This window comes from Lontra canadensis, unplaced genomic scaffold (genome assembly GCF_010015895.1).
Source record: "Lontra canadensis isolate GAN:19392208 unplaced genomic scaffold, GSC_riverotter_1.0 scaffold1, whole genome shotgun sequence".
In the NCBI taxonomy this organism is placed as follows: Eukaryota; Metazoa; Chordata; class Mammalia; order Carnivora; family Mustelidae; genus Lontra; species Lontra canadensis.
Genome location: NW_022630995.1, coordinates 67132991 through 67270654, shown reverse-complemented (window position 1 = coordinate 67270654; position 137664 = coordinate 67132991). Strand labels below are relative to the sequence as shown.

General features: G+C 55.8%; 6 protein-coding genes across 12 annotated transcripts; 2 read left to right on the top strand and 4 right to left on the bottom strand.

Moving 5' to 3' along the window:
* The first annotated feature begins 2014 nt into the window (after positions 1-2014).
* Positions 2015-16699, top strand: IDUA (alpha-L-iduronidase). Of its 4 annotated transcripts, none has more exons than XR_004382567.1 (14): positions 2015-2185; positions 2951-3091; positions 13068-13153; positions 13300-13407; positions 13690-13785; positions 13877-14079; positions 14176-14355; positions 14453-14669; positions 15017-15229; positions 15311-15432; positions 15513-15638; positions 15711-15791; positions 16188-16288; positions 16441-16548. XR_004382567.1 is itself a non-coding variant. In XM_032856751.1 (14 exons), exons 1-14 carry the CDS (start codon positions 2031-2033, stop codon positions 16545-16547), a joined length of 1932 nt encoding a protein of 643 aa, XP_032712642.1. In that variant the 5' UTR covers positions 2015-2030; the 3' UTR covers positions 16548-16699. The 4 variants fall into 4 exon arrangements, 2 of the variants coding, with proteins under 2 accessions (XP_032712642.1, XP_032712661.1); XM_032856751.1 differs by having other exon boundaries at positions 15711-15787; positions 16441-16699; XR_004382569.1 differs by lacking the exon at positions 15711-15791.
* SLC26A1 (solute carrier family 26 member 1) lies at positions 3094-7685 on the bottom strand. Its single transcript, XM_032856738.1, has 3 exons — positions 7538-7685; positions 6085-6703; positions 3094-5405 (listed from the first exon to the last, which is right to left on the bottom strand). The coding sequence occupies exons 2-3, from the start codon at positions 6673-6675 to the stop codon at positions 3876-3878; spliced, it is 2121 nt and encodes a 706-aa protein (XP_032712629.1). The 5' UTR covers positions 6676-6703; positions 7538-7685; the 3' UTR covers positions 3094-3875.
* A 15270-nt stretch (positions 16700-31969) lies between the features above and the next one.
* FGFRL1 (fibroblast growth factor receptor like 1) lies at positions 31970-44770 on the top strand. 2 transcript variants are annotated; one of them, XM_032856715.1, is made up of 7 exons: positions 31970-32274; positions 32847-32941; positions 41937-42209; positions 43266-43346; positions 43438-43722; positions 43808-44161; positions 44298-44770. In XM_032856715.1, the coding sequence occupies exons 2-7, from the start codon at positions 32863-32865 to the stop codon at positions 44744-44746; spliced, it is 1521 nt and encodes a 506-aa protein (XP_032712606.1). In that variant the 5' UTR covers positions 31970-32274; positions 32847-32862; the 3' UTR covers positions 44747-44770. The 2 variants fall into 2 exon arrangements, with proteins under 2 accessions (XP_032712606.1, XP_032712616.1); XM_032856725.1 differs by lacking the exons at positions 31970-32274; positions 32847-32941 and adding an exon at positions 33679-33760.
* A 20414-nt stretch (positions 44771-65184) lies between these two features.
* On the bottom strand, positions 65185-98359 carry RNF212 (ring finger protein 212). The gene is made up of 11 exons (XM_032856701.1): positions 98220-98359; positions 94985-95046; positions 87569-87643; positions 83949-84005; positions 83347-83405; positions 81610-81662; positions 81450-81510; positions 80401-80446; positions 76371-76434; positions 66342-66414; positions 65185-65560 (listed from the first exon to the last, which is right to left on the bottom strand). The coding sequence occupies exons 1-11, from the start codon at positions 98326-98328 to the stop codon at positions 65377-65379; spliced, it is 843 nt and encodes a 280-aa protein (XP_032712592.1). The 5' UTR covers positions 98329-98359; the 3' UTR covers positions 65185-65376.
* A 1623-nt stretch (positions 98360-99982) lies between these two features.
* On the bottom strand, positions 99983-113587 carry LOC116865152 (transmembrane emp24 domain-containing protein 11-like). Its single transcript, XM_032853384.1, has 6 exons — positions 113508-113587; positions 110758-110810; positions 106939-107039; positions 101879-102004; positions 101055-101201; positions 99983-100251 (listed from the first exon to the last, which is right to left on the bottom strand). The coding sequence occupies exons 1-6, from the start codon at positions 113585-113587 to the stop codon at positions 100102-100104; spliced, it is 657 nt and encodes a 218-aa protein (XP_032709275.1). The 3' UTR covers positions 99983-100101.
* Positions 113588-130647: 17060 nt separating this feature from the next.
* On the bottom strand, positions 130648-134272 carry SPON2 (spondin 2). Of its 3 annotated transcripts, none has more exons than XM_032856689.1 (6): positions 133991-134272; positions 133330-133555; positions 132892-133115; positions 132630-132821; positions 132129-132309; positions 130648-130900 (listed from the first exon to the last, which is right to left on the bottom strand). In XM_032856689.1, the coding sequence occupies exons 2-6, from the start codon at positions 133550-133552 to the stop codon at positions 130716-130718; spliced, it is 1005 nt and encodes a 334-aa protein (XP_032712580.1). In that variant the 5' UTR covers positions 133553-133555; positions 133991-134272; the 3' UTR covers positions 130648-130715. The 3 variants fall into 3 exon arrangements, with proteins under 3 accessions (XP_032712580.1, XP_032712559.1, XP_032712569.1); XM_032856668.1 differs by having other exon boundaries at positions 133999-134271; XM_032856678.1 differs by lacking the exon at positions 133991-134272 and having other exon boundaries at positions 133330-133598.
* Positions 134273-137664: the final 3392 nt, after the last annotated feature.

The window sequence follows — 137664 nt, the reverse complement described above, 5'->3', positions numbered from 1 at the left end:
CAAGACACACGTCACTTGAAACCACCACGTTTCTGAGAGGTTCCACAGAACCCGTTTCACTGAGGGACATAATGATCCTGTTAAACAATTCCTCATCAATGAATGGACCCCAAGATGAGTGTTCATCTTGCCCCAGGCCTTAAGCTCCCCTAATTAAGGGCCCTTTGCCCAACTCTCACTTACACCAACCTGAAAAGATTTCTCTGTCCTTCCCTGAACACAGGGGAGATGTGTTCAGCCTCTGTGTAATGCAAACTTCCCATGAGGCTCTCTGCTGATCTCTCCCCACTCCTGGTGTTCCTGTGTGGCCATGGCCCAAGTGCCCAGCCTTCTGTCTCCTCGTATCCGTGAATATGAACTTCTTCCTTCATTGCAATCATCTCCCTGTGTGTGTGTCTTACTGTACCTGGTCTGAACAAAGCCTGAGTACACAGTACACCTCTCTTCCGAGGTCTTTATGCAGCCACTCCCCTGTCAAGTCTCCCTCTGCCTCCCCCTACAAGGACGCAGCGATGAGATACAGGCCCCGTTGGGATCATCCAGGATTATCTCCCCATCTCAAGATCCTTCACTTAATCTCACCTGCAAATCCCTTCACCATGAAAGGTCACACTCAGAGGTCCTGGGATGAGGCCCAGGGTCTGGTTGTGGGCCAGCCAATCACACTGCAATTATTCTGCTCACAACTTCTGTGCTATTGTCATGCCTTTCAATTCCCTGGGGGTATTTAAGTCCCAGAAGACATTCTGTTCTGGTTTTAGAAAGCACTCTTCATTAGGTTTATATACAACACACTGTTCCTGAAGCTCTGGGCTGTGGGGGTCATTCTGCTTCGGGGGCCCCAGTTACCATCTCCTCAGGTGAGGGCCAGTGGCGACCAGTGTCTCCAGAGTCCATTTCTCCACAAAGTCTTTATCTGACCTTTTCTTTTGAAGTAAACTTCTTGCTGGGTTCAGAATTCTAGCTCCCCTGTTGTGTGTTTCCAGGACTTTGAAGCATTCCTCTCACTGTGTACTGGTTTCTATTGCTTCTGTTGAAAAGTCAGTGAGCTCTGAAAATGCTTCCTTGGCCTTTGGCTTCAGCCCTTCACAGCCATGTGCCTGGGCAGCGGTCTTTGTGCCTCCCCGGCGGCTTTCAGGCCCCCCAGATCTGTGGCTGGGGATCTTCCAGTAGTGCTAGCCAGCCCCGCGCTCTTACCTCTGCAGACACTGCTCTGTCGCCAGCCTGAGGGGCTGGTCGGTCGTTGGCCTCCAGGGAGGGGTTCTAGGGCTTCCCACAGGAGGGCAGTGGGAGCCAGCTCACAGTGTGGGGACACGTCCAACTGTGGAAGCCACGGTTCTCCGCCACGCGTGCGCCTGCACGTGGAGGGTAAGGATGAGCACAGCCAGGCCGGGCCACCCAGCTGTCAGCAAGGTCCACTCGGTTTCTCCCAGCCGGCCTGGGCCCTGACCTCACCTGCTCCTTGTCCCTTCCCCGAGCCAAGTCCACCCTGCACGGGCTCTCCTTTGACTCTCCCACCCCCTGCATCCCATCCACTGGAGGTCCTAGCGCTCATCTTCCGAAGGTGCCCCCGTCTGACCTCCTGTGCACACCATCCAGCCATCGCAGGTCAGAGCCATCAAGTGGCTGCCCGACCCGCGCATTCGGCTACTTCCCTGCCGGTCTCCGGGGCGATCCTCTGAAGCGCGAACCAGAAAAGAGCTCGCTCAGGCCCCGGGACAGCGCAGCGCTCCTGCGGGACGCGTCGGCGCACAGCCGCACTTCAGCAGAGGAGGCCCCACTGCTGGGAAGGGGCCGCGACCCACGACCCGCAGGCTAGAGCCCAGCGGGGACCACCCCCAATCCCCGCCCCCTCGCCGGCCCCGCCCCTCGCCAGGCCCGCCCCGCCCGGGTTCCGAGAACCCGCCGCGGCAGTCACGTGGCGTGCGACCCGGAGGTGGAACGGGTTGGCGCCGCGCAGCCCTTGGCTCCCGGAGCACAGACGACCCGCCGGGTCTGCGGCGACCGTGCGTCCCCGCGCCCACCCGACCATGTGGGCACCGCGCTCCCGCACCCCGCTGCTCACGCTGCTGGCCGCGCTGCTGGCCACGCCCCGGGCCCTGGCAGAGGCCCCGCACCTCGTGCTCGTGGACGCGGCCCGCGCTCTGCGGCCCCTGCGGCCCTTCTGGAGGAGCACCGGCTTCTGGTGAGCGTACCGTGCGAGGAAACTGAGGCCCGAGAGGCCCATCTCGCCTCCATCCCGCCGCGCGCTCCTCCTGAACCCGGGACACGCTCTGGGAACCCCTGGTTGCATTGGAGAGACCCTTCCCCTCTCGCCCCCAGGGCCCACCTTAGGCGCTCTGATGGGAGGACGGCTGCCTGGGTTGTAACCCGTCGCTGGCTGGTTTACTCCTTACCCTCAGGGTCCCCCGTCATTCAGACCCAGAGTTTTCTCTGTCCGCGGGTTCCAGGCAGTGTTTTGGGTGCCAAGAAGGGTTTTCTGAGTGGGTGCCAGAGGCCTCTGGACAGGCCCTGAGTTTGCCTGCCGGCCACCTGGGGCAGGCCAAGCGCAGGAGAGGCAGCAGACCAGGACCCTCCTGAGGGGGCAGCCACAGTGACGGCACACATCCCTACCAGGAGACCTGTCTCCCACCCGCTGTGTCTCAGACTGCCCCTGTCTCCCACCTCCTTGTGGCTCCCACCCCCTCTGTGGCCTGCTTCTGGCTGAGAGCACCTGGCTGAAGGGGAAGGAGCAGGGTACTGGGATGTGGTCCTCTCCCCTCAGGGAGCCCCTGCTTTCCATAAACATGAGACTTCCTGACATTCCTGGTGTGAGGGGTCATTTTATTACATCAGGGACAGTAACATTCACTGGCAGACACTTTCTGTCCAGCTGCTAGAGACGGGTGTCCTGGGCAAGCCTGGGCCTGTCCATGGGACTCATGCCACATCCCCCTTTTTCTGTCCCCAGCCCCCCACTGCCTCACAGCCAGGCTGACCAGTATGACCTCAGCTGGGACCAGCAGCTTAACCTGGCCTATGTGGGTGCTGTCCCTCATGGTGGCATTGAGCAGGTCCGGACCCACTGGCTGCTGGAGCTCATCACAGCCAGGTGAGTGATGGGGGCGGCTGGCAGAGCCCCCTTTATGGAGGTGAAGACCGAGGCCAAGAGGAAGACTCTGTCCGGGTGTGCGGGCCGTGCAGTCTGGGGGCTGTGGTGGGTGCTGGGCGGCCCCTGGGTTGGGCACAGCTGGCAGCCTGCCGGACATCACTTAGAGGCTTGGGGGCAGGTGGGTGTCCCACTACACCAGCTTTGTGGCTGGCCCAGCACCCATGCACCCACAGACCTCGTGCGGTGTGCTTGCTGGTCAGGCTTTGCAGGAAGAATGCCCAGGGGCTGGGCTGAAGTTGTGTTGGTCACACCCCCTCCCCTTTGGCCCTGCAAGGCTCCACCCAGCCAAGACGTGGGACGTAAGGAACACTTGGGTGTGTGTTTGGAAGACTTCGAGAGATATAGAGACCGTCTTGCCCCTGGCCAGAGCTGCCACCTCTCACCCAGTGGGACTGGCACTGGGCGGGGCAAGGGACCAGTATCCTGTTGGCACCTTGGAGGCGTCATGATTGCCTCGGGGACCTTGTTCAAATAAGACCATGACACCCAGAGTCAAATCCACCCTGCAGGACCACGGATGCTCAGCCTGTGGCCCGGGGTGGCACTGGGGTGGTTTGTTTCAAGGGAGTCGCTCTTGGATGTTTAAGTGTCAGGGGCCTCTGTGTGTTCCCTCCAGGGCAGAGGGGCACAGCATCGGTCTTGGAGGAGTTGTGGCAACTGATGTCGGTGACCAATGGTGTGCGCATGATCTGCTGAGGGCTCCTGGGGCAGAACGGAGGCTCTGCTAGAGGGCGGAGTCCGTGGCTGCTGGCACCCTGTGGCGGGCTCGGGCCCTCTGCACGGCACTGTGCACGCTGTGGAAGAGCTGCCCATCCTCAGTCAGGTCACCCTGGTCCTCCCCAAGGAAGCCGCCTCTCCTCAGGGTGTCCCGCACCAAGGGGCTGCAGCAGGCCAGGAGCAGCGTGACTCCCAGGGCTGCATAGTCTCGGCGTAGATCCCGTAGCGTGGCCACACCGGCTGCATCCAGGAAGAGCAGGGGTGCACAGTCGATGACCACGGCGTGGAAGCCGGCTGCCGTGGGCACCAGGGCCGCCGTGCTAGTCCCTGGGCCCAGGTCCATGCCCTCGACAGGGTCTCCCTCACTGACCCTGGCCTCCAGGCCCTGCTCCTTCTTCCTGGTGGCCGCACGCCCTGCGTCCAGCCCCGTGAGGCTGGAGAGGGACCGCAGAAAGAAGTCCTTGTTAGCGTAGTAGAGCGGCCCTGCAAAGCGGAATATCCGCACCCCAGGCTCGGGGACCAGGCCCTCGAACTCCGCCGTGTCCTCGTAGAAGCCAGAGTCCCCAATCTGAGCGAGCAGGGCGGCGCGCGGGCGCTGGGTACGGCCAGCCAGGCTGAGCAGGGACAGGAGGATGCCCGCCAGCAGCCCCACCTCGACGGTGACCAGCACACAGGTGGCCGCGGTGGCCACCCAGACCAGTGCGTCGGCTGGGCTGAGCCGCCACAGCTGCGGGACGTCCCTGACCTTGCGCAAGGCACCACGCAGGCTGACAACGATGACACAGGCCAGCACGCACCGCTGCAGGTCCCGGAAGAGCGGCGCCAGCGCCAGCAGCACCAGCAGCACCACGGCGGCACTGACCACGCTGGACAGCTGCGTGCGGCAGCCAGTGGCCGTCTTCACCAGGGTCTTGGACAGCGCGGCGCTGGTGACGTAGCAGTGGAAGAAGGCTGGCAGCACGTTGCAGCAGCCCACGGCCAGCAGCTCCTGGTTGGCCCTCACAGAGTAGCCATGGCTCCGGGCAAACATCTCCGCCAGAGAGATGGAGAAGGCGGAGCCCACAAGGGCCAGTGGCACTGCGTCCAGCACCACGCGCCACATCAGCCCCAGGTCTGGCACCCGGGGGGCCACGAAGCCTGTGGGGATGTCGCCAGCCACGCTGGAGCCAAAGCGTTCATGGAGCTGCCCAAAATGGGACACCATCGTGGCCGCCACGATGACCACTAGCTCCGTGGGCAGGGGCACCTTCAGGCGGCGCTGGCAGCGCTCAGAGAGCTCCTTGCCGGCCAGCAGCACGGCCAGACATGTGGCACTGGTGACCACGTCACACAGGTTGGCCTGCCCAGCGCCGCGTACCAGGCTCAGCCACGTGCTGACCACCATGCCCGGCCCTTGGTGCCGTGGGATCCTCACACCTAGCAAGTGTTTCAGCTGGGAGGTCAGGATTGTCACCGAGGCCCCCATGGCAAAGCCATCAAGCAGCGGCTGAGACAGGTAGGCAGACACAAAGCCTAGCCGGAGCATGCCCAGGAGCACCTGCGGATAGGGTGGGGTGAGTGTGGTGGAAGCCCAGAGCCCCTCACCCCTTCACTGCAGCTGCCTGTCTCCCAAGCGGACTATGTGTGGAGTCTCCTGCACGTGCGTGTGCACATGAGCACAGCAGATGCTGGAGGAGCACACGCAGTCTTGTGTGCTCATTGCCAGTCCTCTTCTGTGTGCGGGCTCCGGGCAGCGGCAAGCAGCTCCTTTCCCCTGTCCTGCACGGGGCACTGCCCCCATCCTGGGAGACCTGGGGCCCCTGGCAGGGTGTGACATTGGGGGTGGACAGGACAGGCCTGGTCCAGGAGAGCCGAGGGTATGGGGAAGCTGCAGGAAGAGAGGCAGTCCCTCAGGGTCCTACTGGGGACAGGAAACCCAGGGGGCTATGTGAGCCAGTCAGGCCAGTCCGCAGCTCGAGCCGACCCTTCCTGTCTAGGCCATAGCTCGCTGGACAGGGGCCCTATTCCTGGGCATCCTCAGAGCCTTGGGTGCCCCCATCCTGGGGTGCCATCCTGTGCCCACCTCTGCTGGCTCTGTCCTGTCCTTGCTGGTTAAACCCACTGTCCTCCGAGGCCCGGACCCTACACTGCCCTGGGCTTGGCCCTCTGAGTGGGTGGTAAGCACCCTAGGGGCTTGCACCTCGCTCTGCAGAACCCCCACCCTGGTGGCCCCTCACCTGGTAGATGCCGGCCACCAGCGTAAGGGCAGTGGCGACGCGGATGGCGTAGCAGTCCTGGTCACAGTCCTGCGGCCTGAGCCCCGCCACAGCAGCCGAGGCGTTGATGGTGCTGCTGTTGTCCCCAGGCCCGGGCCCCTCCTGGGCAGGCCCAAAGCCAGCCAGCAGGAGCTCGCGGTCCACGACCTGGCCCACCATGAGGCAGAGCAAGCTGAAGATGCCCACGGAGACGTGGTGCGAGGTGCCCATGAGGAAGTAGATGAGGTTTGCGAAGAAGGACGTGTACAGGCTGTAGATGGGCTGTAGCCCTGCCAACAGCGAGTAGGCGATGGCCTGGGGCACAAGGATGATGCCAATGACCAGCCCAGACATAACATCACCCACCAGGGCTTCCCGCGGGCGGTACTGGCGCAGCCAGCGGGTGGCGGGGAGCAGGTCCTGCACCAGCGTCCAGGCCCTCTGCGTGCTGCACGTGCAGCTGCGCCACAGCCTGGCTTTGAGCATCTCACGCAGGCCCAGGGATCCTGGGGACCGCCGGCGCACCAGCACCGGTCCCGTGCCCTGCGGCGCGCCCTCAGCAGACACTTCCATCCTGGCCCGCCACACTCCTCAGGGGAACCTGCAACGGACGCGTGTGTCACTGCTGGGGTCAGAGGGCAGCACAGAGCCCCAGACCTATGTGTGGCCAAACCCAGCTCCCCTGTTCCCTGTCCACTTCCCCGGGCAGGCAGTGGCCCCTCTGTCACCCATCCAAACCACCATGGTCCCCTTTGGCAGCCCTTCCATCACCTCTGTACCATGGGCTCGGAGAAGGGAGACCTCCCGAGGCCCTGTTGAACCTTGGAGATCCTGGGACCCCAAATCTGTGCTGGGCCAGCAGCGCTGGCCACCCCAGTCTCTGTGCCAGAATTCCTGGGATGGCTTTGGGAGGGTGATCTCAGTGGGGGCCAGAGGGTAGGGAGGTTGGGGTGACTGGTCTCTGTCCTCTGCCTCATCCCCCAGAATTGTGGGGTCTCCTTGCCCAGGGTGTGATAATACTCTTCAGACCACATAGGTGCACCGTGAACAAAAGTGTGGGACTGTCCCTTGTGTCCCAAGGACAGTGGGCCTTCCAGGGCCCGGCCTGGTCTTGCCTTCCCACCCCTGGCCCACAACACAGGGCCCGGCATCTACCCAGGGTGTGGAGGACCGTATGGCGGGAGGTGCGGGCAGCCAGAGCCTCCTGAACTCCAGAGGGACGCTGAGTGGGTTTCCTTCCTGGGAAGACCTCAGCACACGGCCCCCAGAGTCTGGGTGTGTTGGGGGGGACTGCTTCAGTGGTATCTGCCTTGTGCCTGCGAGTCCACAAAGGAGACCCGCAACCGGTCCCACACTTCCCTTCCCCCAGGGAGCTAGCTTCTTTGGTCGCCTCAGGGATTTCACAGTCCAGCAGCAGGGCGCTGGATGGTCTTACCTGAGGAGCCCCTCACAGGCTTGGGGGACTGGAGGGTAGCGAGGCAGCTGGCCTGTGGGTCCTCTGGGGCTGGAGTGAGCCGGCCGGCTGGGCCTCCAGAGCCCTCTGGCTTCTGTTGGCCAGTGTCGGGGGGTGGGGTGTGGGCAGCAGGGTTCGAGTGCAGAGCTGGAGCCAGGAGCCCAGCCGTGGCAGATGTGGTGCCCGCCGGGGGCAGTGCTCCGTGGTGACCATCTGACTGCCTGGGCAGCTGGGTTTGCAGTTAAATTATTTACCCCCCAAATTGCTGAGTCATGGGTTTCCCCCAGACTGGTGTTACCTGTTGGCTAGTCCAGGGACTTGCACTGTAATCAGAGGTTCACAAACAATTGTGCGGGGCCTCCTGATAAGCTCCCAGCCTCCCCGCGCTGCCCCAGGTGCGGGACAGGGTGGGCGAGGGTGCCTAGTGGCTGGGGCAGGGTGCTTGGATGCTGGGGTCCTTGGGGGAGGTGGAAGTCCCCCGGGACACAGCAGGCCGCAAGGGATCCTTCAGCTCTGGGGCCTTTTACTGTCACAACTACCCAGGGGTAGGCGAGGAGGGGGAGGGGCGAGCTCTTCATCCTGTCCCTGGTCACCCTTCCTGTTGTAAGGAGGGACAGATCTAGTCCAAGCCGGAGCGCTGGTTAGGGTGGCCCTGGGCAGCTGTATCCTCAGCCTCTGTTCCATGTCCTTGTGTAGAAGGCGGGTGTGAGGTTTTTGTGCATGCACACATGTGTGGATTGCTGGAGGGCCAGCAGGCACCAAGATACGCTACCCAGGAGGGGTGCCCTCTTGCTGGGAGAGGGTGGGGTGGTCTGAGCACCTGCATGACTGACAGGTGCCCAGCATGGGCTGGGCCTGGGGGGAAGGCACGTGATGGCTTTAGATGGTTACCCTCGTGCTCCAGAAACTATAAGAGGACTGACTGTTGCGATCTCAGGTCCCCCACCTTTATACCGAATAACTGAGGTGAAATTCCATCGCCAGGATCTTGAAGGATTATGTGTGCAAAGGGGCCCATCCCACAGGGCTGCCCTGGCCCCATAGCCCCTAGTGCTCTCCTGTCCCCCCAGGACACACCTAGGGTCTCCCCCTGCCCACATCCAGCCCAGGACCCACGTGACCTCTGGTGGGGAGCTGTTTTCCCAGAGCAGGAGAGCCTCAGGCCCCTCCCTGGGGTCATCAGGCACACCTTGGGGTGCAGAGGGGAGGGTAGCTCTGGGGGGGCATCTACCTTATCTCCTGCCCCAGTACTGGCAGGGGGGCAGTGAGAGAACTCCTTGGGGTTGTGTGACCCAAAGGACTCCTTGGTGCCCAGAGCAGTGGCAGCCAGGGTTAGCGTGTGCGTGCTGGGCGAGGGGGCCTGGGTGCTGCTGGAGGAGAGGGGTTCCTCGGGGTGGGGACCTAGCATGGGAAGGGGCCCTTCCTGAGTTGGGAAGGGGCCCTTCCTGAGTTAGGAAGGGGATGGGCAGGGGTTTCTGGAGGCTCTGGGTGGGAAAGCACCAGGGGTGAGATGCAGGGCAGGCGAAGCTGCTTCCAGGAGGGGCTCAGTGGGCAGTGGGCCCACCCAGAGCCTCCACCGTGTCAGCTGCAGCAGGGAGCCAGCCTTGCCCCCACCCCTCGCTGGCAGGGATTGGGCTCACATTCTGCTGGGGCTGGGTGTCTAAATCAGGTGAAGGAGTAGCAGTTGAGGTCACATCTGACCTTTTAGAGGTTTGCAGGACCCCCTCCTCCTGCTCCTGCCCCCGACATGCCCTTCCCAGCTTCTCTGCATTGAGGCTGGTGATGGGCACCTGTAGTCTGGCCCCGCACACAAGTACCTAGTCCTGGGCGCTTGCTTGTTAGAGAGGGGCTCTTGAGGCCCACACCCCCTCACTCCACCCGCCCACGGAGCTGCAGACTTCCCCCGGACAGGGGCCTTGGGGTTCGCCCTCCTGGAACCCCCCTCTGGTGGTGTCTGCCCAGCCCTAAGCCACATGGTTATTTCCTTAGTATTTGTCTTTAAATCTCGGTTTTAAATTGTCAAGTACGCTTATTTGGAAAGGAGACATTGATCCCGACCCTGAGTGCAAAGGGGCCGGGGTGTGGCGCGTTTTGCTTCCAGGGCCCTGAGGACCAGACCTGCGTTTCCCCCGGTGCTGGCTGGGAAGATGGAGAGCACCGGCGTCTCCCGCCAGCCGGCCCTAAGACACCCTCCTAGCCCCACGCTCAGACTGAGGCTGCGGGCTCCCTCAGGGGGCGGGTCCATCAGCCCGCCGCGCGCCCCTGCATCACTCCCGCTCTGAGCGCGCGCGGCCCCGCCCTCCTGCTCCGGGAGCCCGCGCCCCACATCTTCGCCCACGTCCCCTCCGTGCGCGACCCCCACCGTATAGCACGCGCGGCCGCGGCCGGTCCGCTCTCACCCGAGCACTCACCGGGCGGGTCGCCGCGCTGTCCTCTGGCGCAGGCGCTCAGGCCCCCGCAGTGGTTGCGGGGGGCGGGGGGGGTTGCTCGGTGCAGCCCGACCTCCCCCGGAGCGCGTGAATGAGCCCTTTGTGCGGCCGCGGCAGCCGTGGCCCACGTGCCAGGAGCCCTAGGCCTCCCGTCCAGGTGCGGACCTGGGCCGCAGAATGCAGGCTGGTCGGTGGAGACCCAGGCCTGTGTGCACTTCACCTCACCACTCAGCGCCCTCCCTGATTGAGGTCTCAGCTCCTCACTCTGAAGGGGCCAGGCAGAGGGGGGGCCCAGACACCCACGGTGGAGCCCAAGGACTGCTCCGTGGGGTTCCTTGGCTGGGGGTCACTCTGAGGTGGGTTTTTTGGGCTTGGGTATCCTTAGCTGTGAGGGCTGGCTGGGCCAGGGTACGCTCCTACTCACCCAGGGTGACAGACTGCGGATGCCTCTGTGTTGGGGCTCCCCCGTGGTACCTCATTGGCCCAGGACACCACACATGGCAGCACATGTCTGAGACCTGCTGGGCGCCCAGTGTGTGCAGGCTGGGGTCATTGCCTCCAGGGGCTAGAGGGAGAGCCTGGAGCCCCTGCACAAGTCCTAACTTTCCCTTTGGTCACTCCATCACCTCTGCCCTCCCAGCCCCCACAGCAGTGGGACTTTGGAACCGTCTGCTATGCACATTTAATTTTTACCCAAGTGCTTGTTAGTTTTCTTTGCTGCCAGTCGTGACCTTTGGATGGGAGGGGAACAGGTGAGGGAGGTGAGCCCCACTGCCCACAGGCTTGTCCTCCTGGGCCTCAGGAGTGGGAGGACGCAGCCCTGCACAGAAGGGCCAGGCAGGGAAAGCAGAGTACCGGGCCTGGGAGGAGCAGGAGGCCCACATGTGTGGTGGCTTGCCCTGGTCCCGGTGTGGGATTTGAAGGCCCGGCCCAGGCTCAGCCTTGACCCTGTACAAAGCGAGGCGTTGGGGAGAGCAGGACGTAGCGGAGAGGTGTTGACTTATCCATGTCCTCACTGTGCCCAGGGAGATGACTGTGGGCCAGACTGTGGTGTGGGATGGAGAGGTCAACAGATGAAGGCTGTTCAGGGCCCGTTTTCTGAGGTGACCTCACCCTTCTCCTCCCCAATGGCCACAAGAGGGCGCACTGCAGGCCCTCCCACCCCCAGCCACCTTCTTTCCTGGGACAGACCGTGAGGGGACCAGGCATGTTCTCAGGGGGAGCCCTGAGAGGCCTGCCGGACCACCTGCCTATGCTCTTCCCGAGGCAGTGCCCCTCAGCCTGGGCCACGTACCCCTGCATGACTCCTTCCGCCCTGGCGCCTTGCCTGTGCCTGACTGCAAGGCCACCAGTTTCCTCCCTCAGCCCCCAATGCCAGGTCCACCCTCAGAGACCACCTGTACCCCTACTGGCTGAGCTGCTCAGGCGAAGTGTGAGGGGCTGTGTGAGACCCGCTCCACCCACCCGCAGGTTGTCCCTTCTACCTTGTAAGCCCATCTGCTCCAGCTCCTTTCTGCTGCCGTGTGGCCACCACCCAGTACTGGGGCTGCACTGCTCTCCAGGGACCTTTCCAAACATCATGGCAAAAGGGAAAACTATGGGGCCAGTTGGTAGATCTGCGGTTGTCGGGGGCTGGGAGGAGGAGGGCAAATGGGGAGCACGGGTCATGTGGGGGCTGGGAAGCAACTCTAGGTGATACTGTGGTGGTGGGCGCCTGTCCTGATGCCCTCGTCCAGACCCACAGAACGTGCCCCCCTGGGGAGCACCCCGATGTCATCTGTGGACTCTGGGTGATAGTGGTGTGTCCGTGGAGGCTGGTCCATCATAAGGGATATCCCACTCCCGTGCAGACATGGCTCACGGGGAAGGCTGAGCCCATGTGCAAGCAGAGGGAAAATGGGAAGTCTCTCTGCCTCCCTCTCAGTTTTGCTATAAACCTAAAACTGTTGAAAAAAAAAGTTTTCAGGGGCACCTGAGTGGCTCAGCGGGTTAAACCCTCTGCCTTCAGCTCAGGTCATGATCTCAGGGTGCTGGGATTGAGCCCCGCATCGGGCTCTCTGCTCATCAGGGATCCTGCTTCCCCCTCTCTCTCTGCCTGCTTCTCTGCCTACTTGTGATCTCTGTCAAATAAATAAATAAAATCTTAAAAAAAAAAAAGTTTTCAAAACAAAGTCATGGCACTTTTCTCCCTGGATCTTTGACAGGGCTCCCATTTCACTCTGAGTCAGGGGCCCATCCTCACCTTGGGAACAAGATCTTCTGTGACCCTGTCACAGCCTGCACCCTATTGTGCCCCAGGTCCATGCCATGTTTTCTGCTGTTCGATCACTACGAGTTTGCGCCAACCTCAGGGCCATTGCACATGCTGCCCTGGCTGTTCCCCCAGCATTCTCGTTGCTTGCTTTGTCTCTGCTTGGTAGGTCTTAGACGTGACCTCAGAGAGGCCCGCCCTGCCTGATCCTTTGCTCCCTGGCCCTTCCCCTTCGGGGTACATCTGATGTGCCCTTGAAGATTCAAATAGTTGCCTGATGATTTCTGTCTCCTCCCAGAATGTGAACCTGGAAGAATTTGGGCCGCAGTCTGGGATGAATGAAAGAGGGTGGGGAGGCTGCCCTTCTCCCTTTTCTGAGTGTGGGAGGGAAGAGGAATACTCTTGAGACAAATCTGGAGCCCTGGCTTCCAGGAGATGCCAAGAAGCAGGGTGTGGCGTCCCCCAGGTCCTGCCCTGTTTCATGGCTCCCCATTCCATAGTCAGCTGTCTGTAGGGTGACTTGTTTTCCCCTACTTCATTCTATTGTACCCTTCCCAAAAGGCCTGCCTGCCCCATGCCACACCTGAGTCCAAAGCTGTTCTGAGCTCCTGAAGGCTTGGGGGTAGGCTTCCAGTACAGGCACACTGGTTCATACTAGGCTGTGAATGACTGCCAGGCTGCCATCGGTGTTTTCCAAGGGGTGGAACTGACTGAGGAGTCTGGATCTGAGACCTGTGTGTCACCTTGAAGGCTCTCTACATGCTTGAATGTGGCGACAGTTTCAGCCCGGGGCCCACTGTCCTCTGGCCTGACATTCACTGTCCTTCCACAGGGGATCAGCTGGGCAAGGTCTGAGCTACAACTTCACCCATCTGGATAGGTACCTGGATCTTCTCAGGGAGAACCAGCTCCTCCCAGGTAAGCAGCAGCCCCGCCCTCGACACTCTAGTCCTGTCCCCTCCCCATGACCTGACCCCTCTGAGTCCTCGCTCATTATATGCGGAGGACTGGCCTCTGTGCGGGCAGCTGGGTCCCCGGCCGGACAGCCACCTTCTGTGTTGCAGGCTTTGAGCTGATGGGCAGCCCCTCCAAACGCTTCACCAACTTCGAGGACAAGGAGCAGGTGTTTGAGTGGAAGGAGCTGGTCTCTCTTGTGGCCAGGAGATACATTGGTGGGCAGGGCACAGGCCATGGAGGGACAGGGTGGGCGTTCCTGGGCAGGCTCTCCCATACCACCTGGGCCACCTCCTTGGTCTTCTCTCTCATGAGCCCTGAGCCGGGGTCTCCTGATGGGGAAGGAGGCCAGGCAGGGTGGAGTGGGCTCATATGGGTTTGGATAGCCTTGTCATAGCCAAGTGTCCAGCTGTAGGCAGACTTCCTGTGAGTTGGGATAGGCTTGGCATTCCCCACGGAGGGCAGGGGGGAGCATGTGTGACAGTGGGGACACTCTGCAGATCGGTATGGACTCTCACATGTTTCCAAGTGGAATTTCGAGACATGGAATGAGCCAGACCACCACGACTTTGATAACGTGTCCATGACCATGCAAGGTGGGTGGCGGCTCTGAGGTCCTGTAGTGGAGAAGGGGCGGGAGCAGCCCCTCAGGCACCAGGGGATGGACTCGAGTTCCCTCCGGCCCAGGCTTCCTGAACTACTACGACGCCTGCTCCGAGGGTCTGCGGGCTGCCAGCCCGGCTCTGCGCCTCGGAGGCCCGGGGGACTCCTTCCACCCCTGGCCCAGATCCCCGCTCTGCTGGGGCCTCCTGGGGCACTGTCACAACGGCACCAACTTCTTCACGGGTGAGTCGGGCGTGCGGCTGGACTACATCTCCCTCCACAAAAAGGTACAGTACCGTCCCCACCCCTCCTAGCGGGGGACCCGGGCCAGCTGCAGCCCCACCTGGTCTTCAGCCCAGTGGTCCTGAGGCTGATTTCCGCAGGGCGCGGGCAGTTCCATCTACATCCTGGAGCAGGAGAAGGCCACGGTGCAACAGATAAAACAGCTCTTCCCCAAGTTTGCCGACACCCCCATTTACAACGATGAGGCAGACCCGCTGGTGGGCTGGTCCCTGCCGCAGCTTTGGAGGGCAGACGTGACCTACGCGGCCATGGTGGTGAAGGTAGGTCAGCCCCCAGGACCTACCCCCTGGGCCGCGTTCCTTCGGGGGAACCGGGGTTTGGGCGCCTGGAAGAGCGCTGCCACCTGGACGCCCGCAGGTCATCGCGCAGCACCAGAACCTGCTGCTGGCCAACACCAGCTCGGCCATGCGCTATGCGCTCCTGAGCAACGACAACGCCTTCTTGAGTTACCACCCGCACTACTTCACGCAGCGCACGCTCACTGCGCGCTTTCAGGTCAACAACACGCGGCCACCGCACGTGCAGCTCCTGCGCAAGCCGGTGCTCACCGTCATGGCGCTGCTGGCCCTACTGGGTATCGCCCCTTCCCTTACCCGGCGCCAGCCCAGACTGGGGACAGAGGAGGCCGCCGGGGGCACCCTGGGTGGGGCCAGGACCCAGGCCTCCGTAGGGCTCTAGTGGCTTGTGCAAATGCCCTCAGGCAGGGGAAGCACGGATGTATGTGCCCTGCTGGGTATGGGGGGGGGGTGGGAGAGTTTCCTGCCCCTCACCACCCCGCTTCCCCAGCTCAGTGGGTCACTGTGACCCTCCTGGTGCTGGACCCCTACTGGCGGGCAATGAATGGTGGGAAGCCAGGCCCTGGAGGGCAGCCCTGGGAGGCCGCGACTTCTGCCTAGCGACCACCCCACCCCGGCCCTGTAGACCGCGAGCAGCTCTGGGCTGAGGTGTCGCAAGCCGGGACCGTGCTGGATAGCAACCACACGGTGGGCGTGCTAGCCAGCGCCCACAGCCCCAGTGGCCCCCTTGACGCCTGGCGCGCCACGGTGCTGGTCTACGCGAGTGACGACACGCGCACCCACGCCAACCGCAGCGTCGCCTTGACCCTGCGCCTGAGCGGGGTGCCCCCCGGCCCAGGTGAGCTGAGGTCCTGGGGGAGGGGGCGTGGCTCTGGTGGGCGGGCCCGGTGGGGCGTGGCTCCAGCATCTGGCTCCGCAGGGCTTGTCTACGTCACGCTGTACTTGGACAACGAGCTCTGCAGCCCACATGGCGAATGGCAGCGTCTGGGCCAGCCGGTCTTCCCCTCCACAGAGGAGTTCCGGCGCATGCGCGCAGCTGAGGTCCGCGGGCAGGGCGGAGGAAGGGGCAGGGCGGCTGTTGCGATCCCAAGGCCCAGAGTACCACCAGTTCCTGTCCCCAGGACCCGGTGGCTGTGGCGCCACAACTCTTCCCTGCCAGCGGCCGCCTGACCCTTCGCCCGGAGCTCCAGCTGCCCTCGCTCCTGCTGGTGCACGTGTGCGCGCGCCCCGAGAAGCCACCAGGCCAGGCAAGTAGCCGCTTCCCGCCCCGCCGCGCAGGCCCCTCCAACCCCCCAGTCACGGAGCCTCTCTCCCTGCAGGTGACCCGGCTCCGTGCTCTGCCTTTGACCAGTGGGCAGGTGCTTTTGGTCTGGTCGGATGCGCGCGTGGGCTCCAAGTGCGTGAGTGCACTCACTCCCACTCCCCTAATCCCCACCCTGTAGGAGCTGCTTGTCCCTGTCTATGCCCAGTTTCTTGAGGCTGCAGTGCCCACGTGGTCACTGCACTCTGGTTCTCCAACTCATCCCCACCTCTGCCTGTCATACCACTGCTCCCGCTGTTTTCACAGCCACAGAAATGGCCAAGACATCCCACCCTGCTTGATTGGGGTGGGGGCCCTGCAGGGAACATTGGCAGGTGGCATCTGGGCTCCAGTTCCCTCTCTTCATCAAGTGTGGCCTGTCCTCATTGCAGGAGGAGGGCCAGGGACCCGGGGAGGGGTCAGAGAAGGGGCTGTGAGTCTGCCCTATACTCCACTGCACCGGGACACCAGCCCTGGTCCTGACTGGTCCCCTCAGGTGCCTGTGGACCTATGAGATCCAGTTCTCCACGGATGGTGAGGTGTACGCCCCTGTCAGCAGGAAGCCGTCGACCTTCAACCTCTTCGTGTTCAGTCCAGGTGTGCCTGGGGCCCTGTGCCCTGGCCTCAGCTGCCCCACTTCTGGGCCTTGGCACAGTGTCCCGTGGGGTGGGCTCCAGGGAGCTCTGGGAGTTTGGGGTGGGTCCTGGGGGCTATCACTCAAGAGCACACGGATGTGTTTGCGCCCTCAGACACCGCCGTCACCTCTGGCTTCTACCGGGTTCGAGCCGTGGACTACTGGGCCCGACCAGGCCCTTTCTCAAACCCTGTGCGTTACGTGGAGGTTCCTGCCCTATGAAACCCTCCCCACCTGGTGACTGTGAACCTGTGCTGACCCGGCAGCCTGGGGGGCCGGGAACTGAGATGGGTTGGACCACCAGTGGCCCATCCATCGGCTGTATCTGTCCTCTCCTGTTCTCTTGCTCATCCCCTTAAAGTGCCTTTCCACTGGTCAGTCTTGGGGTTACCCTTTGTGGCCGGGCCCAGGGTAGACTTGGAACCTGAGAGCAGGGCCTTCCCCAAGTCCCTCCTCTTCAGAGTGTTTTCCCACTGAGGGAGCTAGGACAGGGTGCTGGCCGGGCACGCGGAGACTGAGGTCCAGCTGCCATTAGGATGGCTCTCCTGTTTCCCTGGGGCCTTTGGCCTCATTGCTGGGTGCAGTGGGCTCCATTGCTGTCCCATGCCCATTCTGCTGAGCGAGAGGGGGCCGGCTGGGGTCAGCTTGGAGCCCAGATGAGGACCCACTCCTTGAGGCCCAGGCAGGCTGACCCCTGCACTCCACCTGGTGGGAGGTGGGGTGGGGCTTCCAGGTTGTGGGGCCCCAACCACGGCCAGCAGGAAAAAAGGCCCACAATGTCAGCTGCAAGCTGTGCCTGCTCCTGGGGCCATCCTGGTTCCATATCTGAGCCCAGAAGGAGACAGATGGTATGTTGAGATGAAGAACACTGGGGGCTGTTCACAGAGATGTGACAGTGGGCAGGGATGCTGCATGGGGAAGTGCGGGACCAGGATCCCTCCGCCTCCTACCTCCCACCCCAGGGCCACAGAGCAGGTGAGGGAGCACTCACCGGTCCACACAGAGAGGTATGGAGAGGCCACCTGGTGAGGAGCAGAGACCTTCAGCCCAGGGGTGCAGCAAGTTTGGGGTGCCCTGTGAGCAAGAGTTGAGGTGTGGAGGCCCTGATCCCACTCTCCTCCTCTACTGCCCTCTGGGGCTACCTGGGCTTTGGTCAGGGGGAGGCGATGTGGGTCTGAAAGGGCAGATGGAAGACCAGGCCTGCTCACCCTCCCTGGCTTCCCCCAACCTGCCAGCTGCCCATCCACGTGAAAAACTCAAGGACTGCCAGGTCTCACCAAGTGCCTTATTGCGGGTGGGAGAAGTCACCTTGATCGCTCTTCATCTGAACCCCATAGTCAGCCCCTGTTCATTTTCCTCTTTGCTGGTGTGGGTACCATGGAGCTCAGTGCCAGGGGGCCCAGCCCTTATGTTCCCTGCTGGCAGCCATTAGTTTACAGGGGGCAGAGGGGGTGCCGGGTGGGTCCCTGGCTTCCAGGTGTGTTCCTCCTGCCCTGTCACGCAGCCCTGTCTCAGCCAGCTCAGGCTGTCATGACAAAGTAGAGCAAACCACTGACCCCAAAGCTCCAGCTACAGAAGTGTGTTCTCTCCGAGGCCCAGAGGCCAGGAGTCTGCAATCAAGGCGTGGGCTCAGTTGGATCCTTCCAAGGCCTCTCTCCCGGGCTCGGGCTCACCCACGACGGCCTTCTCCCCACCTTCTATGTCCTGTTGCCCTTAACTAGGGATGCCAGTCCTGCGGGAGTACTGCCCACTCTCAGGACCTCATTTTCCTCACCTTAAAAGCTCCTTCTCCAAATATAATCCTGTGTGGAGGCACTAGAAGTTAGAACTTCAACACAATAATTTGCGGGGCTGGGAGGGTTACAGTTCAGCTCCTAATAAGTACGGACTCCATTTCTCCATGGTGGTGGGGATCCATCATTCCAGCAGTAAAGCAGCCTCTTCCCTACCTGCTGGTTCTGTGGTCGTTGGGACTCTGATGGTGGAAGGGGCCGTTTCAGCTTCCAGGAGGGGGCCTGGGTTCCGTGGTGGACTAGGTCTTTCCGTGGATGCCAAGACCTTCCAACCCGCTGAGCAGAGGTCCCTCAGGCCGTAAGGCTGCTCCCCTCTCTGCCCAGTGTGTTCTGGCATTTGGAAAAGCTGCAGCTCCCTCCCCGTTTGCCCCTGGGCCACGAATTCCTGGCACAGGTGCACAGCTGTTGTCCCGGTGGGAGGACGGGTACCCCTCTGGAGGCGAGTGTGACTCTGGTATGGTCAGCAGGGAGTCAGGACGACGGAGACGCATCTGTGCTGTAGCCCTAGACGCCCAGGAGCTGAGGCACCGTCTCCGCCATGCTTGTGATGTCCACATCATCAGCTTGTCACCAGATTGCTGGTGCGTCCCCGTTCTCTGACCATGTGGACGGCTTAGCTTTGGTCTTTGCTGATTTGTGGCTGGGCTTTCTGGGAGCTGGGGTGTCCATGTGATTGGCCCACACACAGCCTCTGCCCCTGCTGCCAGCCTCTCTGTACCTGGTCTCTGGGAGTTGTCACCAGGATGGCAGGGAGGCATGTTTACTGGTCTCAGATGTAAGGGATGCCCCACACGTCCATGGAGGTGTTTCTGTGGGATAGCACTCTCATTCTGTGCTTCTCCGCACACCTTAGCCTCAAGCTTCCCGTCCCGGTCTTCGGGAGTTGGGCCAGCTGGTCACCTTCCTGGATACTACCTTTGGTAGAACCACGCTTGGGCTTGGTGTCCCCTCAGCTTGGGCCACTGAGAGACACTGGTCTATGTACACATTTGCCCCAAGCCGTGTCTGCACGCTTCTCGTTTCCTAGCAGCCAGCGTCCTTGTGAAGCCAGGGTTGGTTGGAGGAGAGGGGAGCGGGACCCCTTCCCCAGTATTCACTCTTGAGGGCAGAACACTGCACGTACATGCTTCTCGCTGGGCACGTGGGTCGGTCAGCTTAGAGCTTATCAAGAGCTCAGCGGCCAGCCCAGAGCCATTGTTGAGTGGATGAGGGATTTGGATGGAGGAGGAAATAGCCCTACTCTGGGAGGCTAGGAGTCTGGGTCGGAGATGTTCCTCCTGTTGGCACGTCCCAGAGGCATCTCTGCTGCAGCTGCGTCAGGCGCCATGGGCCCGACCGGCCGTCCTCCCAGGTGGCATGATGTTACTTTACAGGACATCCCAATGTTTCCATCAGATCCCAAGAACTTCCCTGGAAGCTCCTGGCCTTTGACAGCTTATCTTCCAGCCTGTGGTCAACATGGGCTGGACTAAGGCACCCCAGGCACTCATCAACTCGCACACACCCAGTCCAGTCAGCGTTATGTCCTCAAGGAAACAAGAGCCCCGGGACCCTACTAAGCCTGGGAGAAGGGGGTGCCATCAGGGCAAACGGTGGGAGTATGCTGACGTCCCCGTCGTGTGAAAGCCACTGCTCCAGATTCTGCTCTTCAGTGAGGGTAGAGAAGGAGGCGTTTGCCAGGTCAGCTGCGTGTCAGGAGACACACTGTGTGGTTTTGTGCAGGAAACATACTGTCAGCTGTGTCCGCCGTGGCCAGAGGGGGCAAGGTGACCACGTGTCCTGCTGACAGCACAGAAGGACCCTGAGTCTGCCCCCAGCAGCTTCCTGGAGCCTGATACGGGAACAGGTCTCTGAGGCTTCCCTGGAAACATGGTGGTTTGGGCCCAGGGACTTCCGCGCTGGCCCTCCCTGCACAGGGAACCAATGTGGGACACGTCACCCCACTCCCTGCTTTCGGGGGACTACAGAAACTCTGGCAGAAGGGGTCTGCAAAGCCCTTGGCTCACAGGCTCTGTCAGACCTCTCCAAGCCCCTGGGGGCGACTGATGGCTTCCAAGCATTAGCATTGGTTCAGGGCCATCCAGTAATCCCCGAGGTTGGAGGGCAATCTCCTGAAAATGGCCACAGGGCCCCCTTGCATACTTGGGGACACTAACAGTAACTGGATTCTGAGTTTTTTTCAGGGGACGCAACCTCTCTTCTCCATCAAAGGCTTTGGGCCTGGACATGAGGCCCCGAAGCCTTGCGATGATGGGCTGTGTCGAGAACAGGCCACCATGCCCTCTTGTTTGCAGAAGAGCCCCGAGGGCCCCCCACTTCGGAAACACCCGTGTGTGTGTCACCTGTGTGTTCTTGAAACTTCACTGAGTCGTGAGCCAGTCCAGGCCAGAAGGGCATTTCCGGGAGCCTCAGGCCGCTGCAGGTCCCGGGAACGTGCAGGTCCCTCGGTGTATTGAGAAGTAGCTACAGCTCAGAGTCAGGCCCCTTGGGGGCTCAGGCTGCCCAGCCCAGCAGCTTCGTGGCCCACTCCACGCAGGGACTGAGGCATGCTCCCTCTTCCTGGAAGCTATATCAGGGTCCAACCTCTGTTGGGTTCTGGAGGCAGAGGGGTGACCCAGGCACAGACGTGGTCACACGGGGGTGTGACGGCCCCAGCTAGAGGACCCGGTGGCCCTGGTCTCCTGCCCATCCTGCCTGAGGCCTTCTCAGGTGTCAGGGTGTCCCTCTTCTTAAGAGTGGCCATTTTTTTAGCACATGAACACTTCGGCTGCTCCAGCTTTTTGTGGGACTGTGTGCCCGCCCTGTGACCAGAGAGACCCCGGCCCCACGGGCCCTCAACTCACTTTCCTTTCTTCCCTTTCTCCGGAGAGGGACGGGTCTCCAGTCGGTACAGGCTCCGCTGTTGCCATAGCAACCAGCACCTGCAGCCACCTGCACTCCACCCACTGCTGCACCGCCCCCTGGGGAATTTGAGTCCTGGTGACGCCACTTCCCATCCACAGGGTCAGATCTGAGTCACCTGATGCCAGGAGCCCTTGTGGAAGGTCTGTGTCCTGGGGCCACCATGGGTGCTGTTGGCCCCACCAGTCAGGGCCCTCGCAGGGAGGACACACATGCTCCTGCTCGGCTTTGATGCAGGATAGTCACAGAGGGGGTCAAGGACCAGAGAGCCCAAGGGAGGTGCCTGCTGGGACCAGGCCAGCAGGCACGGGTGGTACCCTTCACAGGTGTGAGGGAGGAAGAGAGGGATGCCCCATAGACCTCTGGCCTTGCCTTGGACTCCTTCCAGATCGTTCATAGACCAAACCCAAGTGGAATCCAAAGTCAGAGAAGCCAGGTGCCACCAAACACCTGGGCATGACCTGGCCTCCAGAATGGGGAGGGGATGGCCGTAGGCCTGGTGAGGGAGGGAGAGTGGGGGGCTAGAGAAGGGAGGGAAGGAGTCAGGCCCTATTCAGGGCCCCAGCAGGGTTGGGGGGTGTGTGCTGCCGATGAAGGCCATCCTGGGCCTGGTGCCCTTGCCCACAGCCTGGAGTGGGCACCAGGTCCGCTGGGGCAGGGGGGGACGTGGATGGAGTTCAGCCCTTGGCGTGGTGGAACTTCATGAAGGCAGACCCTTCCCAGACTGAGAGAGGCCCCGGGTGCCACTGCCAGGGATCGTGCAAGCCCCTCTCCCTACCAACACTTTGAATCACCGTGCAGGGCAACACCACCTGCCCAGCCCCCTGGGGTGCAGCCCAAGCATCCCGATACCAGGCCAAAAATCTTCCTGCACCCTCCTGGTCAAGGGTCTCCACAGGGGTGGCAGCGGAGATGGGCTGCCCGTAGGTTGCTGTAAGCGGCCCCTCCCTGCCCAAGCCAGGGTGAGCTGCAGACACCCCAACTCAGCAGCAGGAGGGCCCGAAGCCCCCACTGCCCTCCACACGTGGCTGAGCCCCTCCTCCTAGGGCCCTGGGGCCAGCCTGTGGAGTGGCCGTTTCTCCGGGGGAGGGCTTGTGTAGCATACACCATGTGGGAGGGAGGCTGTGGATGCCAGCCCCGTGCCCAGTGCCTGCCCCCCGCTCCAGGCCGCTGCATTTGGGGAGAGCTACAGAGAACCCCAACCGGGACCACCCTGGGCCAGTGACAGTGGTGAGTGGGCTTCTCCATCAGGGACACTCGTCCACGATCAGCCCTGGTCAGGATGGCTGGGCCTCAGGCAGGGATCCCCTCAGGGATTCAGGGATCGAGGCTCAGTCTCAGAGTGCTGGTCAGCCCCTGCAGAGCTTGCCCCACTCGTGAGATCTGGCCACAGAGCCAGACCGCAGGCCAGCACCTGTGGGGACAGCTGACCCTAGGAAGGGGCCAAGGCTTACCCTGGGGGCTGCTCTTTTGAGCTCACCTCTCAGAGGGCTGCATGTGGGGCTGCCCACCCTACTGTGTCTGTGGCGGAGAGTCACAGGGGCCAAGAGTCACCCCAAGTGTCCCTCAAAGGCAGGAAGAAGTAGGTCCAAATCCCTCCAGATCGTGGTTCTAGAGCAGATCCAGGGACAAGGTCAGCCCTGTGCTCTTTTAAGGAAAAGATCCCATGAGGAGCTCAAGTTGAAATGACAGGTCACAGGAGGGAAAGTGCAACCAAAAAGGTTTGTGCATGAAAAATCCAAATCGATCTACAACCCCAACTCAGGTGTTCATGCACTCACTCAACAGACACCGAGGGAGGGTCTGTGTGCCTGGACACCTGTTGACTCAGCACCTCCCCGGACCCTCCATTAAGGCCCCTTCTGTCTTTCTGACACATCAATCCCATTTGTCTTTTTAAAAATAATACCTTTATTGAGTGCAATAACCTGCACTACTTAAAGGGTACAACTTGACGAGTTTTGACATGTTTACATCCGTGAGCACAATCTAGATCACGCACATCAATGACCCCCAGAAGTCGCCACAGCTCGCCTGTCCCGGGACCCCACCCTGCCCCCAGCATCCCCAGATCTGCTTTCTGTCACTACAGCTCCCCTGGCTTTTCTAGAATGTTACACAGATGCCATCACACAATGTGCAATCTTATGACTCTTTGTGTTTCTTTCACTTAGTCTAACTACTTGGAGATTCATCTGTGTTATTGTGAGTGTCTGTTGCTAACGCATTGTATGGATGCGGATCTGTCTGGTGACCCACTCACTTGTCAGACATTTGGGTAGTTTCCAGTTTGGGGCTCTTACAAATAAAGCTGCCGTGAACATTTGTGCACAAAGATCTGTGTGTGGACACGTGCCTTCTTTTCTGGTGGGTAAATACCTAGCGGCTGAAGACCATATCATAGGACCAGATTCGATGTGTGCTTCACTCTGAAAAAACTTGCTTAACTATTTTCCAAGGCAGTTGTACACACTGGCAGTGTACGAGAGCCCTGTTTGCTGTACACACTCATGTGACCCTCTTCTCCACGTTGACCTCGCATCTCGCTGAGCTCGCTAAGGCGATTAGTTCTAGTGGCTTTGCTTTTACAGATCACATAGATTTTCTACATAGATGATTGTGTCATTTACAAATCAAGACCATTTTACTTCTTTCTTTCCAGTCTTCACTCCAGCATAATGTTGGATCACAGTGAAAAGAGCAAACCCAATGCCCAGTCCCGGTTTTAGGGGAAGATTTAGTCTCAGTCTTTAGCCATTAAATATGATGTCACCCATAAGGCTCGTCAGCTTCAGAAGCCTTTTCTATTCCTAGTTTGCTGAGACTTTTTTAAAACCAGGAATAGGTGTTGGGTTCTGTCCAATGCTTTTTCTGTCTCTGTTGAGATAATCTCTACGATTTTTCTTTCTGTTAATACATTAAGTTACAGGGACACCTGGCTGGCTCCGTTGGTTTAAGAATCCAACCCTTGGTTTCAACTCAGGTTGTGATCTCGGGGTTATGAGATTGAGCCCCCACATCGGGCTCTGTGTTTCGGGTTCTCTCTCTCCTCCTTTTCCCCTTCCCCCGCGCGCTCTCTCTCTCTCAAATAAATAAGTAAATATAATATTAAAAATATATCGTAAGTTACATTAATTGATTTTCAAATGTTAAACCAACTCTTGCATCCCTGGGATAAACTCTAGTTGATTACGATATATATTTATATTGTTTTTATATTGTTTATATTGTTGCTGGCTTCATGGAATGAGTTGAGAGGCATTCCCTTCTCTTCCCTTTTCTGGTAGTATTTGTGAAGAATGGGATTTATTTCCTCCCTAAATGTTTTCTTAGTCATCTCTACACCCAGTGTGGGGCTCGAACTCACCACCCTGAGATTAAGAGTCAACACGCTTCACCGACTGAGCCATCCAGGTGCCCCCAACTAAATGTTTTGTAGAATTCTCAGTGAAGTCCTCTGGGGATGATGTTCTCTTTGTGGAAAGGTTTTTAATAAAAAGTTCACATCATTTAATAGGCATATTCAGGCTCTCTATCTCTCTCTGAGTGTGCTCTGGCAGTTTGTAATTTCCAGTGAATTTGTACATTTCATCTAATGTGTCAGATTTGTTGGCATAAAATTATTCATAACATTTCCTATTAATATTTTCACATGTGTAAAATTTGTAGTTGTGTGGCCTTGCTCATTCCACTAATCAATCCCTCTTTGATTCCAGATCGATCTTCTTAAAGAAACAGGTTTGGGGTCATTATTTTTCTCTGTTTTTTTTTTTTTTTTAATTTCAGTGATTTCTAATGTACCCATTATTATTTTACTTCTCTGTCTACTTTGGGTTTCATTGGTTCTTATCCTTTCTAGCTTCTTTACCTGGAAGCTAAGATCATTGGTTTGAGAACTGTCTTTTCTTAAATAGGTGTTTAGTGCTGCCAGTTTCTCTAAGGACTGCTTTAACTGTATTCCAAATAAAGATTGTTATTTGTTTTGTGTTTTTTTTTTACATGTTGTCTTTTCACTTTCATTTAGTTCAAAATAATTTTTAATTTTCTTTTTGTTTTTTTTTCTTCAATCATGGAACATTGAGAAGTGGATTATTTGGTTTGCAAGTATTTGAGAATTTTCTAGATAGTTTTCTGTTAACAATCTCTAATATAATTGTAATATGGTCAGAGAACATTGTTTTGATGACTTGAATTATTTTGCATATGTTGAGACTTGGGTCCAGAAGATGAAAGACTCTTCTATAAATATGTTATTTATTTAGGCCAAGTTAGTTGGCAGTCTTCTTTCTTTTTTTTTCTGTTCTTTTTAAAAAAAAATTTAAATTTTTAACTAATTTAGTTTTTTATTCAATTAATTAAAGTATAAATTAAATTAATTTCAATTAATTAATTTTTAATATTTATATTATATATTATATATTTATATTGTATATATGATATATTTTATATTATAATAATATTCATGTTATATATTTTTATGTTATATATATTTTATATATTTATTTTATATTTATATTTATATTTATTTTTTTGACAGCGAGATACAGAGAGGGCACAAATAAGCAGAGCAGCAGGGAGAGGGAGAGGGAGAAGTAGGCTCCCCACTGAGCAGGGAGCCCGATGAGGGGCTCGATCCCAGGATCCTGGACCCCTGACCTGAGCTGAAGGCTGATGTTTCATGGACTGAGCCTCCCAGGAGTCCCAACAACCTCTGCTTTTTAACTGGGATATTTACACTCTTTATGTTTAGTGCGATTATGGATGTGGTTGGACTTACTCTACCATTAAGCTATTTATTTATTTATTTATTTTTAAAAGATTTTATTTATTTATTTGAGAGAGAGACAGTGAGAGAGAGCATGAGCAAGGAGAAGGTCAGAGAGAGAAGCAGACTCCCTGCGGAGCCAGGAGCCCAATGCGGGACTCGATCCCAGGACTCCAGGATCATGACCTGAGCCGAAGGCAGTCGTCCAACTAACTGAGCCACCCAGGCGTCCCTAAGCTATTTATTTTTTATTTGCCTGGTCTGTTATTTCCCCTCTTTTTCTGGTTTCTTTCTTTTTTTATAATAATTATCCCATCTGTCTGCTTTGTTGCCTTACTAGGTGTAATGCTTTCTTAGGCGATTTCAAAGATTTTTTATTTTTATTTTTTTTTTTTTTTTTGACACAGAGAGAGAGATCACAAGTAGGCAGAGAGGTAGGCAGAGAGAGGGGGAAGCAGGCTCCCCACTGAGCAGAAAGCCTGATGTAGGGCTTGACCCCAGGACTCCGAGATCATGACCTGAGCCCAAGGCAGAAGCCCAACCCACTGAGCCACTCAGGTGCCCCATTCTTAGGCAATTGTAGGCATTTCTTTCAGATTTATATAGGCAATGTCTCCTGTCCAGTAATATGATGCCATCTTTATGTAGTAAAAGAGCCCTGCCACACTGCATTGTCACTTTCCCCTCCCAGTCTTTGTGCTCTTATGGTCATACATCTTACTTTTTCATATGATATGAGCCCCCCACAATACACTGTTGTTATTTTTTGTTTTAAATAGCTGATTGTTGGGGCACCTGGGTGGCTCAGTTGTTAAGCATCTCCCTTCAGCTCAGGTCTTGATCCCAGCGTCCTGGGATCAAGCCCCACATCGGGCTGCTTGCTCAGCGGGAAGCCTGCTTCTCCCTCTCTCACTCCCCCTGCTTGTGTTCCCTCTCTTGCTATGCCTCTCTCTCAGACGAATGAATAAATAAATAAAATCTTTAAAAAAATTTAAAAAATAGCTGATTGTCAGGGCTCCTGGTTGGCAGGCTCTCAGGGTTGTGAGTTCAAGCCCCACATTGGGTGTGGACCCCAAAAAATTTTTTAAAAATAAATGGCTGATTGTCTTTTAAAGAGATTTAAATAATAAGAAAAACACCTCTTATTGTTACTCATGCAGCTACTGTCTCTCTGCCCTTTATTCTCCCCGACTTTCTGATTTGTATGTATGTATGAGTGTGTGTGTGTGTATGTGTGTGTGGTTTCAGGTTTCTATCGGGTGCCCAAAGGATGCCCTTTAACATTTCTTGTAGTATAGATTTGCTCATGATTAATTCTTCAATCTCCTTATGTCTGAAAAATTCCTAATTTTATCTTTGTCTCCAAGTGACATTTTTACTCATAAAGAATGCAGGTTGGCAGGTTTTCTTTTCTCAGTATTGTAAAGAGATTGCTCCACTGTCTGGCATGCATTGTTTTCATCCAACAGGACGTCAACAGAACATCCTTTCCTTTGCTCCTGTGTACAAATTTTTCTCCGGGATACTTTTTTTTTTTTTTTAAAGATGTATGGATTTGAGAGAGAGAGAGAGTATAGGAAGAAGGGCAGAGAAAGATGGAGAGAGAATCCCAAGCAGACTCCCCACTGAGCACAGAGCCTGACATGGGGCTCAATCCCACAACACTGACGTCAGGACCCAAGCGAAACCAAGAATTGGATGGTTGAAAGACTGAGCCACCCAGACGCCCCATCTCTTGAATACTTTTAAGCTATTCTCTTTATCACTGTTCTTCAGCATTTTGAGAATAATGTACATGCTTTAGTGTAGTTTTCTTCATGCTTCTTGTGCTTAAGTTTTGTTGAACTTTTGGCAATTATGGGTTTATGGTTTTTATTACATTTATAAAAATTCTGGCCATTTTCTTAAGATACTTTTCTTTCTCACCTCCATGTCCTATCCTCTGGGGACTCCAATCCACCTATAATTTACCGTGTGGGGTTGTCCAATGGCTCACTAACACTGTTCATTTTTCTTTTCTGTCATTTTTGTCTCTGTGTTTCATTTGGATAGTCTTTATTGCTATGACTTCAAGTTCACAATTTTTTCTTGTGCAATATTCTATCAATCACATTCAATGTAATTCTTTATCTCAGATGTTTTAAATTTCATTCCTAGAAGCTCATTTGAGGCTTTAAAAAATCTTCCATGTCTCTAGTTAACATATTCAGTCTTTCCTCTAGCATCTTGAACACATGGAGTGTAGTCACAGTAGGTGTGCCTACTAACTCTCACCTTTGTCACATCTGAGTTAATTTTGATTTATCCCCCCATATGAATTATAATTTACTGCCTTTCTTCATGCCTAATGATTTTTGGTTGTAAAACATTTGTATTCTACATTTTGGGGGGGCTGGATGGCTTTCCATTTCTGTAAACATCCTTATAATTTCTTTCTGGGATGTAGTTAAGTTACTTGGAACTTGTGTGACCCTTTTGGGTCTTGTTCTTTTTTTTTTTTTTTAATTAACATATAATGTATTATTTGTTTCAGGGCTCCAGGTCTGTGATTCATCAGTCTTACACAACTCACATGGCTCACCATAGCACATACCCTCCCCAATATCCATCCCCCAGCTATCCCATCCCTCCCACCCCCTCTCCTTCAACAGCCCTCAGTTTGTTTCCTGAGATTAAGAGTCTCTTATGGTTCGTCTCCCTCTCTGGTTTCGTCTTGTTTCATTTTTCCCTCCCTTCTTGGGTCTTGTTCTTAAGCTGTGTTGGGCTGGACTGGAACTACATGTAGCCTAAGGTTGATTTTTCCCTGCTACTGAGGCAAAACTCTTCTTTCTACTCTAACTGATGCCCCTTAACTTAGGGGTTCTCAACCCTGGCTGTCCAATGCAGACACTGTTCCCACCCTCTCTGGGCTAACCTTTCTGGGTGGCTCTTCCCCTAAGTTGGGGGTAGCAGCTTATAACCAGCTGACACCCCTGTAGATCCCTGGGGTCCCCTGTCTGCATAGCTACCTCCTCTCCAGGATTCTGCCCTGTGAACTCTGGCCACCTTGCCCTCGTGGGACTCCCTGCTCTACCCCTAACCCGAGGGAGAACCCTGGGGTCTGCCTGGATCCCCACTGCCTCCACCGGCCCTGGAGACTGTCTCCAGGCAGGGAGTAGGGATGGCCATTTGTTTCCCTTCTCTCAAGGATCACTGTCCTTTGCTGTGTAATTTTCTGTGTTTTGAGTGCTGTTTTTCACATATATTTATCGTTGCCCCCCTTTTTTCTTTTTCCTGCTTCAGGCAAGAGCATGTGAACCTGGTCCCCGTTCCTTCAGCTGGAGCAGAAGCCTGCACATCAGCTGGTTTCTATTCCTGCCGCACTTTCCGCCACCTGGCGCATTTCTCAGTCAGGACACCTTCTACTAAGATGCCATCTCTTAGTGGGGATGTGGGCCTTGTCCTGCTGGCAGAACCCCACATCTCTGCCCCACTGACAGAACCTGGCACAGGGCTGGAGGCAGCTTGTCATGGTGGAAGGAGAATATGAAGAGCAACATATTTTGGGGGGCTCACCTGTGCCAGGCATGTGAGAGACAGAAACTCTTGCAACCTCCATGACAATTCTGTGGGTCAGACAGTGGATGAGGGTACTGAAACAGAGAGGTGAGCCAAGTGCGCTAAGTCTTAGTGATAAAGGGGCAAGATTAGAACCGGTTTGGTATTTCAGGTCAGTTGTCATGAAGGGACAGTGGGAGCTTGCCAGTGGGAGGGCTTCCTGGAGGAAGTGGCCTGGGCTGAGCATTCAGGCAGACCTGCCTCCCACCTGGGGAGCCCCAAAAGGTGCGCCTAGGGGCCGGGAAGTGGCGAGGCAGGGGAGGGAAGCTGGGTGCCCTTTGGTGGGGGCTTACCTCCTTCGGTGCTTCCGCCAGGGGGCAGCTTGTCCTGGAACAGGGAAGGGGGCCAGCAGCACTGGGTGCCCCAGAGCCGTTCCTTAGGACCCTACCGAGTACTCACCGGGTGGGCCACGCCTCCTCGCCCCCCTCCGCCCCTGCCTGGGGCTGCTTATAGGCCCATGAACCCTCCCCACTGCCCACCTAGCCCCACGCTGCACTGGACGGCCTCGCATGCTGCCCACATCCTTATTTCTGATCACCCCCCCGCCCCCAACTTGAGAACCGCCTTTTCACACAGCTGTCTTTGGCGGCCTACACACCTGTTGGAGGGTTTCACGCTCCAGTTGTGTCTCCTCACAAACCTGTTCCTGAAGTCTGGGGCAGCCTTCGAGCTAACCAAGACCCACTCCACCCACTTGCCCATTTTGTCCCAGAGCACCTGTCCATGACCCCCGAGTCCAGCTCCCGCCGACCCTCCCTTCCCAGGAGGGCCCTGAATCAGCAATCCTTGCTTCCTCCCCATAGGCAAGGCCTGAATCAAGTACGTGAGGGCTACTCAGGTCTGCCTTTGGGCCCTCACTCAGGGTACAGACAGGACAAGGCTGGGCTGGGCTCGCCTCTACCCATCCATGAAGTGCCTACACTGGTCTGGAGACAGGATTTGGGACCCTGCCTTCTCACTTGCTTGGGAAGGGTGGGCATTCTGGGCCTTGATAGGCCCCAAACCCTGACTGTTGACACTCCCTCACCCAGCTCTCCTCTGCCTTGGGAATGTTCCTCTGCAAGACCTCTGCAGTTTCAGTCTTCCCTGGAAGGCTTCCTGGAAGAGGGGACTCCTGAGCAGAGAGAAGCTGTTCCAGTCAGGGTTCCTGATGGAGCAGCATGGCGAGAGGGTACTAAAAGGCTCCTGCATGGGGGCAGGTGTGTATGTGTGTGTGTTGGGGGTATTATTTGGCCAGAGTTTGTGGGGGAAGGGGATGTGGTTAGGACCCAGGCATCCAGGGCCTCAAGGCTTGTGGGGTTTATGATGAAGGTATTATGGAACCACAGCAAGATCACAGTTGTATTTTAAAATGATGATTGTCCGTTCCAGTGAAGCGACAGTGGAGGGGAAGCCGAGGAGAGCCTGGCCCCCTCCTCAGATCAGAAAGGATGGGGAGGAAGCCCTGGAGGGTGAAGGCGGGGAGGCATCTGAGTAGGCAGATGTTGAGCAGGCCAGGGATGTTGGGGAGGGGGCGGGGGGCGGGTGGGGGGGCAGTGTGCAAAAAGGACACAGTAAAGCAGGCTTCCAAAGCACAGTTTGGAAGCACAGTCAGTCCCTGCTGACTGCCCATGGGGAAATCTTGGGCGAACTACCTGCCTTCTCTGTTTTTCCGCTCCCTCACCTGTGTCAGGTGACAGCGAGGCACCTGCCTGCCTCTGAGGATTAAAGAAGTCGTGATGTGTGTTGGTCTCTATTAGTCTTGTTAATGTCCTTGGGGTTACCATCATAGTGGCAGGCCTGAAGCCCCAGGTGGGCATACCTGCCTTCGGTCAGGGATGCCACCATGACCCTGGGCACAGGGCAGAACTTCTATGCCCCACTTCACCAGAGATCTGTTCCCCTCTGCCAGAACCACTTGGGACGGGAGCTGGGTCTTGGATCTCTTCACTGCTCCCAGGGGCTCCCCGGGGACCTGGGCCTCGAGGGAGCCCTGCGGCCATCCCGTCCGCCCCTCCCGGGAAACCAGGGATGGCCTAGCTGCGGTCGGGGCTGGCCCGAGGTCAGGCGACCATGGGCTCGACCAGGGCCAGCGCTGGGGGTACCAGGAATGCTCAGGCACGGTGGGTGCAGGTATGGGGTGGGCGCCGTGGCACCCAGGGGAGCGCGGGACAAGGTGGGGAGCTGCGTGGGGGGGTGGGAGCCGGGGTGGCGGTGGGCCTGGCTGGGGTGGCAGAGACGAACGGGTCAGGGGCGGGGGGGCGTGGCGTGGCGGGGGTGGGGTGGGGTGGGGGCGGGACGAGGGCGGGGAGGGGATGGCTGGGACGGGTAGGGCGGACTGGGACGGGGGGCCGGGCCCGGCCGGGGGCGGGCAGAGGGCGGGGGCGGGGGCGGGGCCGCGCCCCAGGGAGCCGCCCCGCCCGCAGGCCGCCCGCACCGCGAGGGTTAAGGCCCAGAGCCCCGCGGGCGGGGCGGGAGCGCGCGGATTGGGGGAAAGTTTGGGCGCGGGGCGGGCGCGGGGCGGGCGCGGGGCGAGCCAGGGCGAGCCGATTGGAGGGAAGTTGTGTCGGGGCGGGGCGCGCGGCGGGCTCGGCTCTCGCTCCGGGAGAGTTGACAAAGCCCCGCAGGGAAGGACGCCTCGCGGCGCGGCGCCCCGGGCCCCTCGCCCCGCCGCCCCGGGACCCCGGCCCCGGCCTCCAGCCCCTGGACTCGACCCCTCCTCCCGCGCTGCCTCCGGACACCCGCCTCGGCGCCGGTCCTGGCCCGAGCCGCCCGCGCCCAGGTAGCGCCGCCCCGTCCCGAGGCCGGGCCCGGGGGCGCGGGGCGCCGGGGTGCGGCGCCCGGGGCGGCGATGACCGCGCAGCGCGTCCCGCGGGCCCGGCCCTGAGCCCCGCTGCCTGCCTGCCCCGCCGAGGTGAGACCCTCCGCGCGCCCGCGACCCCCGGGGGGCCGACTGGGAGGGCCTGCTGGGGAGGATCGGGGTCCGGGGTCCGGGATCTGGCCGGGGGCTGGGAGGGTACGGGTTCCGGAATACAGTGTGTGAGGCCGCCGGGCACCGCACGCGCCGCCGCCGACCCTGCCCCGCCAGTGGTCCTGTCCGCGCCCCGCCCCCGCCCCTGCACCCCACGTGGGCCCCCCCAAGCGCAAATTTGTCCGCTAATGGCGCAGGCGATTATGTGCGCGGCCGCCGGTGTTGTGTGTCCCGCGGGCAGGGCCCGAGTTACAAGCGCCAGGAATCCAGACGGTGTTTAGAGACGGGGGGCGGCGGGGGAGGCCGGTAATTAGTGTAAACCCTTTGTCTGCCTTTGATACCCGCGGTGCTCCCCGCCGCCGCTTCCTCCGCCCGGAGCGCTGGCAGGGAGGGCGGGGAGGCCCGCACCCAGACCCTCGCAGCCCGGGACTGGGGTGCTGGCGGCCCCGGGGCCCTAGGCTAGAGGGTGGCGACTCCTACCCTGTACGCCAGTGACCGACCCTCAATACCTCCAGGTCCGGACGGGCCAAGATGACGCCCAGCCCCACGTTGTTGCTGCTGCTGCCGCCGCTGCTGCTGGGGGCCCTCCCGCCGGCCGCCGCCGCCCGAGGTGAGTCCTGGCGCCCAGCCCGGCGCCCCGGCCTGCGCCAGCGCCGCCCCTTTCCCTCCCGGGCCTGAACCCTGCCACAGTGCCCGGCTGGCGCGCGTGCCTGCGCCCCGCCCCTACTGGCCGGGAGCTTGGTGGGTCTTCTCACCCTCTGGGCCCCCAGGCTCAGCCAGAAGGTACATCCCCCTTTGCCCGTGGGGTGCTCCAGCTCACTCCCAGCTCACCCTTGGGACTCTATGCTCACTGAGGGGGCACACCTCACCCGCAGGGCCCCTCTCACCCAAAGATCACCCTGGCTCACCTGTGGGACCCCACACTTGCTGGTAGAGTGGACTCTGGCCCCAGTGCCTCTCAGGACACATGCATATTTGTATGTGTACCTGAGGTTGAGGGCAGTTGGTTACCCTGAGGATTTTTGTGGGGTAGGCTGTTTGGCACAATGAAACCAGTTAGGCCCCTATGAGGACCCAACTAGACCCAGAGACCCCCATGGTGGCCAGGGTGCGGTTTGGGGACAGTGGGGACATTGTTAGTGTCTGGGACTCATGACCCAGCCCTGTGCCCTGAGCTGGCTCATCCCTGGGAAGATATAGGGTGGGGGGCTGGGGGATTGAGTGTCTGGAACATGGAGTTGCTGCATGGTGTAGGGGGTGGGGGCTTGTCTCCAGGCAGACCCAGAGGACCACCTGCTTCAGGCTACATACTGTGTATGGGCGTGTTCCATTCCAGGACTCAGATGCAAGCTCACACACCTGATGTCCCAGTGGGCAGGCCTGCAACGTCTCCCGAGGGACGCTCGCCCCTGTACCCAGCCCCAGCAAGGTATAGCCTTGGCTGACGGGTGATGGGACATAAGCGTTCACGGACTCCCGCCCGCCATCTTCTGCACTGGCCTCTTCTCGGCTAGGCGGGCCCTTTGGCCGGGCCAGCCCTTTGGGTGTGTTGACCACTCAGGAACGTCCCTGCCCTGTCCACCAGTCCTCTGAGGCTTCGCACCCCTCCCCCCGCCACCCAGCGGGTACACCGAGCCCAGCCCGGCCTTATATGGGCACGTTCGGGAGTTGGGTGGCAGGCGGCAGCCCAGGTGGGCCTAATGCCACAGTACCCCCCCGCCTGCCCGGCTAGGGACTGGCCTGGTGGCCTGGTGGGGGCTGCCCAGGCGTGGCTGGGCCTGGCAGTGTCCTGGGCACGGCAGGCACTCAGGTCATATGCAGCAAGGTCCCCCCGCCCGCCAGTGGCCGGCAGCCTGGATTCTGATCCCTCTTTCATCTGCTTGGACTCCCCTCGATCCCACACCTGCCTGTCCTCTGGCTGCTCAGCCAGGGAGCTCTGGAGGCCGCTGGCCTGGCCTGGTCATAGGCTGGATCCTGACACAGAGTGGCGGATGGCAGCAATGGCGGCGGGCAGCAGGGCCTGCCTCAGTGCCAGGGGACCCTGGAGGGGCCACACCCTGCTCTGTTTCCCTCAGCCTTGGCCTTGGGACTGCGCCTCGTCTCCAGCCTTGGCCCTCATGCCGGGTGTGCACTGCCCTGGCACCCACTCTCCAAGGGCAAGGTCCTGTGTGGCTTTGGGGGTGGGGTATGAGGTCCCTGTTCCTGAACAGTGCTGGCTTCCCCTCCAGCCTGGCCTTGAGGGGCACGGTCACTCTGGGCGCGCCCCCAGAGGGCCAGGCTGTTTGCCGAGAGCCATCTTCCCTGTGCGTCACGCTCTCCACAGTTAGCCCGTCTCTATACCAGATCATGTTTTCAAAGTTCCCCTTTCTGAAAGTTTCACAATCAGGGTGGGTTTGTCTTCAACAGCATTTTCTAAATTGGAGGGAAGATAGGATTTGGGTTTCTCACATTGGGAACTTGAGCAGCTCCGCTGACCTTGCCCTTCCCAGAGAGCTCTAGAACTTGTGGAAGGGCTTCTCTGGTTTGAGCTTTTCCACAGGGGAAGCAGTGGACAGGTCTCTGGACAGCCAGCCCTCGAAGTCACCTTCCTGTCCCCTGGACTGTGCTGGTGTGCCCTGGGAGAGCCTAGTGCTGCCCCTGGGGCCAGGCGCTGGCTGCTGGATGCCCCACGCCACGAGCATAGTGACTTCTTGCTGTCTGGGCTGCGTTGGGAAGGGCCCACCAGTGTGTGTGAGGGCGTGCGGAGGACGCGCGGCCGTCAGGAGGGCTGTCGTCGTGTGCGTGTGCGCTGGCTGACCTTGCTTGGCCTCTGGCCAGGCTGCAGGGGCCTCCCCCCACCCCGCCAGGCAGCCCCAGCTGAGGTGGATGTGCGGGAGCTGGGCCCAGGCGCTGTGAGGTGGGGATGCAGGCCAGCCGCCCCATTTATGTCTCGGGCCCCACTCCTGGAAGAGAAAATAAATCACTGTCCCCTCTGGGGGGAGGAGGGAGCCATGAACAAAGTCGCCTTTGGCTGGGCCTGGAAACTCCTACCGCAGGCTCCTTCTTCATTGTGCGGGAATCAATGGGCTTTCAACCCCCGCCCAGTGCCATGGGGAAATGTTGGTTTTTCCCAGCAGTGGCCTCAGCCTCCGGCCTGGGGTTTGGACACTGCTAAGAGTGCTGACGGAGGCAGGCAGTGGTCCTGGTGGGCCGGGAGTCTCGCTGCTGGCCGCGTTGCTGCTGGTGGCGGGCCTTCTGTGCCATTCCAGTGACGGTAGCCCTGGCATGTCCAGGACACAGCCTCTGGCCCATGCTGCCACCCCACCCTGCCTGCCATCTGTCTTTCAAGTGGTGGTCACTGTGTGCTCCTGGTCAAGCCTGTGGGTGTTCAGTGTGGCTACTCTTGGGGCCCGAGGGCAGTGGGAGCCACTGTCCTGGGCTAGTTCAGGCTAGGTCTGCATCCAGACGGTCCACAGTCCAGGAAGGCTGGGGGAGGGGTTTGGGGGCATGGGGAGAGACGTGGGCAGCACAGCCTGGAAGGAGGTATGGGTACTGGTCAGGTGGTGGGAGAATGGCCTCTGGGTGGAGGAAGAGCGTGGGGCAGAGGTGGGTGGGTCGCACTGACCAGGGTGGACATCTTGGGGCTGCAGACACCCTGGTGTAGCTGGATGGGGGCCAGGAGTGGGAATAGGCCAGGACTGGGCTGAGAGGCTGGTTGGCTGGGGTGCAGGGAAAAGGGGTTGGGGACATCCTGGGGGCTAGCTTCCTGTCCCCAGGGAGTTGCTGGGCCAGGGCCTCGAGGCTGGTGGGCCTGGGTCCCTTTGTCCCACAGGAACCGGCCCCCTTGGGGAGAACCAGCATGAGTCAGGGGCTCCCAGGTCTGTCACTGGAATGCAGGGGATAGTGTGGCAGGAAGGTGCTCCAGCCTGGGGCCTGCTGATGCCCAGGGCTTCCCTTCATGGCAGGAAACAATGGCTTTCTTCCCCAGTTTGTTAGAGATTTACACAAGTCCTGCACTATGAAGAGATAACGGGGCCTGGGGCAGCAGGTGGTGGAGAGGATGCTGTGCCCAGCTCTGGCCTGGGACTGCCCTGGGCGGTGATCTCCTCTGACCCCACCATGCTGAGTCTCAGGACAGCCGGGCCACTGGCTGGCCCTGGCACTCTGTAGCAGCCTGCCTGGTCTGGTGGGGACCATGGGCTTCACTGTGGAGCCCGGCAGCGGGTGCTGTGTGCCCTGCAGCCTATGGAGATCTCAGGAGTCCCAGTGTGCCACAGCCTCGTACCTATAGTCTGTCAGCAAGAAGCTGGCTGTGGGCTGTTGGCTGGGACCCTGGGGTGGGTGAAGCTGGTGTGGGTGGGAGTACGGGGCTCTGTGGCCTGGGGCTTGGGCCGTCCGGTGCTTGAGCCCTCACAGTGAGGAGCAGCACTGGTGCCAATCTCTGACCTGGGGTTCCAGGCTAGGAAACACCGTGTCACATGGGTTCAAGCCCATGGCAGGCAGGGCCCTGGGTGTGCTGGGCCTCTTGTCCTGTTACCCTGTCCCCAGGGTCTAGCGCCAGCTTGTGAGGGAGACCCAGGGGACCAGGTCCTTCTTGGCTCCGGGGCTGGGGCTGGGGCTGGGCCCCTCTAGGGAGGTGGTGATGCTAGACCAGTTCTAGGTGCATGATGTTTTTCTGAGGTGGGGGAGGGGAGCAGGTTTCAGCTTGGAGTCTGTGGACTTGGCAGGCTCTGGACGCAGCCCCCGGGGTGTGGCACTGAGCCCTCTAGACTGGTCCTGGGGCCGTGGGTGTTGGGTGTGGGTGCCGTTAGCTGTTGGCAGTTCCTGTGGGGACCCTCTCACCAGGGCAGCAGCCTGTTAGGGAATGCTCTGTGGCCCCCGTGTGTGTCTTGGGAGTGGCAAGGAGGAAGAGCCCTGGTCAGGGCTGGGCTGGAGGTCTGCCTGGGGCTTCCAGGGCTGGGGACAGACCTGGAGGGTCCTCCCACCGGCCTGTCGCCTTCCATGGTGCTGCTCCCCGGGCGGTGTGTCGGGCCGGACACCGCGAACAGCTTGCTGACTCAGTGGGTCAGGCTGTCCCTTTGTTGCACCCAGACGGCCTGGCTTCTAGGGCAACTGCCCGCCCTGTGGGTCCTACCAGTTCCATGGATAGATCCCATGAGTCCAGCCCAGGGGCCGCCCTGGGCCTGCTGGTGATTGGGAGCCTGTGTGTGTGCGTACGTGTACCAGAGTGGCTCAGAACCAGGGCGGAGGCTAAGCCCTGCCTCTCTTGGCTGTCCTGGGGTGGTCTTCATCTGGGCCCCCTCTTTTCAGCCTCCCAGCCCTTGTCTTCTTGGGGAGGGCACTGGCCCCAGGTCCGCCTCTGCGTGGTGTTCACCACCACGGGGACCAGCACAGGGACCCCCACTCTGCTGGAGAGTGTCCCCCTGCCTCTGCTGGTTCAGAGCGTACAGCCAGGCTAGACGGGACCTACCTCGCTTCCCTGCCCCCACGTCAGGCCCTGTCACAGTGTCCTTTGAGTCCTCTTTTCCAGACCACTTGACTTCTCCAGGAGGAGAGGGCTCCAGTGGCTCCAGCTGGCCATCCAAAGTCCCTTCCCAGCCAGTCCCAACAAGGTCAGCCTGATGGCTCCCCAACCTCAGCCAGAGGGTTCCTTCCAGGCTGGCCATTTCCAGGGCTTCTCAGGGCTGATTGGGAATGGAGTGAGCTCTGATGTACTGACCAGCTGATTCCTGCAGCCCTTCGCTTCCACCTGAGTCCGTGGCCCCTGTGTGGGCAGCGTGGACTGGCACTTGGGGCCCCCGGGAGGGCTGGTGTCTGGTCCAGCTCCTCATGAAGGCTGCTTGGGGTCAGCAGGTCACGAATGCCTTGGGCGGCGGAGAGAGGGAGAGGCTGGCACAGGCAATGCCCCCACAGCCAGGCCCGAGACAAACCTGAACAGGACGGGGGCTCGGGTGTGGTTCAGATGGAGCGGCCAGAGCAGACCACCCCAAGAGGGGCACTGCAGCCCCCTAGGGGGGCTGGGGAGGGTGTTGGGGAGAGATACCAGGAAGGGATGGGCAGCATAGAGGCTGTGAGGGTTAGGGAGGTGTAGGGGGCTGCACTTCAGGTGGCCCCCAAAGGTGTGTGGAAACTGCATGGGCTAGACTGCCACTGGGGTCCTGTCCCTAGCCCTCCAGCATGTGTCACCCCTCCATCTGTCCCAGCTCCCCTGCTCCTTCAGCCCTCCTGAGCTCTGCTGGGATAGGAGGAGCATCAGCTGAGGTTATAATGTTTTAACCCTTGGGCAACCGTCTTCATGGCAGGTGGGGCAAGGGGGTCTCTGGTGTGGGGAGTTTGCCTCTACTATTGGTGTATGACTGTGTATGTGCGTGTGCCTGGGAGCCTGTCTGTGGGTAGGGTGTGTGCATCTGGGGGGCAGCCCATGTGTCTGAGAACAGTGTCTGAGGAATAGCCTGTGTCTGGGGATAGTATCTGGGGGACAGCCTGTGTGTCTGGGGACTGTCTGGGGGACAGCCTGTGTGTCTGGGGGACAGTGTCTAGGGGACAGTCCGTGTGTCTAGGGACAGTGTCTGGGGGACAGCCTGTGTGTCTGGAGGACAGTGTCTGGGGGATAGCCTGTGTGTCTGGGGACAGTGTGGGGGACAACCTGTGTGTCTGGGGACAGTGTCTGAGAGAGTGGGGGACAACCTGTGTGTCTGGGGGACAGCCCATGTGTCTGGGGACAGCGTCTGGAGATGGTGTGATCAGGTGGTTGTGTGGCACCTGAGTTCTGGGTGGTGGCTGGGAAGCCTGGAAGTGTAGGCTGGATATATGGGGTCTTCCTGGTTGCTGCCCCCTGACCCCTCCCCACACCCCCATTCTAGTATGTTGTCACAGCTTTGGGGATGGGGTAGGGCGGGAAGGAGAGAGGGAGGAGAAGGGGTGTGGTGGTCCTCTCTCTGCCTACCACATTGATGTTTAGCCCCCTTGAGGGGTGAGACCCAGCCCCAGCCTCCATTTACCCCCTCCACATGGCCATGTACATCCTGCCCATGGCCCCTGAAATTCCTCAAGGCTGTGGCTTGGGGCGCATGGAAGGTCAAGGGCTTCCTGGAGGTCGTGCTTGTGGGGAAGGTGCCTGTGCTGAAGGATCCAGAGGCTGCCCTGGAGCTGGTGGGAAACTGCCCCCGCGCCGCTCCCTGCACATCTTCCAGCTGCCCATCTGCCTCAGGTCTTGCCTCAGTTTGCCTCTGGCTAGGTGGGTAGGGCACCTGACCAGGTGGAACAATGGGGGCTTGTGTTTCCTGAGCTAAATATAGAGCCGTGGCAGTCACACTGGCGGCCAAAATCCCCAGGAATCTGGGGGGGCTCCCTCCGGTGAGCCTGCTGGGGTCTCTGCAGAGGCAGGGGTTGGAGGGGGCAGGGAAGGCCTGGCTCAGGGGGAGGGGAAAGGGGCTGTTTGCTTTAGGATAAGGCTGGCTCCGGCTGGGGCCTCTGGCTGCCTGCCTGCCTGTCCCCCTGTCATGCATGCAGGCCAGCCCTCGAGGCCACACCTCCGGTCCGTCTGGCAGTCACTGGGCTCTGTCCTCCTCTCTGCAGTGGCTGAGGGGGCCTGTGGCCTCTGCGGCCCAGTAGATGCCCCTGACCCCCACTCCTCACACCCTACTGCCTGGTACAGGGAAGGGGCAGGGCTGCAGGTGCCCCTCCTGGCCCCGGAAGTGCTGTTTGCTGGGTCCTCTTTCTGCCACTGATGCAGGCTTCTTCCAGGATGGGTCCAGGACAGGAAAGGCCGGGGAGAGAGGGACACCGTCTTAGCCCCCTACGCTTGCCAGGCAGTGTTTGGGCCTGTGTGGACAGCCAGTTGTCAGCCTGGGGGCAGGCTGAGGGGGTGCCCTTTCTGTCCTGCAGTCTGGGGTGCCCCTTTGAATAGTGGGATTGCAAGCAGTGACAGGTGTTGGACAGGGCCTGCCTGGGAGTAAGGCTGGGACCCTGGGCACGCCGGGGGGCCTCAGGAGACCCCCGCAACTGTCTCACTGTGACTTGGTGGGTGTCTGGGGGGCCCCATATGCAACTGAGAAATTTGGGAGAGGTAGATCCTAGCAGCTGCTTGCTGGGGCCCTGGGGGCCTGGTGAAGAGGGAGCTGGCTGAGAGTGCACGGATGGCCTGGGGCCCATGTTAGGAGCCCCATGGCAGGAATGGGGGGATCCCTAGCAGAGGTAGAAGCGTTCCTGGGGGTGTGCTTGGTGGGGTGGGTGGGAGGGTGGGTGGGGCTGGGTAGGGCCCTCCCCCACCTCAAGCTCCCTTTTCACCAGTGGGCATAGAGGGCACAGAGGGAAGGGCCTGCTGTTGCTGTGCCCCTGCTGTGCCCCCCAATCCTCCGTCCCCCTAGCAAAGCCGGGCCCCTCCCTGCCTAGACCCTGGGCTGTCAGCTCTCTCCATCCAAATGGGGGCCAGCACCCCCTGCCCTCACCGTGAGCAGACCAGTGGTGTGGGGCTACACTCCGCAATGGTCCTCTGGGGCTGGGAAGTGGTGCACAGGAAGCTGCCAGGAGCCTCTGGAAAGCCCAGGGACACGCTCTGGGTCCTGGAGGGGAAGGCTAGCAACACAGCCAGCTGGTACCTACACACCATAGAAACACCAGCTGGTTCTTGAGAACACGTGCTGCCCGCAGGCCCCATAGCTGTGCATCTCAGGGCGGCCGCTGGCCAGCTCCTCTGGGAGGCCAGGACGCAGGATTCAGGCCATCCAGGCCCAAGTGGCCACGGTGTGGAGTGAGCACCCCGGGCCAACAGCTAGAGGGCAGGATCCTGGGAGCTAGGCCCCGAAAGGGCAGCGGGGTGCCCGGAGACATCTGTCCTGGTCTGGTGGTACGGTCAGCGGGGCGAGTATAAGGGCTCAGCGCCCCCTGAGGTCGCCCCAAGGTGCAGGAGACTTGGGGCTTGGCCAGGATGCGACCCCACCTCTCTGGGATGCCTGCAGTGTCCTCTGCAGCCGGCTCGCCGTGCCTGCTGGCCCTGCACCCAGGAGGCACCGAGGCTGGCCGTGAGCTGGGACAGGTCTGGGAGTGGATTTCTTCCCGCTGGTGACTTGGGCTTCTCCTATTGGGGGACAGTGGTCAGGGGGCTACCAGCCAGACAGGAACCCTGCTGCTTGCCCTTGGACCCCAGGGACTCAGGGTCATGCCGCCCTATCGTGCCACTCTGCCCAGCCTCCTGCCAAGGTGCCGCTGGCATTAGGGAGTCCCTTGGCCAGGCACACATAGCTGGGCACTGACCGGACCATGAGACACATCTGTTTGTGCTACACGGACTTGGTGCTGTGTGCCTTGCCTGTGGGGAGTACATGGGGGTCCATCCTGGCTCGCCTGTGGACGCGCAGCCTGGATGAGCCGCTCTGGCCCCTCTCTATCCTGGCTCCTCCGTGACATGATGTGACGGCACATCCGGGGAGCTCAGATCCCGGCAGTGGCGGGATCTGGGAGACTGCTGACCCCTGCGGGCTGGGGCCAGGACCCAGGGCTTCAGACCCCCGCTGCCTGGGCTGGGCAGGCAGGCAGCTGACGGGGCTCCCACTCACAGGCCTGCCTGCACTCCTGACCACTGGCTACCCGCCCCTCCCTGACTGAGCCCTCTGACCCACCCACAGGCCCCCCAAGGATGGCAGACAAGGTGGTTCCAAGGCAGGTGGCCCGGCTGGGCCGCACTGTGCGGCTGCAGTGCCCCGTGGAGGGAGACCCACCGCCGCTGACCATGTGGACCAAGGATGGCCGCACCATCCATGGCGGCTGGAGCCGCTTCCGGGTGCTGCCCCAGGGCCTGAAGGTGAAGGAGGTGGAGCGGGAGGACGCCGGCGCCTATGTGTGCAAGGCCACCAACGGCTTCGGCAGCCTCAGCGTCAACTACACCCTCATCGTGATGGGTCAGTGATGCCCACGCTGGGGCCATGCCGTGTGAGCCCAGGTCCACGTGAGCCCGGGAAGCAGACCTTCCCTGTGCGGCCCCACCCCACCCCAGTGCTGCTACCAGGAGGAGACCCACCTGCCTGCCTCCTCTAAGCCCAGGACAGGGGCCTGACCTCTGGGACCACCACCCCCAGCCTGGGCCCTCCTCCTCAGGCCTGTGCCGCGGGGTCCCCAGAGCCTCTGCTGACGGGGAGACTCAGGCTGGCTAGGGGGTGGCAGGAGTGGGCATGGGAGAGCCCCAGGGTGGTGGTCTTGTGAAGGGCCGGCTGGGAGGCCAGGCCTTGGCGTCGGCTCTGACTTTGAGGCTCAGATTTCAGAGTTCAGAGGGGCCGCCAAGGGCCTTGTGTTCTCTTCTGCCTCTGGGGCTCTGGTGTGGGGGCTGGAGGGGTCCCCAGAGACACACCCGTGGCTCGCTGGTACCGGGAGGGCTCCTGGGCTGGGTGCCTGGAGGTGGGGCTCCCTGGCAGCCATGGCGCCCCATCTTGCAAAGGGGGCGAGCTTGATCTGTGCAAACCCCTCCCTGGGTCCCTGGCTGGGTGGAGGAGGCTGTGACAGGAAGGGCATTCCTTGGCCTGCCCCACCCCCACTGGGCCCCCTGCTCTGGATCGTGGAATGGGAACACGGCTGGTGTCCCCCCCCCCCACTGTCCTCTGAGAGGGGAGGGTGACGAGGCGGTATGTGAGCCATGTCAGCTCTCCAAGGCCTCGGCCCCCTTGATGTGGGCTAGGGTTACCGCAGCTGCCGGGCGGGCCCGGCCCCCTCCTCCCACTGGGCCTGCAGACCCCCCGGAGCCGGGGGGGCTCTGTTGGGGTCACCTGCACCCAGGCAGTGGGCTGGGCGGGCAGCTCTTGCCCAGCTGTCTCTGGGATTCTGAGAGGTGGGTGTGCCCTGGGGGCGCGCATGTGTGTTTGCAGAGCTCTCCCAGCTGGGCTGGAGGCCAGGGCCTGGGAACCAGCCTGGGGTCGGGGGGGGGGCACTGTTGGGGCCCCCCTCACTTGCTGTCCTCTCTGCAGATGATACTGGCGCAGGAAGGGAGCATCTGGGGCATGACGGTGCCTCCGGGGGCCAGGAGGATGCAGCCAGCAAGCAGTGGGGTGAGAGGGGGTGGGCATCGCCATCCTCCCTGGGCATGGGTGGGGGTGGCCTCCCAGTGTCCTGCTTACCCGCGTGCTGGTCATTCCGCAGCACGGCCCCGCTTCACGCAGCCCTCCAAGATGAGGCGTCGTGTGATCGCTCGGCCTGTGGGCAGCTCCGTGCGGCTCAAGTGCGTAGCCAGTGGGCACCCACGGCCCGACATCATGTGGATGAAGGACGACCAGGCCCTGACGGGCCTGGAGGCCGGGGAGCACAGGAAGAAGAAGTGGACACTGAGCCTGAAGAACCTGCGTCCTGAGGACAGTGGCAGGTACACGTGCCGTGTGTCCAACCGCGCAGGCGCCATCAATGCAACCTACAAGGTGGATGTGATCCGTGAGTGCAGGGGGCTGGGGCCAGGGTGGGGGTGGGGTGGGGGCGGCCCAAGGTGGCGCCGACGACCCGCTGTGTCTCCATGCAGAGCGGACGCGCTCCAAGCCCGTCCTCACGGGCACGCACCCCGTGAACACGACCGTGGACTTTGGGGGCACCACATCCTTCCAGTGCAAAGTGCGCAGCGATGTGAAGCCGGTGATCCAGTGGCTGAAGCGTGTGGAGTATGGTGCCGAGGGCCGCTACAACTCCACCATCGATGTGGGCGGCCAGAAGTTCGTGGTGCTGCCCACGGGGGATGTGTGGTCGAGGCCCGACGGCTCCTACCTCAACAAGCTGCTCATTGCGCGCGCACGCCAGGATGATGCCGGCATGTACATCTGCCTGGGGGCCAACACCATGGGCTACAGCTTCCGCAGTGCCTTCCTCACCGTGCTGCCAGGTGCGCCCCCTCCCTGCTCCCACCCTGGCTACACGAGGCGCCACGCGAGGCCACGGGCTGGCCGGTCGTGCGCGGGCTGTCCCAGGACCCGTGGCGACATTGCTCTCCCCACCCCCGTCCTTGGCCTCTCTTGCAGACCCCAAGCCACCAGGGCCCCCCGTGGCCCCCTCGTCCTCGACCACCAGCTTGCCATGGCCCGTGGTCATCGGCATCCCGGCTGGCGCCGTCTTCATCCTTGGCACCGTGCTCCTGTGGCTCTGCCAAGCCAAGAAGAAGCCGTGCACACCCGGGCCCACCCCGCCTCTGCCTGCACACCGCCCGCCCGTGGCCGCCCGCGACCGGGCCGGGGACAAGGACCGTCCCATGCCCCCCAGCCTCGGCCCTGCCCCTGGTGTGGGGCTGTGCGAGGAGCTCGGGCCTCCAGCGGCACCCCAGCATCTGCTGGGCCCGGGCCCATCTGCCGGGCCAAGACTTTATCCCAAACTCTACACGGATGTGCACACGCACACACACACACACACGCACTCGCACACGCACTCGCATGTGGAGGGCAAGGTCCACCAGCACATCCACTACCAGTGCTAGCCAGTGCCACAGGGTGGGGCTCCTCCCACTGGCCCTGCGGGGCCCGGTTCGGGGCGGCGGGCCCATGGGGGGCAGGTGGCTACGCAGAGAGCTGGGGCCTAGGCAGGAGGCACAGTCAGCACCCTGGGGCACCCTGGGTGACAGACACATACCTCTGGACACACACACACACACACACCCCCACACACACACACCCTCAGACTAAGATACCTGGGAAGGTCTGTGCCGGCAACTTTGCAGTGTGCATGTAGCAATGGGCTAGTTGATGAAGGAACCCCTCGCCCCATGAGGAGGGTTCCACAGGGGCCACGGTCAAGCCACCCCTCCCTGCGCCTGGCAGGGGGTCTGAGAGGACCCTGGCCAAACCCCCGAGGCCTGTCCCATGCCGACTGCCATGTCCCTACCCAGGCCTCCACCAGTGGCTGGCTGTGTTTGCCAGTACCTGTCCGGGCATTCCCCAGGCTCCCGGACTGGGAGGTCAGGCAGAGCAGTCTTGGCTCCTGCCCTGAGAGGCTGGAGCCCCCTGGGGGTGACCCTGCCCTCAGCAGAGCGAAGGGCCCTTGATATTTATATTTAAGAAAAGAAAATAATAATATTAATAATGCTGGAAGGAAGGTGTACCACAGAGCCTGCCTGACCTCAGGCCCGGGACACACCTGGCCTGCTGGCCAACTGGATGGCCGCCTCAGGGCCGGGCACCTTTGCCCCACTGCCTGTGGCAGCCCCAGACCTCTGTAATTTTATATAGAGTTTGAGCTGAAGCTTCGTATATTTAATTTATTTTGTTAAACAAGAAAATGTGCATCCTCTTCCATTAAGCTGATGTTTCTGCCTTTGGCTTGTGTGTGTGTGCATGTGTGTGCGGGCCTGGGTCTGTGTACAGGTGTGTGTGCGGTCCTGGGTCTGTGTACAGGCGTGTTTGTGGGCCTGGTCTGTGTACAGGCGTGTTTGTGGGCCTGGTCTGTGAACAGGCGTATGTGCCCATGTGTGCTTATGCCTGTGTACAGCTGTGTGTGTGGCCATGCCTGTGGGCCTGTGTGGCAGGCCCAGGCTCCAGGAGTCCTGTAGTTGGCCTAAGATTCTGGGATGACACCTTGGGGTCCCGGGGCCCCGTCAGCTGCCCTGAGCTGGACTCAGGTGGCCGTGTTTGGAGCACTGACTGACTCACACCCCTGCAAGCAGCTCCCTAGCTAGCTAGAGTCCTGCCTGGTCCAGTGGATGTCCCGTCTCTTACCCGTATGGCCCTGAGGGCCCTCAGTGTAGGGCCTGTGGTTTCCCTGCCCCACACTCTGGGGCTTCAGCTGGTGGCCTCCGAGGACTGGGGCCTCGTTGTCATCCCTGTCCTGGTGCCTGCCACCTAGAGGATTCAGTCCCGAGTCTGCCAGCCACTATTGGGCCATGAACCATGGTCTCACTCCAGCTGCGGACCCTGAGCCTGGGACTCACTGCGCCTTAAGAAAAGGCACTAAGATAATATGATTTTAGCAAAGCCACTCATTTGAGGTGCTTTGGGTCCCCAGAGCCTCGGAAGGCCTGGCTGAAGGAATGGGGCCTTGCTGGTGTTTGGGGCACTGGAGGGAACACGAATAGGTTCTGCCCAGCTCTACAGGCCAGGACACTCACCACCCTACCTGGTTCTGCTGGTTCCTTGCAGCCAGAGCTCCCCAAGGTCAGAGCCAAGCCTCCCCTGGTCCCTTCTCCTCAGCAGAGGGCAGGTCTGGGAACCCTGTCCTCTGGTGTCTGGGGCTAGGTCCCATCCTCTGGCCCTCTTCCACTGGGCCCCTTGGCCTCCCCAGGATAGACCCCACTCTTTCTGCCCCAAGGAGGTAGGGGCTAGCTGTAAGGGAAGGCGCACTGGGGCAATCCTGATTCCATAGGCAGTGACCGAGCCTGGGCAGGGCTGGTGGCGGCCAACTTCAGGGGACACCATGGGAAGCCAGCTGTGGCAGCTCTGCTGGGCAAGCAGGGGGAGCTGTGGGGGCTTCAGGCAGCCACAGCTGGTGACCAGCTGATGCTCTCCAGACAGGACAGGCTGTGGGGGCTAGAGCCCGGATGCGTTTCTCTCCCAGGTGGGGGTGGGATGGAGAGTCAGCCTTGGGTGGCGGGGAGAACTCAGGCTACGGGACATCCATAGGCCATGGGAGTGAGCCGTTTCCCTCGCCCCCCCGCACCTGGGAGGGTACAGCTCCTGCCCCCCGCCTGGACCTCCAAAGGTGCCTGTGCCCTTCCTAGCTAAGGTCCAGTGTCTCTGCCTGGGCCTCACATGGGAACTTCCCCTGTCTTCTGTCCCCAAGGAGTTCTGATGGTCCATCTCTCAGGGGCAAGACAGGTCCGGCAGGGCCCTGGGTCCTGGCTCTCACTGAGACCAGCAGCCCTGGGCTCCATACCCCCTGTGCCCTTTCAGGGCTTCTGAGGGGAGGCAGGCACTGAGGGACTGGTGACTCAGTGAATACATGGGGACCCTGCCCTGTCTCCCTGAAGCCCTATGTGTTCATTACCACACCTGGGGCTCAGGGCCCTCAGCTGCAGCCTGTCCCACAAAGACCTCAGCCTCCTGCTCTAGGGGTGACCACATGGGTCCAGACCCCTCTCATGCCCTTTTCAGGGGCCACCTGTGGCTTCCAGAGCTTTCTCCCTTGGCCCCACCCTGTAGTTCTGCTCTCCTGGGATGTCTCCCGCTCTGTGCTGCCTCCCGCTCTGTGCTGCATGACCCCTGGGAGATTTCAGGGTCTACCTGGGTAATCCTTTTACCCTGACTTCTGTCCCCTCTGTTGCAAGGTCCCATTTTGAGTCCCCCCCATATTGTAGGGACCACCCTGTGCCCCACACTCCCAGGATAGAATCTCGTTTCCTACACACCACATGTGGGGGCATCGGAGGGGACAGCAGTGTGGACAGACCGTGGGGTCCAGGGCATGGGGGAGGGGTGAGACTGGGGAGAGTAGACGCTAGGCCGGGTACAGGGGCTATGAAAGATGGGGGCCCCAGGGGTCCCAGGGCTGGGCCTCCTCGAGCAGACCTCTGGTGGCTAACTAGCAAAGGAGCTTCTCTTGGAGCCTGGCCTTTCTGCCCATCCCACCCTGCTCCTGAGCCCATGCCTCTGCCCTGTGGGTGCCGGTCCCCCCTTGGGGACTCCCAGGTCTGATGCAGGGGGATAAGACTCAGCTGGTATTAAGGGCAGGGTCCCCCACCCAGGATGGGGCCCTAGGGACAGAGAGAGGGGGTGGGGTGGTGGGCTTCCCCTGTCCCCCCATGGCCCCTACTGCTTGGGCAGAAAGGTCAGCAGGCAGCCGTCGGGGCTCTGGGGACCACCAGCAAGGACACAATAGCTGGTGTCCCCAGCTTTGTGGGGTTCTCTGTGGGGCGGGCCCGGGCCCTACCCTCGGAGCTCCCAATTTGGAGGCAGAGGAGAGGGACCCAGCTGTGTCCTCAGAGTGACCCCCGGCCATGCCAGGCTGGACAGGGACTTCTGACAGGCCACTTCAGGAGGCCACTGCTGGCGTCCTTGGTAGGGGCACGGCACACAGCGGGTAGAGCTCCAGTACTGAGCCAGGCTACAAGCTTCCCCCCGATCTGTTCCCGGGTGGTGATAAGCCGGTCCCTCCAAGCCCAGAGTACTTGAAAGGGCGGCTACCGCTCTGACACTTTGGGCACGAGCCCCCCCAACACGCACCCTTCCTGGCCATCCTGGCTTCAAAGGGGAGTCTCATCCCACAGCTGTCCAGGGTTGGGGGGGGACCCAGGCTGATGAGAATGAGGGGGACGTGGGACAACCCCACCCGCACAGGACTTGGGACAGCCTGGCAGGAGATCAGAGTCTTGTCCTGGGGTCAGGCCAGGGGACAGGGACAGGAATGCAGGATATGGGACACAGGAGAGGTGTCAGGAACATGGGACATGCAGTCAGGACACAGGATGGGGACAGCCATGGCCTGGACTCAGAACCCGGAGCTAAGAGCCCACAGGGGATGGCCAGGCTGCCCCTGCTGCTGACGCTGGGTTTTGTGGGGCTTGGAGGATCCTGGTCTTGTGGCAGGGGCTGTGGGAGGCAGGGTGTGATGTGGGGACCCCCATAGGGCCACCCCTGCTTGGGGAGCTAGGCCTCCTGGCTGGACTTGGTGTCCCAGGAGCCCACGGCGCTTAATAGAGCCCCTGCCACATCCAGGGAACCCATGGAAGGGCTTGGCTGGGTGGAGGGGGCAAGGGTGGGACCTGTTGGCCGGGGCGCCCTCTGTGTCCTGTGCTGACCCCACCGTGTACCTAGCCCCACATGGCCACCCTGGCTGGGGAAGCTGGGGCTCAGATGCTCTCCTGGAGGGCTTGGGTGATGTAGAGTCCTTGGGTTTGGGGTTTACTTTTAGGCCTCATGACAGTGTCTCTGGGGAAGTATTTGGCCAGGACCATGTCTGGGGATGCTGATGGAAGGCCTACTGGAGCTCAGAAACCCTTGGTGACCCAAAGGCAGGGCTAGCCTGTAGTGGCCCCCAGGGCTGGTGGGATCTGTGACAGGACCCCCTCCCCAAGGCCATACCTCCAGCCCCCACACTGGCCTCTGAGGGGACTTGGCCTGTGGGAGCAGAGGGCAGGGTCAGGGGGTGAAGGTGGGGTAAAGGAGGGAGCAGAGAGGGTCTACACTCCTCCTACCCGGTGAAGACGACAAGACAGAACAGGAGCCCCAGGGGAAATGTCCATCCAGCTCTGGTGGCTCTGGGTCCTAGCAGGATGGCCGCAGGCCTTGCACAGAGCCCTCACACTGTCTGCCCCCCTTACAGATAGGCCTGGTCCCTGTGGCGTGAGTATGCAGCCCAGTGGGGGCTTCTGGGCCAGTCCCTCACCATGACCTCTGGCACCGTCCCTCAGGCATCCCCACCCCATCCTGGGACGAGCCCAGGGGCAGCTCTGGCTTCCAGCACTGACAACCCAGCCCTGCCCGCTTGAACCTGTGAAGGTGTGCGCTGTCCCTTTGGAGATTCAGCTCTGTCCTGTCAGCAACCCCAGGGCCCCCCACCCTACCCTGCCCTGCGTAGCTCTCCACAGCCCCTGCTTTGGCTCGGGGGTCCCTCCAGGCTGGCACCCCACCCCAGACACTCTGGTCCCTGTACTGCAGCTGCCTGTTCAGGGACCATCAGCACCCCCATCCCCCCACAGGCCCACGGACTTTGGTGATACCAGGTGGGAGCTGGAACACCTCCCTGGGCCTGAGGGATCCTAAGGTGCGGAGCCCACCTCCCCTGCCTCCTGGGGCTTCTCCTGTGGGGATGACCCTGGGGGCAGCAACCCTTGGCGGTGCTGTCTGGCCTCCCGAACCCACTCGTCTGCTGAGGGGGCCTGGGGCCCTGTGCGGTGGGCTCAGGGGCTCCCCGCATACACTTCTATAGGCAGCAGCTGGGTGCAGACCCTGTGGCTGCTGAGGCCCAGTCAGCTGTTAGTGCCCTAGCTGTGTGGCTCCATGGGAGGGAGCCACTGACCCAGACCTCCTGTGCCCCCGCCGTGGGAATTCCACTCAGCCCGGGGTGTGGTGGAGGTGGGGGGAGGGGTGGAGACTCAGCACAGACTCAGCCTCAGCCTGGGGCAGGGCAAGGAGCAGGCGTGCGGGGTGCAGGGTGGTGGTGCTGGTGGTTGTGGCTCTGCACACGTCTGCCTCTCGGGGTCCTGGCTGTTTCTGTTCAGGGGGCCTTGGGTCTGGAGTTTGTCTGGGATGACAAGGCAGCGCGCCTGGGTCGGGTCCAATGACCAGCATGGCGGCCGGGGGCTTCCTAGGAGTGGCAGCCCAGCAGCCAGGGTCACACGCTGTCCCTTACTTCCTGACCTCGGGCCCCGTCCATCCGTCTGGGCCTGTGGTCTGGAGTTTCACTCCCTCCTCCGGCCGCGCCAAGGCCTTTGTCCCAAGCTGGAGGGGCATGTGCTCATCCCCAGAGGCTGTGGCGACCCCTGTCCACACCACCTTCACAGGCTAGGGAGGCCAAGGGCGCAAGTGGGTGAGGACGCCACCAGCTGTCCCATAGCCAAGTCTTGGGGGGAGGAGCAAGTAGCCTCCTGAGCACCTCAAGGGTGAGCCATGCCCTGTTGTGTAGTGGGGGTGATGCCTCAGGGAGGGGTCCAGATTGGGGCCAGATGTCTCTTCCCATGCACCCCCTCCAGGGGTGGGGGGAGGACACACAGAGGGTCTCCAGTAGCCTCAGGTGAGGGAGTGGTGGGGCCTGAGGCTGCCCTGCCCCCCACCACAGCTGTACACCCCACCCCCACTCCCTGTGACAGCCAGCAGCTGCTGGGCATCTGGCCTGTGGCCGGCAGGTGGTGACAGCTGCCAACAGCTGGCTGGAGGGAGGGTCAGGCAGGCCTTATCCTGAGCGGAGGGAGGGAGTGGAGCAGTGGGTGGTGGGTTTTCCCCAGGGAGTCCCGGGGAACGCCAAGCTCCTGTGTTCCTAAAGAGCCCTGCCCTGGTCCTGGAAGGGCCCTCACTAAGAGGACAGTGGGGAGCCAGCAGGGATGTCTTTGCCCTGCTGCCAGGGCTGAGGCTCCATCTGTCTCTTGAGGAGCCAGGGGTCCGGGGGCTCCCTGAAGGGAGGAGCAAGGGCCACAGAACCAGGGAGGTGAGAGGAATGGAGGAGGCTGGGCCTTGCAGTGTCCACCCTGAAGCGAGGAGGAGCAGGTGGGCTCCAGTGGCGACTAAGAGTGGGAGCCCGCTTGTGGCGCTGGGCTCCTCTGGGGTCTCCTGGTAAGGGATCGGGGAAGCGGGTTGTACCCAGACTTCCCGGAAAACCACGAGCCTCAGTGGGTGCCTGGAGATATGTGAAACTCTCCCCGGGACCATCATCCTCGCGGCTCAAGGCCCTCCCAGAATCATCCCAGCAGCCCTCCAGGAACCAGCTCCTGAGCTGAGGACAGAACCAGAGCTGCCTCCTACCTGGCTAGGAGCCCCTCTGGGTCATGCCCTGGGCACCTGGTTGGCGGGCCACCTAGCTTTAGGCAGGACCCTGTGAACAAGGGCCCATGAGCTGAGGGTGGTCATGACCCCCTGCCCTCTCTGAGCCCCCTCTGGGAGCCAGCATCTGGCCTTGTCTGGCTCTGACCTTCTGACGGGTGGGCAGGACGGTGGGGGTCCTGGGGTCCCAACCCTACCCACTCCTGGCCCCGGGCTGTAGGGAGCCATGACCCCCGCCTCCCCCCACCTGTGTGCCCTGGGCAGCGCCGCCCAGCGCATCGTGTGCCTGGCTGCTACCCTAGGGCTCTGACTCAGCCCTGGGCATGAGGGGCCCAGTTCGGATGGTGGGTGGGACGGGCCGGGCTCTGCAGAGGCAAATTCCTTCTTCCTTCATAGCTTTTTCCTCTATTTTTTCCACTTTCATCTAAAAGCTGTTCTCCACTGTTCCTTCCTGGAGCCCCTCCAAGACAATCGGCACCCGGCTCCTCGGGGCGGCCACAGAGCTCCTTTGACTGTAGTGGTGGAGCTAAACCCAGTGGCACAGGGCGGGGGATGGTGCCTGAGGCCTCTGCAGGCTGTGCACAGCCGGGGCAGCGGGGGGTCATGCTAGACCTCTGGCCCGGGCTGTGCAGGCAGAGCCTGCTGCCGCTCCTGCCCCCCTTCCCAGCCGGGAGCCCGGTGTCTCTGGCTGGAGGACGGATGCGGCCCCACTCGGGTGGGGGTGGCCTTGGGGCGCATTCCCATCTCTGTCCATGTCCTGAGTGTGGGTGTCCAGTCAGCACGGACTTGTTGAAGACTTCTGCCACCATAAGACCGCGGGCCCACCTGGGAGATGGGATGGTGGGTGCCCTTGGTTGCCTGTGCCCTCTGCCAAATGTCCCCGTTCTGGCGCCCACCGCTGCACAGTGGTACTCACTAAATGCGTGGCAGGAGAAGTAGCTTTGGGCCCAGAACGTTGGGGTGTGTGCTGGCAGACAGAGGGTGTCCACCTCCTGCCTACCCTCTGGTGACCCAGGAGGCCTGCCCTGGACAGACGACAGGGCCCCTTCCTTCTGGTCCAGCAGGGTGGACGGGTGGTGGGAGGCATCACAGGCCACGGGGGACCTAGGCGCAGAGGGGCTGGGGCTGGACAGCCATGAACCGTGGCCTGGTGACAGGAAGTGTCTGCACAGGCGAAGGCACGGAGAGGCCCACAGAGACATCGTGGCTGATGTCCCTGCATGGACAGTGGCCACTGGAGGGGATGGCGGGCCGCTTAGCCTGGGGCAGGCTCCTGGGTGCCCGTGCTCCCTGAGCCCTTGCAAGCTGGTGGCTGGAGGCTCGCCCACGGGGCCCAGCGAGGGCAGCGGCCGGCCGGGAGCAGGCCCAGAAGGAGGCACAATCCTCCCTTTGTTCCTGCGGCCGCCTGGAGCCCGGAGGCCAAGAGGAAATGAGGGTGAGCCAGCCAGCAGCGCTCACCCGCCCCACAGTCCCGGCTGCCAGGGCCCGGTGGACGCCAGGGCTGGGCTCCACAAGGAGCTGGAGGGACCGCCCACCCCACTGCCCTCGGGCCTGGCCCAATGGGGTGTCTGTGGGGGGCCTGGGAGCCTGGTCTCTCCACCCTCGCCGGCCCCAGGTCTCGGCAACCCATGCCCTGCCCGGCCAACCGGCTCTAGGTGCACTCTCCTCCTCCTCTCCCCTCCCACACCCCGCCCCACCCCAGGCATAGGTGGCTGGTGTGGCTGAGGGTGGAGAAGGCAAGGGTCCCTTCAGGGGTGAGCAGAGGGGTCTGCTGTCCATCCCAGCTCAGCCAGGCTTGTTCCCTTGCCCATGGAGTGGGGTGACCCCCGCTCCGAGGGGCCGAACCTCTGGCAGATACTGGCCCCCCTCAGGGGCAGTCTGGGGCCAATGATGGATGGGCACGTGGGCACATGTGGGTCCGTGGGCTTTGCATATGTATGCATGTGTACTGGTGTGCGTGGGGCTTCAGCCCTGGGTGTCCCCTCGCTCGGCACCCCCCTTCACACCACCCCTGCTGGCGGTTTCTCCCCAGGGGTCTCAGCAGAGCCGTGAGGACATCTGGTATCTGTCCTGAGAGGTGTTTTAGCCTTTGCCTGCATCTGTGCAGAGGCTGAAAGGTGACCCAGAGCCCCCTTGTGGCGCGGTGATCCTTCTTATCTGTCCTGGGAAGGGTGGATTCTGCCCAGCAGGGCCCAGCTTTGATCCTCACAGGCTGAAATCACCACCATGCTGGACAGCCTGGCAGGCTGGGGGCCTCAGTAGGGGCCGGCCAGGAACTGGAGCCCTGGCCAGTGGCCCCACCCTGGGGCAGGCCCCACAGCCCCAGCACCCACCCTCAGGCCTCAGGGGTGGCTGCTGGGCCCTCCAGGATGCCCTGGGGTGTCTGAAGTCTGCCCAGAAGTGGGGAGGCCCTATGGAGGTCTTGCCCCAGGGCAGGGCAGGGGGCAGTGCAGGAAGCCCTGCTCAGGGAAGGCAGGGAGCGGCAACACCCCCCACCCCGGCTGCAGTTCCCTCCATCCGACATCAGACTTGAACACACACCGTGGCTGCTTCTTGCAAAACAGCAGTACCAAGGATCGGGGTTCCCTGTGCACCAGAGGGAGAATCTTCAGGGCAAGGAGGAGGGGCTCTGAGGCCTGGGTCCCTGCGGATGTGTGTTGGAGAGCCTGGGCTGAGGTGCTGACCACTGCTGGCAAGCCTGGAGCTCAGACTACGTGGCATGCCTCCCCCATGACCAAGAAGGTGCCAGGCTCAGCCTGGCCTCGCCCTGGCTCTCCCAACTATGGGGTCACTCAACATCCCCCCGTTCTCCTACTGGCCTCGGGAGCTTGCCCAGATGGATGGGGGTCCCGGAGCTGGGGTTCTGGCCCACTGCCCCTCCCCTGGCCTCCTGTAGCAGAGGGGACACAGGCCCAAACCATGTTCATGGCAGCTGGAGCTGTGTCCTCACGGCTGGGCTGACCTCCTGTGGCCTTCAGCCCCACTGCCTTTTGCTCAGGTACCCAGGGCTTGTCCAGGAGGCTGTCAGAGCTGAGCTATGTTCCTGGCCTACCCCTCTGTCCCAGTCTGATGCCCCCCTACCCAGCAATGACCCCCACCCCAGCAATGCCCCTCCAAAGCTGGAACAGGAGGGCGGGGATACTGCACACTCAAGAAAAAGGAGCACGTCCTCCATTTCGGCAGAACTGCCCCCCACTGTGGATGGTCCCACAGCATGTCCCCGGTTACCTCTCGAGGTGGGGAGTGGCAGACGTCCCTCTGGTGGGGATGGATGGTATACAGCAATACACCATGCAACAGGATAAAAAACTCACCAATTTGGGGTGCCTGGGTGGCTCAGTGGGTTAAGCCTCTGCCTTCGGCTCAGGTCATGAACCCCGGGTCCTGGGATTGAGCCCCGCATCCGGCTCTCTGCTCAGCAGGGAGCCTGCTTCCCTCTCTCTCTGCCTGCCTCTCTGCCTACTTGTGATCTCTATCTGTCAAATAAATAAATAAAATCTTTAAGGAAAAAAAAAAAAAAAACCTCGCCAAGGGGCACCTGGCAGGCCCAGGCTGCAGAGTGTGGGACTCTGGATCTCAGGCTGCGAGTTCAAGTCCCATGTTGGCTGTAGAGATTACTGTAAAGAAAATAAAGTCTTTTAAAAAAATATATTGCCAAAAGGATGTGTACCAGGCTGGGATGGTGAGCAGTGACAGCCACAGGCTGCCCCAGTGGGAGATACTGTCACCAGGGATCACCTGTGGTCACATGTGCTGGCGTGCAGCCCTTGGCCCCTGAGTCAGGGGGGAGACAGCAACCAGCCAGCTCTGAATCTGGGCCTGGAGGTGGGGGGGGGGTCCGGCAGGGAATCCTCAGCTCAGGTGGGTGTCTCATGGTCACTGGCCTCCCCAATTCTCCTCCGGGTGGCTCGTCCTGCTTTGAGGGCCAGACTGCGGTTTGTTCATGTCCTCGTGGGAGGCAGGGAAGTGGCTGGAGATGTGGTCCCTGTGGCAGAGACCTGCCTCTGTACCCCAGCACCTCGCACCAGGGACCACAGGGACCAGTATGTGAGTCTGTGGCTGGGGTTGGGGCTCCCGTCCAGGAAGATGGGAGCCGAGTCCCCTAGCAGGGTGTCAGGGACAGCAGGCTGGGCAACCCACCCCCCCAACTCCTTCTTTGGGACCAGAGTTCCATAAGTGAGCATTGGTGTGGACGGCCCGGTGGGGGACTGGGAGTGGCCGGGGTCAAGGCAGAGCCCCCTGTGTGTCCCAGGGAAGCTTCTCCCAGAGCCCGGGCAGTGCTGGCCACTGAACTTTCCAAGGGCCACCATCATCTGCTAGATACACACACACACACACACACACACACACACACACACACACACGCGTGCTCAGAGCCCCATGGGACCCCTGCCCCCAGAGGCTCTCAGAGCTGCCAAGCTGGCAACAGCTGTGCTGAGCAAACACCATGGATCTGTAGTTCTCCCCAGGGGAAGGAGCTGCAGGGGCCCAGCCCCTCGGCCTTGGGGCTATCCTCCTAGCGGGAGGATCCCAGTGCTGGCCCTCAGCACCTGGGGGAGGGGAGCAGAAAGCAGCTCCCTGGCCCAGTCGTGAGGCTCTGACAGCCACAGCCCAGAGGTCCAGGGTCACAGCCTTGGGGGTGTCCTTGGAGGCAATGGCATCTGTCAGGAGCTGCAGGGAAGCTGGCCTGGCTGCCTGGGGTGAGGCTTCCTGTGCTTGGGGGCCGTGTCTGGCTGAGGGCCGGGGCCCCGCGCCCAGGGCCACTCGGGGTTTGAGCCCTGGCTTCAGCTGCTGGGTGAGCATGAGGGCGCTGCATGGGGCAGACCTGCAGACCTTGGTGGGTGTCTCAGAGCCCTGGCTGGCCTGGCGTGTTGGTGGGGGGCTATAGGCGGGGACTGCAGGCGGGACCACCCTGGCGGGGCGCGGGACATGGCCAATGTGGTCCCTGAGCCAGGGCGCCGGCCTCATGTGCAGGGGCGTCGGGTTGTCTCCGTGTGGCGAGCAAGCAGGAACGGTTCTGGGCTCACGTTACACTTTCCACTGGAAAAACAGCCCCATTCTCAACATTGGCTCCGAGGTTTTAAAAAACTGCACATATATCCAGTTTCCAGACAAGCGCTCCCCAAGTGAACTGGGTTGTTCCTGCCGGGCTTGCCGAGGACGGGCGCCTGGCCCAGCTGCAGCGACAGGCTGGGGCCGAGGGGGGCCGGCAGAGGGCCAGGCAGGCAGTGCTGGTCTGCTGCTATGGGGGAGCCTGGCCGAGGGGCCTGGATGGACACAGGGCTCTGGCCCAGGGTCAGGGAACAGGAGGCTGAGGCAGGATGGCCATCTCTGTCATGTTGGGCCACGGCCAGATGCACCCCGGAGCTGCTGACTCCTGCACACGACTCCACGTCCTGTGTGTGCAACACACTCGGCTGCCTCTGGACGCACAGCCCAGACAGGGCCCTGCAGCTGGAAGGCAGAGACCAGGTGCAAACCCAGGCTTCCATGCTGCAAGGTCCCAAGGTAGTGGCTGGCTCTGGGGCTGTGTCACCTGGAGTCACAGCTGCATGTGTGGAGGGGACTGGGTGTGCACGGTGTGAGTGTGCACCACACACACGTATGTGTCTGAGTGTGCACGTATAGGGGTGCCTTTCCTCCCTCACACTCAGGGATCCGGGCAGGGCTCGGGTCCCTGGCACCTCCAGAACACGGAGACCAGGTCTCCAGGGAGGATTCAGGGGTCGAGGTTCCCCTGACCTGTTGGCCCCCAGGGTGGGGGTGGCCATGCTGGGCCCTGGAGGGCAGGCTCTTAGCTGGCCTCAGCATCTCCAGGGGTGGCAGCATGGGGGGCATGAGTCTGCTACCCCGTCCCCAAGTATCCCCACGCCACGCGGCCCCAGGCTGGGAGTGAAGGCCCTGAGACTCCCTCCAGCTGGCCTGTTTTCCTTGGAAGGCATGGAACATTCTTGGTGCAGCGTGGCTGACATGCAGGAGGACATAAGTGCCCACTGGGTAAACCCAGACCCCTACCCCAGCAGTGTTCCCAGCATCACAGAAGGCTCTTTCTGAGGCCAGAAACATCTGGAAACTCTTCCAAGGACCGGATTCAAGCTTTTTGCACTTGGAAGCCAGGCAGCCTAGAGGAGGGTGGGGATGCAGGCAGCCTGCAGGCTGGGGCCACCCCTGCTGCCCGTGCCGCCTGTGTGAGGAGATGGGGCATCTTGGCTCCTGGGGGAGGCGCTTCTGAGGCAGGAGTTGGACATGGTTTGGGAAGGTGCTGGCCCATTTCACAGATGGGGCCAGAGGCCCGTCACTTAGCCCTGGGGGGAGCTGATGTTCCTTCTTTTAAACCCGGTCTTGGCCCATGTCTCCTGTGAAGGGGGTGATCCTACAGAGGATTCTAGAAGCATCGGTGACCGCAGTTTTCCTCCCCAAAGGTGGGAGGCCACTCGAGGAGCTCACAGTGACCCTGGCCCCAAGGTCATTTGCCAAGAATCATCCGTGCTTCCCCTCGCGGGGGACACGACTCTTCTCAGTTTACGCCCAGTTAGTGTGCACAGCAGGAAGAAAACAAGCCTCAGAAACCAGGAGGCCCCCCCTACAACCCCCGCCCCTGAGAGTGCTCTGTCCGGATTCCCAAACTACCCGCCCCGGGGCTTGGCTCTGAAAAGTCCTGAGGCAAATTGTTTTTCTGCCAAATTTCAGTTTAAGATGTAGAAAGGCAGACACCAGAAGCAGGAAAAGTGAAAACAGAAAGGAGGCTTTCCTCAGAGAAGGATGGTCCCCCCCCTGCCTGGGGGACACAAAGCAGGGGATCCTCGGGCACTCAGGAGGGCCCTCGCCTGGGACGTCCTGCTCATTCCACCACACCTGAGACCCAAGTCAGGACCTGTCACCCAGGGCCAGGAACAGGACCAGCTGCCCACGATGACCATGGCCCTCCCTTCCCAGACCCAGTACTATTCCCCTCCTTCTCTCCCTCCCTCCACCCCTGCACACACGTGCGCATACACGTACCTACATGGATCCCTCCATCCACCCAGGTATGGCGCTGCCCTGCTCACAGGGTCTTTGCAGCCTGTGAGGTTGGGGAGGACAGAGTCCTGGGGGTCCACGGGTGGGATGGGATTTGCTGAGAGGGTCCTGTAGGCCCATGCCATGTCTAGATGCCAAGGGCAATGGAGAGCCTTACCCCAGAGGGCCAGCCAAGGTAGGGAGCCAGGGCTCTGTCCTCATTCCGCACCCGGTGGGGTTCGGAGTGGCGCTGTGCCTCAGTTTCCCCAATTCTGCCGCCACGAGGCTGCCTTGCAATCCCCACGTCCTGCTGAGTCCAATGCCCTCCATCATGTCTGGATCCTCGGAGGACACTGGGTCAGTCGTCCCTTCTGCCGGGGCTGGAGCCACCCCAGTGAGGCAAAGCCTGGTTGCCCGCCACCCACCCATCCCCCCACTGCGGGGGACTCCCTGCCTTTGCTCCTGGATCTGGTGGCCCTGTGCCCACTTACTCCCAGCGCAGCTCTGCACTGTCTGTCCCCTGTGTTCTCACTGACTGCCCCCCACCCTGTGTTCTGTGCGGAGTGCCCCCTATTCCCCCAGGCCCCAGCCTGAGCTGCTCTCCCCAGAGTCCAGGCTGCACCTCCATGTCTCCACGTGGCAAAATAACATTTCCTGAAAATGAGTTTATGAGGTTCCCTGAAGGTTGTAACTGTCATTACCAAATTCTTTCTGCCCCTCCTGTGCTTCCACAGCTGGTGATTTCCCGTCTTCTCCGAGCTGCTTCTGCCCCTCTCTGTGCGGCCCTGCACCTGTCTTCGGAGGACACAGCCAGCCTGTAGGGGCCAGAGTGACACGTGAGGGGCCCGAGGTCAAATGCAGAGTGCTCCCCACTATGCTGGATGCAGCCCTACCCGCCCCCCCTCCACACTGACTCCGGCTGGCCTGCAGCTTCTGGGGGCCTCGCGCCATCCACATGTCAGCAAGAGCCGGAGATCCTGGAGAGGGGCCCAGGGCTGCCGTGGGGTCTGTAGACACCAACCCCTCCGCCCACTCCCTAGGCAGTGCCTGCTGCTGACTCTGTTGGGCGCCAGGGAGGAGGAGCACACGTCTGTAGGGTGTAGAGCTGAACCTGGAGAGCTTCCCCTGCAGCCCCAGGAGGCCTGAGGAGGGGAACCTGAGGCCAGCACCCTCAGGATGTGGCCACAGCTGCCTGATTTACCCTGAGCTGCATACGGTGAGCTCTGCTGTGGCCGCCCAGCATGTCTGCGAGGCAGGGGACAGCATCCCTGAGCATGCTCTGTATTCCTCAGGCCGGGCAGGCTCTTCAAAAGCAATTTTCCAAGTAGTGTTGGTGTTGACTGCATACAGTTATTTCCTCATTGGGAAAATGAGGAACACCCCTGCAGCCCTGCTCCCACCCCTGCAGGAAACCACCGAGGCACCTGGGATCTGCCAGTCCGGTCTAGACCCCCCACCCACTCTGCGCCACCCTGAGCGTGCTGGACCTGCAGTCCCACTCCTGGGCTCTGGAAGGCAGCAGGGTGCATCCAGACCCTGCCTCCGTGCCCATCCAACTCCCAGGCTGTGAGTGCGGCCAGCCACATGTCCACGAGCCCAGCGGGCAGAGCAGGGGCCCCCAGAGGTACGTGGGCCCTGCAGCCCTCTCCCCAAGGTTCTCTGTGAAAGACGGAGGCAGCTTCACCCAGATTTCTGATCACTCTGGGACACGTTGGAAAAGTCTTAGGGCACCTGGGGGGCTCAGTCAGTGAAACATCTGACCCTTGGTTTTACCTCAGGTCATGATCTTGGATCTGAGATCAAGCCCCATGTCAGGCTCTGTGCTCTGTGGGGAATCTGCTTGAGATTCTGTCTCTCCCTCTGCCACCCCCCCACCACTTGCACACGCTCGCTTGTTCTCTTAAATAAATAAATCTTAAAAGAAAAACAAAAACAGAAGCAAAAAACCTGTGCCATGGAGATCAGAGTATCCTCAACTGGGGCTCCCAGGGGCCCAGGAGGACAACGGGGTTCTGCAACCCTTGCAGGGGTGTTGTCTGCACAGGAGTTGCTCACTCTGGCTCTCCTAAAGCCAGGGTCTGCACAAGGGGCCAGGATGTCCCCCGGAGAGAACCTTCCTGCATCTCAGCTACATACCTGGAAACCCACTGAGAAAAGGGGACACTCATGTAGCCGTCCTCCCACACCCGCACACACGTTTGTAAACACATGTTGTCAGTGAGGGCTGCTGGGCTCGTGGCTCGTGTGTGTGGCCTGCAGCGCCCTGGGAGGACACGGGTGCAGGTCACCATCTAGAACACCTGCTTTGGCCACAAGGAAGCATCTGACGAGGCTGGAGGAGAATCATTCCCCTTGAGAAGCACGCCCATGGTTGTGGCTCGAGAACGTGGAGTGAGAGCATATGGTGTTTGCATGTGCGGCTCACAGAGTGATGGCAAGGAAGGGCGCCGTGTGACTCTGCTGTATGTGTGAGAGTTGAGGAGAAGGGCTCGGCTCGGCGTGGAGAGTCTAGGGACACCCCCAGGGGGAAAAGCCCGGCATCCTGGCCTCCGAGCACCTGTCTTGTGGGAGAGCCCCATCCCTCTCCCAGGGTGACCCGTGATTCCTGAGACACAGCGTCCCTGGCTGTGCAGATGTCTGCAGGGGCAGCCATCCCACTTGGGGCCTCCACATTCCAGCTGGAAGTCCTCCAGAATCTGCGGGTCTGGAGACGGGGTGTACATAGGGAGTCAGGGACACCTGCCGCCTTACCACCATGCAAGTCCCCAGTCCATGGTTCCCTTAAGTGGAACACAAAATTGGTGCAGACTTGGATTTACCACCTAAGAATTCTAGGAATTTCCTCCCCTCTGAAAAGAAAACGCCTTCCAAACCTCCCTCCATGTCACAACTGTGTGGGTGTGAAAGACTCTGCGCTCCTGAGGGTCTGGTTTGATGACCTGCATGGCTGACTCCCACTCTGCGGGGTGTCTGGGACAGGGCATGGGGCCTGGGAGGTGGCATAACCCAGACCTGCTTCCTCTGTGCTAAGCCCTTCCTGAGCTTGGGGCCTCCTCTCTCTTCCTGTTGGTCCCAGGGGCTTTCTGCTTCTTCTTCTGGTAAAAGTCTGGCTGCTGGAGAGTGGGAGGTCATAGGGGGGCCCAGTCCCCGGTTCCCAGTGGTTAGAGTTGGGAAGTAGTGCTGGTTGGACACCCTTTCTTTCACTTCAGGAAAACACATCCAGCAACTGTAAGTTAATATCCAATCCGATCCTTCATCCAGGGAAATTTTATGGCTAAAAACAAAATTTTGACAGATGGTCTCTGCTTTGTCTTCGAGACAGGAGACGCCCAGAGGAGAAAGACCTAGGTATCCTTGGAAGCCCAGAGGCTTAGGCAGGGTGCTGGCCCCTCCCGAGAAGTGTCAGGGCACTGCTGAGCTGCTGAGCCTAGCAGGGGAGGGGGCGTGGGCACTGGTGCAGAGTCATCCTGGGTGCAAGGGGCTGCAATGTCTGCGAGCTTGTGGGGACTGGTCCCTGATGCAGGACCTGAGAACCCACAGGAGTAAATGTTTTTATCTAAGGAAAAGAGGGACTGCAATCCAGCCAGGTTTATATCAAGAATGGAACCGAAAGACTTGCTCGGTCCCGGGGAGTGGGGAATTGGTGGGACCTGAGAGGCTGGTCCTCTTCAAAGGTATCTTTCTGGGCAGATTTGACTTCATAAGCACAGAAATCTGTGCTGTGATTTTAAAGAGAATTCGACTGAAAGCGGTCCCAACACACCAGGGGTTCGGGGAAACTGCCTCTTCTAGAGGTGCGCCCACAGTCGGGGGAGGGAGGGGGGCGTTTCCCGGAGGCCCCAGAGCACCAGCCTCTTCCCTTCTCTGGAGTGAGCACGGCTCTTCAGCTCAGAGCAGAGCCCACAGCTGGAGCTAGCTGCTTGCCTCTGAGAGCCCACCAGACCGCCAGGCAGTCCCACTGGCCTCACCCCGCCACCGCTGCCCCTGCTCTCTGATCTGCCTCTGCCTCCGGGTTACCTGCCAGGCTTTTCTGGGTGAGGGGCTTAGGACTCTCATGACTCCCAACTCCCAACTCCCTGGTGTTCTGGGCCAAGGCCCCTGCGCTGCTGGGCCTCCTGCCTGCCCTTTCCTAGCCTCATGGCCTCAGCACCCTATCGGAGCGCTCCCCCGAGGCTCTGCTCCCACAGGGGTGGGCGTGCTCACCCCCAAAGTGCTCGCGTGGCAGGCTTCAGAAGCTGATGGTGTGAGCCCAGCTCTACTAAAACCAAAACAAATGGTCCGACAGGCAGGGCGTCTGAAAGATGAGACACAGTCTGGAGGGTGCTATACCAGGGCAAGGACAGAGGGAGCCCGTGGGCTGGGTGGTGGGGGAGAGTAGGGTGGGGGTGGGGGTGTGGGTGGTAGGGGAGAGCAGGGTAGGGACTGGGGGCTGGATGGTTGGGGAGAGCAGGGTGGGGACTGGGGGCTGGGTGGTTGGGGAGAGTAGGGTAGGGGTGGGGACGGGGCAGGGTCATTTCCAGGCACCTGCTAGCTGGCCTGAGGAAACATGCACCCTTCCCAGTGTTGGGGCTTGAATAAGTGTCATGTAATTAAGACCAGAGAAGCAACAGAATAAAACCACGGTAGCAGATAAGCTGTCAAGTACTTACTCAGCCCGAAGGGCAGCAAGCCTGCCAGGCGGGTGAGGAGTACGAGGCCGTTTGAATGCAATCGGTTGTAAAGGTGGGGCCTGTGGCCGGGGCCACCGAAGCTGTGGCCTGCGGCCCGGGCCACCACGGAGGATATTTGGTCTGCCTGTAAAGACGAGAACTTGGTCTAGAGAAGGGCCTGAGGCCCAGCTGGCACTTTCAGATGTGCTGCTTTCTGGGCATGTTACAACCACTGGTGCCCGACGGCCTCCCTGGGGGGCTGTGTGATAGCCCCCCACCCCCGCCCTGCAGCACAATCTGGTTGACATCTCCCAAGTCCAAGCGGACCTGCGTAGCCACTGGCGACCTCGCGGGGGCAAAGCGAGCCTTGGGGTCTAAGCTGCCCAGCCTGCTCATCTTGGTGACTTTCTTTGGCCGGGCCACTAGGAGCAGCCCCGGCCCGAGCCTCAGAGCGGAGGATCCGCTGGGCCTCGCCCATCCCGGGCAGAGAGCAGACGGCTTGGTGAGGGCTCCGAGCTCACACCTGGCGCTGTGGGCCAGGGCTATCGTCTGTCTGGAGCGCTGCTGCCTGGACGTCCCACACAGATCACACTGGAGCAGCAGATGTGCTGAGAGGCTGGTAAACAGCCTGGGACATCACAGCATCGGCCCCAGCAGACACATCGGCAGCGCCTCCCCAGCCACAAGGAAACTCATCGTGGAGAGTGACAGCCCCAAAGATGTGGGCAGCTAAACCCAAAGTGCAGCTCTGGCTCTGGGTCATGCGGGGAGCTGTGCCAGGAGCGTGCGGGCCTGGCAGGTGGGCAGGCAACATGTGGCCCCAGCGGCCCTGCGGTAGGGAGCTCTGGGCCATCTTCAAGCCAGGCTCCCGGCAGGACCAGGGCAGTCAGACCTCCCTGGCCTTCCCAACAGTGGCCCAGGCTTGGACCCTGGCAGACTGGTGCCATGCAGCATGCAGAGCAGAACCCCGGGGAGTGGGAGCTGGGAGACGACCAGCGCCTTGTGACCGGCCATCGTCTCACGCTGGAAACCACCATGCACACGTTATAGAACATTCGCAGAGAAGGATACGCGCCAAGACTGGGGGTTCTAGAACACCGGAACTTTTCTGGAAGCTCCCCTGCCGTGCGATGTAGGGACTGCATCTGCCAGCCAGATGTGGAAGCCACCAGGGGCCTTAAGCCCTCCGGAAGACTGCTGTGTGGTGTGGCCTGGCCAGGGTGTCACCTGACAAGGCACCTGCCCATGCCTCACGATCTCCAGGTGTAGAAGGGGGTCCTCTCCTCTCTGCCTTGTTCTACGCCTGCCCGCCCTGTGAGCCCAACCCTCGAGAAGGAACACAGACCAAGCTCTTGGACAAGTCTTAGGTTCTTGACATATAAGGGATCATGATTAGCCCTAGAAGCCTCTTTCCCGCCCCGTGCGGTCTTGACTAGTTGCCCTCCTCAGCTGAGAACGAGCATCTCACTGACCTGGCAGGAGGCAGGCCCAAAACTCATCTCCAGAAACCAGTCATTGCCGAATACAGCATCACCTGTGAGCCGTGGACACCCAGGTGACAGAGGCTGTCTGGACCATGTGGCCATTCCCCTCGGGGGCCCGTGTGCAGAAGGTCGGGCTCTGCCTAGCCCCCAAGCCTTCCTGCAGTAAGCCAGCATGGGGATCATGCTCTGCTTCAACACTGATGTTTTCAGGAACTTTGAAGGTAATAATAAGAGCCAAGCTTCAAACACGTCACATTTCTGGACAATCAGAAAAGCACTTTATTCAACTGTATGACGTTATTCCATCAAGTATGGACGCATGTTTCACTGAGTCACATTCCACTGGTAACTCAAGAGCCCCAGGCTGACGGCCCGATGCAGGACCTCGTTCCCTTTTTGCGTGTGGCCGCCCCAAGGCCAGCAGACCCTGCGGAGCATGGGAGCCAAGAGCCGAGGAGCACACACGTGTGAGCCCCTCTCACCAAAGTGCAGAAGCGCAGTTCTCAGGGACAGGCAACTGTCAGGTCCACTCCTCCCACATGTACGTAGACACCCTCCACACACGTCTCCTTTTCAACGCAGGGCGCACTTGCCTACTCGCTGCCTCTGCAGCAGAGCAGAGATGCTGATGGGCGGCCTGGGGGCCAGCGTCTGGGAGCCCCCGAGGCTGGGCGAGCCCCCTCTTGCCGCTTGGCTGGGGACCGGGGGTGCTGCTGGCTGGGACAGCACCCTGCAGGGGACAGGCAGCCACGGGATCCTAGGAGTCAATTCAACAGATCTACGTTGGGAGCAGGTTTATGCCCACAGCCAGCCCCTCCTCTGTGCCAGTGCCCCCAGCGGGGGGTGGGGGTCTGAGAGCCTCTGGAATCGGGGTGGAGGGCACACACAGATGCAGCTCCGCATGGGCTGGGGAAGATGCGCGGCACCGTAGCTGGGCTATCGCAGAGGACAAAATGTGTGCCTGCCGTTAAAGAGCTTAGGTGGGGGGGGGCAGGGATCCCCTGCCTTCAGGGACCACCTGCCCTGGACGGATGAGACAGAGAGCCTGGATAGAGACCCCTGTGGGGGTTCCAAAAGGCAGCAGAGAATGGGGACCCTCAGGGTCAAAAATGAAGAGTTAAGGGAGTGGTGGTCCCATCAGGTTGGCACACGGCAGCCAAGTCCAGTTCTGCCTGCTGTAGTCAGAGTTTTAGTGGGACAGCCGTGTCTGTCTGTCTACCTCTACGTCCTTGTCTGTACAGCTGAGAGCACTCACTACCTGCCCTTTACAGAAATATTTGCCGACCCTAGTCCAGTCCATTCCTGGGATAAGATACCTCCTAGCCATGAAATGGCTCTTTTGGAGTTTTTAGTAACAGTGTAACTGCCTAAGTTACATTTTAGTTTCAAAAAAGCAAAACGTGATGTGGTCTAATCTTACTCAGAACATGGACAAATGGGTTGAAAAGGCAACCCGCTAAAGGTTCGTGGCATTATCTGTGGGGAGCGGGCAGTCCCGTCCCTCCCGCCTGGGCGTCTGTGGAGCAGCAAGACATTACCTGAGAGCCTGTGACACGCTGCTGTGACCGGGCGTCAGGCCGAGGAGCTGAGGGCCGTGGTGGGAGATGCTGCCTGTAGAGGATGGGGTTAAAAGGTGAAAGCATGAGGCTCCGGGAAGGCAGACACATAGCACTCGGTTGTCTCCCAGCACATCCCCAACGTCCTGCTCTCCATGCCCTTCTGGAAGGGGCAGGGTGTCCCCAGCATGGGAGCGTCCGGGGCTTTGTCCCCATGCTCCACAGCTGCCCAGGGGACACTGAGGCCACAGAAACCAGGGTGGGGCCACTCAGCCCCCAAAGCCTCCACCTGACACCGCGCTCTGGGCTGCAGGCTTGGTGCAGGAGGGCACTCTGTCAGCATGTGCAAACCTGCGCTCTGCCCTACACTCTGTCTTGGCTCCTGTTACTCTGAGAACCACTGCGAGGAAAAGCACCTCTAGAAGCTTCCAGCTCTGAGGAGCGCCTCAGTGCCAGGACTAGCTCGTCCCCACCCACACTGTGAGATATTTACACTCCCGAATTTCTGCTGACATCCTCCCCGCTAATAAGAAGCTTCCTTTAAAGACGTAAACAGCCCCTGGCATGTGTTAGTCATAGCAGAGAGCAAATGTGAAGACTACTCTTATTTAACACCCGAACTCTTTGTGTCCAAATTTTGGAGAATTTTAACAGAAGAATGGCAGGGAAAGAGGGCAGCATTTAGGGTGTCCATGTGTCCTTTCGTGATCAGAGAACCTGGGTCAGAGAGAGGCAGTGTCCTTCCTAGGGCTGCACAGAACCAAGTGGCCAATGCGGGTCATCTCTGTGCCACTGGGCTGTGGGACTGTGGGAGGACATGGCTTCCTGGTGGCTCCCAGCAGCCCTGAATCAGCAGATGACCCTCAGAAGCTCTGCAGAATCACTGAGAGTCAGGGAGAAAACCTGTCTCACGTGTTTTATTTTCTGTATGTTGTGATAGCTTGACACTGTGAGGCCTTGCTTTTCCCGGAGAGATGACCCCTCCCGGGGCTAGCTGGCTCTCAGAGTAATGATGTGTCTGAAAGCCTGCCTTTGACATGACCACCCATAGCCTGTGCTCTGCATCATCCCCCTGCTTTTACTTTCCACCCTAATCGCCCGAGGCCAGCATAACACACGGGGCAGCTGCTACCCCTGCCCCACAAACTGCTCATATGACCCCAACTAATCAATCCCACACCTGGTCAGGCCCAATGCCTGCTACTCCTTCCAGTGAAGACCATGCCTGCACCCCTGACCCAGGGATCCCACATGGGGCTCCATGGGGCGCGCCTGCCTCCCGCATCTAGGAAACCGGGAATGAAACTTCCTCTTGCCTGGCAGCCCCTCCTGGTCTGCCAGCCACATGTCCGATGCAATAAATGCCAGTACATTCTAACACGGGTTGGAGCCACAACAGTGATGGTGGGTTACCTGCCCAACATCACAGTCGGTTGAAAGGGTGTCTTATTTACTCTTTTTGGTAATTTGTGGAGAGAACGGTTGTCAGCAGAGATGAGGAAGCAGGCACCCCCAGAGGTCAACTCACAGGGGCCATGAGGGCCTGAATCCAGCACGATGGGCGCCCCACACACAGCCCAGGAGGACCACGTGACACGGTGGGGTCTGAGGAACAGAAAACCGTCCCAGGCCACGTGGGGACTCAGAAGCATGGCAGGACCAGGCGTTCAGGTGCTGAGGTGTCCCCCTGCATCAGCCCAGCTAAGAACAGGTGGTCTGACCAATACCATCCCATTGGTACCACCAATGGGATGCCAGCATGTCAAGGTCTATAATGCCCATTCAGGGAAGCAATGCACTTTAGAAAGATTTCCATTGAAAAATGAAAAACCTTGCTATTTAGAGAGGGCACATTTCATTAACCAGAGCATGGAAAGACTCATCCCTCCGTGATGTCAGACAGACAGGGGCATTCCTGTAGGGGGAAACATGCAGCAAAAGCAGGCAGTGGGGTTAGGGTTGGGGATCGAGAGGAGCCCCGGGCCGTGGTGAAAGGAGGGCCTGTGCTCCGGGGAAAGGGCACCTGCACCCCTGCACAGCTCCCTCACGCATTCCAATGTGCTTGTCAAGAAGAGGTCCAAGCTGCCCAGGAGCTGAGACCAGCAGACCTCATGAAAGCGAGGATGAACCCGGACAGAGGTGTGGATCAGCAGCGCAGAAAGCCCACCCGTGGCACACAGCATGTTCGTGTGCTCCCATGGGGCCCTGGTGAGTCAGCAGGATGCTGCAGCCCAGCCCAGAGTTGAGCTGGGGCTGGAGGTGAGCGCCAGGGAGAGGCTGTGCCATGTGACCCTCATGGTGGACAGCACTCACATGTGGAGTGAGTGCCCGTGGAGTGAGGTGGGGATAGCCGAGAGCTGAGGGTGTGGAGCGGGCTCTCAGCACAACACCTCTGCACGAGAGATAAGACAGTCTTGAATAAGATAGATAAGGTTGGAGGGCTCCCTGCACAAAGAGAAAATCTGCAGAAGAAAAGCAACTCCTCACAGACAGAAAAATGGCACGACTTATGGCTGACTCCTCACCAGAAATGAAGGAGTGTGAGGCAGTTGGAAGCCTCCACAGGGCTAGAAATGGTGGGGCAGGAACTCTATGTCCAGCAAAGTAACCCTTCAAGATGCAGACAAAATGAAGACATTCAGAGGTGGACAAAGACTGACAATCCACTGCCAGCTGACCTGCCCTACAACAAAATGGTGATTCAGGCTGAAATGGAAGTAAGAGCCAACAGTAACTTGAATCCATGGGAAGGAAGGAGGAACCCTGGAAATGGTAAAAATGCAATACAAGTAAAGGATGTGTTATGTGACTTTGTTTTCCCTTACGATCTTTAAGAAATGTGATGTTGTTTAAAAGAATTAATTAGGAGAATACTGTGTCATTGGGTTTGTAATGTTATGAATGCTGTATGTGTTATATATAGCATATGTAGTTATACATAAATAGGTTATCATGAAGCAGGGGAAGAATTGTAAGGGAGCAGTGAATTTCACCAGAGTTGAGTCAGTATTCACTTAAAGTAGATTATGATAGGGTGTACAGTGTAATTCCCAGGCAATCACGGAGAAAAGAACAGAACAGGTTGCTAAAATATCAATAGGAATTAAACAAGTGTTAGTGGGCTCAGCTGTCATAACACAACACTACAAGCTGGGGCTTAACCAGTAGACATTTATTGTTCATAGTCATGGAGGCTGGCTGGGAGTTTAGGAAGGGCCTCTTCCTAGCCCGTTGATGGCCATCTTCACTCTGTGTGCTCATGTGACCTCTTGGTCCATATGCATGGAGAGTGAGTGAGTTCTCTGGTGTCCCCTCTTTTTGATGCTGTATGGTTTTGTTGACACAAATACAATGTGCCTTTTTTACCCTTGTGTCTCTTATAAAGACACTAACCATATCAGATCAGGGTCCCACCCTATGACCTCATTTACCTCCTAAAGGCTCTGTCTCCAAATAGTCATGTGGGGGGTTAGAGCGTCAACATATTAATTTTAAGGGGAGATAATTCAATTTGTAGCAAAATGGTACACTAAAAATATTTAATGCAAAAAAAGGCAGTTAAGGAGATACAAATAACAATTCCCAAGTCACACATAAAACAAGTAGCAAAATGGCAGACATATATCCAAATATGCTGATAACTGTATTAACCATCAATGGACCAAACACTCCAGTGAAAACGCAGGCAGTATAAGAATGGATCAGGCAACAAGAAAAGCAACATCTGATACAGTCTGCAGGCGATAGGCCTTGGATTCAGACATAAATGGGTTGAAAATAAAAAAGAATGGGAAAAACTATGCCTTGCAGACTGTGACCAACTTAAAAATTAAAGGAACAGAATTACACCATCAAAAGCAATTACTGAGGAATAAGTTTATCAACAAAGGTAAGATGTATACACCGAGAGCCACAGATGATCCCCTGGATAAATTAGAGATTTAGGAAGTGGAGAAACATCCATGCTGATGGACTCAAACGCTGAAAGTTGTTAAGATACCAGTTCTCTCCGAAACTGATGTGCAGATGCAACACAGTTCTCATTAAAATCCCAGCAGGCTTTTTTTGGGTAGAATTTGACAAAGGATCTTAAGATTTATGTAAAATCACAAAGGTTAGAACAATCAAAATCATTTTGATAAATTAAGAACAAAGTCAGAGGGCTAACACTGATTTCAAAATTTATGGTGAAGCAAAAATAAGGTGGTATTTTTCAAAATTTCATTTAAGTAGTCTCTACACCCAATGTGTGGCTGAAACTCACAACCCCAAGATCAAGAGTTGCACGCTCCACCAACTGAGGCAACCAGTACCCCTAAGATGGTATTTTGATCAGTAAAAAAGAATACAAAGCCGAGAAGAAAACTCTGGCAGCTATGACCAATTGATTCAGTTTGGGACCGTTTATCATATGTAGAATTACAACTGACTTTTGTATATGTATCTTGCATCCTGTAACTTTGCCAACCTTGTTTGATTCATACTAGTATTCTTAAAGATCCCTTATGATTTTCTGCGCACAAGGGCATACCGTCTATGATAAGGACACTACACTCATTCTCACCCAGTCTATGTGCCTTTCACATCCTTCTCTGGCCTCCCTGCACTGCCTGGAGCCCCCAGTGGTTGTGGGCTGGAGCAGGGCTCTGGACTATGGGTGCCCCACCGTGCACCAGGGGTGTGCTCCCTCTCAACAGTACCCTGTCGGCTGTGGGTTTTCTATAGATGCCCTTTACCTGGTGAGCAAGTTGCCTTCTTGAGAGCTTCTACCATGAATGATTACAGAATTTTCTCAAATTATCTTTTGAAAATATCTAATTAAGTCTTTTTTTTCTACTAATATAGCTAATTGATCTTCAGATGTCAAATAACCTTGAATTACTGGGATAAACCCCACTTGGTGATGGTGTACAATCCTTTTCCCCGTCACTAGATTTGATCGCCTCACATACTTTTAAAGAATTTTGCATCCATATTCATAAGAAATACTGCTCAGTTATTTTTCTTGTGTTGTCTTTGGCTTTAAGATATTGCTGACTTTGTAAAATGAACTGGAAAGTGTTCAGTCCTCTATTTTCTGAACTTATGTAGGTTTATTATAAGTTAATTAAATATTTCATAAAATTCACCCATGAAGCTATTGGGAAATGGGTTTTTCTTTGTGGAAAGATATTAAAATTATTAATTCAACTTCTTCACATGATAGAGGTCTATCCAGATTTACTATTTCTTCTTGAGGTAGTTTTGATAATGTCTTTATAGGAATTTATCCATTTCATGTAAGTCATCTACTTTGTTGGCATAGAGTTGTTCATAATACTTTCTTATAATTCTTCTAATATCTGTAGGGTATGTAGCGATGTCCCCCCTTTCATTCCTGATACTGGCAATTTGTGCTTTCTTGGCACTCTAGGTAAAAGTTTACCAATTTTGCTAATTTTTTTCATAAGACAAACTAGGTTGCACTGAGTTTTCTATTTTATAGATTTCTAGTATATTTTGTTGCAGCTTCTTAAGGTTGGGAGCTCACTGGTTTCAGATCTCCTTTCTAACATAAGCATTTAAAAGTAAACATTTCCCTCTAAGCATTGCTATACCTGCATCTCAAAATTTTTGGTTTGTTGTATTTTCTTTCATTCAATTCAAGATATTTTGATGTTACTGATGATTTTTTCCTTGACCCAATAGTACTTACAGTTGTGTTAATTTCCAAATATTTGTTTTATTCTGATTTTTTCTGTTGCTGACTTTCAATTTAATTCCACTGTCACCTGCAAATACCCTTTGTGTGATTATAATCCCTTTGAATATGTCAGGACTTGTTTTATATCCTGGTACGTGGTATACTCTAGACATTATTCCAATTGCACTGGAAAGCAATGTGTGTGGTGCTATTACTGGATGGGGTCCACATCTGTCAGGTAAGTTAGTGGGGTTAACAGTGTTGTTCAAGTTACTGGAGTGGGTTATTGAAATATCTGAATCATAATTGTTCAATTAACCATTTCCCTTTTTATTTTTGTAAGTTTTGTCATCAAAAATTTGAGGCCCTCCATTTTTGGTGTCTACAGTGATAATGATTATGTTTTCCTGGTGTACCGTCCTTTTTATCATCATGAAATGCCCCTCTTTGTCTCTAATAATATTTATCTTAAGACTGATTCTGGAGAACTGGGTGGCTCAATCCATTGTCTGCCTTCAGCTCAGGTCATGATGCCAGGGTCCTGGGATAGAGCTCCCTGCTCAGTGGGAAGCCTGCTTCTCCCTCTGATTATGCTTTCTCCCTCTCTCTCTCTCAAATAAATAATCTTTAAAAAACAAAACAAAACCAAAACCCTGATTCTGTCTGATGTGAAAATCGCCTATCTCTACTGGTTATTGTTTGCTTGATAGATCTTTATAACTTTCCTATTTGTATCCTTGAATCTAAAGTGAGTCTCCTGTAGGGGTATCTCTTGCACCAGTCTGACCATTTCTGCTCTTCTATTGGCAGGTGTTGAGAACATTCACATTTGATGTGATCACGGGGTGGGGGGAGGGTTAGATCTGTGTGGGCTACTTACTGTCTTCTTCTTCCTTTTACATCTTTCCTTGTGTAGGTGTTCTATCAACCTGTGAAAAGTATATTAAGATCTCTAAGATGGAATCGTCTATCTCTTCTTTCCATTTTGTCAGCTCTTGCTTCATAGATCTGTTTTTGCATGTGTTTACAACATAACTGTGTCTTGCTGATAGGGTGACCCTATGTCACCGAGATGTTCTCCTCCTCTTCTCCAGAAACCACCTTCGTCCAAAACTGTTTTGTCTAACACTCATACTGTGGCTCCAGCTTGTCTGGTTCCCTTCTGCATGGTGTGGTTTCCTCCCTGTACTTTGAGCCTATTTGCGCTGCTGGATTGAAGTGTGTCTCTTGCAAACAGCATGTGGCTGCATCTTCTTCCTCCAGTCTGACAACCTCCGCCTCCTGATTGGGGATTAGTCCTAGTCACATTGAAGGTAAGCACTGATAGGATCTGATTTACACCTATTTTGTTATTTGTCTATAGTCCTCATGTGCCTTTTTTTCTTCTAGTCTGCCTTTATTGGCTTCTTTTTTGGTAAACAAATGCTTTTTAATGTAATATTTTAATTCCTCTTGATTTAAAAAAACTATTTTTGGACTCATGTTCATGTTTACTTTATTTTTTTTTAAAGATTTTATTTATTTATTTGACAGAAATCACAAGTAGGCAGAGAGGCAGACAGAGAGAGAGGGGGAAGCAGGCTCCCTGCCAAGCAGAGCGCCCGATGCAGGGCTCGATCCCAGGACCCTGGGATCATGACCCGAGCCGAAGGCAGAGGCCTTAACCCACTGAGCCACCCAGGCGCCCCATCATGTTTACTTTAAACAAGTCAGCATTCCAACTTAATTCTGTTGAGCTGTGTCACCTCTGCTCCAACATGGCCCCGCTCCCCCCTTCCTCCATGCATACTGCCCTATGTGTTATGTCTGTTTATTACGACCTGATGAGTGTTACTCTTGTTGCTTCCACAATCTTAGGTTTTGTCAAGTAAGTGAGACCATGAGACCCTGTTCCCTCCAGTGTGTTAGGTACCATCCGTGTGTCTGCAACTTAATGCCTTCTGTTTGGATTTCTTGTAGGGCAGGTCTGCTAGCAACAATTATGTTTTTGTTACTCTGTGTTAAGTTTATTTTGTCTTAACCTTTGAAGGAGAATTCTCTTAGATATAGAATTCTTGGCTGAGCCAGGCTTGGGGGGAGGGGAACGGTCTTTTAGAATTCAAGGCCTATCATCCTTAAAATTGTTGAAGACAGGAAAGAGGGAAAGTGAGCAAGACATAAGCGGCTGTATGACAAAATGCAGGGTGTCCTCCCAGGGAACTTGGAGCCCAGAGCAAAGAAGGCTGCTCAGTGCCTATGGGCATAGCCATGCCGATGCTGAGCTGCCCGCAGGCTGTGCTGGGCACCCTCATCCCTGGAGGGGACGTCCAGGGACCCTGGAGGGTCCCTGCCATGTCAGCCTCATGCTCTCAGTGGCTCAGACACACTGGCCATAAAGGGTAGGGAGCAAATCGGGCATAATGTTGGGGGATCCAGGTAAAAGGAACATGGGCGTTTTTTATATTGTTCTTACCATTTTTCTGGGTGTTATTTCTGAGGTATTTTCAAAATAAATTATGAAAAAATCAAGCCGGGACCCTCATCTTACAATGTGTCTCAAAATATACTCCAAAGATCTTGGAAAAAGGTAAATATTGAGAACTAGAAGAAAATGGTATGGATATGGAAAAAAATCTGTCCAAACACAGAAATCTGTGAAGCAGAAAAAACCATAACCACAGATTTGATACATAAAAATGTTAAGCATCAGGGCGCCCGGGTGGCTCAGTGGGTTAAGCCTCTGCCTTCGGCTTGGGTCATGATCTCAGGGTCCTGGGATCAGGCCCCCCATCGGGCTTTCTGCTTAGCAGGGAGCCTGCTTTCCCCTCCCTCTCTGCCTTCCTCTCTGCCTACTTGTGATCTCTGTCAAATAAATAAATAAAATCTTTAAAAAAATGTTAAGCATCTAAAATTTAAAAAAATTAGACAATTAAATAGCAAACTGGATAAAAAAATCATTATCCTTCATCCTGAGGATTTCATATATGTGAAGGACAAATGAAAAACAGGCAATTCAGACAAGAGATGACTAAAATGAAGACACTCAAGGTCACAGTCACAGGAATGAGGACACGTCCCTTCCAGAGTGGCAGAAGGGACAGTGGGATGCACAGGGTAGGATGCTCATAGGGCCATCATCCTGTCACTTCTCCATTCTGATCAACACATCTGAAAAGCATCAAGGGGGTCTCCATGTTCCCTTGTGGAAACGTGTCCAGGGAGAGAATGCAGTGAGGACTAGCGTTACGGCACACAGCTCCGACACACTGTGGATAGTGAGGGCAAGAGCCCCCTGGGGGAGGTTGGGGGGCAATGCAGGCTGAGGAAGCAGCCAGGCCAGGCAGCCGCCTGTAAGAGGAGCCCCACATCACACACCCCGGAAATGGCATCCCAGGACGCTGAGCAGGACTACAGAGGAAGTGTCGTGAGTTCTCACCAGCGTGTGGCAGGGAGGTCCACCCATGGAAATAAACCGGCTATACTGGGGGCCTCCATCCCCGGGGGATGGTGGTGGGCTGCATCCATGAGCTCAGTTCTCTCCCAGCCGGCACAATGGGCCTGAGGTGGGCAGCATGGGAGCAGCAGGCAAGGAATGGGGACAAGAGGCTGCGAGTGGGCTGAACAGCCATATTGAGGGGCCGCCCGGCCAGCGGGAACGGTGGCCCCCGTGGAAATGGCAGAGCCACACCCAGGAGGTGCCACCCCAGCGTCCCCCAGAACAGGTGCTGTCGGCCCCCCACTCCCACTCAGCTGTGATGAATCTGCACACACCGTGTCTCTCAGTCCTACAATGAGGCCACTGCTAGAATATCCCCTTCAGCACAAAGCAAAGGAGATGGAGAGCAGAGAACTGGGGTCAAGGGCGAGCAAGCTCAGTGCCAAGTTGCAAATGTCCGCCCCACGGGCCTGAGCTCACTGGGTGAGGAGGTGGGAGCAACAGCAGAGGGGCTAAGCCAGAGGCCCACCCAGACCCCCGCAGAGAGGGGTCCAAGCCTGTTGGTGGCATAGGCACTCATCTCCCAAACCCATCAGCCACTCCAACAACCCCTGAGGCAAACCTGGTGAGGAAACCATTTTGTTCCAGGCCCAGAGGAGGTGCACCGTCACCAAAGCGTGGTCGGTCTGTGGCGGGCTTGGAAGGGTCTCTGGACTTGGCCACCATGCCCACGTCCTGTAGTGGGCCCAGCAGCCACACCATTTTGGGGAATAGGTCACTCCCACACTGACATTGTTGAAGGACATCATTGACATGGGTGGGTTCTGACGGGTTTGATCGAATGTTCCTTTCCAGGGACCGTAGCTTGGTCTGCGTGCTGACCTGAGGTGTGCATGCTGGGATCCCCACTTACCCATGCGTCCGTGCTGAGGTGGGCTGATCAGCGAGATTCTTGCTGGGCCAACTGCCACTTCAGGCTAAGTGTGTAAAAAGAAAACAAGTCAGTTTCCAGTGCTGCCATTTCTGAGGGAGATTCTCTGTATTTCCTAAGGACACACTGTTTAGTCTCCATCCACCGGGCAAGCTCCTGGGCTGGCTCCTGGGCAGGACATGGGCCCTATACCACTGCGTCCCGTGGCCCCAGGGAGCCCACCGCTGCCAGCACATGGAGAGTCCACTAAGTGCTTTGACGGATTTTGAAAGAGAAAAATCAAGTCCTTGACTGACATCGTAAGTTTTAAGATTTTATTTATTTTGAGAGAGAGAGAGAACACACACAAGCCAGGCTGAGGACAGGAGAGAATCTCAAGCAGGCTCCCCGCTGGGGGCAGAGCCCGACATGGACTTGATCCCATGACCCTGAGATCATGACCTAAGCCAATACCAAGTCGGACACTTAACCAACTGAGCCCCCCAGGAGCCCCTGATATCATAAATTTTAAAATCCTGATTAAATCTTCACTTTGTGCATATAATTTTGTCACCTTGAAATCTAGATGCCAAAGGGGTGAAGTGTTACCTGTCACAGGGAACCCTGCTCTGGCCACGCACCTGTCATGTTCCCCCTGGGGACGGTCCCCCTCCCCGATTCCCTGAGGGAAGAGCTCCTTGGTGCAGATGAAAGCGATGGGGGAGCCCTCTTCCAACCAGAGATGCTGCAAGGACGGGGACCAAAAGCAGCCCAGTCCCCACTGTTCTGTCCCTAAACTTGGCCATCACCCCTCAGGGCCCTGATGGTGGCCCATCTTCCCAGCCCCCACCGCTGGCACATCTACCCCAGTGGTCCTTTACTCCACCATCTGGCAGCCACTCCTGGCTGCTGTGCTCTAGGGCACCCCCTCTGACCCCACTGCCTGGCTCATACCCACCAGCCAGACTCAACCCTGGAGGGACCGGCTGCGTCGGGTGGAGGCATTGCAAACAGTACTGCCCTGCCTGGAGAGCCAGCTCTCCATGGCCATGGACAGTGTGCTCACATCCACAACAGAGCTCCCCAGTTTGAAGCGTCTTTCCTAGCCATCCGTGGGAACGGTGGGCTGGATGCCTATGGATCCCCCCATAAGCTTGTCTGGTCCCACTCTTTCTGGGTCCTTCCCATCAGCCAGTCCTAGAAACTGCTTTATTATGCTGCTGCTATCAGAGTGAGTCCAGAGTGCCTGGCCTGTCCACCCTCCCCAGGGCTCCCCATTCCATGGCCGCCTGCTAGGTCACTGAGTCAAGGCTCCCAGATGCCCCACTCTTGTGTGCCCCAGCAGCCGGTTGCACCTGCTCCCCTCACAGCCTCCCACAGGGATGTGCCCCTGAGCCCCATTTCCGTCCAGCTCTAAACAATGGACAGAAAAATTATCATCATGGAGCAAGACTGAAAACTACTGAGTTGGATTCGAGCAGGTAATTTGTCTTTTCTCACCCTAGCTTCTGCTAAAAAAAGGACTTTCATTTGTTTTAAGGACAAGGTGGTAACAGGTGAAGCCAAAATGATACAAAGACTCAGAGTGCCCAGCGTAGTGGCTGCAGCACAGACAGCCTGGCTGTGTGGGCACAGGGAGTCAGAGGTACCAGGACAGGGCCAATGAGGATCTGTTTCCTGGGGCACGATGGGGCGTTACTGCCTGGGCTCAGGATGTTGGCCGCTGTGTTCAGGCACATGCAGAACTCCAACAGCCTCTCAGAGCCCAGGCCAGAGGCCATTCTGAGCAGAGCAGGCACAGACTCGCCCTGGACCCGAGCAAGGAAGCCACGGCTCCCAAGGGAGGTGTCCCACACTAGGCTGCATGTGGGTGGCTCAAGAGCAGAGGCCTCTACGGGGCCGGCCAGGAGCTCACCAGAAAACAGAGAAGACAGGGTGTGGCCAATGCCTGTGAGGAGGAGAGCACCCCCGGGGGGGCAGGCAGTTGCAGGGGGGCTCCCTGCCACCCCGCAGACCAGGCCTGGCTCAAGGGAGGGTGCAAATACAGCTTCATGCTTCCCCTCTATTTACAACTGCCTCAGCGAAGGCTTTTCCTGCGAGAAGATAAACACTCTAGAAAAATGTGCAACTCCCCAGTGTCGGGGGTTTATAGCTGTCCAAAGCTCCCTACCCAGGTATCTGCTGCTGCTGGTCCTGGAGTCACATGACAGCAGCCCTATCCTGGCCGGGGTGCCCTGCGGGGGCTGCTGGTGACATGTCCGTCAGCCCGCTCGCTTCTGCATTCTCGAAGGCTGATGCGCAAGCAGGCTTTCACATTCTGCTGGCTTCCCTTATGAATTCGTGAGCCATAGACAGCTTCACTCCATGCTGGTGAGTCCCCAGCAGGAAGTTACAAGTAGGGAAGGCCCCGTCCCTGGGGAGGCTCCAGCCTGCTCATTGTCTCTGTGCAGGGCAGCGGGGGCAAGGAGGATGAGGCCCCTCCAGGACTGGTAGGAGCCAGGCCCTGGTGGCTGAGCCCCTGCTACTTGCGCAGGGTCTGTGGTGGGCGTGATATCTCCTCGGCTGGCTGCGGTGCCCTCACTCTGCTTCCCCCGTGGCCATGGCCACTCACCTTGTCAAAAGCACCAGATGACAGTGCTGGCCCACCAGAGAGAGCGTGGTTCTCTCAACGCTGGAGGAAAGGGTGTGGCCCCTGCCCCCGCCCGGTCTCCCAGGAGATAGTGCTCACCCTGTCCCCTACCGGGTGCACAGAGCAGCTCTGGCCAAGGCGCCCTCGTGTGCACCCAGTGTGTACCCGCTCCCAGGGTGGCCAGACTGGCCTGGCGGGGTCCACACAGTAGACAAGTCGGCTCTGTGTTCTGGCCCGGCAAAGGCCGGGCAAACCGCAGCCCAAGGCCTGTCCCTGAATGCACTAGCAGCGGCTCATTTCCAGCCTGGAAGCCTGTGTCCTGGAGACCTCTGTGCAGAGCCTCTCTGTCCCCCACCCACCATGATGGCAGCAGGTGCTCCCACCGGTCTGGCATCTCACTCTGCAATTTCAAGACGGTTTCCTGTGTTCTGGTCCCTCGGCTCTAGCAGCCAGCAACCTGCGAGTCCACAGAGGCTTTCAGTCTCAATCTCCAAAACAAGGCCACATGTTGGGGAGGCTCAGGGTCCAGACTCTGGGGAGCAGAGACCAGCAGGTGGGGGGGTTGCTAGGACCCAGAGGGCGGGAAGCAGTGCATCCACAGTCTCCATCCAGGGTATGATGTGGGTTGCAGTGACGGCCCGTGGGGCGGTGGAGGGGGGAGCACAGTCTGGCGTGAGCTAAGCACTGGGTGTCTCCTCCGTCCCAGCTCTGAATGGCTTTGTCTTCCCACCTGCTCATCCTGGAATCTGGATTCTTCCCTAATATAGTTACAAGGTGGCCCCCTTGGAAATGAGTGCTACTTCTCACTGAGCAGCCCCAACATCCACGCACGCCTCACAGGGCGACTGGGAGGCCATGAACAAGAAGCACTAGACGCTGTGCCCCTGACCCATGACGCCCCAACACCAAGGAGCCCGTGCACACCAGACCAGGCCACTCTCCTGACCCGCTCACTCCCTCTCTGGGCAGCAGGAGCCTCCCTCTGGGGACCAGCTTCCCCTTTCTGAGCTGTGTCTGGCCAGGTGGGGGGGTCAGTCTGGCCCACCTCGAGCTGGGCCAGGCTTGGGCCCCAAGCTTCCTCTGCTCTGATCTCTCTCCTGCGCTCCTCAAAACCCTCCACGTTTGTACTTGGCTGGATGGGGCTGAGCCTGATGCAGCCTCACTTCCATCTTGCCTGCCCATCTGCTCCCTGTCCCTCGGCCAGTCCCAGCCCTGCTCCCTGAAGGGCCATCCAGGAACTATGCTACCAACCACACCCCAGTGGGCTCTCCCCTCAGCACAGCCCATGACAAGAGACCCCGCCATGATCCACCTGTTAGGCAAACGCTTATGTTCTGGGTGCCAAGGAAAACCATGAAAGGACGCTGCGTGGGGGACAAGCAGCCCAGGGACATGGGTACTTACTTTTCTTACCGGGGAAGGAGTATGGTCAACCTGCATGGACTCCACTCTGTTAAGTGAACAGTGAGATACATTTAGTGGGCCTGAGGCTCGTCAGCGACATGACCGCGCTGGCTAGGACACAAACTCAGGGCCAGGGTCACGGCCAAACCCTCTTGTGCGTCAGGCTCTTTGCTGGGTGCCACAGTCTGTCAGCCACACGCACATGGGACCACTTCTCCTCCGGGCCCTGTGCCTGCTCTGGAGCCCCTGCTCCACTGCCGTCCTACGCCCCCTTCAGTGCGCCATCCATGTCCGCGCCCCTCTAACTCAGGCCAAACCTCCTGCAACGCAAGCCGGGACGTCTCGTCTAGTTTTCTGAATTCCTCCCGCCTGACCAACACAATTCACACAGACGTGCTTGGTGTTAGCCCCCAACACCTCAGCCCCATGTCTGACAGGCAATATCATCTGAGCAGCCCCGTAGGAGAAAAACGGCAGAAGAAAGGATGAAGGAAGGGTGGGGGAGTGAACCTGGCGCCCAGAGTGCTTTCAGGTGCAGCGCCCAAACTCAAGCCTGACCGTCTCAGGGAAGAGCCACAGGGAGGGGTGTGGCTCCCTCTGCTGGGATGGGTCAGAGTCCCCAGGGGTGCCACCAGCACGGCTGTAGTCTCCTGTCCTGTTTCTGTCTGTGCTGGATTCATTTCCAAGCGCCTCCCCTTGCCTGGCCATCCTGGTCCCAGATCAGCGTCCCAGGGATGACACCCACCAGCCCAGCATGGGTGCAGGACTGCCCCCAACCAATCACTACGGCTGTGGGGATGGAGATGTGAGGGGCCAGCCTGGGCTGCACACCCGATTCTGGGCTGTGCCTGTGAGGTTCCACAGGGCACAGAGGAGCTGGAGGGGGGCAAGCTCCTGAGTCCTGAGCTGAGTATCCCCTGAGCTGTCCAGCATCAGGGCACTTGCAGGGATGGGGGGTGGAGAACTGAGGGCATGCCAGAGGAAGGGCTGTGTGACTGGTCACGTCTGTGACTCTCAGGGACCCTCAGCTGTTCCCACTGGGCACACACCTGTCAGAGGCTGACGTGTCAGGGGGCAAGAGCAGGTGTCCGTCTGGCTTTGCTGAAGGAGCTGTTGGGGGGAAGGAGGGTCTGAGCGTCAGGCCGCGTTCCCCCAACCCCGCTGCATGCCTCTTCACATCCCTCCCTGCTCAGGCCCCATGATATTTACTTGAAACTGGAGTTTTTACTGCGCTGAAAGCTGTTTGCTGTGACAATCTCATCCTAAAGAGATGGAGAGAAGGTGTGAATTAAACCCTAAACATTTACTCCCACATAAATCATCTCAGTTTGAAGCAGAAGAGGACAAACTCGGCCAAATGCTCCCTGTCCGCCTGGCCCCCTGTCCCTTGCCAGCCGCACTTTCTACCCAGAGAAGGCCCTGAGTACACGCCTGTGGCTGGCTCAGACCTACCAGTACCCAGTGCTGGGAGCGAGCAGGCACTGGACAAGGACCTGCCAAGTGACTCAGTGACCAGGGGCTGGGGGCAGGTGGACGTCAGCATCCGCGCTGTGGGGACCTCGCACCTGCGAGGGCACTGGCTCCTGCTTACAGACTTCATAACACACGTCCGTTCAGGGCCAGCCTCCCCAGGACAGTGTTGTCACCGAGAGCCAACCCAGCAACTCCCCCACAGTGATCGCCGCCCTGCATGACTTCTGTTCCTCGTGCGCAGGCGGTGGTCTGGGGGAGGGCGTCCTCCCTCCAGGATGCAGGCCAAGCCAAGGACACGCACAGTGAGCCAGAAGAACGAGCCCACCCCACCCCAGCCAGGCCGCAAGGGCCCTACCTGAAGCAGGAGCCCAAGGAGAACAGACAGGATCTGGACATGCAGGGGTCAGGGGTGTGGGAGACACACAGCCTGTCATGTGCCCAAACAGAAGATGGGGATGAAGATAAGACGACCCCACAGTGGGGAAAATGACCAGGAACCTTCTAGGAATGCAAAACTGAGCAACTAAAATGAACGTGAGGCAGAAAAGGTGTGCAGCGCAGAGCTGAGCAGAGAAGCTGGGCTGGGGGCTGCGGAGACAGGAGCACGTGGGGCAGCCCGGGAGAGACTGCGGCAGTGGACGGGTTCCCCAGAAAGAAAAGCTGCTTATACACCAAGAACAATCCGAGTGACCCTGCGTGGTCACACTGCCCTCTCTGCCGCTCCCTGGACTTGGACGGAGCTCGCGGGGTCTCCGAGGCTGTGCTCACACTCTTTCCCAAGCACTGAAGGCGGTGCCAGCCCGGGGTGACCTCCGCAGAGTATACGGAGCCCAGAGCACACCCTCACCCTGGTGCTCAGCCCAGACAGGCCCTCCGCTGACCGTGTGACCACCAGCTGCCCGGTGCAACCTGGCAGCCAGCATGCACCAATAGTACGTGGGTCACCGCTGCACACGCGATCAGCTGGGTGGACAGAAGCTCCCCAGAGCCACTTACTTTAACTGAACGAGTGACCCGCAAATTGGGACTTCTGAAGAATCCCCATGTTAACACACCCAACAGAACCCTAGTCCATCTCACAGAACAGAAGGAGCTGTGGCCCATGCAGGGGCTGTGTGGATGCTGCCCTAGGGGGACTGTGGGCTCCACACCGATGGGGACACGGGCTGCCCGCATTCACCGTCACAGGTGCCATGGTTCCTGGCAGATGGGAAGCCAGCGGGCTGTGGGCAGGGGTCCAACAGGGCCTGGCTGCAGAGCCCCTCTGCCCCAGGACACACCGGGAACCCCCTAGGTGTTTTCTGTATGTTTTCATGGCTCCTTTCCCTTCCCACTGCAGCTCCACTCTGACAGAAGCTGCTAGCAAACGCAAGTGCTCTTTCTTCCCTCCTCAGTTACAAGGTCTTACTTGGTCTCAGACAGCTGAGCGGACAGCCATCAGCCGCCCTGGGTGCGCTGGTGGGGAGGACTCACCCCTGCAGCTGTTCCATCCGCAATGCTGACCTCCGAAGGGACTCCTCCAACTTTGTGATCTAAACACAATCAGACTCCAGTTATCAGGACATGCTGACCCTCTGGGTGTCATAAGCCACGAGCCAGAACGTGGTGGACACGGCACATGGGCCCTGCGTGCAGGCTGTTAGGGCCCCCGGGAACCAGTGCTGAGAAGGGGTCTGGGCAGCCGTGCAGGGTGGCCCAGCCTCGGCAAGTGGCCTGGACCCGGCGCTGCTTTGAGCCCTCCATCTACACTCCAGACCCGCTTTCACCGAGGCTTTGCTCTCCCTCTGTGTGGAGGAGGGTATTTATAGGGCAAACAGGCATCTCAAACGTCCTTTTGTCAACGTCCCCTAGTGCGACCTCCTAGCAGCACTGTGTGGATAGAGCCTGAGGCATTCCGGGGACATTCATATGTGTTGGTGTTCCACAGGGAAACTGCCCCATGACCACAGCCGGGTCCCCCAAGCGGCCACGGGCCAACCACGGACGGGAACCTGTGCAGGGACGTGGGCCAGCAGGACAGGAGCTGGTCCTGGGGCCCCCCACCTGGGTTCACGAGGCAGTAAGTCAGGGGTTACCTTTTCTCTATAGAAGGCCAAGAGTCTCTTTCTGTGCTTCTCTTGAAATTCTGAAATCTGAGCAGAGAATGCATGTCAGCTGCTGGCACTGACACGGGGCCGCAACCACGCACGCTGTCCCGGGAGCCGGCAGGGGCCTTCGGTGCAGGTACAAGCACACTCCATTCCCCCACGGCCCTGCCTGCCCCCTGGCCCCTGCCACCCTGTGCCCAGGGCAGAGGTTGGTGCAGCCATGTGGTGCGTGTAGTGGTGCCTGTGCGCCGTGTGGCACTCAGGGTCTTGCCATGGCAGAGGACACAACCCAGTGGGCATAGCAACGGGATCATGGGATGGCCTCCTGACCAAACAGCACCCACGGGGACTCTCTGGACGAGGCTGGCAGGGGATGGCACAGCATGAAGCGGAGCCCAGGGACCTTGTCCAGACCCCCAGGGCCTGCTGCACCCGGGACCAGTGCTACCCCTGCTCTTCCGCTTAGAGAAGGCTCAACTTCCACATCCGCAGGGGCTCCCAAGAACACTGAGTCAGAAACCGTGATCTATGATTGACTTGGGGCGGAAAGAGCCACCCCACACTAAGGAAAGTTCTTGTTATTTGTTGTATTTTTCTGTTGGAGGTGGGGAGCAAGAGGACCAGCAGGGTGCGGGGGGAGAGGGAGAAGCAGGATCCCTGCTGAGCAGGGAGCCCTATGTGGGTGGTCGATCTCAGGACTCCGGGATCACGACCTGAGGCAGAGCCTACACCAACTGAACCCCCTAGGCACCCCTAAGGGAAGTTTCCAGACAATTATGCCTTCCCTCCGGGAGCACTACGCCATGACTGCTGAAACCTGATGCTGCTGCCCCAGGTAGGGTTCCTGCGGGCCTGGGATGTGAGGTCAGCATCCTCTAGGGTCAACACCTCATCAGTGCACCCCAGGACTGTGCTTAGTGGGTGGACACGAAGGGACAGCTAGCGCTGTCCCCAGGCTTGCAGGGCTAGCACAGACTGAGGGAGAAACCACGGTGGACAGGATGGCCAGCCCACAGCATGTCTTCAGTGCCTCCTCTACCGGGCAGGCCACCTCTACAAGATGGAGCCACGGTCAGGAGTGACCAATACTCTCTTCCTGTTCTCCTCATCTTCCCAGGGATTCCATGCCCTCGGGGCCTGGGGGACATGTTGCGTGGGGCTCTTGCTCCACAAGACAAGGATCGATGGACACAGACTCAGCCTGGAGTGTTAGTCTGTGGCGGGGGTGCCAAAAGGGGCCAGCAATGTCGCCCCCATGAACATCTTCTTCTTCATGAGGCCACGTCCCAGAAATGTCCCCAATGCTCGGCCACAGCTCTCAGGCCCTATGGCTCCCTGGAGGTGGCAAGGTGGTGTGGGGCAGAAAGGAAGGGCTGGCAGGTTCTGGACCAGAGGTGGGGACTGTACACAGTGTGTAGGAGCTCTGGCAGAGCTAGACCACCCCTCCGCCTGTTTGCTTGGTCTCACTCCTCGACTGGTTCTGTGCCCGCGGCAGGAAGAGGGTGTCGCACACCGATCCCTCAACCTCATGTCCTGGTGCAGGGTCCACTCTGAGAAACAGAAAGCAGGAACATCTGGAAGTAACCGCAGGACAGCCTACCTGGAGCGTCTGGGAGCAGGGCTGTGCCCACACTGGTCTGTAGGACCTTGACCTCAGAAGCCCTGGGGTTCCACAGGGCCTGCAGGCAGGCCCGTGGCTATTCGTAAATGAGTATAGGCAGAGAGCAAGCATGCCGGCTTCCATGGCTGGCACAGACAGACAAGGTAGTGAGGCCGCAAGCGAGACCATGGGCTAAGCTGAGCTAGGGAGAGAGGCCTGTGGACCAGATACCAAGCCCCTAGGGGCCTGGGGCAAGTCCAAGGGCAGCATGGATCCCTAGAGCCGTAGGCTGCCCACCTATATCAGGCAGGAGCCAGCCTCTGGGACTCCGGTGTGTCCGGCTCCTCAGGCTGAGCTGCTGTGGCCTTGACCCAGGCGGAGAATATGGACACCAGCAAAACAAAATGTAAAAGGGCCATGACCCTCCTCTGGTAGGAGTGCCCTCCTGGACAGAGGGGGCACCTGTCTCGTGAGATTTTTATGAAGTGCAGAGGCTAAGGAAGCCAAGACCAGGAGCTGAGCATGTCCGTGTCCTCTGTACCGGTCCCTGTGACAGGCGGGGAGGCTGCAGGACTGCTCGAGACGCCTGCTACCCAGCGGGCCCGTCCCCCTGGAGAGGCAGCCACATGTGCACACTCAGCAGCCGATGCAGGCTAGCCCTGCCTCAGGGAGAGGAAGAGTTTCTGCTTCTTTGCAGCTGGATCAGGAAGGGTGACCTCCTGGCCGCTTCTGTGGACCCACCTGCCATGGGTCTGCCGTCGTCGGGGCCCGTGCCACGGCTTGAGGATGGCCTCACTCTTAAAGTTACTGTTGATGCGGCTTTGCCCTGTCAGTGCTAACCCCCACTAGAAATTAATGTCAAGAGGAATTTATGACACATATCTGTTCCTTCAAGAATAGCAAGCCCAGTGTATTAATGCGCATAATGATGCCACATTGTGTTGTGTGGCCTCTGGAAACTCCACTTCACACCCAGACAGGAGGCCACTTGGCCATGGGACGTGTGGCCCAGAGGAGTGAGGGAGATCCTTTGGCAGTTGCCTCTGCAGCCTCCCCCGACCCAGCTCTGCACAGGTGAATGCTCTAGAGATGCCACGTCCTTGGCAAGACTCTTCCAAGCACAGGACTGCCCGTGGTTCTGAGCACCGTGAGCTGGAGGGCCGCCCAAGCTCTGCAACACAGCTGGCTTCTGGGACATCTGTGTGTGGCTACGGGGCTACATGTAGATGGGATGGCTGTGACACCGTGGGACTTCTGGCCGCGTCACAGCTGGAAAGCGGCCATGGGAAATAGGGGGTGGGAAGGTCTCGCTGGCGCAGGTGGGCCCAAGCATGCAAGCTGCCCCGGGGAAGGTCCTGGCTGGAGGTGGCTCCTGGCTGGTGCCCCACTCAGCCTCCTGCCCCAGAAGGTAGGTAGGAGGCAGCCCACAGGGGCTTCATGTTAACAGAACAGGGAGAAGCAGGATGGCTGGGGCTGGAGGGCTCCCTTCTCTCCCAAGCAGCTCCCTGGACAGAATGGTGGCCCGCACATTGTCCAGTGATTGTGGGAGGCCAGGCTTCTGGGGTGGGACATGGGGTGAGCATAGGGTCACAACGCTAGAGGGAGGAGGAGAGGTAGGGGAGACATGGGGGGCGAGGCAGGTGTGGACAGCAGAGCAGGACTGGGAGGAAGACAGGCACCCTGGGAGCCAGGGGAAAGCATGTCTGCGTGGACCATGACCCTTGGAAAGGACCTGCAGCCTTGATCTGGGGCCCTTTCAAGCCCGAACTCTCAGGTCTGCCCCAGATCATGAGGCTCAAAGGACAGCGATGTCCCCGTACACAGCAAAGGCATAGCACAAACAACAGAACACAGCTGACCGACGGCTTTGTCACATTGAAGGCAGAAAACCCCTGGAGGGGCTGCTCTCCAGAGCCTGTAACACCCATATCTTCCAAGGTCATCACAGCCCCGAATCTCTGCTGTGGCCGGGTCAGGCTGAGGACATGGCACCACATACAGAGCTCACCTGGCAGGTCTCTCTTGAGTACTTCTTACACAGGCCGTCTATGCCCATGAACAGCGCCTGGATGTCTGCGTCAGTCTGAAAGGGAAGGAAAGCCAGGGCCTGTGTTACTGCTTCCAACACGACCATAGACAGCCTGAGGACAAAACTGCACCTCTACACCCAGAACTAGCCACAGAAGACACAAACCATCTCCAGGAGGCCTGCAGGGGCGCCCATGTCCCAGCTGCCAGCGGCTGTTTGTCAGTCCAAGAGCCGAAAGGCAGTGCTATGGGGCCCTGGGACCCGCCTGGGGTGCAGAGTAGCCTCAGTCATATCATCTGTGACGTTAGACATACCCCTCCTTGGAAGGGTACCCCCAAAGCCAGGCTTTCACGGAGGAGGCACATGGAACTCAGAAGGAAAAAAGCAGAGGAATACAGCTTTCAACCAATCACAAGTAGTTGCAAGTTATTTAAAAACATAAGGGCTGAAGAAACGGTGTCTGCCTGCTGCTGGCCCCCAGTGCGGACCTGCCTTCTGCCTGGACCACAATGGCATAAAGCCCGTCCTGCTGCAGGAGTCTGGGAGGAATGGCTATCAACCACACGGAACAGTATGGACACATGTCAGACCGAAAAGGTGCGGAAGAGTCTTGCTCGACCTCCCTGTCTGGTCTTTGGTCTAGACTGTAAGCAAGTCATGAGTGTCAGGATAGCAGATGGCAGTTTGGGGGCCATCTGTGCTCCCAAACTCCACTAAAACAACAGTGGAACTAAATCAGGTCAGTGTTAGAAACTGGGGATTGTACCCTGAAGGGCCAGGGCCTTCTGGCGGGGAATGCGGAGGGGCCAGGACCAGGTCTGGCTTTGGGAGATGAGGGTCTGGTGTGGCGTCGGGACAGCCGGGGACCCCATACAATACTGCCTGGGGGCCAGCCATGGGGGGCATGGCCCACAGACAGGACCCAGGTCCTCTAGGTTCATGGGAGCCCTGCCCTGCACTGGCTAGACCTGACAGCCCTGTACGTGGCCAGACCCTCTGAGCGAGGCCAGCAGGAAAGGTGCCTTCCCAAAGGGCCATGCAGAGTGCCCCCAAAACAGCATGGCCAAGCCTGGTGCTCAGGAAGTGGGGACCACGCCTGTCTAGAAAGACACACTGCACATACACAGACAACCCCAGACTAGACAAACAGCTCCATGGACCAGAAATGCGAACACCTGGGAATGCTATCACTGATCTGTTAGCGCCCACTGCCTTCTGTGAGAGGAGTCAATCACTCTGCACATGGCAGAGTCCCTGAATGGCACAGGAGGCTGTGGGGACAGAGGAACCAGTGGTTCTCCAGTCTCACAAAGGCCCCCACTGCCCAGGGTGAGGGATCTCTGTGAAGCCAAGCAGGACAACTCTGCAGACACCCGTCATCACACAGAGGATAGCTATGCTGTGAAAGGAGACAGACAAAGAAGGAATAGGATCAAAGCACCAAAAAAACATGAATGTCCATTAAAGAATTCTAAGATCAGTGAAAATATGCCTCAAAATGGAGGCAAAAAAGGAGGTCCTTTTCAGACAAAAACAAACCAGAGAATCTGTCACCAACAGAAGGCACTGCCTTCAGGTAGGAAATGGTTCCTTGGTGGGAGCAGGGGGTTCAGGAGCCAGTAAGGAGCACGAGAGAAGGGGAATGTGGGGTAACCCCAGACCAGAATGGTGACCGCACACTAGCCGCCCTGCTGGGCTCCATGCAGACACAATGAAAACATGCACCAACACTGTAGAAGATACAAAACAGTGGGCCAGGGGCAGAAGTGTCTGACACCCTTGCGTCAGCAGGAAGATATACTGCACCTTAGACTTCAGAACGTCAAGGCCACGCCGCGGTCTCTGGAGTCACAGAAATGAACCCTGTCTCGGTCCGAGTGGCGGATATGTTCAGGTCACAAACAATTCCTGGAGCCACTTGTATCTGTGGGCTTTTCTGTATTAGACTTCAATAAAAGTCAATGAAAAATAACTAAAAATCCCCGAATATTTCTATGTCAATATACTTTCAGAAAACACACAGATCATGGAAATAACCAAGCAGAAATTTCAAATTATTTCGAAGTGAAAGACAATAAAAATATAAAATAGCCAACACATACAATGCAGGCAAGGGGAAAGAGAGGGGCACCCTAACTGTGTAGCATAAATGCCAGAAGGGAAGTGGACAGAAGCACCCATCTTATAGAACAGACTAAACCCAAAGGGGAAAAAAAGGAAATTAATAAGAATGCAGCTAAGAACAAATGTAAAGTGCAGATAAACACTAGTTCTCTGAGAACACTGACAAAAAGTCAATAAAACCAGGGAAGACTTTTGAAGAGTAAAGAGAGGACACAACAACTATTATCACAACGACAAAGGAGCATCACCACAGATCTCACAGACACTGAAAATACAGGTGACCGCAGACATACTGACGATGAGAAACTTGAAAATTCACATGAAGCGCACACACCCCTAGAGAAAGCCACTCACTTAAGCTGACCCAAGAATTAGGAACTCTGAAGAATCCCATATCTAATTAAAAAAATTAAAACTCTAGTTAAAAATCTTCCCACAAAACGCCTTCTAGGATCAGACAGTGTCAGGTATGAATTCTGGCATACATGCTCTGAATGACTCCAGACTTAAAAAATTTTTTTTTGCCAGAGAAAAGAAAAATGAAAGAATTTCTAACTCCTTTTATTAAGTCAGCAAAACCCTGATTCACCAAAACATGAAAAGTGCTTGAAAGAAAGGAGGCTTACAGGGCACTTCTCACACAAATGGAGGTGCACAGCCCCCAGTTCCCTCTGCATATACTGCTTCACAACCAAGTTACAGGTTTAAAATCCTACTGTGGGTGCAGGGGCACCTGGTGGCTCGGTTGAACGTCCAAGTTCTGGTTTTGTTCGGGTCACTAGCTTGAGCTCCACATCAGGCCCCAAGCTCTGCATGGAGTCTGCTTGAGACTTTCTCTCTCTTCCTCTGTCCCTCCCTCTACTCAGATGTGCACACACGCTCTCTCTGTCTCTATAAAGTGATAAATAAAATCTTTAAAAATGTGGGTTTAAAATTCTAAAGATAAATGCAATTTACATCACAAAATAAAATAGAAAAATCAAATGATAACCTTGACATTTATAGAAAAACCCTTGGTAGAATCCAACACTGCTCATGATAAAAAAGCTCAGCAATAAACCCAGATGCACATGACGACTCGAACTGCTGGAAGCTCAATCCTGAAATGAGGAAGAGACAAAGGACACCTGCTTTCACTACTATGTCTCCTCATAGCCTGTGCGATGAGGAAAAGACGGCAGAGAGAAAGAAAGGGAGGAATGACATGGAGATTAAACGTTTAGAGATGCCACGGTTGTGCATAGAGAGAGTCCAGAAAAAGCTTGAGGTCAGCCAACAGCAGTAACTACATTTAGCATGGTCACCAGATAAAAGCTATTAAACAAGATCAACTGCAATAAAGAGACAACATTTTAAGAAATGAGTACAGCAGCAACCCAACTCATCGTACCTGAGGGCAAAGCTAACAGTGAGGCACTCAGCCTCTGCGCAGAAAACCATCACTGAGATGAGAGCATATCGAAGAAAATGGACGTGTGTCAGCCTTGTGGACTAGGGAGTCCACATTGTAGAGACGTCAATTTTATTGACATTACTGATGATGGGCAAACCCAACAGACCTTGTGTGCATGGAAACTGACAAAAGAAATTGATTCCCAAAGTTACATGACATGCAAAGACTAACTTAGGCTAATTGTACTACACACAGCTCCCAACCTCAGTGGCTTAAGGGGGACAATTCCCACCTGCACATTAGCAGAAGGCTGGGCTTGATAAATGGCCTTCCACTTGGGGCCCAGCACCTCTGCCTTGTTGGGTCACCAGCATCCACTTGGCTGAGCTGGGGGGCTTTCTGGGACATTTTCTTGTGGGCCAGGCCTGGAGTGGCATTGCTCATAGGAAGGAGGTGGGAAGACAGAGTCTAGCTGGGGGCTCAGAAAGAAGGGCAGGAGGGCCAAGGACAGCTCCCAGCCAGGCCAGTCTGCTGTTCTAATTTCTCTTTTCCCTTACACAGAGAAGTCACCATCCCCCAAAAGCCCCATCTCTCAGTTCATAACAAACCCAGGTCCTCGCTGGCAAGTGGTCCTGTCCTCTAGGTTCTTATCTGGGCTGCAGCCTAGGGAGTAGGCCCATCCCCACCGTAAGCAACCTTGGGCCTGGGGCCTAGGGCAGGACAACAGAATCTACCCCTCAAAGGTCGGTGGAAGACAAGGAACATAGCAGTCATGGAGATCCTGTGGGTGGGTGTCCTGGGCCTCCTGCCATCTTCATCTTCATCAGACAGGCCTCTGCTGCTTAGGGGAACCTCTAGTCTAGCCAGCTCCAGTCCCCAGTTCTGCCCACTGGGGGTTCTTCCTCGTCCTCTGGTTCCCCAGGGTTGTAAGTGAAGCGGGCATGAGGATGAATGCCTTGAGCACTCGTGGCTTCCAGGTCCCAGACACCACTGGCTTCTCCAGGGCCCAGGCCTGCCTGCAGCACCGCCCCTCCTGCCCGGACATCACTGGCTTCTCTGGGGCCCAGGCCTCCCTGCGGCAGCCATCCCTCTCCATCTCTGCTGGAGAACCAGTGAACTGCAGTCTAATGGCAACCCCCTTCTTGTCCACACATCCTTCTGCTCTGCACTCTGCTTTCCCCAGAGGCTCCAGCCCACACACCTGCCTGCCTCCCAGATCCCCACAGGCCCAGCTTCTGTCTGCACTGTTCCTCGCCACGTGCCAGCTGACAGAGAAGGTGGTGTACTATTCTGTGTGTGTGACAGTGATGGTCCTTTTCCATGACAAACTAGCAAATACGCATGGTGCCCCGTGGGTGGAGCAGAAGAAGCAGGCCCCAGGAAATCAGCTTCGCCTGTTACAGCGTGTTTGGTTGTAACAACAAAAAACCCAGTCAGAGCAGGAGCCATCAGGGCACGGCATTTAGCAAGGATGTGTTGTTTGGTAGAACTTATTTCCCATATGCGCACACACACTGTGCCATGATATCAGGTGTCCTTCCTGCTACAGGTCAAGGAAGTCATGGTCACACAGAGCCATATGCAGGGACCTAAAGGCAGTGGAGAAGGGAGAAGGTGGAAGCAGCCCGGCCCCAGGAGCAGTGGCAGGTTAGTCACCAGCCAGGGGACCAGGTGTCCACCACAAGCCGGGCCACAGAGCCACAGGCATGAGGAGACAAGGGTTTTACTCCTGGGAAGTTGGGGCACATGACCCATGCTTGCAGATCCCTCTGGCTCCAGGAAGCAGGAGGGAAAGCAGGAAGAATGGCTCTTAGGTGTCATGGCAGAAGGTGCTCACGTGACTCGTGGAAAACAGAGGAGAGGCGTCCTGGAGAGACTGCTGGAAGTGCCCATAGAAAGCAGATGTGCGGAGTAGTGTCAGGACCGTAAATGACTTCCCTCTCTCACACACACAGAGAACAAAAAAGATATACTTTTTCAAGTATGTGTAGAACATTAACAATTACCATGTAGTAAGCCACAATGAAAATCCTGACAATGAAGAAAACTAACTATATGGCCATGTTCTCTGGTCATAAAGACATAAAATTAAAAACTTTCCCCAAAAATGATAGAGGAGATAAAATCTAACCTCTTAGAAATTAAGGAACATTCTCCTGAATAATTTTTTTAAAGATTTTTATTAATTTGAGAGGGAGAGAGAGAGCACAAGCAGGGGGAGTGGCAGACTGAGAAGCAGGCTCCCCACTGAGCAGGGAGCTAGACACGGGGCTCGATCCCAGGACCCCAGGATCATCACCTTAGATGCTCAACCATCTAAGCCATTTAGGCACTCCTCTCCTGAATAATTCTCGAGTCAAAAAAGTTAAAAGAGAGATTAAAGACTATCTAGAGGGGCGCCTGGGTGGCTCAGTGGGTTAATCCTGTGCCTTCAGCTCAGGTTGGGATCTTAGGGTCCTGGGATCAATCCCGACATTGGGCTCTCTGCTCAGCAGGGAGCCTGCTTCCTCCTCTCTCTCTGCCTGCCTCTCTGCCTACTTGTGATCTCTGTCTGTCAAATAAAAAAAGACTATCTAGAAATGATAAAAGCGATGCACGAGGTGATATACAACAAAAGGAAACAGACTGCCCTGAACACACTTACTAGAAAAGAAAAGAAATAAATGAACAGAGCGTTGGGCCCAGGAGGGCAGGGGAATGCCAGGGCGCCCCTCTCTCAGAGTCAAGCCCGACCAGCAGTGCTCTGTGGCCAAGGGTTTAAATGGTACATTTCTTAAGGGAAATAAGGTGCTTTCTATTATTTAAACACTTAAATCTGTGCCCTTATTTTTCCACTCCTAGGAATTTATGCTACAGAAATATGGTAAAAAAAAAAATATCCACAGTAAGATCGAAATAGAGAAAAACTACCTTCTCCCCTGGAAAACAGCGAAATACTGTGCAGTCTTTCCAAAGTGCGGGTATGCCAAAAATACCAAGTCAACTGAGAAAACACCATTTTGTAGAAAGAAGTCACAGTAACACACAGTGCAGGAACTATACTCCTGCTTGTGGACATCTGTGGGAGACAGGATTTTTCTCCATTATGATTTTCTGTATCTTTGAAGTCTTGTGTGACTTTGTATCGTATTTGTAATCAGCAAAAAATGATTGTTACAGATGAAAACATCAGATCAAATAAGTATCTTAGAACCTAAGTATAAAGAGAATAATTATTTGTAACTAAGTTTACAGCAAACAAGTGAAATGGAAGTATTTCATAGAGAGAACAGGCAGACTTTGTTTTAAGCCTACTGCAACAGTAAGCACCCCTAAACTTACTTTCCTCCAACCCTCTTAATCAGCTATGATCACCAGAGAAACTCGATCACCTTCTTTTTTTTTTTTTATATTTTATTTATTTATTTGACAGAGATAGATCACAAGTAGGCAGAGAGGCAGGCAGAAAGGCAGGCAGAGAGAGAGAGGGAGAAGCAGGCTCCCTGCTGAGCAGAGAGCCCGATGCGGGGCTCGATCCCAGGACCCTGAGATCATGACCCGAGCCGAAGGCAGAGGCTCAACACTCTGAGCCACCCAGGTGCCCCCTCGATCACCTTCTTAAAGAGCTTGTCTTGTGCTGAAGAAACCTATTCAACTCATCTTCACTTCCCAGAACACAGCACAGCAAACTCACAGAGGAAAAAAATCTATGGTTAAGAAAGTTGTGTGAGGTATTCAAAACCAAATCCTAATTGCACTTTACTCAGAAATCTTGTAAGATCTTCTAATTAATCTAGCAAAATGAAAGAAAATTTTAGACCCCACCAAATGACTGAAAACTGAATCTCAAATTTAAAAAAACACTGATTAATATTTAGATAATACATATTTCAACTTACATGTTTTGAAAGGAAAACTGTGCGACAAGGGACTTTGCAAATCAAGCACTCGTTTTTGCCACCTATAAAAGAAACACAAACTTTAGTATATTATAGTGAGTAGTGCTTCTGAATATAAGTGCACACTTCAAATTACACTATTTCTTAAAAAACATACAGGATTAGAATACTTACATTTTCCACGCTCAGGCAATGAAAAGACTGCATGTGGACAGAGTTGAAAAGATTTATTCAGTAATCCATTTTTCCTATTCTGCCAATATGCCCCAAAATAGTAATTATGAAGATCAACAATACTCAAACTTAACTCCATCTCAGATTTTCTTACAGTGAGACTCTGTAGTGATACCTTAATTTAAAATGTTTAATTATTCAAAATGAAAATAGCTCCTTGCATGCCATCCAAGAGATAAGTAAAAGCTCTGTTCAGCCACCCCCCAACCCCTGCCCGCCCCCTCCAGCCTCACCTCGACAGCACCCGAGTCAGTTCCCAGGAGCGCACTCTGGGGTATCTGTTGGGCTGCTGGGCCCATAAGGCGGCGCCTGGCCTGAAAGCACAGGCTAACTCCCCACCTGCTCTTCTCCAGGGTCTCTGACCCAGACCCACCTACTGCACCACCTTCATCTCCACGATACTCCTGTCATCCCCTGGAGAAACTGCTCCTCCATGTGGCTGGCTGCTAAGGGTAGCCCTGCATTGCCTCACCTGCCCCCACGCGGCACGAGAGCACCCAGTGTCATTGGAAAACTTCAGTGGGGGGGCAGTAGGGCCCCCCATCCTGGGCTTTGCCCCATCCCCACACATCTGAGCTTCCCATTCTCACAAGCCAGCTTGGACTCCAGAGCCGGCCAGTCAATACTGAATCCTTGTCCTTCCAAGCAGCCACCCAGCCTGAACCCCGGCCTGTCTCCCCCTCTTCTGGCCCAGTACAGCTAAGAACCAGGGGAAAAGGTCACTTAACTGGGAAGTGGATTCACAGACTTGATTCCAGCACTGTTGAACCTGCGACATTGCTGAGCAACCCTCCATTTTTCTTGGGTGTTCTCCTGCCAGTTCCCTATGGCGGGTATTCAAACAGGCCCCCGTTTGCTCTTTACTGAGTAAAGAGTCATGAACTTCCTCAATCTCCCTGCCTCTCCTCCACTCACCACAGAACAACTCAACTCCCTCTGCTCTCTTCCTCTGTCTCATCTCATCTCATCCCTACAGCACGTGCAATGGGGTCCTTGTGTAGAAAGACCTGTTCCCTCCCAACAGCCTCTGGAGTTGTCCCCTCGTCTCCAGTCCTACAAACACGTTCAAGTGGCCCTCTTCTGAAAGCACCCACCCTCAGCAGTGTGTTCCTGCCATCTGCGTCTCTCTGGGGATTACGGAGCCAGGAGATCCCTTGGAGCACTGCTACTGCCAGAAGCCACGGAGTCAGAGATGAACAGAGCTGGCTCCCAAAAATCCACGGGTTGCGTTGAGGGAGGGAAGTAAGAGACTTGACAAAGAGAGGATCCGTCCGCAGCTGACGGGCAGGCAAACTGACACAAACAGTGCTTACAAACCTATCAAACATAAGCACTCCAGTAAAAGGTGTGAAGGGGCCCAAATGAGTAGTTGGCAAAAGCGCAGACTGCTGCTAATGTATGAGACAAAAATGCCAGTCATCCATGCTGGGAGCAGCCAGCTTTCTGGGGTGCCTGGTCCTAAGTGCTGGTTCTATCAAAAATGCCCCACAGCAGCACCTCCGCCCTTCTGGATATCCCAAAGGAAAACAACACACAAGTGAATGAGTGGTGTTTCACAGCAAAATACTAGAAAACATGCAGAGCTCTTAGGAGTGAATCCGTTAAAGACATCATGGTATGGCAACTAAATGCAGCCTTAAAACTGATGACACAGACTTACTTTACCGTGAAAGGAGGGCCATGGCCTATTAAACTCAGGTAACTAACTGGTATATACACAGTCCCATTTTTGTTGTAGAGATCTTTATCTGTAGGAGAAAATCTGCAAGAATGTATACCAAAGTGTAGGGAGGGCTTATCTCTGAGTAACGATCGTTAAACACCTAACGAGCTGTGGTCAGTGCTCCACCCAGAGCCCTCAAGCCCTTCTACTGCTTTTTGTGTGTCCCAGCATCAGTGGCTTTTTGGAGGAACGAACTTGGGCTACTGGAACGTGCTTCAAGAGCCAGAGGTGCGTGGGAATCGCCTGCCCAAGGTCCGGAACCAGTCTGCAAAACCGTGAACACAGGTCTGTCTGCATTGTTCTCACCCAAGCTAACCCATGCCACTAACTCCTGTGGGAGGTTCCAATTCTGACTCTGCCCTGGGATGCCAAGTCCATAAGCTCTGCTTTCTTTTCCCCACAGCCTCCTCCTACCTTGGCCTATCTTAAGAAATGCTCTTCCCAGGTGAAGCCATGCCCTAACCTTCGCCCTCCCCTCACCCAGGACCTTCGATTATTATCTATATGCCAATTCCCCAACCTATTCCTGTCTTGACTCCCAGACCTGTATACTCAGCTGCCTCCCCAGTGTCTCCCCTTGGATGCTCTCAAAGAACCTCAGTGTCCAGTGTGGGCCCCAGAGCGTCATCCCTGGACACAGAAGGAGCTCCTACAGCACAAAGATCCTCCTGCTGAGTGTTCAGATCAGTCAGGTGAGCTACAGTGATGAACATCAGGACAGTGGTGACCTCTGAGGAGGCTACTGCTGTATTCTGGGAGCTGGTTTCACAGGTAAATTCACTCCGGGAAAACTCACTGTGCTTTGCATTCACGCACTTTTTCTTTTTTATACTTCAAAGAGAACATCTCATAAAAAGAAAAATATATCCGTGATCAGGTCTCCTGCTTCAAACAATGGTCCCCTCCTGGCCAGGGCCCCCTGCAGGCATGTTTTGGCCTACCTGGCTCCCAGCTCTCCTACAGCCCCCCGAGCTCCATGGACCTGTCCACACTTCCTTCTTCCCTAGGGACCCTACCACCCCGCTGCACCCTCGCGTGAGGCCAGGTGAGGACGCGCCCCCTGGGCCCTGCCCTGGTCCTTCCGAGCATCCTCGTCCCAGGGTCTAGGTTCACACTGCCTTCCAAAAGTTCAGCGCGTGCCACATCCCTGGCGCTAAGATGACCACGGCACTCTGCCAGCCCCTGCGGGCCCTCGCCAGCTATGGCTCCGTCCCTGCGCCCGAGGTGGGTGGACGCAGGCCCCGCCGGGCGCCCCTGCCCAGCCCAGCCAGCCCTCACCTTCACCCAGGCAGACGTCGCAGTACACGTGGCCGCAGTTGGTCAGGCTGAAGCACGACGTGCGGTGCGGTGGCTGGAAGCAGCGATTACAGAACACCCAGCTGGCCATGCCGGACGCTGCTTCCACCAGCCGCCGCAACCCAGGCCCAGACGCAGCGCAGGCGCAGCCCGGAAGCAGCCTCTGGAGCTTCTGCACCTGCGCAGACTGGAGCTGGTCAGCCGCGCCTGCGCACCAGAGAGCACCGCCACTCCCGCCAAAACCTGAGTTGGAAGGTACCAACTGGATGGGGCGGGGGGTGTGTGTGCTGTGAATAAGATTCTTCTCCCCTCAGGCTGTTCAGGCTGTTTAGGCTGCTTGTGCCGAGGAGCGACACGCACACCAGAGCCGGGTCTCCCTCATTCCATCATTGCAACCCTTGGGGACTCGTCTGTGGGCAGCGTGTCGTCGTCCAGACTGACATGGGCACGCCGGGAAGGCCCAGGCGCAGAGCGGGGTGGCGCTCTCTGTGCCTCCGGAAGCCGCGGTGAGCTGCGCAGGAGTCAGACGAAGTGGAGGGCGTGGGGGCACGGACGTGACCGCTGGGGGACAGTGTGGGCCCTAGGCACCCTCCGTAATGGAGATGGGGAGCAGGGCCTGGACACTGGGCTGACCCGAGAAGCCAGGGGTCCTGGGCAGACTGAGGTGAGGGAGCCGGGAGGACAGAGCAGACCCAGCGGGGTAGGTGGGTGGACTGGGCTGGGCAGGACGGTTTGCCATTTGCAGCTTTTGGTAGAGGCGGGCCGGGTCAGGGCCGCAGCCACTATAGCTCTGCCACATGAGAAGGGCTGAACTCGGGGTGGGGGTGGGGTTCTGTGTCCAGGACACTGGCCGGGTGGAGATAGAGGGCCTGCCACGTGTGAAGGGCTGGACCCGGGGTGGGGTTGGGGACTCCCTGTCTGAGGCACTGGCCGGGTGGAGGTTGGGGACCTGCCACGTGCATGAAAGGCTGGACCCTGGGTATGGGGAGGGGGGCGTTCCCTGTTGGAGACATTGGCCAGGTGGTGTTGAGGAAAGGGACTCCTGGTGCTGCTCTTGCCACCTCCAGTGAGCTTATTCTTATTGCAGAGTGGACGGCTAGAGAAAGCAGATGGCCGTGACGTTTCACAGGGCACTCCATGGATGGTGCCCTCTGTGGCTTGGGGAGCAGAATTTCCATCCACATGCAGGTGGCCCACTGGGGCCAAGTGAGAAAAGGTGGTTCAGAGAAACCCAGGCTGTTTTCTTGTGTGGGCAAGGGCGCCCTTGTGCAGGGAAGTAGAGAAAGCAGAGGTTCAGAATGGCTTTTCGGGAGGGGAATGCAGTGGTGGGAAAGGGTGTACTCCCTTTGTCCACCGTCTAGCTGTGAATGTTGCATGACCACTGGGTCCCTGAAATGTGACTGGGCCAAACTGACCTGTGCTTTGAGCACAGCACACGCTTGTTCATATCAAAAAAAGAACCATGAACTATCTCAATAATCTTGTACTGTTTACTACTAAAATTGTAACATTTTTGGTGTTTTGGGTTATATATATATATATATCACTAGGGTTAATTTTACCCTTCTGAAAGAAGGTTTTTTTTTTTTTAATGTGGCAAGCAGAAAATTTAAAACTTATATATGTAGCTTACATTTTATTTGTATGGGACAGTGCTGATCTATATACAGAGTTAAAATAACCAGATGATGAGCTTATTCTATCAAGCTCAAAGGCCACATAGTTAAAGTAATATTTTGTCAGTGTAATATTAATTTCAATCTCTGATCATCTTTGATATCATAAAATTACATGGTTACGATGTATTTTGATTGATTAACTCAAATATTATGCAGATTAGCAGGTAGTTGCCTTTATTAACATTTTAAACGAGTTTCTTAGCTATAAAGAAGTCTTTAAGGTATTTCATTTGGAAAATTCCAATTGAGATAAAGATTAATGTTTGTGCAAAAGCCCACCATAAAACATTGCCATTTGTATCTTCACTGATCATTCGAAAATTTTCTTCACGGTCCTATGCGGAAGAGAAATAGGCAGGTTTAGTTTCTTAAAGTATTTAACTATGAATTTGAGGGAAACGTGCTGTATGCTTTGAAGATATTTAGTATTTCCCAGTTTATATATCAAAGTGCAGTATATGATTTTCTAAGTTGGTGTATGTTCGTAGCTAAAGAAAAGGATTAAGAATCAACTTTAAATAAAACATGTATTTGTATTTTGATGTAAACTATCTGCTGTTTGATCTATTATAGTGTATATTTTTTTTGTCACCATTGAGCAAGTGAATGTTAGCCAAGAGTGATAGATTTTCAAAATTGCTGTCCTTAACTTTACTTCAGGCTGGGCACTTTGCCAAGCACACCCGTCCTCCTCTTATTTTCCAGGTAAGGGAACTGGAGTCTGGATTTGATCCCATCTCTGACCAGAGTCCACTGAGCACAGGGACCTGAGAGACACACAGTGTCACAAGAATAAAACTGTGATCTAGAAAATGGGCGTTCTGAGCCTCTTCATACATATTGGGTGTGTTTGGGAACATTTATTTATTCATTCTGTGAAGCCCATACCCCAAAGGCAAATGAGCTGCAGTCCCCTTTCCTAGAGGAGCTCACAGTCTGGCAGAGAGTGAAAAGACAATGAAAGATTGTTCCTTTCCTTTACCCCAAGTGTCCCTACAGTGCTGGCTCAGAGAGAAAGACCAAGGAACGGGAGTTTATTTTTTTCCATGGTTTGGGGGCTTTGTCTCCAGAATTGCGTTCCTGGCAGGAAGAGATAAAATAAGCTGAAATAGATAATAGATAAAACAGGCAAACTGACCCTTTGATAGTTTTGTTCTTTGACTATTTGCTCAATTTGCTCAATTAGGTGTTCCAACTTAAAGCTAACTTCATTAACTTTGTCCTTTGCTTGAGCAACGGCTGCATCAAGGTCATGTTGTCCAACTCGAATCTCTAAGTGGATCCGCTGTACAAAGAGTAAAAAGGAAGAAGCATTCTTAAAACAGCTCTACTCTGTGTTTCCCTTGTTGTGTCCCCCGACTCCTGCCTCTCCCCACACCCCCTCTTTAAGAGGAGGCCCTGCTTCATTCTCCATCTCTCACTGCCTGTCTCCCCTGGCCGTACTCAGTAGTCTTCCTCTGTGATACTCATTAATACTCTCATGACCCTGAGCATCAAATTTACTATGAGGTAAATTCTTTAAGCACTGAAATATTTGATTAAGGAAAATTTTCTTTTCATAGGACTTGAATTTCTGATCCTAAAATACAGATTCTGTTCCTCTGCTCTCAGCTCATTTAGAAAATAACCAAACACCATCTGCCATATAAAAGTTTTATTTATTGGAATTCCATTGTTAATTTACCCTCCAGCCTTTGCTTGTTTTCAGGCCTGAGTAATCACAGTTCTTTCAACCTTCCCTCACGGTTCTTGTTTTTCAAGGCCTTTAATCAATGCTGTGGCTCTCCTTTGAACCCCTTCCAAGCTCTCCAGCTCCCTCTTTGGTTGCTGCACTGAGATCTGGGCACAGGACTTTAATAAGTTTCTAGCTAGTCTGGGTATAATGGTTCTGCATACCAACGTCATGCCTGAATAGTGCTGGTGCTGTGTTCATCAACTAGGACATGGGAGGTGTACACTCACCAGCTTACTCCCACCAAATGACACAAGTCTCGTAGAATTAGATTCCAAGCAAATGATGTGTTCGCCAGGTGAATGTGAAGTAAAGTAGAACCTTCCTTGTGGGCCATATAACTTGGACAATAATACCTAGGATTGAAGATTTCCATAGTTTATTATTTTCTACTTTCCCTTCTTAAAAACAGATCTCTCCTGTTGGTTTAGTAAAAACTGTGTAGTTCCTAAAGAAGAAATGGTCAATACAATGAAAAATATTTATTCTTGTTTGTAAAAACCACACACACACACACAGTAAGACATCCCTTATTTACTATCAGATTGGCAAAGATTTAAATGAAAGTGTCCACAGATAGTATTGAGAAATACTAGCTCTAAACAATGATTTGGGTATGTAAGTTGAATAATCATTTGGAAAGCAGTTCAGTGATATGTATTAAAAGTTAAAAGGTATGTAACTGTAGACTCAGTGGTTCTACTTACAGGAATTTATGGAAGTGCACAAGTAGACAAAATTATATGTAAAGTGATACTCAGTGTGGTATTTTTTGTAATGGCAAAGTTGTCTTCTTGAAATTATTTTAGTACCTTTCAGTAAGGGATTGATTAAATTCAGGCAAATCCAAATAAAGGAATGTTATGGGACAAAAAAAAAGAGAGAATATTAACCCATAACCGTTCTGTACTAAAGATGTCCATGATATCCAGTGCTAAAGCAGTGCATATGGGATCCTATTTTTTATTAAAATATCATTTGTAAAAGTACGTGTGTGTGTGTTTCTATAAGCGTAGAAGAAGATTCTGAAGAATACACACCAAGCTTTTAGTTGGTTATATTTGTTGGGCAACTTTGATTTTATGTTTAGCTAATTAATGTATTGTTTGCCATTTTAAAAACAGGTATAGGACTTCTGTCATCAAGGTGTTTTGAAGTTGCCATTCTGTCCCAATAAGTAAAAAGATGAACACAATGAAAACCAATTCTTTCTAGATCTGTCAGAGAAAAACATCTTAGCTATAGAGGGACAGAGGTAAAAATTATACCTGACTTCCCTTCAGAAACCATGCAGGCAAGAAGAGCGTAGAGAATAAACCCACCAAACTAGAATTCTGTATCCTGCAAAACTCTCCTTCAAAAGTGGAGGAGAAATAAAAATTTTCTCAGACAAAGAAAAAAAAAGGAGGGAATTTGTCCCTGATAGACCTACCTTGCAAGAACTGTTAAATGTTCTTCAGGGAAAAGGAAAATGATACAGATCAGAAAGCCAGATCCACGTAGAGAAAGGAAGAGCATCAGAGAAGGAATAAGTGAAGGTAAAGGAAAACTCTTCTTAATTGATGTAATAGATAATCGTTTGTTCACAGAATAACAATGTATTTGGTTGTTGTGGGTGTGCGATGGACACAGGTGACAGCATGACAAGGGACGGGAGGGAGGAATTCTGAATGCTTTGCTACTCGAAGTGCTTGCCCTCCCTGTGAAGAGGTGTGGCGCTACTTGAAAGTGGACTTGTGTTAGTTGCAAATATGCACTGCAAACTCTAGGGCAACCATTTCTTAAAAAGTTAAAGTATAATTGATAGGAGATAAAATGCACATAAAATATGCCAATTAGAATCACAAAAGATAGAAAAAGTGGAAGACAAAAATAGGAACAAAGAACAAGGGCAGTGAATAGGAAATGAGAACAAACATGGTGGATATTCATCCAGCGCTTTCAATAATCACTTTGAATGTCTTCGGCCACACCACCCTGAACATGCCGTCTTGTCTGATATCGGAAGCTAAGCAGGGTCGGGCCTGGTTAGTACTTGGATGGGAGATCAGTTGTCAACTTTTGAATATCCGTGGTCTATATGTACCAAGTCAAAGAGATCGTCAGAGTGGATCAAAAACCAAAACCATATGTTGTCTACAAGAAACCCACTCTAAATATAAGGACACATGTAGATTAAAAATTAAAGGATGGACAAAGATGTATATGTTACCGTTAACCTTACCAAAAAAAACCCAGAGTGCTCATATTAACTTCAGACACAGTAGACTTTGGATCAAGGAAGATTATGGGGATAATTATATAATGGAGCATTACATAAAGACAATGAGGCCAATTATCCAAGAAGACAAAACAATCCTGAATGAGTGAGCACCAAACGACACAGCACAGAACTCTGTACAACGAAAAAGGACAGGAATGCAGGAGGGGGAGAGTCTGCCTTGGAAGCTGGAGATGCCGACAGCCCCGTGCCCGGAGCGGGCAGATCCAGCAGCAGGTTGGGAAGGACGTCTCGGACTCAGCAGCACTGTCAGTCACCTGCACGTGACGTCTGAGGGCAGTCTGCCTCATGCAATGACGGCAGAGTACACACATTTCTCCAGCTCACCTGGAGCACTGACCAAACCACACCAGTTCTGGCCCCAAAACACTCCTCCGCACATTTAAAATAGTAGAAACTATCAACTGTGTGTCAATAAAGAATAATGGTAACAGGAACCACACAAAGTCTGCTCTTAGAACACGATGGAGTTAAAGTAGAAATCAATACAACAACAAAGATAGCTTGTCAATAACAAAGATTCCAAAATATGTAGAGATGAAGCACATTTTTTTTTAAGATTTTATTTATTTATTTGACAGACAGAGATCACAAGCAGGGAGAGGCAGGCAGAGGGGCGGGGAAGCAGGCTCCCCACTGAACAGAGAGCCTGATGTGGGGCTCGATCCCAGGACCCTGAGATCATTACCCGAGCTGAAGGCAGAGGCTTAACCCACTGAGCCACCCAGGAGCCCGATGAAGCACATTTCTAAAGAACACGTATTGAGGAAGAAATCCTAAGAGAAATTTAAGAACATTTTCAACTAGGAGAGAATCCTGGGAAGATGGTGAGGTACACAGCACCAGGAGCCTGTCTTCCCATCTAGACCACGATCATACTGTTAGAATCCATCTGATGTAACTGTTCCAAACTGTGGAGTCTAGTGAAGGCTTGCAACTTCCAGGGGAAGCCCCGTGTGGGAAACTGTGGTTAATTTTGGTCAGTGTCAGCTCTTAGCACCGTAGCATCTACCCATCCTCACCCCCAGCTATGTGGCAGACAGCTGTGTGTGAATTGCCGGACAGTCTGCCCACAACGTGGAAGCAGAGTAGGCGAAATGGACCCTGTCCTCCAAATATCAAGGATCTTCATAACTGTCACATACAAGGGATCCTCAATAAGAATATCAACAGACTTTGGGGCGCCTGGGTGGCTTAGTCACTTAAGCTTTTGACTCTTGATCTCAGCGCAGGGCTTGATCTCACCTTCATGAATTCAAACCCTGTGTTGGGCTCCATGCAGCGTGGAGCCTACTCAAAACAACACTGAGATTAACAGCAGACTTCTGATCAGAAACTCTGGAGACCAGAAGGCAGTGGGTTGATACACTCAAATTGCTAAAAGAAAAAAAAAAGCCAGAAAGCACACGAAAAGATGCTCAACATCACTAATCATTAGGGAATTAGTGGAATGCAAACTGCATGTGTTTGTGTGGTACATATAGGTTGTTACTGTCTGCCCTGCTTACCCTACCAGCCATGTCATTCCCTGGGGCTGTCAATCACACACCATAGGAATGGACAGATGATCAAGGTGGGCAACTTAGAATACCCCATGCTCCCAGACACACTGACCCAAGTGAAAACAGTCAGAGGCCTTGTGGAGGTGCTGATAAGGACATTAAATGGGGGAATCTCATAAGAAATTTTGAAACCAGGGCTGTTTCTTGTTCTTCAAAATGGGGAGAGCTCTCTTAAAAATCAAGCCTGTGGGGTGAGAATTGTGTCTCTTAGGTCAAGAAGAGGGTTGGGTATATATTAGGCCCATGATAAATATTTGTTGAATGCAGAATGAATGAAAATATCTTTCCTCCCTTGTAGAAGGGGGTATTGTTTCAGGCAATTTTATTTTTGAAGAATGAACCTTCTCTGTCTTAAAAATAATGACTGGGATGTTCTGTGATGGTTTTTAGCTCAACTAAAATTTGGATTCAGCACTTAATAAATCATGGAGACATTACCAGATTGCTCATGAAAGAACAGAGGAGAACTGGGTTTTGGTATAACTGGGCAAAAACTCAGGAGGTGGGCTGTAGGGAGGGGAGGTAGCTATGTGGACCAGCCCCAGCAGAACCACCGTCAAGCAGGTGCCAAGTGCACCAAGAGAAGGTGCTGTACCAGCCAGGGTCAAGGGTCCCAACAACCCAGCTGGAGTGGAGTCTCCCGTGACCCCATTCCCTGTCTCCACAGGAGTGGAGGTGTCAGAATGTCTTCTGAGTTCAGACCAGGCAATCACCCAGTTTAACAAGAATAGGAACTTTGCATCCTCTCCTCCCCAGAGGAGATACCTGTTCGGCTCTATGAGGCTTTGCCACCCATCCCACTGTCCCACAGGCACGTCCCCAGGGCAGCTCTAACTCCAAAGGGATGTAGTTCTCGCAACAGTGTTTGAGTGATGGGACTGAGCAAGCCAGTATCTTGAGCTGTCACGGCAGGGAACAGAAGTCACTGCTACATCCATTGTACAGATGAGGAAACTGAGCACTGGAGCCGTCAACAACCTACTGAAGATTGAGCTTGACAGACTACACTTCAACTTGGCTCTGACTCCAACATTCATATTCTCACCACTGGATCCTGGTGCCTCTTCGATTCCTGCTAACCTCCTGGAGAGGAGGAGGCCTGGGAGGCCAAACAGACCCAGAGTTTTGCCAGGGAGGAGAGGGGAGACTGTGGCCCAGCCAGGCCAGCGAATCTCAGGGTGATGAGCATGAGGCCTCTCATTTACATTGTTCTAAAATACTTTATGTTAAGGTCTCCGCTCTTGAACTAGACGACTGGCTCACTAGGGACTAGCACTTTCCACATCTCTGTGCAGCCCCTTTATTCAGGACTAGACACATTAAAAATTGTCCATTCTGGTTAATGAGCACTTAGGCAGAGATTTTTTTTTTAAGTTTGTGGGGGTACATGAAATGAATGTTTAGCAAGTGAAAAATTTTAATAGCAAAACATAAAAGAATGTTTTACCTCATCGTTGTAAGTTGTAACAGTCACAAACATTCCTAAGCCAGGAGCAGATTCAAGGAAATCTTGTCTGTGTATGTCCCACTGCTGTATCTTGAAAGTCCCTGTTTCAAAAACATAAGACATTTATTATAAAATAAGTGTAGGAAATACTTGCACATGATTACTGATAAATGAATTTATTTTATTCAAATTATCTAAATCACAAAACACTGTGAGTGTGGTGATGAGGTCACGTAGCTGAGTGGGAAGACCAGGGATAAAGGGGGAGGTGGGGGCTCCTGGTCCAACCCTCGTTCTTGCCACCCCCCACCCCCCACCCCCCCACCGGCGACTGCACCCCTCTGGCCTCCCCTCCCTCGGAAAATGGGGATAATATGTATCCCTCCCAAGTCTTCAGAGTTGTGAGGACTATTGAAAAAATAAAAAGCCTGTGAAAGCTTTCTATCTAGAATGCAAACTTCCTGTGGTCAGGACTTTCCCAGTGACCCCAGTAGTTCTGTCTTTGGTCTCTTCCTTCTCTAAATTACCCAACACAATTCCCTCCTAAGTCATAGGTGTATCCTGTCAAGTCCTTTCTATGCCCGCCTTCCGAGGCTCCTGCTAAAGTTTGCAGCACAGAAAGAGCCTCTTACTTCCTCCTTTTCGTATATGAAAGCATCATACAGCTTAACTTGCCCCTGAGCCCTTGCAAGGTACAATGGTAATGAAAACAAAGTTCATGTTTATTGAAAGCCGTTGAAAAATAGCCAGTGGTGCCTTATGCACACCAGGTATCGTGCCAGGCACCTAACATGCCACCCAGTGAGTCTTCAAATGTGCTCCAAGGAGGTATTTTTACTTCTTCACTGAGTCTGTTTTAAGTATGAGCTCCTTGCACGGAGATAGCACTGTTCTAGGAGCTGAGGACAGAGAGTAAGAAAATAAGTATATAATGTGGGAGATGTTACAAATGCCGTGAGAAAAAGCAAGTAAAAGGGATAGGGGACTTTGAGTATTATATGGGGAAGTCGGGAAAGCTTCTCTGAAGTTTGAGCAAAGACCCAAAGGAGTGGGGGGAAATATGTACTTATTTTATACTATGTTTAAGTTATGTCTGTACATCACATTTAGTGCTGACGATTTGCCAAGCATTCTAAGACTATTCTCTAAGAGTATTCTAATTCATAGTCTGAATTTTCATGACAACACTATGTAAGTGATATTATAAATATTCTTAAAAATTTGTTTATTTATTTTGGGGGAGACAGGGGCAGAGGGAGAGAGAATCCCAAGCAGACTCTGCTCTGAGCACAGAGCCCCATGCGGGGCTCGATCCCACAACTCCAAGATCATGACCTGAGCCTAAACCAAGAGTCCAATCTCTAACCAACTGCACCACTGAGACGCCCCAGTGATACTACTTTAATGACAATTTTACATATGATGAAACAAAAACACAAAAAAGTAATTTGTGTAAGGTCCCACACCTAGCAAGTGGCAGAGTCGGGATTCAAACCCAGGCAGTGTAGTACCTTTCCCCTTTCTCGCACATCATGCCGGTGGCTCCTGGGGCAGGATGGTTTCGAGTGGGAGTGCATGCAGAGGTCCTGTGGCAGGAGCATGCCGGGGTAGCCAAGGAACTGCAGAGTGGCTGGGGTGAGGGGAGCAGGGAGAGCATGGTATGTGACGTGGTGGGAGCGTGGCAGGGTCCGGGTCAGGGAGGGTCTGGGGAAGTGGCTGGCTGGAGTGGAATGCTGGGGAGAAGAGCGGAGGATCAAGAACAGAGCATGTGCGAGTGGCGGAGGTTGTGGAAAGTGTGGGATTGTGTGTTGCTGCCCTGATCTCACAGGTTGGAAACTGACTCCAGGATTAGGTCACATGGCTCATGAGCTGCAGAGGCTGAGCTCCATCTGCCTAGTCCAGAGCCCAGAGCCACAGGTCCGGGCCTCGGGCCTCCCTGGAGGCGAGGACACTGGTCCCTGACAGGCCTGAGAGGGGAACGTGCTTGGGTGCAGACCAGAGGAGCAGACCTTGCAGAGTGAGGCCCTCGGGATCAAGATGACAGGCAGACACTGGCCCCACAGTCTCCGGCCCCACAGTCACCGGCCCCACAGTCGCAGGCCCCACAGTCTCTGGCCCCACAGTCTCAGGCTCCAGTCTCTGGCCCCACAGTCACAGGCCCCACAGTCTCTGGCCCCACAGTCACCGGCCCCACAGTCACCGGCCCCACAGTCACCAGTCCCACAGTCTCCAAACCTTCCTTCCTCCTGCTGGGATAGTAAAGTGGTAGCTAAGGTAATTGCAGGTATAAGGTGCATGTCTTCATGTTGGGTCCACGGTTGACCGGGAGTGTAGGGTGGGAGCTCCCCTGCCCACCTCCAGACTCCGTTCTTAAGGACAAAAATATATAAATGGAACATGGAGAGATACCATGCATCACTGTTAGGGAAACCACAGTTTGAATGACTGTATATTTCTCATCAGAAACATGGAGGCCAGAGGGAAGAGGCACATGTTGAAAGAATGGTCAAACAACACTATATCCACGAAAAGTAGCCTTCAAAATGAAGGCAAAATATTCTTAGGTCAAGGAAAACCAAGGGAATTTTTCACCAAACACCTGCTTTAAAATAGTTGTTTAAAGAAGTTATTCAAAGAACTTCAAAGCAAATGATAAAGAACTTTGGAACATCAGGAATGAAGAGAAAATAATAGAAAGAGTAAGTAGGAAAACAGCAGAGCATTCTCTATTCTTAAAATTGACAGTTGAAAGTGAACAGTATATATAATATTGTCTGATGTGGTTCTCGAAGCTTGTAGAGATTATATTTAAGACAACTCTATTATAAAGGGTGGGGAGGGCAAAGGCACATGGTCATTAGGTTTCTGCATTCCTGCTGAAATGACAAAATATGGATCCTTGTAGACTGTGAGAAGTATGCATAGTGTAATCCCTACAGCAACCACTAACAAAAACTACACAAAGATATATAGTGAAAAATACTATAGATAAAGCAAAAGTAGGATATTACAAAACATTCAAGTGACCCATAGGAAGCTAGGAAATGGAAAATGGGAACAAAAAGCAGAAGGAACAAAAAGAAAAAAATAATAAAATAGCAGTCCTAAATCCTGACATTATGCATTATATGTAATAATTACATGTAAATGGCCTAAACAGAGATTAAACAAAGATTGTCCAAATGGATTTTTATTTTTATTTATTTTTTTAACAAATATTTTTTAAAAGACTTTATTTATTTATTTGTGAGAGAGAGAGAGCAAGCGAGCACAGGCAGACAGAGTGGCCGGCAGAGGCAGAGGGAGAAGCAGGCTCCCTGCCAAGCAAGGAGCCCGATGTGGGACTCGATCCCAGGATGCTGGGATCATGATCTGAGCCGAAGGCAGCCGCTTAACCAATTGAGCCAAACAGGCGTCCCTGGATTTTTTTTTTTTAATGACCCAACTATTATGTGGTGTACAAGGAAGTCACTTTGGATATAATGCTGTAGATAGGTTACAAGTAAAAGGATAAAAAAAGCATATCATTCTGATGTTAATGACAGAAATCTTGGGCGGCTCTCTAAGTATTAGATAAAGTAGACTTCAGAGCAATGAAATTTACCAAGGACAAAGATGGACATTACATAATGATAAAGGAGTCCTTTCACTCCGAAGACAACCACCCTAAAAGCATAAACAGTTTGAAAACACATGACGTAAAGCAACTGAAAAGAGAAGTAGATAAAGGCACAGTTGTGGGGACGGCACTTGTCAGTAACAGAGGGAGAACGAGCCAGCAGGTGGAAGGGCTGAGCACCACCAGCCAGCAGGACCTACCTGACACCACAGAGCACGCCCCCACCCCCCAGCAAAAGCAGAATATGCATTTCCTTTCAAGTACTCAATGGAAAGTTCACCAACTTGAGCAAGAAAGCCCCAAACCTGATCCAGCACCTTTGCTGAAGCAGCTGAATGTTCCTGGAAGGAGCACAAGGCCAGGCTGATGGATCACTTTGCAAATGTCTGACCAGCTGGAAATCTCTTGTTTCCCATTCTGTGAAACTTGTCAAATCTTCCTCCTGGCCCACTTCCAGCACCCTGCCCCGCCTCTCAGATGGGAATGGTCCGCCTCCCTGTACCGTAAGTCCTCTGCAACTCTCCCTTGTTGCCCTGGCTCTTGCTGGAGTGGTTGGGGCATCCCCTCCCATTTCTCTGGGACTTTGTTCTTGTTGCTGTTCCCACACTTGCCCATAGTGGGTGATTCTCGTCAGCATGCCAGCTGTCCTCACAGTCGGGCAGTCCCCTTGCCTGCACTCTGCAAGGCGCTAGAGCTCAGGGGTCACTGTATTCCTCTCTCGTGGGCCTCTTGGACCTGACAACAAGCTGAGGGCAGTGTTTGGCTCTAGGGTAGGGGCTCAGTAAGGTTTTGTGAATGAGTGTGTTTCCCACGGAACATGTTCAATGAAGATTTTGAATGAATGAGTGCAGGTTGGGCCCATTGTTAAAGCGCCAGTGTTCCTGGCATGCTGCCTTGTATTATCAGAACAAGTGAGAGTGGTTTTTGCTTGCTTTGCCATTTTCTGCTGGCCCTGAGCATGCCCCCTGCAGCCTCCCACAGCCCTCAAAGGCTGGAGGGGAGGGAAGGCGGGAGGTGTCGTTCCCCTGGGCTGCCACCAGATGGCAGTAGAGAAGCACCTTTCCCGGGGAGTCTGCCAGGGAGCATGCCCATGTCACTGTCGCGGGCATGAGCACATTCGAAGAGGGGACAGGCTGCCCGGTGGTGCTTCTAACCACACGTACAGAGAGCGGCAGGGTGTCTGGCTCCGAGCAGGAACACTTGGCCAAGACCCTGCCCTGCTCTGCTTCACAGTTGCATTGGGTAAAGCCATGATAGTAATGGTCAACCTCTTACCGTAGGAAGATTGTATGTTTAATGCAGAACTTAGCATGTCGTAAGCGCAGTGTAAACACTTGATCAATTATTTCTGACCTTGTTATTGGACTTTTAATGTCCAGTGTCTTCCCTCAGCTCCCACAGAACCCTACAACCCTATAATGTCGGGAGAATGAAACCTATTTTTACCAGTGAGGAGCCTGAGGCCAAAGGCGCCAAACAGTTTATTGGAAACCGTCCAGATAATAAAAGGCCAAGCCAGTATTAAAACTCAGCTTGATGTGCAAATCAAGGGCCTTGGCCTCCTCACCACAAACTACACCACTCACCCCATGGCCTTGGAGAGAGGGAGAGAGTGTGTGTGTGAGTGGGCTTCCCAGGTGCATTTTGTGGCTATTCCCCTCAGTGAGCCCCAGTTGGGAGCCGCTGGGGGCCAGGCAGGCAGTGTGCATATGCCTCTCCTGGTTTCCCTGGGGACCCCGGGCACACCCTGGTCAGGGACTCAGCCCTGACCTCTGGACCTCTAATGTGGTTGCGTCTTCCACCCCAGACCAAGTCCTTGGGGCTGGGACCAGGAGCCACTGGTTGGTTTCAGACAAGTAAAATGCATTCATTGTAGGAACTGTAGAAAGTAAAAATCCCCTCTGGAAGTTTTGGGTATTCAGGATTATCCTTCTAGGCTTTTTCCTCTAAGTACTTATTGCCTATTTTTACAAAAAGTAAAATCATACTGTATATACTATTGAAACCTAATTCTTTTGCCCAGTTTTTTGTGATCATCTTTCTCCATCCTCAAATATTCTTTTGTAACCTAGAGTCAAGTGTACTTAGGGAGCTGAAGAAAGATCTGGTGTCATTTGTTCAGGGCTGAGCCCAGAGCTCTGCAGTCAGCCTTGGACGCACAAGCAAGGAACGAAGGCCTATGGGATGCCCGCAGGGTGCTGGTTAAAATCCAAATCGTCTGGTTGGCCCCCAGTGAGCCTGGCGGGAGAGTAGCTGCCTTCGGGAGTAGTGATGAGTACAGAGTGATGTGTTCCAGAACGCTCGAGGCAATGCCCCTGAGGACACTTTGTTTCCCTCCAAGCTGGGAGCGGTTTGGAGGGAGCGCAGGGAAGCATGGTGGGGCTGAAGGAGGGGGCACACATGCACGTGCCACGTCCCACTCATCATCAACCAGTCATCAGCACCAAATCACCCTGCTGGAAACAGCGTCAACAGCCCAGCTGCCCGCACTGGCTGCCTGCCTCTGACCAGATGCATCCGTGTGTCTGAATGCTTGTGTCTGTTCCTCCTGGCCGGCAGGCGTGCAGACTCTGAGCATGCTGTCGCCAGCGCACAGGCCTCACCCTGGGCTGCTGTTTGGAGAGATGACTGCGTTGCACTCGTCCCTTGGGGGCCCCTGAGCTGCAACCGGTTTCTGGCCGATCTGATTGGGCTGCTGTGAGGGTTGTGAGGCATGTGTACACACACGTGTGTATCTCGGTCCGGAGTTTCCAGTGCTCGCCTCGACCCACGCTCGTGGTGAAACCCGAGGCCTAGGGTATGACGGCCTGCATCTGCTTCCTCGCAGGGACGTTTGGCCTCCCGTGCAGGTGGCTCAGTCCCCACGGGCTTTGCTCTATGTTGTCCCACCTGCCGAGAAGCCACGCACCTTCCCGTTGAGCTCCTGGCCGGGTGGGTCTTCTCTGTTCACCTTCTGCCGTGGTTCTGGCCCAGGAGCGCAGGCTCGCCCTCGTGCTGGTGGGTGGTTTCCAGGATGAGGGTCTTGGACATCCACACGTTTACATTTATGCTTGGGTGCTTGTCATTCCGTCGCTGAGGAGAAATGATCGAAGTGCAGACATTTGTCCCCGACTGGCGTCGTTAGACACTGGGCATATAGACAAAGGGCTTGTGGCAAGGCCAGGTGTCAGGTGAAGTTCAGAGCACTCTGGGGGCCGAGTGCTTTCCCTGGACCGGGAGAAATGGCGGCCATGGTCCGTGTGCGGGCAGCCCTGACGACACCGCCACAGCCCCGTCCCAGCCCTCCGTGCCCCCCGGCCGTGGCGGCTCTGCTGTGACCCGTGAGCCCTCAGGGGCACCATGTGCAGGGAGCTGGGAGGGTCCCTGAGCCTTAGAGACCCCCCCCCGGTGGGCAGTGTAAAGGGACACCTGCCAGGAGGTGGGACACACCACAGGGGCAGCTGATCCTCCATTCGTTTAATTCTAAAAATCATGGTAAAATACGTGTAACAAAATTTAACATTTTATAAATATATATTTTTTTTAATTTTACTTATTTATTTGACAGAGAGAGAGGGAGAGATCACAAGTAGGCAGAGAGGCAGGCAGAGAGAGGAGGAAGCAGGCTCACTGCTGAGCAGAGAGCCCGATGCGGGGCTCGATCCCAGGACCCTGAGATCACGACCTGAGCCAAAGGCAGAGGCTTAACCCACTGAGCCACCCAGGCGCCCCAAAATTTAACATTTTAACCGTTTTTTAAGTGCACATTTCGGTAGCATCCGGTGTGTTCACACTGGGCAGCCACCATCCAGACGTCGTGCTCCACTCGTTTCCATCCACTGAAACCAAAACTCTGTCCACATGTCCGCAGGGCCCCACCCTCACACCCGGTCCCCCGCACCCCCCGCCCCCAGTCTTGGCTTTGTGAACGTCGCTCCCCTCTGGGGCCTCACAGGCGTGAGGCTCCTCCTGAGGCCACTATAGCTCAGCAACTGACGCCTCTCGGCTTCACCACCCCCCTCACCCTCAGCAAGTGTCAGAATGTCACTGTTATTTATTTCATTCCTTCTTGGGACAAAATTACATCCCATCATGTGGATGCCACATGCTGTCTATCTGTCCATCAGGTGTAGGCACCTGACTTGGCCCGCCTTCACTCCTGCGGGGTCTCCTCAGCCGGGGAAGTGTGGGGCCGTGTGTCCGTAGGATTACTGCATGTCCCTGCACCCCCGGGCTCAGCGTGAAACCAACCGGCTTCATCTAAAAAGTCCCCGGCCTGGCTGCTTTCCCTCTGTCTCCTCAGAGCATCTCCTCAGTGAACTACTTGCACAGAATCCTTGGTTCAGGGCGGGCTTCAGAAGATGCCTGACCTGAGACACCCCTGAGGTGTGTTGTGGTGTCCCGTGAAGACTTGAAGACATGGTTGGATGAGGTGCCTGGGGGGCTTGGTCATTGAAGTGTCTGCCTTCGGCTGGGGTCATGATCCCAGGGTCCTGGGATCGAGTTCCGCATCAGGCTCCCTGCTCAGTGGGAAGCCTGCTTCTCCCTCTGCTGCTGCTCCCCCTGCTTGTGCTCCCCCTCTCACTGTCAAATAAATAGATAAAATCTTTAAAAAAACAAAACAAAACAAAACCCAAATACATGGTTGGGACTGCTCCAGAGGATGAATGAGATTAATCTTTGACTTGGTGATGCCTTCCTCTTCTCCTGTCTCCTGTTTCTAACAGGGTGTGTACTCTGAATTAAAAACAGAATCCTGGGTACTTTGGCAAAGTGAATCAAATCCAGGGACCTTTTGAACAGGACCATCCAGGAGCAAAATTTCATTGGTTCTGAATTCTAATTATTTCTTTCTAATGAGCAGTCTCCCACATTATGGTCACTGTGCTCCTGGCACAGTGCCCTCCCTCGCTGCTTGCCTTTTACAAAGAAACCAGCAGCCTTGTTTGAAAAATGTCTCCAAGGACCAGCAAGCAAGTGCTTTAAAACTCGTCAGAATAGCTGCCGGTGCCAGAGTTCCCTCCCTCTTCTCTTATCTCTCCCCCAGAAAGGCCACACTCCCTTTTACCATTCATGACAATCTACGATTTATTAGCAAAGAACATTACTAGGAAGAACTAAGAAAAACAATGTAAAAAAACAGAATGTATTTGACTCTGAAGTTTCTTTTTTTTTTTTTTAAAGATTTTATTTATTTATTTGTCAGAGACAGAGGGAGAGAGAGCGAGCGAGCACAGGCAGACAGAGGCAGAGGGAGAAGCAGGCTCCCTGCCGAGCAAGGAGCCCGATGTGGGACTCGATCCCAGGACGCTGGGATCATGACCTGAGCCGAAGGCAGCCGCTCAACCAACTGAGCCACCCAGGCGTCCCTGACTCTGAAGTTTCTAAGCAAGTTTATGGAACCGGGATTTTTTTATCCTGAATCTGTTGGCAGTGCCCTGGGCTGGGCAGTGCACAGGCACATGGGGCCTCTCCCGCACCCTCCCAGCCTCCTTTAGGGGTTGGAGGGTGACGCAGGGATCTCCCCTGCTTCTCAGGCAGTGTCCTTTCTCTTGGGCCTGTGGGCAGGGTTGTGGTTGAGCCGGAGCCACGGCCACACCTGCTTTGGTGGTTCAGAATCTAGCCTGCAAGGCCAAGCTGATAAGGCTAGAGATGGAGCGCCAGAGGGTGGGAACTCACGGGTGAGCAGCGGGCGTCTGGCCATCCTCCATACCAGGTGCTGCGGCGCCCCAGGGCAGGTGTGAGCAGCAGGTTACAGATAAGGAAACATAGCCCAAAGTCACCAAGCTATTGGGCAATGAGGGTGTTGATGCGAAAGTCTCGGTCTTCTGTGGCGTTCTGGGCAGCCTCCCCCTGGGAACAGCAGAAGGCCGATTCCTCGGAGTCCCCACAGTCTAGTTATTTGTAGTCCCAATAAGCAAAAACACATGTCTGGGCAAATGTGGATGACTGGCTCTGAGGTCATCTCTCTCCAACTTCCTAGACGGGTGTCTCTCATGGGATTCCTCTGTGCCTCAGAGGTAAAGAGACAAGAGATATCTCTGTGTGTGCTCCCTGGGACCAGAGATATCAGACAGGGTCTCAGAACCCCACCGATCCCCAGAAAAACTTAAAATTTGTGTTTTCACTTCCATGCCGATCTAAAAATTAGATATGAGCGTGTACTATGGATGAGCACTTCTTAACCATGTGGTTTGGTGCGTGCGTTTGCCACCACACATGCGCTGAGTAGAGTCAGGGATTTCATGGACGGTGGAGGGACAGGAAACAGAGTCATTTTCCGGCTCAGGCCGCATAGGCACTCAGAGCTCCAAAGAAGCTGGCCTCCAGCCTTCCAGAGTGTATTCATGCTATGGGCAGGTGAACTCTGGTCCTGCCCACCCTTGATCTACAGCCACGGTCCTAAATGTAGAGACAGCAGCTTACAGCATATAATGAACAAGAGAGCAGAGAGTACTTTCTTCATAAAAGGGATTTTTTAAAGAAACGTTTAAGAACTGTATTTTCGTATGCTACTACATTATTTGGCACATCAAAGCAGTGGGCTAATGATTAAAGATATAATCATAGTTAAAGGAAAAGTAATGATAAGAATATAGACTTAATTGATGGTTTGGCATGCTCAAATGCTCAAAATTCTCTTAGAAGAAACTCAAAATAGTCAAGTAGGAAACACATGCAGAATATCTTTCTGTTATTAAACCCAACACCGGTCCTTGCGTGTCTTTTACTCTGGTAATGCTTAGCGTCGTAAAGTCTGCTCTGACGACACTTTCTTTCATTTATCTTTACATGTATGTCTTTTCCATCTTTTAACTTTCAGCCTTTCCTTCTATTTAAAGTATTTCATTTAGGGGGTGTCTGGGAGGCTCATTAGGTTAAGAGTCTGATTCTTGATTTTGGCTCAGGTCATGATCTCAAGGTTGTGAGATCAAGCCCCACATTGGGCTCCAGGCTGGTCCTGGAGGCTATTTGAAGTTTTCTCTCCCTCTCCCTCTGCCACTACCCCCTCAGAAAGTAGTGTTTCATTGGGGAACAGTATATAGGTGTTTTGTTTTTAAGTCTCGTCTCATGATCTCTTTTAATTGGAGAGTTTTGCCCATTTTCACTTAGTGTAATATAAAATGTAGTTGGGTTTAAGACTGCCATATTGCTATTTGTTTTCCATTTACCCTATTTGTTTCTTGTGTCTTATCCTTTCTTTCTTGCCTTTTTTCAGGTGGAGGGTTAATCAAGTATTTTTTTCTCCATTAGCATATTATAGGACTTAAGGATCGTGTTCTCTTTTTTAATAATAATGTTTTATAACTGGTGACATTTAAATTTTTTTAATTTTTAATTTCATTTATTTATTTTATGTAATCTCTGCACCCAGTGTGGGGCTTGAACTCATGACCCCAAGATCGAGGGTCACATGTTGTACTGATTGAGCCAACCAGGTGCCCCAGGACCATATTCTATCTTTAAAAACATCGAAATGTGTAAGCTGATGTGTTTCCACAATTTCCTTGTAGTTACAACACACTTCAAGGGGGCTGAGCTCTACCCGAAATAGTTGCATGGGGGGCGGGCTGAGGAGACCACAGACTGGGCAGGACAGAGTTGAGGCTGAGGAGGCAGGGCGAGGGGAATTCAGAGTTGAGAAGGACCAGTACAGTCTGGACGAGGAGTAGAAGAGTCTCCTGGCTCAGGCCTTGGGCCTGGCCAGCATGAGACCGGTCCTCCCTCTAGCTGCAGAGCACTGTCTGGCTGCATCTGCCTTCTGGTCTCGGGCCCCTCCAGAGGGTTCAGGTGATCCTCGGGCTCACTGTCACGGGTGTGTCCCGGGACATGTCCATCCGGCTGGGGGACCAGGCCCCAGGAAGTGTGGGCAGGCTCCTCCTGTCCCTCTTATTCCTCCTCTGCCCATTCAAATGCAGGCTGAAATTCACAGGTACCTAGGAAAATGGTCCGCAGCCACAGAGCTATTCACCCAAGTCAAACGTCCCCTGGGATGAGAGAGCTGGGATCAGGCGGCGTGAGCAATCACTTAGAGTGATGTTCTATGTGTCTGGCTGCATTCTAAGAGCTTTGCAGATATTAATCCCAACATTATCATGACAAGAAGAGATAGATGTCATTATTTTTATCCCATTTCACAAATGAAGCAGAGAGGTTCAGTAGCTTGCCCAGGGATGCACAACACTTAGGCGGCCCTGCTCATGCCTCACAGCCCCAAACACAGTTGTCGCAGCAGCTGCAGCCGCTGTGGGCGTCTCCTCCCCATGCCTTCTGCCAGTTCTGCTCCTCCCCAGCCTGGTCTCACACTGCTGACTCTGGCTTTGGCTCCACAAGGTGCTGTGTGTGTTGGATGGGTTGATGCAGGGTGGGTTAAGATGCTTCGCCATAGAACACCCGGATGTAATGGCCAAGAGAAATAGAGAGGAGAACTTGGCACTAGTCAATGTAAGATAGAACTGGATGTAAAAATCCATGATGGACTTCTGGAGAATACTACTAGGGTTAGATTCTGCTGGTTTTTTTCCTCTTTTGCATTAAAATCAAGAGATTTGGTATCAACTGAACTTGAATATGCTGTATTTGCCATACAATTCTGAAACCCGTGGGTGCTTGTTTCTTTCTCCGGAGGCCAGGTAAGCACAGCCACATGGAGATGTGTTTGGTGGCAGTGTGGGGAATGGGCAGAAATCACGTGCTGAGAGCCGGATTCGCGGGCATTCTGCTTGGAAAGTAGCCTCGGTTCTGCACACACGTGCACCGCCCACATCACTCGCCATCAGGCTGCGGGGGCTCCAGGAGCTGAGGCTCAGAGCCCTCCTGCATCCGCTGTTTCTCACTGTTGCCCCGGACCAGGCGGGAGACATCATTCATCTTTAAAGAATTCAACCATAATTATTAGCATGATTAATGGTATCAGAAATTCTTTTACTTGAGGAAACCTGACAACCAGAAAAACAAATCAGGCTTGGATTCTGTGGCATCCTATCTTTGTTTCCCAGTTTGTGATTCAGTACAATTTACTCCAAAGGCTACTTTCATGTTAAGTTTGCATAACCTGATAAACTCTCTCAAGAGGATACCATACAGCGTGAACCAGGTAATATATGCACCGAGAAACTGGGACCATTCCATAAAATGACATGCTGAGTTCAACATTCAATGGAGCACATCGTACGTACCTGTTATCAGTGTGTCGCTTGGAATGTCTTCTATTATGCATTTCTCCTCTCGTTCCCCTACGTGGAAATAAAAAGCAGTTGAAAGTGAAAAATAAAAACTGAAAACAAACGTTAACGTTTCCATTTCTGCTGCTTTAGCCACTCCTAGGAGCACTTCCCTTGAAATGGGTCAGTTACAAGTGACACTGCCCATGGAGAGCTTGTAGTTCATTGGATAATTCTGTAAATTGATTTTTGTGAGAAGGGACATATGGCGGCCACACTTGGGCAGGGCAACTGCAGCAAATCCCAGGGAACAAGATAAAAAGAGGTCTGGACCTTGGGGCCTTTCCAAACACAGTGGCGGCAAAGGTCCTTCACCTCTCTAGTTTTTGAAGGATTTTGAAGTGTGATAATGGAATGAAAGTGGAATGAAAGACACTGCAGGGCCAAGGACCAAGCACTGGAGGAGCCCTAAGTCCCCAGCTCAACAGGTGCCCAGCAATGGCCCGCACTGTGCGGTCCTGATCAAGCCAAGATGGCCATTCTGTAGTTGTTCCAACTGTATGGCAGGAGGTGAGGGAGGAGGAAGTGAGCATCGGGCCAGGGGGTGAGAACCGAGGGCAGGGGTGTGGGGTGGGGGGCAGTGGGTGTGAGCTAGGAGGGAGTGGGAGGCCCAATTTAACTGAGGCCTCACCTCCAATGAGTCTCTAAGCTTGTTTTCTTGCAAAAAAGGCAGGAACTGCCTGATGTGGGACTCAATCTCAGGACCCTGGGATCATGACCTGAGCCAAAGGCAGACACCTAATGACTGAACCACCCAGGCTTCCTTCCTGGAGTATATTAAAGCACGTTTCCAATCAGAGGTCATTTTCACCCATCAGAACTTCAATATGCACACCTCTAATTCATAAGGACTAAAAAAACCCAGCTTAGTCACAATGCCATGGTGATGGCTAACAGATTAATGATAACCCTTTCCGTCACCCAGTAGCAAGTTCACAGTCCATTTTCCCTGATTGGGAAGGTCTTTGCCGTTGACACGTTTGGACTGGTGTCTCCATAGGATCCCCACATTGCACATGATGATGTCTCTGAAATCTTTCATTTGGTTGGGCTCCCCTTCCCCTCAACCAGCCTTTTCCTCCCAAGAACCCCAAGGGCCAGTCTGCATCCCAGGGGCAGGCACGGTGCCCAGCACGCATCTCCGGAGTCCTGGCTGACGCGCACTCCTTGGACCTGGGCGCCGGCTGCACTGCTGCTGCCACAGAGACCCATCTGCTTGGGTGGGTTGGCAGGCTCTTCCCACCACATCTCCAGAGATCGGGGGGTGCAGCTGGAGGCTTCATTCGACCCAGGCTCAGGTTTTTAAGTGGGTGTAACAAGTGTGTTCTTTTTCAAGGTTGTTGGGGTCCCTCCTCGAGGTCCCTTGAGGTTCCATATGAAACTGAGGATGGGTTTTTCTGTTTCTGGAAAACATGACGTGAGGATTTCAATGAGAGTTATGTGTAATGTACCTCCCGTTGCAGCAGCAGCCTGTCCCGCAAACCTCGGACATGGGCTGTGTCTTTACTCGCTCATGGCCTCCAGCCTCTGAGCAGTGGCTTGCCTTGTCACAGTACGTGCATTTCCTGTGCATTTTCTTCTCTTTGATGCGATTGTAAATGGAATTGTTCTGTGCTTCCCTCTTCAGATTGTTCATTGGTCATGCACAGAAACACAGCGGAGTTTTGTGTGTTGACTATGTCCTGACATTTCGATTCAGTCACGTGTTAGTCATGTGTTAGTTAGCAGGCTTTGTGTTCATGTCACCTCAAGGGTTTATACAAACAACATTATATGCGGAGATAATTTTACTTCTACTGTCCCAATTTGGATGTATTTTATCTATTTTTCTTGTCTAATTGCTCTGACCAGAACTTCCAGCACCATGCAGAATGGAAGTGGTGAAAGCAGCAACCTTGCCTTGCTCCTCTTTTTTGAGAAAATGCTTCCAGTCTTTCACCATTAGTGATGCTTCCTCTAGGTTTTCATCCACGGCTCTTCTCATGTGGAGGTAGTTCCCATCTGTTCCTAGTTTGTTGAGTGTTTTTATCATTAAATTTAGTCAAATGCTTTTCTACAGAAATTTGAATTTTGTCAAATGCTTTGCAGACCTACATCAGTTGAGATGATCATGTAGTTTCCCTCTCCATCCTGTTGCTGGGACATATTACCTTAATCAGTTTTTGTATGTTGAACCACAGTTCCATTTCAGAAATACCCACTTTGTCGTGATATATAGTCCTTGTAACATGCTGCTGAATTCTGTTTGCTAGTATTTCATGGAGGATTTTTGCATCTGTGCTCATCATGGATGTTGGTCTATAGTTTTCTTTTCCTACAATGTCTCTGTCCAACTTTGATATCAAGGTAAGGCTGGCCCCATAGAATGAGCTGGGAAGTTTCTCTCCCCTTCAGTTTTTGGGAAAAGTTGGGGAAGGATTGGTGTTAATTCTGCTGTAAGTGGTAGAATTCACCTGTGAAGTTGTCCAGTCCTGGGCTTTGCTCTGTTGGGGATTTCTGATTACTGGTTCAGTCTCCTTACCAGTCGTAGGTCTGTTCAGACTTTCTGTGTCTCCGTGATGCAGTCTTGGTAGGTTCTGTGTTTCCAGGAATTTGTCCACTTATCTAAGTTTTCCTCTTTGCTGGTGTACAACGGTTCACAGTACTCTCTGATAATCCTTTTTATTTCTGTAGAATCGGTGATAATGTTCCCACTTCATTTCTGATTTTAGTAATCAGAGTCTCTCTTTTTTTTCTTAGCCCATATAGCTAAAGGTCTGTCAACTTTGATGATCTTTTCAAGGAAGCAGCTTTTTGTTTATGGATTTTCTTTACTGCTTTCCCATTCTCTATTTTGTTTATCTCCATTCTCATCTTTATCATTTCCTTCCTTCCACTAGTTTGGGGTGTAGTCTATTCTTTTCTTCCTAGTGCATTAAGTGGTAAACTCGGATTGCTGATTTAAAATCTTTTCTGTTTTTAAATGTGTTTATAGCTATAAATTTCCTCTGACTCTTAGAATTGCTTTCACTGCATTCCATAGCTCTGTTGTGCTGAAGATTTTTCATCTTCATTTGTTTCTAAGTATTTTCTAATTTTCTTGTGATTTCTTCTTTGATCAATTGATTTAAGAGATGTTACTTAATTTCGACAAATTTGTGAATGTTGCATTTTCCTTCTGTTCCTGATTTCTACCTTCATCCTGTTGTGGCCAGAGAAGACACTTTGTATGATATCTACCTTTTAAATACTACTGAGACTAACCACGTGGTCTCCCATGTGGTCTGTCCTGTAAACTGTCCTGAGTGCAAGTGAGGAGAACGTATGTGGGGTTGTCGCTGGGCAGGGGCTCTGTGTGTCTGCTGCATTTGGCTGGCAGCTTGGGGCAAGTCCTCTGTGCCCTTACTTTTCTTCAATCTGGCTGTTCATCCTCTACTGAGAGCAGGGGACTGACATTTCCAACTGTTACTGTACTGCTGGCAATTTCTCCTTTCAATTCCGTCAGTTTTTGCTTCATATAGTTTGATGGTCTGTCACTGGGTGTATAAATGTTTATAATTGCTATGTTTTCTTATATTGAAATGTTATTAGTGTATACTGTCCTTTGTCCCTTGTAACCATTTTCAAATTTAAGTCTATTTTGTCTGATGTTAGTGTGGCTGAAGCTGCTCTCCTCTGGTCACTGTTTGCATGGAGTATGTTTTTCCATCCTTTCACTTTCAGTCTCTGTGTCTTTGGATCTCAAGTGAGTTTCTTGTAGACAACCTATGGTTGGATCAGGTGTTTTTATAGATTCTGCTAGTCTGTCTTTTAAGAATTTAATCCATTTACATGTAAGTAATTACAGATAAGAAGGGAGTCTGATCTAGTTCTTTGAGCATCTTTAAAGCCATTGTTCTAAAGTCTTTTTCTAGTATGTTTGCCATTAGACTTTTTTCAAGAGGCAGTCCTGTTTATTTACTTTTTTCCTTTGATTGGGCCATATTTCCCTGTGTCTTTGTATGCCTTGCAATTTTTTGTTGAACACTGGACCTTTGAATGTAATAATGTGGCAACTCTGAAAATCAGATTCTCCCTGTTCCCCAAGGTTTATGTTTTTTCTTTTCTTTCTTGCTTTCTTCCTTTCTTTCCTTCCTTTTTTTTTTTCTTTTTTAAATTAAATAGGCTCCCCCAATGTGGAACCCAACACAGGGCTTGAACTCATTACCCTGATTAAGACCTGAGATTAAGACCTGAGCTGAGATCAAGAGTCAGATGCTTAACTGATTGAGCCACCCAGGCGCCCCTAGGTTTTTTCTTTGATTGCCATAGGCTGTCTCTGTGCTGAGGATCCAGCCTAGGGTAACTCGACATCTTCCTAGGTCTTTTTAAGACTTTCCCTGGACGTGTGTGGTCACTTCCTAATTTCCCTTATATGTGCAATTGCTTTTGAATGTCCTTGTCTTTACTATTTAGCTCCCCAAAGAGGAAAAAGGTGAAAAATAAAGAGGGAGTGAGAAGAAAAGTGTGCTTGCCTTTCAAATTCCCTGGAGGGTACTTCAGCTGGAGAGGGAGGGTTTTGCCGTGGGGGGGGCGGGGCAGGGGACAACCACAGTGGTGCAGCCTCTCTGTCTGCACCTTTGTTACTAGGAGCAGCAATCAGCTGTCAGAGAATAGATCCCCAGTATTCCAGGACAGGGTCTTTTTGCCCACCTTGGTTCCTGCAAACCATGTGCCCGATGCTCCTGAAGCATGTGCCCCGGTGGTGGGGCCGGGAAGCTGCTCTAGTGCTGAGAGCTGTCAATGACCCAGGTAAGCCGTGATTTGCCATCCAAGCCTCCCCGGAGGTTGCAAGCCTTCAGGAGACTCAGGGTCCAAAGTAGTTACACCCAACACACTCTGCCCCTGCAGCCTTTGCCCAGGTCAGAGCCAGGTTCTCCCCTCACAGATGCGCCACACCCCACCGTCGTCCCCTTGTCTTCTGGCTCCTTGCTCTGGCCCGTTAACGTGAGGGCGTGAGGTAAAGGCTGTTTGTTTCTACTGGGTGACATTGCCTCTGAGCTGTTTCTGAAGTCAGAACTAGGGCATGCTTGTCCCTGAGAAGTTCCTTCAGGGCTGTTCTCATGGTACGAGACTTTCTTCGTTTTTGTTAGCCTGAAGACGTATACAAACTTCCATTTTTTAAAGGGAGTGTTGGGTTCACGATTCCCTTGACTGCCTTCTGATTCCCTTTGCTGCTGTCAAGAAGTTCCTGTCACTCCGACCGACGCTGTCCTGCTCTGCTGTGTCCTTTGAAGATCTCCTCTTGTATGGAGCTCAGCACGTCCACGGGTACACGTGGACCTGGACGGCTTTCAGTTGGCCTGCTGGGGACGTGCTGTGCTTGCTGCGTCTGGAGGTACCTCTGTATTTTAGCAAGTTCTGGGACATCACATCCTTTATAGTATCTCATTGAAAATATGTCAGAGCCGCTCATTTTACCTTCCGTATCTTTGCTGTTTTCCGTCTCTTCGTCTGTGTGTGAGTGCTGGCCGACAGCCCTGGCTGAGCCCCCAAGTCACTAAGTCTTTCCCCAGCTGTGCCTCCCTCAGCTCTTGGGCGGGGGGACTGGTGCTGTAGCCCCCCCAGTCCTTCCTTTGCAGATTGATCTGATTATTTCCCATCCCATCCCACTCTCTCTTAGCTGCTTTATACTCCTTTTCAGACACTTTAATTATCTATGATCTTATCTGAATGATAAGATGGGCCCTTTTTCCTGCTGATTTTCCATAGTGAATTGTTTTCTTATCTAATTGGCGTTTTTTTGCGTTGCCCTCATTGCTTGACTCGGTGTCGGGGAGGCCTGAGACCCACACACAGAGCTGCGAAGCTTCCTGCAGAGAGATCTGAGGTGTCGAGGGATGGCTGCCGCCACCCTCAAGGCCCGCTCAGCACCGGAGCACTCTGGGCTCCCCCTGACTCTGCCATGGACGCAACTCAGGGGGTCGCTCCGGGAACCCTGCCTTTCCCAGCTGCTCCCAGGCTCACTTCCTTGGGCACCAGCTCCTCTTTGCTCCAGGACCAGCCAGGTGTTTTGTTTACTTATTTGGGGAAGTGGGGGAGGGAGTGGGAGTTCTCTCCTCCTCTTAGGAAAAAGGTAGGGGTCTCAGACGGACGCATTCACCTGGAAGTTAAGGTGCAGATGTGGGGGGGGATGTGCCCCCCGAGTGCCTGGGCAGACACTGAGCCCCACACAAGCACCTGACTTATGGATCTGACATCCCTTTTCTGTAATTTTGATGGAGTTTGGGCAGGAGTGGAGTTAGGTTTGAGTTTTCAGTCTGCCCTCTCTACTGGGAAGATCCGTCTGACCACTTAGCCCACGCCCGTCACCTGCCTGTGGTGGCTGAATGAGTGGATTGATTCTCACGAGCCCCCTCCCCATCCTTGACATGCAGGCTCCTGGTCCTGACACCCGCGGGGTCCTGCCAGCCATCCCCCAGGAATCAGCATACACGGGTCTCGCCCATGCGGGAGGCCTACAGTGGTCAACACAGGGGCTGGGACCCCCCATCTGGTCCAATGTCCCTCATCCTTCAGCATAACAGCAGTAAAGGAGCCCCTGGATCTCAGGAATGAACCCAGCCCCTGCCCCTCCCCCTCTCCGAGGTGACCCAGCAGGACCAGACCTATCTGAACTTCATGCTGTGAGTGAGGCAGGGCTTGAGGTGATGTCCCTGGGCATAGACTTAAATGCTGCTCTATGAGCAACTCTCTCTTGCCTTTACGTCAAAATGAACTCGGAGTTCATCCATTTATCCATTTTACTCACTTCTTACCATTTTGACCATATCTCCATGGCCCCCGCCGTCCTCTCTTTGGGTTTGAGCAGGGGCCACACACTCTCTTCTTTCTCCTGCCTTTGGCCCCCTCCATGCTGCTCCAAAACAAGCATGCACTGACAAGTTCTTTTCTCCTCACAGGATTCCCATCACCAGCAGCGGACACTCCCTCGCTGCCCGCCCAGCGGACCTCCTGCTGGTGCCCCCTCCCTGGGACCCACCTTGGCCTCCTGGCTGTCCCCCTGACATGGCAGGGCCTGCGCCTCTAGCTGATACCCTGCTGGGACACTCATCCCCGGTCACCACGGGCTCCCCCTCCATCAAGCTTTGTTCAGAGGTGGGCTGGTCAGTGAGGGTGTCTCTGGTTGCCCTCCGAAAGGAGCAGCTCACACCCTGGCCCGGCAGCACCGGCGTCTGATGTAGGTTCTGTATACGGCTTTATCCTGCACCCCTTAAAGCTCAGTCCTAACCCAGCCAGGGTTCTAAGCCAGCTGCAGGGCCTGCGCACCCTCTTGGGGGCCATCTGCAGGGTGATGGCTCCGGCGTGGCTTCTGCTGAGGCCCCTCCAAGTCGGCTTGTGCTCCGGAGTCTGGAGCATCTCGGGGCAGTAAATGTTCTGGCCCCAAAGAGTGATGCTCGTCACCCCCAGCGGCCCCACGTACCGACATGCTCCCGAAGGAGGGAAGGGGCTGGGAGCTGCAGGGGACCCCCAGCACTAGCCCTGCCCTGCCCCCTGGCTAGGGCTCCAACAGGACCCTCTAGCCCCTGAAGACAGTACACGGTCTTGTCCCTGACTGGGGCACCCAGTTGAGCTTCTCAGGTTGAGGTCTGTGGTCAGGCCAGGTGCTCAGGTCTGAGGTGCCTGAGGTCTTCTTTTTTGAAAGAGTTTACCTATTTATTGGAGAGAGACAGAGAGAACATGAGCAGGGGGAGCGGCAGAGGCAGGGGAGAAGCAGGCTCCCCCCTCAGCAGGAAGCCCGATGCAGGACTTGATCCCAGGACCCTGAGATCATGACCTGAGCCCAAGGTAGACACTTGACTGACAGAGCCCCTGGATGCTCTGTACTTTGGGGTTTTGAGTGCAGGTTCGGATCACACAGTCAACAGGCTTAGTCATGTCCTATTCCCTGATCATCCCATCCGTGACTTCCTGGCTTTGTTTCTGTGGTTTTCCGGCTTTCCACATGTGATTGGTGAGTTCTGAGGGTGAGTCCATGCTATATGGTGGGTGTTTGAGCCCTGAGTCCACAGTGATGTCTTGGGAAGACTTGTGCTCAGGGCGTCACCAGCGCAGGACTCTCCAAGCAAAGCCTATAATTAGGGGTTTTCCAGCTTCATGCCCGTGTGAGTATGGGCTTCTACTGAGGAATGGGCTAATTCGCTACACAGATCCAAATGCAAGAGAGGGTGGGCCCCTGAAGGGACAGCCCCACTCTGGGCCGGTGCCCGGGAGGGCCTCAGACACCCCAGGCTGAAGGCACCCAGGCCAGCAGAGCCTCCTGCAAGAGCCCAGCTCCTGCTGGTTCTTGCCGCGGCCCCCAAGGAACTGCCTGCTTCCCGCCTTCAGTCACTCCATGATGCACACATATCACACGTGTCTGGAAGAAGTCTTGGTTGGTCTAGTATTTGCAGGGGCTCAGGATCAGGCCTCTTGGAAGAGAAACAAAGATGACTGAGCTCTCCATTCATTCATTCAGCAGGCGTGCGGCGGCTGTGCCTTATGCCCGGGCTGCGCTGTGCAGACCGTGGCCAAGTGCACGCCCTTCACCCCAGGCTATTTGCCAGGGGCCTACTGTGCCCACTGCTGCCCATGGGCACGCTGTGTGCCTGAGCAGACAGACGGAAACGTCTGCTTACAGCACTCCCAAAGAGTCTATCCAGACAGAGCAGGGCTCCCCTGGAAGGTGGAAAGGCAAGCCTGTGGGAGGCTGAGGCATGGCTGCGAGGGGGCTGGGCCTTCTTGCATTTCCAGGTCCTTCTGGGCTCTCAGTGAGGAGCACAGGTGGGCACCCCAGCTCCGGAAAGCGAGGTGTCATGAGTTATCTCAGCTGTGCCCTGAGGTGATGTGTTTAGAGACCCTCAGGGACCATCTGCTGAGAACATCTTTCAGGTGAGTCTCTCCTCCTAGGCTACAGCTCCCAGTCTGTTGGGCAGGACATACCCAAGGTGCTGGCTGGAAGTCTATCCCTGTTGGGGGATAAAGGTTCACAAGCCGCTCTTTCACTGCTTCAAGGGTCAAGGCGACCACTGGGGACATACATCTCTTCTGGAGAGAGGAATGGGTACAAGGAGGTCAGCAACAATATAGGGCAGAGGGGCCTGAGATCAAGCTCATGGGAAGGGGTGGGGGGGGACGTGGAGGAGAGCTGTGGGGAGGGGTGGAGGGGAGCTGTGGGGAGGGGTGTGGGGTGGTGGTCATGGGGAGGGGTTAGCGGGGTAAAGGAGAGCAGTGGGGAGGAGTGTCAGGGGAGTATAGGATCACAGTGTGAAGGGGTGTCCAGGGTAGAGGAGCTCCATCAGAAGAGATAGGGAAGTAGAACGGCCTATCCAGTGGGGACATGTTGGGAGGGTAGGTGGGTGGGGGAGGGGTTGCTGAGAGGGAGAGGCCAAAGAGCAAGGAGCGTGGACCCTGGGTGCAGTGGACATGGAGCCCCCCATGGCAGCAAAGCAGGGAGTCCCATGTGGAGGGAGACACTGGGAACCAGAAATGGGGAGAGTCCTTCCTAGGCGAGTGAGTGGAAGTGGACACAGGAGCAGGAGGACGTGATGGGGAAAGGGAGGCCAAGAGAAACGACCCCCAAGATAGGAGGGGGAGACACTGGCTGCTGCGAATGACCAAGTAGGGGACAGGAGAGGGATGGCCCTGGATGTGTCTGAGGCTGGGTAGGTGTCCTGCATGAGCTGCTTCTACGGGGTGTGGATGGCTCCTCAGCAGGAGGTCTGAGCATGTGGGGACCCAAGACTGCCCCTCAGGAAAGTGGGTGGGAGAAGTGTCAGAGAAAACAGAGAAGCAGAGGTGAGAGGGGTCTCTGTATGGAAGTAACCAGATATCAGCAGGGACATTGAGGGGGTGGTGGACAAGGGTGGGGGAGGTGGGTGGGAGAGGGCAGTGGACAGAAGGGGGGAGGGGGTAGTTGTTGGATCTGATTCTGCATGTGTCCAAGCAGGTGGAAGAATGTTCTAGGAATAGAGAGGAGGCTTTCCCCATCTCCTGATCTTTCTCTGAGTGGCCAGCCCAGCCCAGGGCTCAGAGACTCCCATGGGATCCATGCTGATGGGTGAGGTGGAGACCCCTGACCTCAGACAAGGGCCCGGGCGGAGGAACAGTGAGCCCTCAGGGAAGCTGTAATGAGGCGGTGGGGCTTGGCGGTCAGTGGCCAGGTACAGGGACCGGCTGGCCTCAGGGAACAGCTGTGGGTGGCTGCACATGGCCTCGCTGTTCCTCTGAAGTCCCCACTGGTCCCACCAGCAGCCCCCGTGTGTGCTGGGTGTGTGTGAACACCTCCTTCGCGCCAGTCAGAGGCTGCCCAGTGTCCTTCCAGGAATCTCAGCATGCCCTCCAGGCAGGGGAGACCCTACTTGGGGTGGGACAGTGGCCCTCCCGGGGCCCTGCCAGGAAATGCAAGACAAGGGCCCCTGATGTCAGGAAACAGTCTTTATTCAAGTGAAAGGAGATGGGTCACGTGACAATGCCAAGGCGAGTTGTCAGAGCCTATTCTCCTTTACCCACTTGACCTACATGACCTGTCCGGGGTAGTCTCGGCCTGTGGGCGCTGGTGCCCCCAGGGACAGCAGGTCCAAGGTATTTCATATCCGCAGTAGCCTGGGGCTCCTGGGGCTGGGTGTGCAGCTCTCCTGTAGGTGGACCCGTGGATGCTGTGGGCCCTGTGGACACGCAGTCCGCATGCAAGACGACCTCCGACCAGCAGGAAGTAGAGCGGAGCGCAATGTAACCTCAGGGCTGGACTCCCCCAGAAGAGTAGGTCCCAGGACTGGGTGCCCGAGGGGAGAGCTCATTGAAAGGAGATGCCTCCCCCGGAGTCCTGCTCCACCCAGCCACTGGAGACCCATCTGTGGGGGGGGGTTGGTCAGCACCGAAGCTCAGAGCCCCACGTGGTCCACTGAACCACCAGGCTCAGCCACCACGAGGGGTGGAGGGCCTGCAGGGCTCTGGTCTCAGACACAGTTGTCGGGGACGCACTCGGCCTCCTCTTCGAGCTCGGGGCAGGGTGCCCCGTGGTTGGCAGGCTGCATGCGGATGTAGCGAGTCCTGCTCTTGGCTCCCAGCTTCCCACATGGACCTGCACACAGCCCCCAGGATGACCACAGGGAGACCTCGCAGTCCAGCGGCGTTTCTGCAACTGGACCGAGCACAAGAGAGGGCTGTGAGCAGGTGTGCGTCTCTTGTACAAGACCAGCCCCATGTGGGCATCACAAGGAGCGGGGATTTATCAGCATGCCTTAGAGCCCACCACAAGACCGCCAATCACACTGCCTGCAACCCCCCACTGAGACACCTCCAGGGACTCCCCCTCATGGGGGACTCTGGGACGCCAGCTCTGGCAGCCAGGACCAGGAGGCCAGGGGAGGGGCCTGCTCTGATGCAGCTGGGCTGGCAGGGGGCTCTGTGTTTCAGACCCCCACACCTGCTCATGGCTGGACCCCCACTATCCCTTCTGCCAGGGGGCAGGGGAGGGGAACAGAGAGGGATCCATTCAGTGGTGTCCTGACCATCAGCTATGATACAGGTCACACGCGGGGACGCCACTGATGAGGGCCTGCTTTACCACTCACTCCTGGGCAAATGTACAAGAGTTCACTGGTCAGCCAAAACCCACATCTCCCCAAACCCCCACTGTGCTGCACTAAGGGCTCCGAACCCCCAGGGCCCCCAGCTTCCTAAGGGGAGGGTTAAATCTCAGAGCCCTTGCCATCCGATGCTGAACCGGGGGAACCCTAGAGCCCACAGCGTCCTATGCCCAACACCTGAGCCCCTGTCTTTCTTCACACAGCCTCTGGCTGGTTTGACTCCGCCCCTTGCACACCCTAACACCACCTGCCCCGCCATCTCTCCCTCCCCCACGGCACCCATTAGCCATGAGGGCACATTACACCCAGGAGCCGGCTTGGGAGGGAGCACCTTTCCCAGCTCTGCCATAGCTGGATGGGGGACTCCCCTGGGGGAATCACTGGAGTGGGTAGACACGGAGGGTCGTGGTCCCTGGACCACTGGCCCCCATGAGGAGCAGGTTACCAGTGTGGTCTTGGGAAGTGGAGTGTGTGGAGGTGTCACTGACTCCTCAAAGAGGTCCCTTTGGGACAGTTTCTGCCCCCGAGTGTCCTTTCCTCTTTCAGTGTGGTGGCCACTCGCCATTAAGGATGATTGTGCAGGTGGGACAGAAGGACCTCACTCACGGGGGTCAGTATTGACAGCTGCCCTGTCACGGGTCCCTGTGTGGCCCGCAAACCCGAGGGGTGCTTCTCCCCACTGCAGCCCGCGGGCCATCAGGGCCTCCCTGGTGCCCAGAATGGCCATGCTGCGGCCGGGAGCTTGCAGGGGTCCTGGCGGCGGGGCGCCAACACGCTCACCTGAGACGCTGTCCACGATCTCATTGCTCCCGCCAACGCCCACGGGGCCTGGGGCGGGCGGGACGAAGGCCCTGGGGTTATGCCGGAGTCGCACCAAGGTCACTCTGGCGATTGGGGGCAGGGACTTCAGCCGGGGGTAGTAGAAGGAGTTTGCAGGGTGGCTGGGAGAGGAGGAGGTTATCTGCGGAGAGAGCAGCCTTATCCGCTGCGGCCCGGCGACACCCGGCGGCCTACGTGAGCACGCCTGGGGCGGGACCGCGGGGCGTGGTCTGCAGGTGGGGCCGCGGGGCGGGGTCTCGGGGCGGGGTCTCCAGGTGGGGCCGCAGGGGCCGCCCCGGCAGTCTGGTGCGCCGCCTAGGCCCTCCGCCCTGAAGAGCTGCCGCGTGCAGACCTGGCGTCTTGCGGTCAGGGACGAGGCGGCGCACTAACCTGAGAGCCACCTGTTGGGGGGGACCTCTGGTCCCTCCCCTCCATCATCCCCTCCCCTCCGTCCCCCCTTACCTCCGTCACCGTGTCCTGCGGGATGGTCGCGAAGTTGGGGGAGGAGAAGGTAAAGCCGCTGTCGGTCCCCGCGTCGTACGGGTAAAGGTCCACAGCAACCTGCTCCCTCCAGCGGTCCCCGTCGCATAGGTCCAGACTGTCCACGCCCACAAACCAGTCCGGGCTGGGAACGATGCGGACCACGAAGGACACCTGGGGGGAGGGCGGGCGCTTAGCCGGGCAGCCGCGGCCCCCCTCCTCCCCCCACCGCCGCCCGGCTCACCAGCGAGTGTCGCGAGTGGGCCTCCAGCTCCGCGGACGTCTGTCCGGTGCCGCTGGGCACGGCGGGCGCCGAGAACACCTCGTGCACGCTCTGCAGCTTCTCTCCCGCCGCCTCCATCTCCCGCATCAGGGCCCAGGCCTCGCCCCGCTCCGCAAAGTCCCTGAGCCCGTCGCTGACGTACTGGTTCTTCCTCCACAAGCTGTAGTCGGAGCTGTGCGCGGCCCCTGCGCGCGAGGGGGCGTGTGAGCCGCCGGCCGAGGGGCGCATGTTCCCCGGTCAGGGCCCAAGCCCGGCAGGACGTGCGCAGCAGAGATTTCTGGCACTGCAGGAAACGGGATGAGCGCGTCCACCCTGCCCACGGGGAAGTGCGGTGCAGCGCTGGGGTGGGGCGAGGGTCACCGCAGGTTGGGCGGGACCGGGCAGCACCGCTGCACTTACCCAGCAGGGAGGACCACTGTGCGGGGGGCCGAAACAGGGGGTACTGCTTGGGGAATGCTGTCTGGCTCCACTTGCCCGTGAAGGTGATGCTGTACTTGGCCAGGGGCCGGGCTGTGCAGACAGACTCTCCCCCCAGCGGCTGGCTGGCCACAGAGCCAAGTGTGGTCAGAAGGACAGCCCAGAGGGCCCTGCCCCAGGTGGTGGCGTGACTTGGGGCTCCCATGACCTAGGAGCAGAGGGAGAGCTCCACCAGCTGGCACCACAGGTCCCTGGAGAGGGGGCAGAGGCAAGGACCTCCTGGAGTGCAGCGTTCCCCACTATGCCTTCTCACCCCCACCCACATCAGGCTCAGGGGGACCCCCGTCCCATCCCTGAAAGCCAAGCCGGGTCAGGTTACACTTGGATCCCAAGCCCAGCAGATTCGGAGTCCTGGCTTGGTCTCAGCCATGCGGGGGAGGGGGGATGGAGGAGGAGGGAGGGGGCTTGGGGGGGGGCAGCATCCCTGAGTCCGGGGAATCTGGAGGGTGCACTTCAGGCACGCAGTGCCCGGGATGACCCCAGCAAATACAGGCTTCCCGGTGCTGCGGGCTGCCGGGCCCAGGAAAGTGCCAGGAGGCCCAGCGCCTCCAGATGGGGACAGGGGCGCATCCCCCTCACACACCTACTCACCCAGCAGGAGTGGCGGGAGGGCTGGCGGCTGGTCTGTGGCAGCGAATGGTCCCTGTGGGAGCCCAGAGCCCAGAGCTCTAATTTACGCCCAGGACAGCCCCCAGCCGGCCACGGCGCTGCAGAGAGCCGAAGCTCAGACGGGGAGAGGGAGAGAAGGGGCTCCTCCAGTGCCGTCCGCCCTCGCTCTGCCGCCGAGCAGATGCTTCTCCGGAGCTGAGGTCACTCTCCTCCCTCGGGCGCCTGCCACTTGCCGCACCCCTTTCTTTGTCTTTCCCTCCCGCCTCCCCGCCCTCCGCTCCTCTCCGGGCCGCTCCCCCTTCCCAACAAACCCGGCTTAGTGTCTCCCGGGAGGTGCTGCCACAGTCGCGGCTGGGAGGCTTGGGAGGCGAGCTGGGCTGGGGAGTGCCAGCATATTACACCCTCCAGGCAGGGTGGGACCGAGGGGCCACATTCCTGGCCTGACGTCAGTCCCTGTGTTGGAGATGAGCTGGAGAAGTGGGGGCTCCCAGTTCAGGCATCCCTTGGCCTGGGGTGCTGGGTTTGGGCACACACAGCTCGTCAGCGTCCACACGGCTGCCGTCCACATGGCTGGCCAGGGCATCCTGAGGCTGTCCCTCCAGAGGGGAGCCAGAACCACATGGGTAGAGTTGTCCCAGCTCCTGAAAGGCTCTCTGGGGCAGGGAGGTGGCTCAGGGTCCCCACCCAGCTTCCCTCGGTGGGGTAGAGCTCCATGGACGCCTGGCAGGGGGACATGACCAAAGCTGGTCACCGCTCACGGTCATTAAAATATTTCTAGAACCCTAATCGTGGGGTCTGGGAACAGAAGGGAAGCTCTTATCAGAACTGCTCAGGGAGCTTTTAAGCTCAAACAGAAAGCATTCTGATTTTTGGAACTGTTAACATTCCAGATGGGGTGGGGGGGGCAGTGGTGACTGAGGGACAGAGGAAAAAAGAATCACCGGGAATAGAACACAAATAAAAATGAATGACCAATGACCTGAGCTGTATTTCAAATACACACACAGCCACAGAGAGCAGCCCAAGTAGCCAGACTGCAGGTCCTTAGGCTGAACTCGGATCCTCACGTGGGGTTTTCAAACTTTTTGGTCTCAGGAACCCCGGCACTCTTAAAAATCACTGAGAACCCCAAAGAGCTTTCATGTGTGTGGTTAGAGCCATCAATACTTCCCATATTTGAAATCGTAACAGAAATGTTCAGAATACATATTTACTCCCTTACCAATGAAAATACATTCACATAAATAGCATAATGTTTCATGAAAAACAACTACGTTTTTCAAAGACTGGCCTGGTTCTATGTTTGCACAGCTCTCTCTCTGCCCGGCTTTGTGGGCAGACAGCTGGGCCTCCACATGTGACCCTCCGGAAGGCTGGAGGTGCGGAGTGGAGCCCAGCCTGGGCAGACAGGCCTTGCAGCCTCTGGAGAAACTCCACACGCCTGGGAGAGAATGTGAGCGAAGGCAAGTGCTGTCCGTGCACCTGTGTCTTGTTCTTGAGAAGCAGGGGCCTTTCTCTGGGAGAGAAAGCAGGAGATGGGCCCAGGGCCATGTTGCAGCTGGCTCTCCTGCCATGGTTTGCTCACGCACTGTCCGGGGTGGCCCTGGCCTCAGGCTTGCCCCATTGTACGGGGGGCTCTGATCCCAGCACCCCCACACCCATGTGGAAAGCCTCTGCAACTCAAGGACCCTGGCATGGGGGGGGGCGGGATGTGCTGCCAGAGGACCCTGGCCTGGAGCCCACAGGCAGGGACCCCCTTCCTTGCGTGGGCTCCCACGGGAGGGGCTCCACTTCCATTGTTGGTGACTGCCCCCCCAAGGACATGCCTGAGGGGATTCTTGGGATACAATGGGACCTGGGAAAGAGAACTAAAGGCCAAGGTAGCTGACCTGTGGCCGCTTGGCCTCCATTGGGCCTCAGGTGGGGACCTGGCCAGCAGGGAGTCGGCTCAGCTGCTGACCTAGCGCTGCCAGGTCCTGCCTCCCTTCGAGAATCACAGAATCCCCTGAGGGGGCTTTGGGATCTCTTGTCCACAGAGACCCCACTACAAAGGTCCCGCCAGACTTAGGCAGAGCCTCCCCCCTGCCCCTGCCAAGGGAAAGCCAGTTAGAAAGTCATTAACCCTGAGGAATACCTCCTGGGTCTCAGTGCTGGGGGCCCAGAAGTGAGCCTGACCACCAAGCCCTACTCTCCTGGGTGTGGGGGAGGGGCTGCAGACCGTGTACGTTCTGTCAGTTGGGTTCGGCGAGTGCTGCTGCATTAATTGCTTGACTCTAATTCTAGGGCCCCTTCCTGGAAGTCACTTCTTGATCAGTCACTCAGCTGGTTTCAGGCAGTGGGACTCAGGACAGTGGCTGCTGTTCAGGCCTCCACACCCCCAACCCTCCCTGTCTGCACCCCCATCCTGTCTGAACCTCACCCTCCCCATCTGCACCCCTACCTCCTTGTCTGCACCCACTGTGCTCTCTGTAGACCCCCCATTGCTCCAGTGGCAGAGCTGTCCTGTCCGACCCTCCATTCCATGTGGCGGCAGCAGGCACCCCTTATCCCTGCCCCCGACTCAGGTGTCTGTTGTAGCTCAAATTAGTCTAGAGTAAGGATGAGCAATTGACGAGCCAGCCTCTTGGCTGAGGTTGGGCAGCTGTGATGTCCTTTCCACCTAGTGTGAGGGGTGGGGTTGGTGGGCTCTCACTGGCCCTTGAGGGCTGTGTGGGATTTCTAGAAGTCTGTGTTTGTGGGCTGATGAGAATAGGCCTGGCAGGCAGGGGAGTGCTGGGTGAGCTCTGTGTCCTCATCCGCACCCCCTGGGCTGTGTCACTGCCCCCGGGTCCCAGAGCCCAGGCTGCCCCCATGGGGTGCGGGGGGCCCTTGAGGTCTGGTATAACAAGGGTCCTTTCAGAGCCCTCTCCAGGCGTGGCACAGGCCTCCCTGGTACCCCACCCGGGGACAGGCTGTCTCAAGCACTGGTGTCTGGCTCCCCAGGGGGATCCCGCCACTTAGACAGGCACACATTTGTCTGCTCATTTGCCCTCTCACCAGACATTTACCAAGGGCCTCGGTCCTGCCAGACACCACAGTCTCTGCATACACAACTTTCCCAATGGCCACCTCGGTTCTGAAGGTCTGAATAGTCCAGCAACAGGTTGGCTTTCCAGGGGGTCTCCCCAGCTTGTTGTCCCAGCACCCCCTCCATGTGCACAGACACACCCCGCTTGTTCCACCCCAGGGCCTTTGCCCTGGCAGCTCCTTGGAGGTCCCCATGTGTATGTCTCAGGGAGTGCCATCTGGCCCTGTCTTGTCATGGCTTTGTTTCCAATCAGGGCTCCCACAGAACGAGTCTGACTAATGTAAGCAAGGGTGTGGCTTCCAGAGCCTTTAAGAAGGCTGAGCTTCCAAGAATGACTTCCAGGACTGCGTGCAGGGTGGCCGCCGGGCCCCACCTGCCCAGTCCCCTGCCTCCCTTGCACCCTTGACCTCTGCTCTGGAGCCAGGTTTCTTGGAGCCCTTCTGGTATGTGAAGCCCAACTGGGTCTGGGAATCCTGGATCCTGGGTTTAGCTTTGCCACCTCTGCAGTCCAGGAAGGCACTAGAAGGGGCGGGTGCTAGCAAGCTGAGCCCCAAACAGCACACGCCTGCCCTCCTCTCTTG

Bases quoted from the DNA above. Each gene is read 5' to 3' on its own strand.
- IDUA (XM_032856751.1), top strand. From the start codon at position 2,031: ATGTGGGCACCGCGCTCCCGCACCCCGCTGCTCACGCTGCTGGCCGCG. The intron at 14,080-14,175 runs GTACAGTACCGT...TGATTTCCGCAG, and splicing joins ACATCTCCCTCCACAAAAAG to GGCGCGGGCAGTTCCATCTA. The intron at 15,639-15,710 runs GCAAGTAGCCGC...CTCTCCCTGCAG, and splicing joins CCGAGAAGCCACCAGGCCAG to GTGACCCGGCTCCGTGCTCT.
- SLC26A1 (XM_032856738.1), bottom strand. From the start codon at position 6,675: ATGGAAGTGTCTGCTGAGGGCGCGCCGCAGGGCACGGGACCGGTGCTG. The intron at 5,406-6,084 runs GTGAGGGGCCAC...CCCTATCCGCAG, and splicing joins TGGTGGCCGGCATCTACCAG to GTGCTCCTGGGCATGCTCCG.
- FGFRL1 (XM_032856715.1), top strand. From the start codon at position 32,863: ATGACGCCCAGCCCCACGTTGTTGCTGCTGCTGCCGCCGCTGCTGCTG. The intron at 43,347-43,437 runs GTGAGAGGGGGT...GTCATTCCGCAG, and splicing joins TGCAGCCAGCAAGCAGTGGG to CACGGCCCCGCTTCACGCAG. The intron at 43,723-43,807 runs GTGAGTGCAGGG...GTCTCCATGCAG, and splicing joins CTACAAGGTGGATGTGATCC to AGCGGACGCGCTCCAAGCCC.
- RNF212 (XM_032856701.1), bottom strand. From the start codon at position 98,328: ATGGCCAGCTGGGTGTTCTGTAATCGCTGCTTCCAGCCACCGCACCGC. The intron at 83,406-83,948 runs GTAACCCCTGAC...GATTGTGTTTAG, and splicing joins TGGCCTTCTATAGAGAAAAG to ATCACAAAGTTGGAGGAGTC. The intron at 80,447-81,449 runs GTGTGTGCCCAG...TTCACTTAACAG, and splicing joins GACACGTCAGCCTCTGACAG to AGTGGAGTCCATGCAGGTTG.
- LOC116865152 (XM_032853384.1), bottom strand. From the start codon at position 113,587: ATGTCCAAGACCCTCATCCTGGAAACCACCCACCAGCACGAGGGCGAG. The intron at 107,040-110,757 runs GTAGGTCCTGCT...TTTTTGAAACAG, and splicing joins GGCGTGCTCTGTGGTGTCAG to GGACTTTCAAGATACAGCAG. The intron at 100,252-101,054 runs GTCAGTTTGCCT...TCTTCCGCATAG, and splicing joins AAGAACAAAACTATCAAAGG to GACCGTGAAGAAAATTTTCG.
- SPON2 (XM_032856689.1), bottom strand. From the start codon at position 133,552: ATGGGAGCCCCAAGTCACGCCACCACCTGGGGCAGGGCCCTCTGGGCT. The intron at 133,116-133,329 runs GTAAGTGCAGCG...CCTCGCGCGCAG, and splicing joins ACAGTGGTCCTCCCTGCTGG to GGGCCGCGCACAGCTCCGAC. The intron at 130,901-132,128 runs GTGAGCGTGTTG...TGCTCGGTCCAG, and splicing joins GATCGTGGACAGCGTCTCAG to TTGCAGAAACGCCGCTGGAC.